General features: G+C 45.1%; 2 protein-coding genes, 1 pseudogene and 2 gene segments (V, D, J or C); all 5 read right to left on the reverse strand.

Moving 5' to 3' along the window:
- Positions 1-41,853: 41,853 nt before the first annotated feature.
- On the reverse strand, positions 41,854-44,123 carry LOC130022819 (immunoglobulin lambda constant 1-like; annotated as a pseudogene).
- Positions 44,124-46,016: 1,893 nt separating this feature from the next.
- On the reverse strand, positions 46,017-113,953 carry LOC130022925 (immunoglobulin lambda-1 light chain-like). Its single transcript, XM_056113621.1, has 4 exons — positions 113,888-113,953; positions 113,383-113,670; positions 51,308-51,349; positions 46,017-46,466 (listed from the first exon to the last, which is right to left on the reverse strand). The coding sequence occupies exons 1-4, from the start codon at positions 113,931-113,933 to the stop codon at positions 46,144-46,146; spliced, it is 699 nt and encodes a 232-aa protein (XP_055969596.1). The 5' UTR covers positions 113,934-113,953; the 3' UTR covers positions 46,017-46,143.
- LOC130022924 (immunoglobulin lambda-1 light chain-like) lies at positions 57,201-86,338 on the reverse strand. The gene is made up of 5 exons (XM_056113620.1): positions 86,293-86,338; positions 81,006-81,309; positions 80,972-80,975; positions 58,727-58,778; positions 57,201-57,662 (listed from the first exon to the last, which is right to left on the reverse strand). The coding sequence occupies exons 1-5, from the start codon at positions 86,336-86,338 to the stop codon at positions 57,340-57,342; spliced, it is 729 nt and encodes a 242-aa protein (XP_055969595.1). The 3' UTR covers positions 57,201-57,339.
- On the reverse strand, positions 63,288-69,329 carry LOC130022927 (immunoglobulin lambda constant 1-like). The segment is given in 2 exon segments: positions 63,288-63,774; positions 69,192-69,329. Coding segments are annotated over 2 exon segments (330 nt in total).
- Positions 113,954-124,577: 10,624 nt separating the features above from the next.
- On the reverse strand, positions 124,578-125,158 carry LOC130022820 (immunoglobulin lambda variable 3-1-like). The segment is given in 2 exon segments: positions 124,578-124,885; positions 125,101-125,158. Coding segments are annotated over 2 exon segments (354 nt in total).
- Between the last annotated feature and the right edge of the window lie 14,330 nt (positions 125,159-139,488).

The raw sequence follows: 139,488 nt of genomic DNA on the forward strand, positions 1-139,488 counted from the left end.
CGATCCCTGACTCATATGACCTCCTGAGTTCACCAGGGATAAACTCTCAGCACAGAGCTGGGAGTAAGCCCTGAGCTCTACTGGGTTTGGTCCCCAAACAAACAAAAATCTCAATCTGTTCTCAAGGGCCAAAGTCTAGATATTCCTATTCCCTACTGAGGGGGTAACCCTGGAGACTCCCCATTCAGGACACATTCCAGACCCTGTTTCTACCAAGCATGTGGGATTTCTGTGTCCACTGTGGATTGCCCAGCTGAGTACCCTTAACCCTGGCAATTTTACCCCAATGTGGAAGCAGTGGGCTGGAGCGATAGCACAGGGGCTGGAGCGATAGCACAGCGGTAGGGCGTTTGCTTTGCATGCGGCCGGCCCGGCTGAACCGGGTTCGATTCCTCCGCCCTTCTCAGAGAGCCTGGCAATCTACTTAGAGTACCTCGCCCGCACGGCAAAGCCTGGCAAGCTACTCTTGACGTATTCAATATGCCATACACAGCAACAACAAGTCTCACGATGGAGACGTTACTGGGACCGCTCCAGCAAATTGATGAACAACAGGAGGACAGTGCTACAGTGCTACAGTAGAACCAGCTCCAGCTCACCCAATTCACCACCAGGGGGCTCTGTCCCCTCACTGGGAAATACACAGGAGGGCTGCCACCCTAGGACTGGGGCAAAGGACTGCCACGGAGAATCTGAGCCTCAGAATCCAGGGTCACACTAGTAAGGGACAGATAGGAATAAGAGTTTACTGGCCACCAGGTGATGCCGTTGAGCTTTACCTGTTTGGGGGGAGACTGGAGAGGACGTGAACTGCTGGGAGCCACAAGCTCTGAGCATCATCTATCAAACAAAGGGCAGAGTGTAGCCAAAGAGCCCGTGGCCTGTTTCAGCTGCTTCTCTGGGGACTGTTGCTCACAGTAAAACTAATCTCAGTTCCCTAAGTCCCTGCAGTTTAGGTGAGGTGTGTGCCCCGGAGACAGCAGGTGTGTACGTGGAGGCAGGGATGCACAGAGGTGTTCTCTGGACCTTAGTTCTGAAGCAGAGCTAAGGTTTCCCAGATGATCATTTTTTTAGGGGTGGGGGAGGACTGGCTGGTAACCTGATTTATTCTCACAGAGAACCTCAACTATGTGGTTGAGTGCCGTGGTAGGGAGCTATGGGTGGAAAGTTAGAAGAAATACTGTATGGTGACATGTTATTTAAGTACATTTGGGCTTGGGGCAAATCATAAATTGCTCATAATGACACTCCCCCCCCCCACACACACACTCACAAGGTCCCACTGGCTCCCTTTCCTGCCCTATCCCCCCATATTCCTTTCCTTGAATCAGACCATACTGGCCTCATTCCGATCCTGCCCTAGTGCTTTTGTTCTTGCTGGTCCTCCTGCTGGCAGCCCTCCTCCCTAAGCACTCTCCTCCTCCCCCTACTTCTCCCACTTCTTCCTTTTAAACATGCCTCTCCTGCCCATCCACCTAAACCAATCACCCTCTCTTCTCTGAGCCTTGCTTTCCTTAAGGAATACATCGCACCATACTTAAGCATGGTGAGTTCTTTGTCCTGACCCAGGTCACCCATAGGAATTATGTTGAAGATGGTCTCTGAGGCCTCTGTCCTGTCCCCAGGCTTCAGAGCACAAGCACCAGCATCGGGAGCTGGTCAGTGACTGTGTGCAGAATGAAGGGTTTGGGTTTCTCCCAGAGGAGAAAAGATGATACCTCAACGATGTTTTTTATTTGGATGTCCTTAATAAAGAGTGGCAATCAGCACTTTTTCATATAATCCCTACATCCTTTGGGGGAAGTGTCTGCTCATCTCCTCTCCCCATTTTTGGATGGGGTCCTTGGAATGTTTCTGCTATGGAGTTTTGTGAGTGCTTTTTTTGTGAGTAGGTGTTAGGTATCATTGCTTTTTCTGATTGTATATTTTCTCCCTTTCATTTGCGTCTTTTTTTTTAATTAGAACTTGAGTTTATTTTGCTGTGAAGAAGCTTTGTAATTTGATGTGGTCCCATTAATTAATTAATTAATTTTCTTTTGGGGTCACACTCGGTGATGCACAAGGGTTACTCCTCGCTCATGTACCCAGGAATTACTCCTGGCGATATTCAGGGGACCATATGGGATGCTGGGAATCGAACCAGGGTTGGCTGCATGCAAGGCAAACGCCGTACCTGCTGCGCTCTCACTCCAGTCCCCCATTAATTTATTTTTGTCTTTTTTGTCTCTGCAGTTGTCTCATAGAAGACACTTCTGCTGCCAATTTCCTGGAAAACTCTGCTGATACTTTCTCCAATGTATTTTATGCATTTTGGTCTAATCTCAAGGTCTTTAATACACTCTGAGTTTACTTTTGTTAATGGTGTAAGACAGTTATAACTTCATTTTTTCACATGTGACTATCCAGTTTTCTCAGAACTATTTGTTGAAGAGATTTTCTTTGCTCTACTTCATATATTTAGCTCCTTTGTTATAGATTAACTGTCCATAGATCAGGACTTTCAGTTCTGTTCTATTGGCCTGTGGATCTATCTTTATTACAGTTAACTGTATTATCATACAGTTTTGACTATTTTAGCTTGATAGTATAGCTCAAAGTTGGGAAATGCAATGACTCCCATCTTTTTTTTTTCCTTTTTAGAATTTAACATTTTGAGAGCTCCAAGTGGCATAATTGGTTAGCATGTGGCACTTATACAGAAGAATTTAATACTTTGGGTAGGAATATCATTTTGACAATGCTAATGCTTTCAATCCATGTGGTGAGAAAATAACCCTCTTCCAATGTTGGGGGAAATGTTGTCTGATTCAACCTCTATATAAAGAAATATGGGGATGTCTCATAAAAAATAAAAGTAGTAGGACCAAAGGCAACACAGCAGGACAATTGACCCACAGAACTGAGTTTGGTGGAGGGTTGAAAAAGAAGGGCCTTGGAGACCTTGGTGGAGGGAGGTTGGGTGTACTGGGGATGAATGTGGTGTTGGGATTATGTACATGTGAAACCATCATCATCTACTGTATCATAGTACCTCAATCATAAATAAATTTTCAAAAAATAAAAAACAGAGGAGGAGACGGTGTGTGGGACTATGGGGCTGAGAGCAGCATGGTAGGGACAAGGAAAATCTGACTAGAAAGTTCTGAGCTAGTTGACCATAGGTTAGCACACTCTGTCTTCGTTAGTATTCTTGGAATTTCATGTTTTCCTATGACGCCCCCTCCTTGATGCCTTATCTTATTTAGCACAGAGGACAACCATCTAAGGACTCTTAGATTTGGACAAGTTTTTAAAATTTTTTTTCTCTTGGATGCCTTCTGTCTACCTTGCTTGGGTGACCGTGTGCCTTGTATGTGAGGGAGGGGTGGCTAAAGGCTTCTCTTTTCCAGCCCCTTCTCAGGAAATGGTTCTTTCAGGCCTCTAGAGTTGGAATGAGCCAGAATCTGAGTTGGAGTTCAAGGTACCACCACTTACCTACTGTGTGACTTCAGCCAGTTGACAGCCACACATCCATTCATTTCCTCCTGGAGTCCTGTGAAAGAAGAAAACAATCATCTCAGAGTTTTGCCTGAATGATTTCTAAGGAACACTCCCAGTTATCAACTGGCATCAGAATATTCTTTTCAAGAATTTACAACTGTGAAAAAATATTTGCAACTGTGACCATGAGAAGGCATAAAGGGCATTGTAGGGACCACCTTTAGCCTGTGCATCTTAAGCTTGTGTATGTGTGTGAGGCTCTGAGTGGGAGAGTTATGTGCACATATGTGAGTGTGTGTTGTGAGTTCATGTGTGTGTATGTGAGGTACAAGGACACTGTGATATGTTGAACAGTAATGTACCCACATCACCCCCTCTGTAGCCATGGAAGACAACCAGAGGAAGGCATTAACTTCCTTTATGAATGGCTCCCACCGGGTACATGGTGACTTCCTGTCTTAGCTCCCATGGCTATTAAGCTATTCCATACTCTCAAGCCAGGTCCTGAAAGGCCCAAGCTCTTTTCCTGAGTGGGACCTGAGCCACTTGGGCTGAGAATGAGCTTGGGAGTCAGACATAGTCCCTTATAAGGACATTTTAATTATCAAAGAGCTGTTTTCTCTCTACATAAGAAAGTTTGACTGATAACAAGTAGGTTTTTGCTGCAGAATTTGGCCATGACCAGTACTGTCGCTTTGACCATCAAACCATCCCCATAATCAACACTCAGTTACTGTCAAGCGGGGCCTCCCAAACTGGTTGTTGGAGAAGGCAATCCTTCTTCATGTGCTACCTTAGCCTCCATGACTTGCATAGATTTCAGTGAATTCTACCTAGCTGTGGTGAGGATTACTCCCTGCTTGTTTCTGCTGAAGAATTAAAAAAAACTCCACAGGACCAATGAGAGAGAGAAAGAGTGAGAGATAGTGAGAGTGAGAGCAAGTGAGCGAGAGAGAGAAGAGCCAGAGAGAGAGAGAGGGAGAGAGAGAGAGAGAGAGAGAGAGAGAGAGAGAGAGAGAGAGAGAGAGAGAAACAGGAGTTTAAGCACTTGCCTTGTGCGCAGGCTACCCAAGTTCAACCCCCTGCACCATGCCACATATGGTCCCATGAACACTGGCAGGAGTGATCCCTAAGAATTGCCATGTGTGACCAAAAAACTTTAAAAAATTTAAAATAAAAAAGGTTTCACAATCTGCATGCATATTGCATACTTAGCTTTGTCTGTAGACAAAGTCACTTTAGAGTAGCTGTCACAATGGTAAGCCTTTCGTGTAGCAAGTTCAATGTCCATCTCACTAATATCTTTGCATCTCCTTACCTATGAGAAAACTTTCCTGAAAAAAAGAGTAATAAGGTTTCTACCAAATTGATTTGACTATCCCTAATGATCATTAGAGCCATCATAATCACTGTAGTCTACAGATCTTCTATCATAGACACATTGCCTTATCCCTTCGCATACCTAGCTCTTCTGTCAGTGGAGTTGTACCTGCTCCCTGCCAGCTCCCAGCCTGACAAAGGGATCTGACAGTGGCATAGTCATGAATATTTGGTGGGTGGGGGAGTTGGTGGAAGGGAAACATGGGGCTGGTAATGTAAACCAGAAATCAGTCAGATTCTGTTCTAAGCACTTGTAATATTCTGTAGGAATCTTCCTAACAACTCTAAAAAAGAGAGACCCTGGTTAAAAAACTTGTTCAAAGTCACATCATTTACGGGTCACAGAATCAGGGTTTGAACTCAGTATAACTTTAGAATTTTTTTTTTCGCTGTTTGGGTCACACCTGGCGATGCACAGCAATTACTCCTGGCTCTGCACTCAGGAGTTACTCCTGGCGGTGCTCAGGGGACCATATGGGATGCTGGAAATCAAACCCGGGTCGGCCGTGTGCAAGGCAAACACCCTACCAGCTATGCTATCTCTCCAGCCCAGAATTTGTGTTTTTACAAGCCAAATATTGATGCTAGAATTAATGCAAAGTTATGACTTTGGAGGAATATGCTTTTTGGCCTAAAAGTTAATAAAATGACAGCATGGTCAACTATGCTCATGTGAGTTTGGGTAGCAGGAGTCTAGCTGTCTCACAATCAAAGCAGAAGACTGATGTTTGCCCCCTGGTACTACTATCAGTCAGCAGCATCTTTCAGTGGTACAGTCCAACTCAGGACTTAACATTTGCAGATTCCTGTGATGATCCTTCCAAGACATAAGAGTTCTGGTAATTCTGAGACTAGAAGAAAAAAAAAATAACAGCATCACATCTCATTGAAAGAATGACTTTCAGAGCTGGAGAGATAGTACAGCAGGTGAGATGCTTACCTTGCACGTGCCAACCCAGGTTTGATGCTGAGCACCTCTTATGGTTCCTTGGACCTACTAGGAATAATCCCTTAGAATAGAGCTGAGAGTAAGGCCTGAGCTCTGGATGTGGTTCAAAAACTTTTCTAAAAAAACCTAACTCCCTGCTTTCTCCTGAAACCTACTTCAAACCCGACAATCACTTGCCATTTTCTGAGGGCCATGTGTCAGGTATTATAATGGGAATAAAGAACAAACAGCAAAATAAAACCCTCAGCTATATTTTAAGGATAAAATTTTTACCCTTAAAATAAATTTGACGGAAGCCTTAAGCATAAGAGAAAGAACACATGGAGGGTGCGGGATCCCGGAGGAAAAGAAAAAAGAAAAAACAGGTTCCAAAAAGAGCCGAGTTCACCCGCAAGTTCCAGATGGAGTAGGCGCCGCATCTCGCCTCCCCCAGATGGAACCCTGGTGACCAGAAGCCTCTACAAACACAGCTCGAGTATGCGGGAACGAGGACTTTTTCTCAAATCTGCCGGACTACACCTCCCAGGTAACCTCTGATTCCGGAAGTCACGCCCACAGCCCGCCCCCCAGCGCCATCTTTGAAGCCTTAAGCATAAGAGAAAGAACACATGGAGGGTGCGGGATCCCGGAGGAAAAGAAAAAAGAAAAAACAGGTTCCAAAAAGAGCCGAGTTCACCCGCAAGTTCCAGATGGAGTAGGCGCCGCATCTCGCCTCCCCCAGATGGAACCCTGGTGACCAGAAGCCTCTACAAACACAGCTCGAGTATGCGGGAACGAGGACTTTTTCTCAAATCTGCCGGACTACACCTCCCAGGTAACCTCTGATTCCGGAAGTCACGCCCACAGCCCGCCCCCCAGCGCCATCTTTGAAGCCTTAAGCATAAGAGAAAGAACACATGGAGGGTGCGGGATCCCGGAGGAAAAGAAAAAAGAAAAAACAGGTTCCAAAAAGAGCCGAGTTCACCCGCAAGTTCCAGATGGAGTAGGCGCCGCATCTCGCCTCCCCCAGATGGAACCCTGGTGACCAGAAGCCTCTACAAACACAGCTCGAGTATGCGGGAACGAGGACTTTTTCTCAAAACCGCGCGGCCGCTTACGCGGCCGCGCGACATCTCTCTATATACAAAGTGATCAATGAGAAGTAAACCACCCAATCTTTCTCCCTGAAAGTCAGAGTTAAGTTTGGAGCACGGCCACAGCCCCAGAAACACAAGGACTTAATGCAGAACCCAGCAGCTTAGAGCAGAAAAGTGAAAGGACTATGCGTTAATCCAGGCCATCAAGTCTGCCGGAGGGGAAAGGGTGTTGCCCCATTCGCCCTCTCTTCTCTGGAAAGAAGGATGGCGGCCGCATGGGAGCCTTGTGGACAACAGGTATGAGCCGGGGGTGTGGGGGCGACTAAAACCTCATGGGAAGGGGGGCGTTCCGGTCCGTCCTTCACGCCCTACCGAGGTCACCAGTTGCCCCCCACGAGCGGCTCTCCAGCACGGCCACAGCCCCAGAAGCACAAGGGCTTAATGCAGAACCCAGCAGCTTGGAGCAGAAAAGTGAAAGGACTATGCGTTAATCCAGGCAATCATTTCTGCCCAGAGGGGAAAGGGTGTTGCTCCCTTCCGCCCTCCTCCCTCTGGAAAGAAAGATGGTGGCCACGTGGGAGCCTTGTGGACAGCAGGTATGAGCCGGGGGTGTGGGGGCGACTAAAACCTCATGGGAAGGGGGGTGTTCCGGTCCGTCCTTCACGCCCTACCGAGGTCACCAGTCACCCCCCACGAGCGGCTCTCCAGCACAGCCACGGCCCCAGAAGCACAAGGACTTAATGCAGAACCCAGCAGCTTGGAGCAGAAAAGTGAACGGACTATGCATTGACCCAGGCCATCAAGTCTGCCGGAGGGGAAAGGGTGTTGCCCCATTCGCCCTCTCCTCTCTGGAAAGAAAGATGGCGGCCACATGGGAGCCTTGTGGACAGCAGGTATGAGCCGGGAGTGTGGGGGCGACTAAAACCTCATGGGAAGGGGGGCGTTCCGGTCCGTCCTTCACGCCCTACCGAGGTCACCAGTTGCCCCCCACGAGCGGCTCTCCAGCACGGCCACAGCCCCAGAAGCACAAGGGCTTAATGCAGAACCCAGCAACTTGGAGCAGAAAAGTGAAAGGACTATGCGTTAATCCAGGCAATCATTTCTGCCCAGAGGGGAAAGGGTGTTGCTCCCTTCCGCCCTCCTCCCTCTGGAAAGAAAGATGGCGGCCACATGGGAGCCTTGTGGACAGCAGGTATGAGCCGGGGGTGTGGGGGCGACTAAAACCTCATGGGAAGGGGGGCGTTCCGGTCCGTCCTTCACGCCCTACTGAGGTTACCAGTTGCCCCCAAAGCGGCTCTCCAGCACAGCCACGGCCCCAGAAGCACAAGGACTTAATGCAGAACCCAGCAGCTTGGAGCAGAAAAGTGAACGGACTATGCATTGATCCAGGCTATCAAGTCTGCCGGAGGGGAAAGGGTGTTGCCCCATTCGCCCTCTCCTCTCTGGAAAGAAAGATGGCGGCCACATGGGAGCCTTGTGGACAGCAGGTATGAGCCGGGGGAGTGGGGGCGACTAAAACCTCATGGGTCGGGGGGCGTTCCGGTCCGTCCTTCACGCCCTACCAAGGTCACAAGTCGCCCCCCACGAGCGGCTCTCCAGCACGGCCATGGCCCCAGAAGCACAAGGACTTAATGCAGAACCCAGCAGCTTGGAGCAGAAAAGTGAACGGACTATGCGTTGATCCAGCCCATCAAGTCTGCCGGAGGGGAAAGGGTGTTGCCCCATTCGCCCTCTCCTCTCTGGAAAGAAAGATGGCAGCCACATGGGAGCCTTGTGGACAGCAGGTATGAGCCGGGAGTGTGGGGGCGACTAAAACCTCATGGGAAGGGGGGCGTTTCGCTCCGCCCTTCACGCCCTACCGAGGCCACCAGTTGCCCCCCACGAGCGGCTCTCCAGCACGGCCACGACTCCAGAACACAGAAACCAATTTCTTAACTATCTGACTTTCAGTAGAAATACTTCCAGGGTCAATAGGTAAAATAGCAGAAATCCAAAACCAACATTTAATTCTTGAACCCAGCTGTAGAAAGCAAATCACTTCACAATGCTTTTTCAGCATGTCTGATTGGGGTGGGGGGGAAACTCTAAATAATAGTGGTGAATCTTTTATTGAAACAATCTAATCAAAGCGGATAGAGTGTTAACTAGAATTCATCTGCCTCACAGGGACGGGGAGGGGTGGAGGGTGGGGTTTTATTGGGGTTCTTCATGGGAAAAAATAAGTATTGGTGAAGGGAAATGTGTTTGATATTTGCATGGCTGAGACATAAACCTGAAAGCTTTGTAACCTTTCCCACAGTGATTCAATAAATAATAAAAAAAAAAAAAAAAAAAAATAAATTTGACTCTGTATGCCATGGTGGCCACTAGTCACATGTGGCTATTTGAGATTAAATATGATTTAAAACTTGTTCTTCAGTCACACTATCTATGTCTCAGGTTTTCAATATCCTACAAAAGCTACCATCTGGGCCAGCACAATTATAGCAAATGTCCACCACTGTGAAATGAAGGTGGATAGCTCTGACTTATAGGGATACAGATATGACAGTGCTATGCATTCGGAAGACATCTGATAACTCATTCTGAGTCATTTTGTGCTCTGTAGGTAGGGCTGTGCATAAGTACTTGTATGCACTGAACATTATGGGCAAAGACAAGCAACAAGCAATGAAAAATTTAGAATATTAGGCAAATATTAAGTGGGAATCTGAACAACAAAGCTGGTCATGTGGGTGAGGAATGTTGATAGTGAGACGGGGGTGGGGTGAGGGATGTGTCTCCAAGGAGATGAGCTGGAGCAAAGATCCTTCAACTCTTTCCACTCAAGACCCCTTTTCAATGGAGAACTTTTTGTACAGTCTCAGGCATGTCAATCAAACATTTTATGATAAATCATAGAGAAGTTTATCTTAAAATAATGTGTTTTTTTTAAAAGATTTTTATGACTTCCACATTCAGTTACATGACTCTATATAGGCTCAGAACCCATGATTTAAAAAGCCATGACCTGAGTCCTGGATAAAGGGAAGGAATGTTCTATGTGGGAAGGACTTGAGAGTGAGGTTGGCGAGTCTGAGGAACATGAAGAAGGTCAGAGTAACTAAGCCCGGTGGAGTGAGGAGGTGGACAGGAATAAGAAATGAGTATTGACCAGAAGAAATCTGTGGTTACTAAGTAAGTTTTATCTCAAACTCCTAGTGAAATACCTCTGAACACTTAAGTACTATATGTATATTTATATTCTCTGTGTCTAACTATCAGTATATTAGCAAAAAATAATTTCTTTCTTTGTGTATTCAAGTAAATACAAACATGCATTCCAAAGTCTATTTTCTCATTCACCCTCATGAATCTTATAAATGAGCCCAAGGGCATGATCAGCTGTGACATCAGCACTTTTCCCGTTAAGTCTGAAAACTGCCTGGAGGAATTATTTAAATTTGGGGAATGGCCCAGATTTAAACAAACATGTACAATAATGATTTTTCCTGCTATTATACCGGTTAGAAAGCAGAGGAAAATCAGGCTAGCTATCAGTAAAGTGAGAACATTATATTTTCAGTGTTCTGCTCACACACAGATGAATATAGACATGTGTCTACTAAGAGAAGGATCTTTCATATGGATAGTCATATATACATAATTACACAGGGAATTGTCTATGTAAAGTTTTATAATATCCTGATTTCTTGTTAAATATATTTTTAAAAATTTGTTTTTAATTTTTGGATCACACCCGGTAATGCTCAGGGGTTACTCCTGGCTTTGCACTCAGGAATTACTCCTGGTGGTGCTCAGGAGACCATATGGGATGCTGGGAATCAAACCCGGATTGGCCAAGGCAAACACCCTACCTGCTGTGCTGTCGCTCCAGTCCCTGTATTCAAATTTTATGTTGAAAGAGACATTTCATATTTTTCTGCAGTGAACTACAGTTAATGAGGCTCACAGTTAAGGAAGTCCCCATATTAGAATAGTATTTCTGAAGGCAAAGAGTTGGGCAATGGAGACTCAATAGGAGCCTCACTAGGTAAAGCAATTCCACTAACTTGAAAAGAGAGAAAGAGGAAGAGTGAGAGAAAAGAGAAAGGGTGAGTGCCAAAGAGCATAAACTAAAATATGTATTGGGGGCAGAGCAATAGTACAGTGAGTAGGGTGAGTGCCTTACACGTGGCTGATCCAGTGCTATACAGTGCTATATATATTGAAATATGAGTCTGTATTAATGTGAAGCTGCTGGGCAGTAGAGTCAGCACACAGGAGCGTTATGAATTGGCGTTATGAATCCCCAGCATCCCATAGGATTCCCTAAGCCTGCCAGGCACACCTGTGAGGAAGATACTCCCTGAATGCAGAACCAGGAGTATCTTCTGAGCATCTGAGCATCACTGGGTGTGGCCCCCAAGCCCAAAATAAAATAAACTAAAATATAGAGTTAGAGTTGAGACAGGACACCCTTACTTCCTTCTTGCTTTTAAGGGTGAGTTCACTTTACATTAAATATGATGTTAGCTGTAGGGTGTCTGTAGATATTTGTTACAATGTTGAGAGAGCCTGGAGTGATAGCACAGGGTAGGGCGTTTGCCTTGCACGCAGCCAGCCCGGCCGAGCCGGGTTCGATTCCTCCGCCCCTCTCGGAGAGCCTGGCAAGCTACCAAGAGTATTCAATACGCCAAACACAGTGACAAGAAGTCTCACAATGGAGACATTACTGGGCCGCTTGAGCAAATCGATGAACAACGGGAGGACAGTGACAGTTGAGAAAGATACCTCTATTACTAGTTTGCTGAGAGATTTTAGATTTGGTCAAGTGCTTTTTAAAAATCAAATGGTATGCTGTGATTTTTTTAAATTAAAGATTACTATTGACCATAGAAATGTCAACCTAGCCTCACATAGATAGAATAAATTCCACTTGCTTGTGGTTTATAATTTTTTAATATATGGCTCGGAAAGCTACCAAGAGTATTGCACCCGCATGGCAAAGCCTGACAAGCTGGCCGTGACATATTCGATATGCCAAAAAACAGTAACAAGTCTCACAATGGAGACGTCACTTGTGCCCGTTAGAGCAAATTGATGAACAATGGAAAGATAGTGCTATACAGTGCTATATGTATTGAAATATGAGTCTGTATTAATGTGAAGCTGCTGGGCAGTAGAGTCAGCACACAGGAGCGTTATGAACTGGTGAGTGTAATCTTATCTAGGGGCTGTGGGGAGAGTGAAGGACTGCACAGAAGGGTGACTATCCAATTTTCCTTCCAGCTTAGCTCCAATCATCTCTGTAGGGCAGGGTCAGGAGGGGTGGACCTGAAAGGAAGAGCAGTCAGGACCCCATCAGATCCATACAAGCAGGAATGAGAAAGGCCCTGCTGAGACATAGGTCTGAGAGACAAAAGGCCTTGTGCTTGGTTCTGAGGCCACTGTCCTGTGCTGGAAACTGATCAGAGGGCATGGGCAGAGTGAATTGTGCTAGATTTGTCTAGAGCAAGAAAAGGTTGAGATTTGGGGTGGGTGTGGGGGGATGGGAAGGGGAATCTGGCATGGCCAGCTGTTTTTCTTTCAGTAAAATGTGTGTACTAGGGGCCAGAGTGATAGTGAAGTGGGTAGGGTGCTTGCCTTGCAGGAGGCCAAACTGATTTTGATCCCCAGCATCCCATATGTTAATTAAGCAGAAAGAAAGAAAGAAAGAGAGAGAGAGAGAGAAAGAAAGAAAGGAAGAGAGAAAGAGAGAAGAGAAAGAGAGAAGAGAAAGAGAAAGGAAGAGTGAAGGAAGGATGGAAGGAAGGAAGGAAGGAAGGAAGGAAGGAAGGAAGGAAGGAAGGAAATTACCACCAGGGGTAATTTCTGAGTTCATAACCAGGAATAAGCCCTGAGTACCACTGGGTGTGGTCCAAAAACAAGCAAACAAAAAATGTGTGCTAGTTGGCTGCAGGTTAACATATGTTGCTTTTGTTTGTTTTCTGTTAACACCGTGTTTCCATAAAGCCCTCCCCTTGGGACCTAGAAGACACACATCACAGGGACTCTCTGGCCTGGTCATTTCTTCTCCCCCAGATGCACAAAGTAAATGTCCACCTTCTGAATGGTGTAGGACACTCCCACTCCTCTACCCCAGCCTCTCTGCAGGTTCGGGTTCTTGCTGGGCCTTGGAGCTGGGCCCTGGAACTAGAATCCAAGTTGGGAGTCAGGGTTCCATCATTTACCTAACTGTGTGACCCTGACAATATTAAATACATACATATCCCCCCAAATTCTCCTCTTTCTAGCCCTCTAATCACCATGAAAGGAGAAAATAATCTTAGATTTTTGTATCAGTTATTTCTAAATCCCGGGATTATTATTGGTATCATGGCTGGAGCGATAGCACAGCGGGTAGGGCGTTCGCCTTACAAGCGGCCAACATGGCCAACCCGAGTTCGATTCCTCTGCCCCTCTCGGAGAGCCCGGCAAGCTACCGAGAGTATTCGATATGCCAGACACAGTAACAACAAAGTCTCCAATGGAGACGTTACTGGGCCCGCTCGAGCAAATCCACGATCAACGGGAGGGCCTGTACCTTTACCTTTACCTTATCATGGCAAACTTTTCAAGAAATTACCATAAAGGCCACTAGAGGACACTGTTTCCACTATTGCACCTTAGTAAGTGAACATAAACTAGTCAAACACAGCTGTGTGATTCATGGGCACACACATGAGTGTTTGTGTGTTATGGACACATAGGTGAGTGTGTAAGTGTGAACTGGTACTGTACAGGGAGGAACACTTGGATGTGTTGCCCGGGAATAATGCAGTCAGGTCACTTATATGCGACCTATGGAGGACGGCCAGCAGAGGGCAGTACCTTCCTGTAAGAATGACACCTCTGCCTTTTATTTTTTTTTATTTTTTATTTTTATAATTTATTTCTTTATTGAATCAGTGTGGGAAAAGTTACAGAGCTTTCGGGTTTAGGTCTCAGTCATGTAAATATCAAACACATTTCCCTTTACCAATACTTATTTTTAACCGCGAACCCCAATAGAACCCCACCTCCCACCCCTCTCAATCCCTGTGAGGCAGATGAGTTCTAGTTAATACTCTATCTACTTTGACTAGATACATTGTTTCGATGGAAGATGCACAATTATTGTTTAGAGTTTACGACCCCCCCCCCCCCCATCAGACATGCTGAAACAGCGTTGTGAAATGATTTGCTTTCTACAACTTAGTTTAAGAATAAAATGATGTCGCGCGGCCGCGGTTTGGATTTCTGCTATTTTACTTATTGACCCTGAAAGAATGTCTATTAAAAGTTAGATAGTTAAGAGATTGGTTTCTGTGCCCTGGAGTCGTGGCCGTGCCGGAGAGCCGCTCGTGGGGGGCAGCTGGCGACCTCGGTCGGGCGTGGAGGACGGCCCAGAACGCCCCCCTTCCCATGAGGTCCCTGCCGCTCCCACCACCCCCGGCTCAAACCTGCTGTCCACAAGGCTCCCGTGTGGCCGCCATCTTTCTTTCCAGAGAACCTCTGCCTTTTAGACTTCCAAGTGCTTATCTGTTCTTTCATTCCAGACACTCCTAAACAGACCCAAACTCTTCTCCTGAGGTGTAGCCCTGAGCCATTTTGACTGAATTACATTCTGATTCTGACTCTGGACATGTTTATGGTGTGTCTGGCAGTGGGTCACTTCACTTCTCAAAGCCAGGGGAATAGGTGGACCAGAGAGGGTGGCCTCTCCTGTTTGGCACAATGCAATTCATGCAATTACCAAATTCAAGACCAATAACCACCGATCTCCATTGCCATTGCCCTCTCAATTAAGACGCACTTACACATGAGGCTCCCGGGGAGTGTGCAGGGATCTCTGCTAAGGAAGAGAGACTCAGAGACTGGGCTCACAGTCTGGAAGTTACATCAGCTTTGCAGACCCAGAGGACTAAGAGGAGTTGCTGGGCCGGTTGGCATCCAATCTGGCTGTATCCTTGCACAGAGAGCATGAGATGCAAAAGCCTGGTGGGAACGCTGGCCTCTCTCGGGCCTTCTCAACAGACCTAGAGGGCAACTTCTCTCAAAATGGCTGATACTGAATGCTGAAAGTAGACTATAGACCAAACATGATTTCCACTCAATGCCTCTTTTGAAAACCACAACACCCAAAAGGAGAGAAAGAGCAAAAGGGAATGCCCTGCCACAGAGGCAGGGTGGGGTGGGGTGGGTGGGATGGGAGGTGGGAGGGATACTGGGATCCGTGGTGGTGGGAAATGGGCACTGGTGGAGAGATGAGCATTTGATCATTGTATAATTGAAATCCAAGCACAAAATTTGTAAGTCTACAACTGTACCTCATGGTGTCTCACTAATAAAAATTTTTTAAAAATGGCTGATGCTGAGCCCTGGGGTTCAAGGTCAAGCAGAGAGGGAACCCTGTGGGGGCCACGAGCATTGATCATCATATTGGGAGTGGCTCTGGGCATGGAGTCTGGTGGCTGTGCTCAGAGCTAGTTCTTTGCCTGCTGTGAGCCCTTTTCTCTTCTGTAAGAAAAATGGGTGAAATACCATAACTGAGGCTCCATTTGACCCTCCTTAGTGCTCCCACCCACTTGTGCTGTTATGTGACCCTGGGGTAGTTATGCTGGACAGCCCTGCTGGACCTGACACCCAGGCCCTAAGACTGAAACTGAGGTGTGTGGGGGGCATCAGATCCAGTTTCAGGAGGTGTTGACACTCCAAATCCCCACGTCTCCTTCCAGTGAGAGCTGCCACACCAGGGAGGCCAGAATGAAGGTCTTTGGCATCAGAAATAGAGGGCTCAGCTATTATCTGGGATATATGGGGTCAAATCTCCCTCCCTGGCTCCTGACTGTGCGGAACACCAACAGGCAACAAGGCTTTTCATTCTCTCCAAAGCCCCACATGACTTTAGGTAAGTGGCCTTATGCTGCTTCCTCTCTTAGCACTCAACATTCCCAACACCTTCCAGAGCAGTGGGAAACTGAGTTAGTCACTCTAGGAAACTTCTTCCACCCAGGAGCTCAGTACTGCCAAGAAAAAAACAGAAGCATCATGGTGGAGGGGTCAGAGCAACAGTATAGCAGGTTGCCTGGCATATGACTGACCTGGGTTTAATCCTCAGCATCCCATATGGTCCCCAAGCCTTCCAGGATTAATTCCTGAGTGCAGAACCAGGAGTAACCCCTAAGCATCACTGGGTGAGGCCCGCACACAAAAAATAAGATAAAGTAAAAATAAATAACAACAAAGTGTCAAGAAGCAGGGTTTCCAACACATCCAGGAGATGCATGTCACTTGCATCTGGTGAACATCAATGTGAACAACAGAGGTGGCAAAGGGAAAATGAGAAACAGAGCTGGTAGATGTAATAGAGAGAGGGGGATGGCTACAAAAGTATCAGAGAGTAGTACACCCATGCTGGTGTGGCTAAAACTGCACAAACATCACACATGGGACCATGAACCCTCACAACTTTGGCAGCTCATCTTGGATGCCAGCAGATACCATTGAACAGAACATCTGTGAATACCCTGTGTCTTGTCCTTTACACAGGCCCATGCTTTCTTCTGATGACCCTCTTCGTGGTTTAAAGCGAAGCATGTTGTAGGCAACCTTCTCAGGAAGTCCCTCTGCATCACCACTCCATCCCTCACAGGCCGGAGAAGACTTTAGATTCTAAGGAAGGGAGAGCAACAGGTCACAGGCTGGGGAAAACCGGCACCTATGGACTCTGCACCCCCACCTGTCTACCCAGACCTCAGTTCCCTGTGAGGTAGGGACAGGGACAGAAAAGGACCTTGGGTCCCTTTCCAGCCCTTCAAATCATTTGTCATGAGGCAGCACTCTTGCCTGCACCAAGGTGATTTTTTAAAAAAAATTAAAATTTATTATTTTCTTTGACATTGACCAATGATGCTCAGGGTTTACTCCTGTCTATACTCAGGAATTACCCCTGGTGGGGCTTGAAGATGATAAGGGATGCTGGGGATCAAACTCAGGTCAGCCATATGCAAGACAAGTGCCCTACCCACTGTTCTGTTATTGCTTATTTTCAAAGAATATTCGGGTATCTTTTCTTAATCACAAAAAATAAGTAAATTCTATTCCTTTTTTTTATTCCCCCCACCAATATTTTCAAAAATCAAAGAACTATGATTTACAAAGTGGCCTATTCCTTTTTTGATAAAACAAAGTCAAGCCATAGGCCCTGGAGAAACCCTCACTCCAGGCTTCAGACAGTGTCGGGGGTCCTGCTCCTATGTGGATCTGCCCAGCAAGGGGCACAGATACGTTCAGGTTATGTGAGTTAGAACACACTGATACCAGAGGAATGGTGTTGAGAGAAAGAAAATACATACTCATCTATAAGAGTCAAAAGGTAGAGTTGTTGTATGAGTCTAATATGTGCATGAAGTTAAAAGACAGAAAAAGCTGGAAAATAGTTGTCTCAAATGCACTCATGACAGAGATAAACTATAATGAAAAGCATAAATGAAAAACCCAGGGTTCCTGAGGACCTAATCCTGTTCTTAGCAGGCAAAATTACTTAATGGGGATGTTCATTAAAGGTTTCATCACTTTAATATGGAAAATCAAACCATCTCATACATTCACAAGTTCATGCCTCCATCACCACTGTTACTCGTTTTTAAGCTTTGCCGATGCATTTTGTTTATTTCGTGGTTGTTACAGTTTATAATTAAGGTAACAATAAAATATTAAGCCATGCCTCTTCTAGGTAAACCATGAAGGGAATAATATTTTTCTCCTGTTTTTCAGTATATTTTGCATTGTTTACAGTCATCCCTAGTTTGAAAACTGAAGACCGAGACTGATACATTCTATTTTAAGAGGAACTCAGAAAACAAACAAGGTGATTCTCCCTCATGCTGACTGGCACCTGTGTTTCACACAGCTTGTCTACATCTTCTGTCTTCCACCTGGGCCTACGAGTGTGAGGGCACCTGCACTTCTCTACCAGAGAGGCCCTGTGACAGGAGAGAAATATCTTTCAGTCTAGACAATAATTTTCCTGAATAATCTGATTCATACCCTTGAGCTGACTTCAAGTTCTGTTCATGTACCACCAACTCATCTCTCTTTAATTTTGTTGTTTCATTTCGTGGATTTGTTAGCACAAGTTCATGAGCTGGCAAACAGCAGGTTCCCTGAAAGAGCGGATTGAATTATTTTTATCACCAGACACTACCTCTTTCCCCCTTGACTTTCTGGTAAAAGCCCTTTACTACCACCTCGAGAGACAAATTTGAAAAGAAAGTATAATACTCCTGCTGTTTGGTTCACACGATGATGCCTGCTCTTTCCATCCCCTCCAACCCTAACATTGTCTGGGGCACTTGGCTCCAAGGTGGTGGGGATTTATCTACAGCTGAGTATTCTGTGGCAGGCTCCCACTTTTGGTCAGTGAGGGTCTTCCACTGGATGGAATCTCTGTGCTTTCCTGTGTCCTGAGTACCACTGACTGCTCCTGGATGTACTCAGTCTCCTAAATGATGTCTTGGATTAGATCATATGAATAAATTTCTATGGGCCATGGCCCCTTTCTACACAAATCTCTCAGTGTACAAATCCTCACAATGCCCATGTATGTGAACGTTTTTCAGGATTTTGTGATACCACTCAGGCATTGTAGAAGACATCTTGGTCTCCAGGGCACTCTGCAGCAGGGATGCAGGATTGGTTCTCTTGTTTTCTGATCCCAGAGGGCAGATCTGAGATCCATCATCACCCCCTAGCCTTCTACTTTTCAGAAGTAACATCCTGAATCCTGGCACAGACATGAAGGTTGGTTGCCACTTCTTAAGCTATAGCGTCCTATCACAGAAGAGGACACAGACAGAATAGTTGTCAGGAGTCCAAGGTCACATATTTGGAAATTAGCTGAGCCAGGATTAGAATCCAGGTCTATCTGAGGGCCAAGCTCAGGAGCTTCCCACAGGTTGTGGGATCTCACAAGCCTGGAATCAGTGCAGACTGTGAGGTCCTTCCACACTTAAGAGCAAACCCTTCGATTCACTACTAAATCTCTGTCTGAGGAGACGTAAACTAAGTAGCTAAAATTTATGGATATGCTGGTCCCCTACACTGAAAACTCTGGAGTGCTCTTGGGAGGGGGCCAGGCCATGTACCATCTTGCTAAAGCCCCAGCAGCCATACCCACACCCCACTGCTACAGCCACGCCAAGGGCTCAACTCCAACTCTTCACAAATATTCTGCACAAAGACACCAAACTGTGAAAAATTTCAGATATCTTGGTGCCCGGGATGAGAACTCTGGGGTCTTCTTGGAGTGAAGGTGGGTAGCCCTTCCCACCCCATGTAGTTCTGGAAGCCTGGAGGTCACTCCCACTTCCCACAGATGCCATGTGAACTCATTGACCCAGACCATAGATCCTGAAGTCTCTGATCTGCGTGGCCAATTTGCAACCATGCAGCACCTCAAAACTCCTTAATACTGAAATTCCAGCAAGGAGCACACCTAATTAGATGGGAAACTAATATCAGAGCCAACTAAACCCAACAAACAAAAACAATAGCATATTTGCAGCTCAACAAGCAACAAACTGCTTAGTAAATTCTTAGACAGGGAATTAACAACCCTGCAATGAGATATAACAATTTTCACATAAAAACTGATTTTTAAAAACTTTTCAATTTTAATATTGGAGCTATGTTATCTATTAATTTAAACTCTAGAATTTTTATCAATAGATGTGGCTTTTGTTTACAGTAAGAATAATTGATTAAAGAAAAAAGAGTGACCCTCCCGTCCCCTGAGATAGTACAGTGAGTAGGGGCAGCTCTTGTCTTGCATGTGGATGATCTGAGTCTGATCCCTGGCACCTTATATATTGCCCTAAGCCTAATGGAGTTATCCCTGAGTGCAGAGGCAATAGCAATCCCTGAACATAGCTGGGTGTGCCCCTCTCCCAAAAAGGAATGAATCCTTCTAGAAGAGCTTTAGAGTCCAGAGTGCTGATCACTGTACTATGGAACCCTCTCTATCAGAGAGGTCCCACCAAGATCCTCTAAGAGTTTCTAAAGTATCTTCATACACATATGTACCTGTGGCCCAAACAAGCAAACAAAGAACAGTTAGGCCATTTCTGTACATAATAGTAAAAATCTTCCTACAATTAAAGCAGATTAACATAGAACAAAAATAGTCCAGCATTATCAAATGTTTTGAAGGCTAACAGTACTATTGAAATCAGACTAGAAGAGAAGAGAGCATTCCCTCCACTACCTTGTGGAGGAAGAATTATGGATATGTCAGAGCACATGCATGTGTGAATTAGGTGTATGTGAGGAAGTCCTAGGTCAACAAAATTCTCCGTCATATAAATAGCTAATTACACTGGCAACTAAGCTGTCTCCCATTTTCTTAACATAAATGTTAGTTGTTAACTCACTTGTACATTGTCAGGAATGTATCAGAGAATATGCATGAATCTTTTCATGAAATGCTAGAAATTGGAAGGCAGTAGATAGGTTTGAAAATTGGTCTTAGGGTTCCTGACCTTTGGGGCTCTACATCAAAGCACAAGAATCTATGAATTGGGTTTACATTTTTTTTTGTTCTTGGAAGAAAGTGAACAGCTTACTTATGAAGTCTGTTCTCACATCACTTGTAGAACACATGTTGGCAAAGACCTTAAATGATGAATTTCCTTAAATAGGCATTTTATGAAAAAAAGAAGCAAAATGACAAATATACAAGTTACTAATACCAATATGAATAGAATTAAGTAAGATTATAAGTAAGATACAATATTACACTAACCATTTCTAACCAATTTCTAGCATTTCATGAAAAGATTCATGCATATTCTCTGATACATTCCTGACAATGTACAAGTGAGTTAACAACTAACATTTATGTTAAGGTTGAGCAGAAAATGGGAGACAGCTTAGTTGCCAGTGTAATTAGCTATTTATATGACGGAGAATTTTGTTGACCTAGGACTTCCTCACATACACCTAATTCACACATGCATGTGCTCTGACATATCCATAATTCTTCCTCCACAAGGTAGTGGAGGGAATGCTCTCTTCTCTTCTAGTCTGATTTCAATAGTACTGTTAGCCTTCAAAACATTTGATAATGCTGGACTATTTTTGTTCTATGTTAATCTGCTTTAATTGTAGGAAGATTTTTACCATTATGTACAGAAATGGCCTAACTGTTCTTTGTTTGCTTGTTTGGGCCACAGGCAGCAGTACTTAGGGCTTACTCCTGGCTCTGCACTCAGGAATCACTCCTGGCAGGGCTCAGGGGGCCATACAGGGTGCTGGGGATTGAACCTGCATGCAAGGCAAATGCCCTATCTGCTGTACACTTGCTCAGCCCCTGGACTAAATGTTTAATTGATAATTGCTCCATTTTCTATTTCTAGCAAATTTTATTTAATTTTTCCTTTTAGTTATTATTAGACATCGTGACTTACAAAGTTGTTCATAATAGAGTTCTTTCATCTGTATAATGTTTCAACATCAGTTGCACTGCCAATGTCCCCCTCCCTCCACCAGTGTTCCCAGGTTTCCTTCACCTCCTGGCATGTCCCCTTGGCAAGCACATAAAAATTTGTAAGTCTACAACTGTACCTCATGGTGTCTCACTAATAAAATTTTTTTAAAAAATTTATTTCATATTACTTGCCCCATCAAAACTTATAGGATTGGCAAGTGTAATTATTAGAAAGAAACCTATAAAAGTACATTTGTGATGGATGATTTTAATGGTTTAATGATTTTAACTAATAAAAATTGTTAATTCCTTAGCAAGCTAGGAGTAAACATACCATTCTTAAACTAGTGGAGGCAACCATATGCACTGCTTCTCAGTGCTAAATTCAATGCAGCATTTGCGAAGTTTGGCCTGTCCTTTGGAGAAGCTCTTTAATGCTTCTTGTAAAACTGGTTTCAAGAGTAGGACTTCCCTAAAATGCTACCTGCCCGTAATATCTGTATCATACCTACAAATCTGAATGATAATCTAGCTGGATAGAGTTTTCTCAGTGAGGGGTTCATTTTGCTGTGTTTTTGTACTGTATACCTCCATACTCTTCTGGCTAGCAGAGTTTCATTTGACAATTTTTAAAAGATTGCTTTTCTCTATTACTCTAAGGATAAAGATCTATATTACTATACCAATTACTCTTTCCATATATATTTCCCCTATTTTACCACTGCCCAAGAAGTACGTAATCCTAAACACTGTATTTTAAATTTAGGGTTAAGTTAATTGAGTTAACTTATTTAAGTTAATTGGAACAATTATGCTTACTTATGTGAAAAAACAGAAAGTTTCTTTTTTTCATGAATACAAAAGAAGTGTGAATAACATTGCAGAAAAATCAGAAAAGTCAAAATATATGAAATGAAAAACCAGTATTATCCATAGTTTCACCCTGATAGACAATACCAGTTACTAGATCTGGACATGGACACAAATATGGACATAGAAATTAACACATGTCACATCACATAGATTGTATCTTGGCTATGACCTCTTGTTATAACATTATGTTCAAGTATTATCAAAGGAAGCTTAAATATCCCACAGGATCTGGTTCTTTTTACCCCTTTGTTTTTTGGGTCACAACTAGCAGTTCTCAGGGCTTACTCCTGGTTCTGCACTCAGGTACCACTGCTGGTGGGGCTCAGGGGACCATAGATTGTTCCAGGGACTGCACCGAGGTCAGCCTCATGCGAGGTAAGCACCTTCCTTGCTCTGCCCCCACAGCTCTTAATCTTAAATCATCTTATTGTGCTATTTTTCAGTTATAAAAATAATCTTTCTTTGAGAAATCAGGAAAACAAGAATAATAAAGATGAAAAGCAAGCAAGCATCCAATCTCCCTCCCAGACAGGATCCCCATGAGTAAGGTGACATAGTTCTTACAGAGCAAACATTCTGCTTTTCATGGTCTTCAATGAGAGCCCTTGTCAACCTGTCTGCGTTTTGCTGTCCTGTATCATGGATATCAACTCATGGCACATTGCCAAGACTGTGGGCATTAGGCCACTGGTTTTCGACAACCTCTCCATGGATTGGACATGCTTATAAGTGTTTAAAAATACTGCTGCGGGGCTGGAGCGATAACACAGAGGGTAGGGCATTTGCCTTGCACGCGGCTGACCCAGATTTGGTTCCCAGAATCCCATATGGTCCCCTGAGCACCACCAGGAGTAATTCCTGAGTGCAGAGCCAGGAGTAAGCCCTGTGCATTGCCAGGTGTGACGCAAAAGGCAAATAAATAAATAAATAAATAAATAAAAATACTGCTGCACTAGATGATGTAAGCATGGCTGTAAGAGAGAGATACACCACAGGACACACTTTGACCTCTCTGTATACTTAGCAAGTGATGAAATGATTCTTGCATCCTTCTCAGCTACATCCCCTGTCAAAGAGTGTGTGTGCCCAGGCTGTGGATACAGGAGATAATTACTTCTGAAATGCTAAACTATGAATTCTTTCAGAATTGAAAGACCCAGAGATGTCAGTGTGTGTGTGTGTGTGTGTGTGTGTGTGTGTGTGTGTGTGTGTGCTCACCAGTTCAACCACTCATCTATTCATTACACTATGGGGGTAAGATCCAGGAATCTCACCCTATTGTATTGACTCATTCTGCTCATTTTGTTCCCTAAAACCTTGATGGAATAACATTATCACTGAGATCCCTTGAAGTCAGACTTCCAGGTGAATATGGAGAGGTAGCCAGGGAGGTAGCAAGTTCATTTAGGCTGGGAGGCAGCACGGGCTGGGGAGGTGGTGAGGGATGGGGGTCTGATCCCCTCCTCCTGTGAGCAACACAAACATCTAACAACACAAACATCCCTTCAAACAACTCTGTCCTAGTTCAGGCCACACCTGGCCCTGTTTGTCACCCAACCCACGCCCTGCTGAGTGCAAACTGGCTTTCACTTCCCCTTATTTCTCCCTTTTTGTCACCCCAAGTTTTGGTTTCAGGTTTAACTTTAGCTTGGGGATTCCCAGGGGTGGCCAGCTGTTGGCAGATTGACCACTCCTTCTCCCTTGGTCTGAAACAGCCCCTCCCCACTCCATCCTGTTCTTGCCGTGGCCTCTGCCTTACAATCTGAAGACCTCTCTGCTCAACTCTTTCATGCTAGAATCCTACAGTTTTCTTTATGAATTTATGAACCTTTATGAATCTTTATGAATTCATGAATCTTTCCTGTAGGTCTCCTTGAACAGACAGGAGGACTGGGGTTCAGAGAGAGGATGTGACTTAGCCAGAACCACCCAGCACCTCAGAGCCTGGACCCAGGCAAGAACAGGTGTGGTGACAGCAATGACTAGACCAGAAACATGTAGGCATCAATTTGTCACCTTTCATTCCCAAACACACTCTGTGGAGAGAGATTAGTTGTATGCTTTGTTTGGATTAGGAAAAAAATTGAGGTAAGAAGAAAGAAAGCACACACCCACGGTCAAGGATGAAAAGGGTGGCACAGGGTGGAGGACCTCAATGTCTGAGCTCCTACTGGGCCTTTTTTGCAGCCAGTTTTCCCTCCCTTCAACTCTCACTGGTCTGAAAATCTGGAGTGCAGAGCCTTAGCATTGATCAATATCTTCTCTTGGGCTTCCTTTTTGCACCTTTGAGTGGTAGAAAGGCCAGTGGAATGCAGGCAGAATGTCAAACCCATGTGAGCAATTCTGGTGCTTGTCAGAAGACAATGATTTGTTCAGGTACATCCTCGTGTGAGAGCCACCAGTACCCTCTCTGTCCCTCCTGGACTCAATTTCTCTGTCTATCAGATTGTTGCCCTCAGGTAGTCATTGGAATACCCAAAAGTTGGTTCTGTCTTTTTCTTTGGGATGTCAATCATTTTGAGCCTCAGTTATCCTCTGTGTAGTGGGACAATATCTTGGTTTTCAGTCTCATAGAATCTATGGGTGTCCTTGCTGGATGACTGATTTCCCTCTGTTTTACAAAGTATAAGTGTATGATGACAATGGGCCTTTCAGTAGTGTCTCAGGAGGTACTGCCAGTTGGAATGAAAAGTCTGGTCAGTTCTGAGACCTGCTGTTCCATCCTCAACTGGGCTGCACAGCTCCAGACAGTGTCTGCTGTTCTTACCATGTCCATCCACACTCTTGACCTACTTTGCCCTTGCATATGTCATCGGACACACCTCTACCTTGGATTTCCTGGACATCTGCAGGCCCTACACTGGGTCTCCTAGACTCCTCTGCATATTCCAGTCATCTAGCAATTACTAGCTGTATCTGATTCTCCTTTATACCCAACCATGTTTCGTGTAATCTTAAGAACTTTCTGGGTTGTGAACAAAATGATTTTTCAGATACCAGGAGAGATTGGAGCCTGGAGATTTCAAAGTGGAAGGGTTAGGGTGCTTCAGTGGGGATCTGTACCTGCCTGATGAGTGGTACTGCAGTTGCCAACTCTGTGTTTCTGTGTGTCTGGGGCCTGCTAGTCTTCCAAATGCCCTTCCTTCTACATCTTTACCCTCATTATAGCTCTTAGAACTGTTTCCAGATTTTCAAAGTTGTTACAATTATCCACGTCTGCTATGCTAGGATCCCCAGTACATGCCACTCCTTGTTTTCTCCATTAATTTTTTTGTAGGGAGAAATTCTTGTCTTTACTGTGAGCTCTGGACAAGGATGAATGTCCCCTGTCCTAGCCATATCCTTGGGACCTGCCCTGGGTTGGGCATATGTATGCTTTTATACAGGAAGTTGTATGAATGAACAGTGGTTGATGATGATCTGATTGACAATGGTAGGATGTGAGTCATAATCCCTCCAGCTCAGGGCTGGGGGCACTAGCCCCTGGCATTCCCACTTAATACTGTACATCTCTTTTTTTATTTTGAGAAATTTATTGAATCACTATGAATTAAAAACTATTCATAATTGAGTTTTAAGTCATATAATGCCCCCAAACCAATCCCTTTACAAGTGTCCATTTCCTTCCACCTATGTCCCAATTTTCCTCCTCAGAGTTCATATTAATAAACTATCTTTCCTTAACTCCTACTGTAGTCTAAATTCAATCATTTCATAACATACATATTCCCAGTTCTCTCTTTTATAGATTATATGAGACTAGGCATTATTTCATTGCAACTAAGCTGTACCATCTTTGCTAAAGCTGAGTTTGTCTCTCTGTTTTCACAGAAAGTGCTCCTTTCTCAAAGTTACAAACTTTCCAGGCCTTTTTAAAGGTACAAATGATACTTCTGGCACTCTTTCAAAGCCAGATTAAAGAAGGAAGCAAATATTTCAATGCTGGTGGATTCAGGTTCTAGAGTTCCACCAATTCATTCCTCTCCATTTAAGAACCTTATTTGAGCATACCAGTACTGAACATCTCTTGTGTTAGGTAATATGGGCTAATGGCCTAGACCATTAGGCCTGGTGCCTGTCCTCCCTGGAACGGGGAATCCTTGGTAGAACTTCCAAGAATGAGCTGTTGAAGACCCACAGGTGGAAAGTACTTGTTATCTTTGGCAGCAAGTTCTGACAACTGTGGATAGGTACTTGGTTCTTCAGCCCCATCACCACTGTCTCAGGATAATTGAGAGGTTAAAAGGTTCTGTGAAACTTTATGATTAGAGAAGGAGTGTGAGAAGAGAATACAGGGAGTTCAACCTAGAAGACATATCAAGCAAGCCTCAGGGTCTTAGGGTATAGAATGGAGTCTGAACACCCATTGGTCAGAGAGCATCAGATCTTACCAAGCTGGTCTTCCTATTGCACTATATCCCTAAGAATCTATATCCAACACCCAGCAAAGGTACAGACTCAGAAGGAATGAGGAACTCAATAATTTAGAACCCCTCTTGCAATAGTGAAGCAAGTATACTCCATGTCTCTCATCTTGGCCTTGGCTAGGTCAATCCTATCTTGCCTAGGAGGTGGGCAGCTTAAAGCCTCACACCTCACACCACAGACCAGCTCCTTTAATAAAGTCTCAGGGATGTTTCATGGAGTTGGAGAATAACTGCAGGATAGATTGGATAGATGGATGGGTGGATGGATGGATAGATGAATAAGTGGATATATAATATATATATATGTATATATATATGACCAATCCAAGATCTCATTCATGGGGAAGACTATGAGATCTCTTAAGAAACAGCTCTGGCTGGATATGGGGCAATCTTAGTGTTAGGAGAAGGGGCCCTTCTCCAGCTGAACTTGTGAAAGTTGGAACTGGATTCTGCCCCCTCCCCCCATCGCTCCCCCTGGGGAAATGGGAGCACCTGCTGTCAGTGCTGTGGCCAGTTGGGGTTTCCCAAGCTATTTTGAGTATCAGGGCCTCTTGGTTTCGCCAGGCCAGCTGCAGTAGGGTGAGGGTTCCAGGAGACCCTGGTGTGCCCAGTCACAGTGAGGGGTGCTGGCATAATGCAAGCTGGGGCAATAATGTCTCAGTTAACCACAGAGACAAGAATACATGCATTTTCCATCTTGACCTTCCCTCCAGGGAGTGAGAGTCTATTATTATCAATTTGATTGCACCAAGAAACTGGAGGCTCATGGCAGCCAATTAGGGAAATGGTTCCAAGTCAAAGTTTCTCCCAGGTCTTGACCTTCTCCAGTTACTAAGATATTAGCCCTCTTGAGGTCCTGGCTCTAGGCCCCTCATCATTCCCCTTTATTTTATCCATAGCATGGGTCTTGTCTCCTACAGAATACTATCTTTATCACTGGAACTTATTCCTGTGTCCAGAAATGTGAGTGTTCTGAGCAGTTCTATGCTTGCATGACTCCCCACCCGCCCCCACTGTGTCCTAATACAAAGTTACTCATATATAACTTTTCTCTGCAGGTGTTCACACAAGGGGTCTCACTTACCTGTACCTTATTCTATGTTGCAACTGAATTGAAGCCCCTGTCTGACCAGGGACATCTGAGAATGGGGTTCTCCTGACTAGTCTGGTGCTCTGCCTTCTCCAGCCTGTGTTCCCTAAAGCTCCCAGAGCCTATCATCCTTTCTTCAACAAGTTTTTCCTAACTGCTCACCTCAGCCTTTCTGCCTTCTTCTGGGAATTAAGCCCAGGCATAACATACTCACGATTCTTTTTTTTCCCTTTTTTTAATTATTATTTTTAATAGTGAAACACCATGAGATACAGTTGTAGACTAACAACTTTTGTGCTTGGGTTTCAGTTATACAATGATTGAGTACCCATCCCTCCCTCCACCAGTGCCCATTCTCCACCTCCAGTGCTCCCTGTATCCCTCCCAACCCCCAATCCCCCCATCCCACCCCACCCCTGTGGCAGGGCATTCCCTTTTGTTTTCTCTCTTCTTTACTCATGACTCTTTGGATCCAACATTTCCATATATCGGTGGGGCACTGGATAGTCAAGGATTGTCGATCCCAGTAAGGACCTTTAAGAGACCCAAGTGGTAGTATTCATCATAGCCTCAGGCACAGAGATGTCAATCCTGACACAAGGATGTGCCTGAGCCAGATGCTGAGGAGCAGGAGGGACCCAGGACAAATAATTAGTGCTGATGTAGCCACAGAAAAAGGAACTGCTACAAAGGAGACCCTGGTGGATTGTCCTGATCATTCCAAGAACGGATATAGGGACATCTGTAAACACAGGCTCTGTAATACTGGCTATAATTTTTTGTTTGTTTATTTATTTATTTTTATCATACTGAGGGTACTCAGAGTTTAGTCCTGGGATTGTTCTCAGAAATTACTCCTGGTGAGCTTGGGGGACCTTATGGGATGCTGAGAATTGAACTTGGGTTGGTTGTAATTAAGGGCAATCACTCTGTCCACTCTCTTATTGCTTTGGTTTCTGACCATAAGTTTTACCCAGCCCATCTGCTGCCTCTTTCCTGGTCTCCCAAAGATATTCTCCCCGATTCCTGCCCAGTTTTCTGGTTACAAGAACTACCAGAAGACCTGTTCAGAACATGCCATACTTCAAGGGTGGAAAATGGTGTCAATGTCACATGTGGACCTAAGCTTTTGTTCTGAACTGGTGAAAGTTAAAACATCTAGGAGCTCCAAATAGTCCAACCCAGACCTGGATCCTAATAGTGATTAGCTAGTGGGGCTGTTTTGGTGGCTACTACTCTATCTTGGCACCTCTGTCTAGATTTGACCCACAGAACACTCAGTGGGCTACATATTAGGGTTCACAGTTAGCCACAGGGCCCATGGGAAAGAGCTTCTTTCTCTCCTTCCACTCCTCACTACATTGCAGTTGACTAGTGTGAAGTGGAAGAAGAGAGGTAGTAGCCCCAAGAGGAGAGTTTACTGCTTCCTTCTCCATTGACCTCAGCCAAGTAAGGAAGAGCCTGAGAGAGTCAGTACTGATGTGTATGGATGCTTTGATCCGATCAGCTCCATGTGACAATCTTTAGACAGCAACTGATATCAGATCTCACTTGATAAACACAGCATGGGAATTTTTTCCTACCACCCCATTTCAGCCACGAGTGAATAATTGCTCTTTTCATGAAAAGGGAAATCAGTCTTAATCACTGCCCAGTTTCTTTTACACAATTCCAGGAGGAGATGAATAGTCTAGTAAAACAGGTTTAGAGATTATAAAGAAGAAAAGGGGTCAAAAAGGATGAATGTGCTGTGATCCCATGTGAGCAGCTGGGTTTTCAGGAAAACTGATCCTAAGAGTACTGCTTATCTTTCATGGGACCAACCTGGGTTTGATCCCCAGTACCACATATGGTTCCTCCAAGTCCTACCAGAAGTAAGTTCTGGGCATCTCTGGGCTTGGTCCCCAAACAAACAAAGAGTACCTATGTTTCTCTCCCCCAGCCCCTCCCTTGAAATTCTTCAAGATAACCATAGGAGAGTGCAGGGTCCCCCAGATCATTCCCAAGGGAGTGAGTCCCACAAAGGTGTCCTGCATGAGATGTCTCTTGAGGACTTTTCATAGCAGTGTGTTTGAGGGAAGATCTGTGTTCTGTGGATAGTGGTTTGGGGTGCCTGTTCCTGTGTGGGCAGCTGGGACCACCGATTCACCTCTCATTGCCCCTCCCAGTCACCCTGCGTCCCCCCGTCCCCCTCCCAGCCATGTCCTATTCAGGAACCACAGGGAAGAAGTTGGCACACAGCTTATCACTAATGGGCAGAGAGACAGAACATGACCAGGATGCCTGAGACTCTCAGAGATTGATGTCTTGGAAAAGGGATGAAGAATACATGGCATTGCATTATGTGGTATTACTAACCCAACGGATATTAGAGGGGGATAGTTTTATGCTTTGCTGACACCTCCAGACATGATATTTTCAAAATGAATGGAAAGGCATTTGTTGTCTCATGATAGGAAGGTCTGATCTGTTTCCTGGTGAGTCTATGAATGTGAGAAAAAGACTGTCAGAGACTCCTACCCACTGTGAATGTGTTTGGGCTCCATGAAAACTGTGGGGAAGGGGGAGCACTGCCCGGTCCAGGCATGGCTGGGTAACATTAACTGGGTGCCTCACAGAGGGGCAGGCAGAGGGGGAGTCACTCAGTTTGCTCATAGGTGTATCAGTTCTCCTCTGGGGCCTCCCTTACCCTCACTCCCAGGGCCCTGAGCACTTCCTCCCCACCCCCAGGACCTTTAGCAACTATTTCCTTGGTCTTCCCCTCCCCCACATCTTTTAACAGTCTCTTCCTCTCCTGCAGGGCCCAGAACTGCTGCCTTTCTCTGCCCTTCCCCCAGGGCCTTCAACAGTTTGATCCCCTCCCCCAGTACCCTTCTGCCCTCCGCTGACAGAGTCTATTCTGGGCTCTTAGTTTGACTTTGCAGGAAGTCACAGAACCCCGCCCCCACCCAGATCAAGCCTTTCAGTCCTCTTGGGCCTACAGCAAGAAAGAGTTTCTGCCTCAGAAGGGAACACCAAGTAAAGGGTATTTGGAGGACTAGCTCAGGTTGGGAGATGCCGCAGAATGTAGACTATAGATCGAACACAATGGCCACTCAATGCCTCTAGTGCATACTACAACACCCAAAGGAAAGAGACAACAGAAGCGGATGCCCTGCCACAGGGGTGGGGTGGGGTAGTGGGGGATGGAGGTGGTGGTGGGAAGGATATTGGGGTCATTGGGTGTGGTGAATGGGCACTGGTAGAGGGATGGGTACTTAATCACTGTATGACTGAAATGCAAGAACAAAAGTTTGTAAGTCTGTAACTGTTGGGAAGAGCAACTGTAACCCACAATGATTCACTAATAAAAAGCTAAAAATCAATCAATCAACCAATCAGTCAATAAAAAGAAAGAATTTCTGTAGGGACTAATTTGCCAAGTCAGGGTGGGGTCAAGCTCAGGCCCTATGCCCCCTGCTTTCTAAGGGGATGTATAAGCTTTGATTCTTCACCACATTGTGAACTTGACCTGCACATTCTGCCTTGACTGATCACTGGTCACCTCATCCTTAGGTCATTAGGGATATTCTTTCCTTCAGTGACTTGGAATCACAGAAGGTAATGCATGCCAGACACCAGTGATAAAGGTAGGTGAGATAAAAACTGCAGCTGAGGTGGGGATTATTCCACATGGAGATAACCCATACTGGGCAAAGCAGGAACAGTTTATATTAGACAGTGTTGGGGGCAGTACTACACTAGACAGAGTTGGGAATTCCCACAGTGAGCGGAGCTGGGAACAATATTATGGTGGATAGAGCAGGACTAGTCCACAATGGACAGAGCTTGGGACTGCCTCAAACTAGACAGAAATAAGGACACTCCCACAGGGTACAGAGCATGGAATAGTCCCATAATTAAACAACATCCATCCAATAGTCCCTGCCTGGCATCTCCTGATCCTCTGAAGGGCTGGGGAAGGGTATGCTTTCCTGTCTTCAGGACACTTGCTATTCCATAGTGATTCAGACTAGTGAGCACTGTTGGGAAGAGCAAGACACCTGCCACATGGAGAGAGATCAGCAGTACAGGACTGTCAGTCTGAAGACAAGGCTAGAAGACTGGGCAGGCAAAAAAAAGAGCAAATCCCTTTGAGATCCAGGAAATGTATGACTTCTTATGAACAAGGAAGAATGCTCAGGCATAACCTCTCCCTAACCCCAGGGACAAGGCCAGAACCAAGGGGCAGGAGAAGAGACAGGATAGAAAAGAGGACTTGGGACAAGGGCCTTGGAGGACTGAGGAGTTTCACGATAGAAAGAATGGTGCGTGGTGCACAAATCCACTCAGAGGAAGCAGCGGGAAGAGAACAAGGGAACCACTGAGTCAGGCCACTTGAAGATCTCTGCTGCTTTGAAGTGCAGGAATGAGATGGAGTGACATGGACCCACCTGGACTGAAGCAGGAAAATTGGGTCGTGAAATTCCTGGACTCCCAGGAAAAGTGCTGTGGAGGACAGGAGAGAAATAGACACAATCAGATTGAAGGTTGCATCCACCAAATGTCCCTGGGTGACAGGAATGGGTTGACTCAGATGTCCCTTGCTCCAGTCTCAGGGCACAGCATAGATGAGCCTCCTAGTCTGCTATGCAGTGACTGGTGGTGCCTGGTAATTAAAGGAGATCAGAGATAAAAGGCCCTGCCAAGTCCAAGATTTGGAAGGTTTTCCCACCAAATTTGCTGCAGTTTACAACAGCCAAGAAAATTAATATAATAGTCAAGGGAGAGACTTACCCATGACATTTGGTGTGACCCCCCACCCCATGCCCACTTCCAAGAGTGAAAAGTGCCCGATTCATTGCTACTTTCCCCCACCTCCAATTTTGAGGAAAGCTCCTCAAAGACTGCATGGGAGTGTCCTCTCACCATACCTCTCTTTATCAGAGAATGGCTGGTCCCTGAAGCCTGGGAGCCTCACTGTGTGACAGAGAAAGTTTCTATATGGGGGCTGACTTTCCTACTAATGTACATGCTGGAACAAAGATGGTTCCCAATAGAACTCTCCTTAAAAAGATGTTAGGGAATGTTTTATGCTACATATCATTCCTTTTTGACAGAACTGGAGAAAGAAGGGGTGTGGTAGAAATAGGATAAATGGGGGAGTTGATCAGGGATTCTGGGACAGTCAAAGGGGCTTTAAACAGGCTTAGTGGTGGCCTTGGGCATGAGGTGGTATGTGTCTATACCAAAGACCAAACCTAGATCCTGTGACAGGACGCTAGGTGGACCAAATTTGGGGAAATTAGGGAACCATTTCTATCCAATGCAGGAGCACCTTCACCACCTTGTAATTGGCACCACATTCCTGAAGCTGGTAGGCAGTCACTTTACTGTATGTGTGTATGTGGTGTGTGTGTGTGTGTGTGTGTGTGTGTGCATGAAAAAGAGAGAGAGTGACGTGGGAAGGGGAGCGGTACCGGCTGGTCCTTCACGCCCTACTGAGGTCACAAGTTGGCCCCCACAAGTGGCTCTCTGGCACGGCCATGGCTCCAGAGGTAAAAGGACTTAATCCAGAGCCTGGCAGCTTGCGGCAGAAAAATGAATGAACCATGCGTTAAACCACGGTGCCATGCCTCCCTGGGAGGGAAAGGCTGTTGCTCCCTTCTGCCTTTCCCCCCCATCCCCAGCAGCAAGGTGACTGCAGAGCTTATAAGAAAGCCAGGTATGAGCCGGCGTTGACAGGGCAACTGTAGTCTCATGGGAAGGGGGGCAGTACCGGCTCGTCCTTCGTGCCCTACCAAGGTCACGAGTTGTCCCCCACGAGTGGCTCTCTGGCACAGCCATAACACCAGACGCATAGAAACCACCTTGTAATTATCTGGCTCTTTGCGGAAATCCAAAATTGCGAGGCTGCTATTGTGTCCATGAGAGATTATATGATTCTCATAACCAGCTATAGAAAACGAAGTATTTCACAATGCCTTTTCAGCAATTCTGATTGTTGGGGGGTAAATTCTAAACAATAATGGTGCATCTTTTGTTGAAAAAATGAATGTAATCAATGTAGAGAATAGATAAGTGGAAATCATCTACCTCACAGGCATTGGGAGGGATGGGAGGGGGGTATATTGGGGTTCTTGGTGGTGAAAAATGAGTACTGGTCAAGGGAGAATTGTTTGATCATTGTGTGACCGAGACTTAAACCTGAAAGCTTAGTAACTTTTTCCACAATGATTCAATAAATAAATATAAGAAGAAAAATAATAGATTATGAATTTCAATAAATTATGAAAAAAAAGTAAGATGGAGTTCATGCCCAATTTAATCAGCTAATCAGTGGGTGAATAAATAGCAGAACTCCTACATAAAAAAAAAAGAAAAAAAAAGAAAAAGAGAGAGAGTGAGAACACAATGTTAAGGACTCAAGTAAAACTTGGGTTTTTGTTTGTTTGTTTGGGGGCCATATTCAGCAGTTCTTGGAGTTACTTCTGGCTCTGCACTCAGAAATGACTCCTGGGGACCATATGGGATGCTAAGGATTGAAGCAGGGTTGACTACATGCAAGACAAATGCCCCACCTGCTGTACTATGGCTTGGATACCAAGTAAAATGTCTTTTCATTTGAGCACAAGCTGTCTTGCTTCAGTGTTGAGCACCAGTCTCTTGTAGTCAAGACTTTGTTTACCAGTGGAGTCAGAAAATGGCCAGAGGGCTCATTTTCCTTCCTCAGTTTGCTTGTTGGGGAGCTTAGAACTTAGTCTGGAAAGAATCAGAAACTCTTGGAAGCCATTTTGTGAAATATTTTGCTGGATACTTTTTTTTTTTTATGTAGGAGTACTGCTGAATCTTACGAAAATAATGTTTATGAGAAACAGCCTTGTTCCTGACACCCCATTCGCTCTCAATGGAACGACCATCTCCGAATGCAACAGCTATGTGTACCTAGGTAGAGAGGTCAACATGACAAATGACCTGGCACCCGAGCTGCGCAGGAGGAAGACAGCGGCTTGGAACGCCTTCAAGAACGTCGAAGAAATAGCTAAGAGGACGAAGAACCTCGGCTCCGGGCACATCTCTTTGATTCCACTGTTCTTCCTGCATTAACATATGCCTCAGAGACCTGGGCCCTACGCAAACAAGATGAGAACGCTATTCAGGTCTCCCAAAGAAGAATAGAAAGAGCTATGCTTGGAATATCACGTTTCACTCAAATGAGAGAAAGAATCCGGAGTTCTGACATCCGTCGACGATCAAGAATCAGGGACGCTGTCTCATTTGCCAAGTTGTCGAAAATCAGATGGGCTGGTCACGTAATGAGATTTAAAGACGACCGCTGGACTAGAGCTGTTACCGACTGGAATCCACGGGATGTCAAAAGACCGCGTGGCCGCCCACCTTCCAGATGGTCAGACTTCTTCGTCAAGATCATGAACGATCGGTTTGAGGCCCTTCATGTTCTCGGAGCTAACAGATGCCATTGGGCTACACTAGCACGCGACAGGGACAAATGGAGACGTTCCTGGCGCCCGCTCGAGCAAATCGATGACTAACGGGAAGTTAAGTGATTAAGTGATAAGGAGTACTGCTATTTATTCAGCCATACTGATTAGCTGATTGAATTGTGCATGAACTCCACCTTACTTTTTAAAAAAAATTTTTATAATTTTATTTATTGAATAACTGTGAGAGCGGTTACAAAGCTTTCGGGTCTAAGTCTCGGTCATACAATGAAACACCAATACCTTCACCAGTGTCCATTCTCCACCCCCAACAACTCCAGTATACCCCCATTCCACACCCTCCCCCTACCTGTGGGGCAGATGATTTCCACATTACTCTCTCTCTCTCTCTCTCTACTTTGATCACATTCAATATTTTGACACCAGACCCATCATTATTATTTGAGATTTTATCCCAACACTCAGATCTGCTGAAAAGGCAACAGTGGACCATTTGTTTTCTATTGCTGGACATGAATAACATATGATGTCGTGTGGCTGCAATAGTGGCCGTGCAATTTTGAAATTCCAAAATTTTAACACTTAAATCTGGAGGGATTTCTGCCAAAACCTGCTGGGTTCTGAGATTTGCTCCTGAGTCTCTGGAATCATGGCCGTTAAGCAGCTGGATCAGGAGCCAGACAGGCTGTTCGTGGGTGATGACTTGGGGTCTCATTTGGGTGGGGAGGACAGGACCAGCTCCACCCTCATCCTGTGAAGCCCTGCGTGTCTCGTCACGGTGGGCCCAAACCTGACTGTCCAGTGGCCTCTGGAGGATGATGGCTACAGGGCCACCAGGGGGAACAGGCCAAGGCACGAAACCTATTCCCACCTGGGTTGGCCCAGCACCGGTAACCTACTGCAGGGACCGGACGCATTTCTGCCAAAAGCCCCTGGGTTTCGAGATTTGTTTCTGAGTTTCTGGGATCATGGCCATTAAGCAGTTCAATTAGGAACCAGAGAGGCCATGCCTCCAATTACATAGCTGAGCAGGAGGTGGTTTGTGGGTGTGTTTTCCACATACCTAACTTTTGGCCGTTTAGTAAACTTTGCCCCAAGTTTTTGGGGTCTGGCTAAAGGCACAGCAGCAATTTTGGGGTATCTGGAAGTCTGAAGGCGCCATTAGGCTGCTGATGCACTCGCCTCACAGGTACAGATTGACCTGCTGGTGGCATAATACCCCCTTTGCTGGATACTTTTCCCCTAGTTTTCTTACATTTCCCAATATGCTCACAGGAGAGGAAATGAAGTGGACCCAGATGACAGAGCCTATATCTTTGATACTCCTGGAGAATCTGGGCCCCTGCGGGCAGTGATAGGGAGGTGGTGAAGGTCTGAAGGAGTTACTCCAAGATTTAGGGTTGAGGGCCTGTAGCAGGCTGCTTTAAGTCAAGAACATTGGTTCCAGAGTGAGGAAAGGATCGGGTTTGGGAGGTAACAGGACAGAGTCAGGGAAAGGGACTCCACTGTACATCACTCATCACTCACCTTGGCCAGCTTGTAGCAAGGATGTGACAGGAAGGAAGTGACTCTGTGCTAAGGGAGGAGTGAGTGGAAGGAGAGAACAGATCTGAAGAATGGATGCTCTAGTCTACTTTTTGGGGGAGGCCTGGAGCAACGCTGTGGGGTTACTTTACCCCTGGATGTCATAGGTTTTCCTTACCCATCATAGAATGCTGCAGAAATGAAAAATAATTAGGAGTGTAGAGAAAGTAGGTGCAGAAAGTAGGGCACTTCCCTTGTATGTGGCTGCGGTGGCTGCAATCCTGGTTTGAAACCCTGACACCACATTTGGTCTACTGAGCACTGCCAGCGGTTATTCCTGCACATAGTACCAGGAAAGGCCCTCAGCAAAATCCAAAAATAAAAAAAATATGATATCACCACTCACAAATAAATGACCTCAAAGGCGAGAGACAAAGAAAGAGAGAGACAGAGACAGAAACAGAGAAGAGACAGAGAGAACAAGAGATTAAGACATTCAGTGCTGGTTCTACATATCTGCATACGGGTACCTCCTTGAGCACCACCAGGCATGGTCCCAGAGCACTGAGTCAGATGTGCCCCTGATATTGACAGGTCTCCCAAATAAAAATCAGTTAAAAAGATTAAAGATCTGGAAACCCATGAGTAGAATCATAGATATAAGATAAATTAGGCGGGAAAACGAGTGAGCCCATCTAGGACAATTGTTAGAATCTCCTTGTCCAACAGAAATTCTTGGACACCTCTGTGTCTTCAATGTCTTTCCAGATTAACATGTCCTCATTACTCACCATCCCATTCTTCATTTCCTCTGATATTGGGTGCCAACTGGCCTTGGTGAATCTGTTTGTCCTGGGCATCTTTGTTCTTATTCAAGGACTCCACCCATTTCTTGTTTCAGGCTCTCCTCAATTATGTGTAAGTTTCTTGCCAATAGTCATGGAATATGAGATTCCAGGATTCCAGAGACGAGAGAGCACAGGCATTATCCTGGTGCCCACGGGGAACTCAGGTTAGTGGATTCTTGTATAGGAGGACATGGACCACAAAGAGAAAAAGTATACAAAAGATGACAGAATCAGGATTTTCTGCTGCCCTGTACACTCTTCTGGAATTTTCTATGGGAAATTTTAGAGGAAATCTCCTAGGGAAAAATTAAAGACACCTATTTCCAGAGGGAAAATGAGAGAGAGAGAGAGAGAGAGAGAGAGAGAGAGAGAGAGAGAGAGAGAGAGAGAGAGAAGGAGGGAGGGAGGGAGGGAGGGAGGGAGGGAGGGAGGGAGCGAGCATGCTCTGGGTCACTCTGCGGAGCTTAGAAAGAGGTGCCTGGAATTGTCCCATTCAGTCACCACCAGATACCTGAAAAAGCTACAAGGCAGGAAATGTACAAACAAGCAATGAAGGTCAGAGATTTCCAGAGATTCAGATCCAACCCGGTAAGAAAGGAAGAAAAATAGAACCAAGTTTAGTGCTAGACCCCAAATAAGAGGGAAAGGGGAAAGACTCACCTAGGATCGTTAGTTCCATCTCTCAGTAGAAAACACGAAACAGTGATATACTCTCTAACACTAACCTTCCTGTAATCTGCACCCTACCCTTCTATAAAGTGCATAAGACCACCTGTGTCTTCATGGGAGCCCAAAGTCCAGCTTCCTCTCATGGGGGCTGGTCTGACAGATGGAACAGTTAGAGGAGAGGTCCCCTCCCCACCAGCCACTTCCCTTATAGGTTCATATTCCTTCCATCCCCACTTGTTGGGGGCAAAGGGAATGTCTGATGTTGCGCACCATATCCCAGCAACTCAGAACCTGGTTGTAGCTGTATTCCTGTCTAAGTCTGTTTTAGGAAAGTGATATAGAAGAAGAGAAAATTTCTGCTTACTGCGTGGAGATGATACGGTCTCTGCAGAGTTGAGGCCCCTGGAAAGACTCAGGCCACCACAGCCCTGAAGACACATTGAACTTTGCAATGGTTGTGAAAACTCTCTCACATATTTGAGTCTCTGTGTGAATGTATTAGATCCAACTCCTGCATAAGCTCCTAGACAACATCCTTGGTTCTCAGACCTCATTCCATTTCCTAAACTGTGCTTCTGGCCATAGACAGGTCCATGGCACACTTATAGAATCTGTATCTTAAAATTGAACTAAGGCCCATGGCCCACCCCTGGACATTTGAACACTTGCTTTTGGGTGGTGTAATCGGCCATCAAAGAGGTCAGAGAGCAAAGGTGATTCCTGATTCCAGGGTCATGTACATAGCAGGGAACCATTATATACATGGGGAAGGAGAACTTAGCCAGGGCCTCTCTTCATTTGAGAGTGATGAGGGGAAAGGAATGCAGGACTGAAGGCATTTCAGTAAGTATGACAGGGAAGGCCTGGGGATGGGGGAAAGAGCACAGTCTCCATGGGAAGCAGAAGAAGCATTCTTACCATGTTCAGTAAGAAAAGGAAGAAAATGACTCTATGCTAAGGGAGGAGTTAGTGGAAGGAGAGGACAGATCTGAAGAATGGATGCTTTCTCACCTTTCTAGGTGAGAAAGTGAGTCAAAGAAGCCAGAATTTTGTTGAAAATTCCATCTGATAAATACAGAAACCCTTGAGATAAACAGTGCTTCAAAATGTAGTAACAGAATATTTTTTTCACAATAAGGGAGCTCACCAATCATCCTGGAGGACCAGGGACCACTTAGACAATGATGAGGATAATGAGAAGTAGATATGGCTGAAAGAAGTAGGATGAAAAGAGGGTAGGAAGGTGGATCATAACCTCTGCAGCAAAGTCCCAAATTGTTAATTCTAGAAGTTCTATTGGTGACAAAGGGGAAACACGGTACAGATAAATGAAGAGCATACATTCTAGCTTTGCTTTCCAGTGTGCAAAAGAAATTCTGAATACCTATGAGAATAAATAAATAAACAGGGGGAGAGTGTTGAACAAAAAAGAGCAGAAACTTTGATTTATGATTGTGAACAAAGATATTTTATTGAAAACTATTTTAGAGGAAAGGGTTGGGAATGACTGAGGTGGGAAAGAAGACCCCCTTTTGGAGTCTCCTGCTTCAGGTACATATGAGTGGTGTCACGCTGAGTCCTAAGAACACCTTAACTTTGCATTTTGGACAATCAACTACCTCTGGATAGTAGGAATCTCATGCCTGTGGTGTTATCTGTGACAGATAAGTCACAAGTAGATCAGAGAACAGAGCTGTTCTGTTGCCCAGGGTCCTGGTGTGGCCAATGTGGGAGAATTCCCCCAGGGGGAATCTAGAGGGCAGGGATGCAGGTGCATGGATTCAGGTGCCTGATCTGACAGTGAGAGGAGGGATCAGGCAGAAGCAGAGGGCACAATAGGAAAGAAGAAACCCTTAAGCAAGGCTTAAGTTTTGGGAATGGAGTTGGAATCTCTTCCATCAAGGGGCCCAGCTGTGATAGCAATATAGGTATAGTGGTCCATGGTTATGATATCTTCAGGGAAATATGGCAAGTCTTCTGAAGCATGGCATTGTAGCACTGTAGCACTGTCTGCCCGTTGTTCATTGATTTGCTTGAGTGGGCACAAGTAATGTCTCCATTGTGAGACTTGTTACTGTTTTTGGCACATCAAATATGCCACGGGAAGCTTGCCAGGCTCTGACGTGCAGGTGGGATACTATTGGTAGGTTTCTGGGCTCTATGAGAGGGACAGAGGAATTGCACCCGGGTCAGCAACATGCAAGACAAATGCCCTACCCGCTGTGCTATCGTTCCAGCCCATTTTGAAGCATATGAAGTCATATATAAAATGTCCTTGTCCATGTTAAAACACTGACAAGGCCTACAAGAACTTAATATCATGGATCCCAATAATTCCCAAACTTGTTGACTGTCCTGAACAAATTAAGGACTCCTGAAACACTCTCTAAAACACCAAAATTCCTGTTACTAGGCCTGGGAACTTGAGGTGAGACTGAGAAGTAAGAAAGGCTGGGTTTATGTTTTCATATGTTTGGTCATGCTTAAGTTCAAGGTAACCTCATAGGGGGTTGGGATCTCAAAAATGAGTATGTTGAATTCTGAAGTTGGTTCTGGGTGGAATTTTGAGGGAACCGGTGATATAACCTGAAGAAGAAGGTATGAAAGACTTAATTGAGAGTGTTATTGAACAGAACTTGGACAACCAGTGATTGATCCAATGAGAGAGGGTCAAATAAAATTCTAACATCGATCTAGAATGTTTCCAGGTTTCCAGGTTTCCAGAGGAAACCATTCTTTCCCGGATTTCACTAGCTCCTGGCTCACTGTGGTTCCTCCTGACTTCTACTTCCAATTTGCTATCCAAATTGATGGCTGGTACATTCAGGCCAGGTCTATTGCCAGTTGTCTCCTAACACTTCTAATCCTTTCCTTTATCCTTCCAGCTACTTGCAGTCATGGAATTACCTATACCAGGGCTTCTGTGAGGCTAGGGTAGTCGAGTAACAAAGCCTACAATGACTGGAGCCATAAGGTAAGATAGGTGATATGAAATTGTCCCCTTTGAGATTTATCCAAAACAGCATTTCCCCAAGTCTCAGTCTAAGATGGGAGGGAGCTTAAAATTCTGGGTGTCACCATTATTTGACTGACCCCTCTTTCTCAACAAATAACCTTAATGTATAGAAAGCCCAATTACTGGATCCAAAATCTAATTCAAAATTAATCTTGCTCTAGGCCAATCAACTCTTTGTTCTAGGGGCTCTGACTCTTATTCTCTGATTTACTCATAGACCAGAATTCCACCCTACCCCATGTCACTCACACTTGCCATGGAGAGAGGATACTACCCCAGGTGCCTGCTCTTGTCTGATAATTTCCTCCTCTTGGTACTTGACACAATGGCATGGAGTTTTCGCCATTGTGGTCAGAAGATAATATAAATGATCTGAATTTTAATTGTATCAGTCCCTAATTATTCAGCCTAGGAACAAAACAGACAAGAATCCATAACATATGATAAATGATTATATTTTTATTGAGGGAAAATAAGTACATGAACGAGGGAGTTCAGACTTTTAGCAGACTCAGGGAACACAAGCGATCTGGGGAAAGAGTGTGGGAGTTGAGGTGAAGATGATGCACTTGGTGGCACCTAAAGGCCCTAAGAACACTCTGAATGGGCCACTGTCTGCTCCACAGTGGTGCCGTCATGCGTGACCACGTAGCTGATCGCACGGTAAGATTGCCACTTGTTGGGCGTCAAGCTCAGGTAGCTGCTGGCTACATACTTGTTGTTGCTCTGTTTGGAAGGCTTGGTGGTCTCCACGCCCTCCTTGATGGGGTTGCCATCTCCCTTCCAGGTCACCGTCACAGAACGGGGGTAGAAATCGTTCATCAGACACACCAGTGTGGCCTTTTTGGCTTCAGTGAGCTCCTCCGAGGAGGGTGGGAAGAGAGTGACTGAGGGTCCAGACGTGGGCTGACCTGTCAAGAGGAAAAGGGTGGGTGAAGGTAAAACATGGGTTTGGTGGTTGAGAGTCCATAGAGGGAGCTCCTGGCCTCAGTCATGGGCGAACAGCTGCCTAGATCCAGATACTGGGTGGTGCTTGACCCCTGAGGACAGGCAGTGATGACTGGGATTGCTCTCCTCTGTTGAGACTCTCAGTGCCCTAATCTGGCAGTTTTGTCCTCTATTTGACCTGTTCACATTAGGCTCACTTGACTCTTCACCCTCTATGCCCTGATCCAGATCCTGTCAGCTGATCTGGTCCAGCTGGCATCAGTCTTGAGGGCTCATCTTCCCTCAGCACATCTGACTATCTGAGATGTTCCCTGAAATGCCCTCTTCTCATTCTCTCCCCTCAAGTCATCTTCAGGTGTGCAGCTTTCACCCTATATTTTCATGACAGACAGAGCTTCTTGCCCACACTCCTCTGATACCTTTCTGCAGCTTCTGACTCACCCCAGCAGTGAACAAAGAGGAAAAGGCACATCACCATGGATAATTGTCAAGGGAATCTGCAGTTCCTCTTTATGGTGAGAATGCTTATACCTGAGCTCTCAGAAATCTTTCTGAGAGCTCTTGCTTCCCCATGGAGTTATTCAGGGGAATGTCTCTCTGTTAAGGGGAACTGGAGGAGTGATGGAATCTGACTGTCCCCTGTCCCTAGGAGTCGAATGCGCACATCTTACAGGTATCTTTCCTCCCATGGTGATACAGTGGGGTTCCTGGGGTTCTGATGTATTCCCTTTCTCCTAGAGTTTCCTAGAGATGCCTCTCCATTCCCATGAGACAGGGAGAGCTTTCCTTTCTCATGGGAAGCCTTTCCTCCATACCGTGCCCTGTTTTCTCCTTCCTCAATTCCCCAGATCCAGGACTCACTTCAGAGTTCCCCTCTGGCCTCTCAGAACTCATAAGAGACATAACACGAGAGGCTGAGCCTTTCCATACTACATCCCCATCCCATGGTCCAACTGCCCTCCTAAAAGCCCCCAGACCCAGGAGTCCAAAGAAGAACGTTTTCGGAACAGAGATTTGCACGACAGCGTGAAAAAACAAGAGTGGGAAAATATCACTAATCCTTTTATAAGTGAGGGCGGAAGGGTGGGGGACTACACGGGACTCTACAGAAGGGCTGAAAGGGAAGATACAATAGATAAAGGTTGTAACCCCAGGCAGATCCCGGAAGGGCTGTAATGACAGAAAAACAAACACAAATTTCAGTGTGATGCCAAAGGAGAGGAAAGACATGGACTCAGTTGGGTCCCGGAGCCAAACACTTAACACAGTGATACATTCTTAAACACAAACTCTCTTTTCACTCAGCACCTCCCCTACCCCGTGACACCCCTCCCTGCCCCACCTGCAGCTGCATGGGAGCCCTAAGTCCAGCTTCTACTCTTAGGGGCTAGTCTGGCTGATGGGAGGTTTAGAGAAGTACCCACCTCCCCAGCTGAAATTTCATCTTTTGTATGGTAAGGCTCATGCCACCCAGTGATGGCAGGCAAGGATGTCTTACATCATATCATGTTCAGGTAATGTCTTTCCTGGAAGCAGCTGGACCCTGGTTCACCTTGTCTTGGGAATGTGATATGGAAAGGAGAAGTTCTGTTCACTGCACACACATGACAGAGCCTGTGCCCTCTGCAGAGTTGAGATCCTTGTGTAGGTTCACCATGCTAGGCCAATTCTTGTGAAAATGTCATGATGGCCATGGTTGCAGCAGATGATGGGCTTTTGTTAGTGTGCATGTGCGTTCCTATGGATGAGAATGAAAGAAGTGGTATGGGTGACGGTACCTATTAGCAAAAATTCATGTCGTTGTTTGAACACTGCAGTCATGGAATTACCTATACCATTCAAACTTCCAGATTCTTATGGAAGACAGACCTTGGAGGCCACTTCCGTGCACAGCTATATCCTTGGCACATTTCTAGAAATTCATTCTTGACGTTGCCTTTTGGGCAATCAAATTGGGTACTAGGAATCTCAAGCCTGTGTTGTTATCTGTAACATATAAGTCAGAAATGGATCAGAGAACAGAGTTGTTCTGTTGCCCAGGGTCCTGATATGGCCAATGTGGGAGAATTCTCCCAGGGGGGAATCTGAAGGGCAAGGATGCATGTGCATGGATTCAGGTGCCTGGTGTGACTCTGAAAGGGTCAGGTAGAGGCAGAGAGCACAAGAAAGAAGACCCTTAAGCAAGGCTTAAGTTTTGAGAATGGAGTTGGAGTATGTTCCATCAAGGGGCCCAGCTGTGACAGCAATATAGGTTTAGTGGCCCATAGTTATGACATCTTCAGGGAAGTATGGAAAAGCTTCTGAAGCATACAAGGTCATATATCAAATGTCCTTGTGCAGGTTAAGACACTGCCAAGGCCTACAGAACAAGTTAATGCCACAAATCCCAATATTCCTAAACATGTTGACTCTCCTGAACCAATTAAGGACTCCTGCAAGACTCTTTAAGCACCAAGATTCCTGTTACTAGTCCTGGGAACTTGAGGTGAGACTGAGAAGTAAGAAAGGCTGGGTTTCTGTTTTCATGTGTCTGGTCATGGTTAAGTTCAAGGTAACCTAATAGGGGGTTGGGATCTCAAAAGTGAGAATGTTGAATTTTGGAGTCAGTTCTGGGCAGAATTGTGAGGGAACCGGTGATATAACCAGAATAAGATGGTATGAAAGACTTAGTTTAGAGTGTTATTGAACAGAGCTTGGAAACTAGTAATTGTACCACGGAGCACTGTCCTCCCATTGTTCATTGATTTGTTCGAGTGGGCAACAGTATTGTCTCCATTGTGAGATATGTTGTTACTGTTTTTGGCATATCCAATACACCACAGGGAGCTTGCCACGCTCTGCTGTGCTGCCCAGATATTCTTGGTAGCTTGCCAGGCTCTCTGAGAGGGAGAGAAGTAATGAATATGGGTGGGCCATGTGCAAGGCAAATGCCCTACCACTGTACTATTGCTCCAGCCATATACCAGGACGGAGAGTCAAAAGTCTAAGATTGATCTAGATCATTCAAACCAGGATTCTAGAGAATGGTTTCTGGATCACTGGCTCACTGTGGCCCCTCTCCAGTTGTACTTTTAAACTGGTGTCCAACTTGATGGCTGGAACATTCAGACTAGGTCTATACTAGTGGTATCCTGACACTTCTTACCCTTTCCTTTACTTTTCCAGCTAGTTGCACTCATGAAATTACCTATACCAGATTTCTGGGAAGCTAGGGTAGTCCATTGACAAGGCCTAAAATGACTGGAGCTGTAAGGGAACACAGATGATGTGAAACAGTCCCCTTTGAGACTTATTCCAACCAGCCTTTCCCCAAGTCTCAGTCTAAGATGGGAGGGAGCTTAGAGTTCTGGATGTCAACACTATTTGACTGACCCCACTATGGGATGGATAATTGAGACCCTCAATAGGGGAGGGGATCTTAAAGCCGCTTTCTCAACAATTGACCTTAATGTATAGAAAGCCCAATTACTGGATCCAAAATATTGTCCAAACCTAATGTTGCTCTAGGCCACCTACCCTTTCTTCTAGGGTCCTGACTCTTTTTCTCTGATTTACTCATAAACCCAAACCCCCACCCTGCCCAATGTCACTCAAATTTGCCATGGAGAGAGGATTGTACCCCAGGTCCCTGCTCTGCCTGATAATTTCCTCCTCTTGGTACTTGAACCAGTGGCATGTAGTACTCATTGTTGTGGTTGGAGGATAATATAAGTAATCTGAATTTTAATTTTATGGGTTCCTAATGATTCAACCTATGAACAAAAACAAAGAATTCACATCATATGATAAATGATTATATTTTTATTGAGGGATAGTAGTTACATGAAAGAGGGAGTTGAGACTTACAGCAGACTCAGGGAACACTTGGGATGTGGGGAAAGTGTTTGGGAGTTGAGGTGAGGATGATGCACTTGGTGGCACCTAACGACCCTAAGAACACTCTGAAGGGGCCACTGTCTTCTCCACGGTGCTGACTTCGTGAGTGACCAGGCAGCTGATCGCACGGTAAGATTGCCACTTGTCGGGCGTCAAGCTCAGGTAGCTGCTGGCCGCATACTTGTTGTTGCTCTGTTTGGAAGGCTTGGTGGTTTCCACGCCCTGGTCGATGGTGGTGCCATCTCCCTTCCAAGTCACCGTCACATGACCGGGGTAGAAGTCATTCATCAGACACACCAGTGTGGCCTTTTTGGCTTCAGTGAGCTCCTCCGAGGAGGGTGGGAAGAGAGTGACTGAGGGTCCAGACTTGGGCTGACCTGCAAAGTCGGGTGTGAGACAAAAGATGAGAGGTTCAGAGTCCACTGAGCCCAAGATACTCGTGTTTGTGTTTGCGCTATCCACACCAAGGAGTCAGACCTGACCAAAGAGCTATGAGGAGACTCTGAGTCTAAGGATACTTAGAAGGGTGATGGCCAGGTGTTCTGCAAACAGCTCTCAACTTTCTTGGGAAACTCTCCTCCTCACCAGCTCCCATTGTCTTTCCTGAAACTCTTGTGGGCCCTGTTTCCTGCATAACTGGCTGAAGATCACTCACTTGCCTGTGCTTCTCAGGGGTGAGATTTCTGTCCTCAGAATGAATGAATTGGGGCTGGAGTGATAGTACAACGGGTTGTGCTTTTGCCTTGCATGCGACCTAACCCAGATTTGATTCCCACCATCCCATATGGTACGGAGTACAGCCAGGAGCAATTCCTGAGTGCATGAACCAGGAGTTACCCCATTCATTGCTGATTGTGACCAAGAAGCAAAAACAAAACAACAACAAAAAAAGAATAAATTGAATTGAGTACCTCACCAGCCTTCTTGTCTTTGGGTATAGTCTACTTGGCGTCCCTTCTGCAAAGTATCACTAGAGATTTTGTGCTATGGTATCTGCCATTCTATGTGCAAGGAACCCTACAGTGTGTCATTTCATGGACCTCCACCAGCTTTCTGACTTTCAGCACCGACCCTTCTCTCTTCCTTCTGTCCTGCAGGGTTTCCTGTCTTCTCGATAACCTCACGGCTCTCCTGATTTTTCCACGAATCAGGGGAGTGCATCCACCCTTGAATTCCCCAAGATCTATAACCTACATCTCATAAGCCTGGGCAACTTCCTTGTGCCTCTAACCCATGTCACCATTCTTTGTTCTGAATATTCTGTGCCCCAAAAAAACCTCCCTTTGGTCACAATCTTAATATTCTTTGTCCTCTATTCTCCCAAGACAATTTAGGCAATTCTCCTTATTTCCAGAGAGGTCAAGTTTTCCACTACAAGCACAGATAGGAGAAAACAGCAGAAAATGTTGGAATCAAGCCTGACATTGGGGCATCTTCTTGATGTCTATTCCTCTGTCTATTCCTCTCCCTCCAAAGAAGGACAGGTGGTGGCGAGAGACAAGCAGCACAGTCTGAGCAGGACAGGGAAGGGATCAGAGCCTGAGATTCTGTTTGCAACATTGAGCACATTGAGAGAGGCACACAAAAGGATGGGGAAAGGAAATAAAACAGAAAATATAGCAAAACCCTTGAGAAGATCAGGGAATTGGGGAAGCAGATGTCACTCACCAAGGACAGTCAGCTTGGTTCCTCCGCCGAACACCCAACACAGTGACAAAGTCTCATACAAAAACCCTTCCCTGGGATGACCTGCCCCACTCTATATTATAAACACCCCCCTGCAGCTGTGTGGAGGAAGTTAGGCAGCAGTGGGACCACACACCCTCCAGCCTCCCTTCCTAGCACATGTAGGACTAGTGTCTGCAGCTAGAGTGCCTGCCTGAAGCTCTATCTCCCAAGGCACCTTAAAGAGGCTTACGTTTCTCTTGCTAGTACATTTCCCTCCTACAGTTGTCCTTGACAAAATAAACTTAATACAGTGTATTTTTGTCACTGCATGGTGAATGTCCAAATAAGGGGCACAGTGTCACTCTAGGGAGATAAAACTAGATCTTTTCTAGAAGCCAGCGGTTAGTGGATGTCCTCTATTCCATCCCACACCCCCATAGTTTCTCAGGGAGAGGTGAATTTTACTAAAGGCCAGTGGTCCTTGAAATCTTCCCACTAAACACAACATTGAAAAATAACGTGGCTGGGGGCTGGAGCAGATAGGCGTTTGCCTTGCACGCGGCTGGCCCGAGTTTGATTCCCAGCATCCCATATGGTCCCATGAGCACTGCCAGGGGTAATTCCTGAGAGCAGAAGCAGCAGTAACCACTGTGCTTTTGGCCCCGTGTGACCTCCCAAAAGCAAGAAAATTAAAATAAAGGAGCTGTACCTTCCTTTGGAAAATTCTGAATTACAGCATTCCTGGTTAGTGGGGCATGATTTCACTTCTCACTCTCCAGGTTACCCTGAGGACCATCTAATCTCTGACTGCAGATGGTCAAGTGTATGATTGTTGTTGTGCCTTGTTGATAGGTCAGACCACAGCAGCCCCTGACAAGGGACATTAATCACATATTCCATGAAAAGAGCTCATTGTGCCAATTCCAGAGTGGGGAAGAAGATACACAAATAATGGAGAACTGTTTGACTCGAGGAAAACAGGAGCCTAAGGTTGCCAGGGTGATATTAGGTCAACCAGGAACTACCCAAAGAAGTTCTCTGAGGAATAACACATCCATCATTTTCCACCACATTGCCATCATCCCTTGGAGGGTAACCACAGTAGATATTGAAAACTAATAGATTCACACTCTACTGTTGGCATGTTATGAAAAATTAAGTGTTGATTGACTTCAGGTTCAATATCCTTCAAGTGAGGCCTCAACTACCTACCAGGTCATGTTGAAATCAGCTTCCTGCTAGGTCACTGTGAAGTTGATTCTGACTACATCCGTAACAACATATACTCAGCTTTCATCTACCTCAGTTTCACCCCACGTTTTCAGTGGTAATGATAGGAACCTTAGTGTCTCAAAGAGTGTCCCTGTGTCCCTGAGTTGTTCGTAAGAGTCAAAGATACTTGGAAATTGACAACATGTTTTATAATAGATTGAATCTCCTCCACTGGACTTGTCTGTGTTTTACTATCCAAGTTATATTGTGAAAATTTGTGAACTGTCCTATTTAATGATATATGGGACACAATTCATTTCTCCTTGACTCCTTGAGTTTCCTATCTCTCTCATTTCCCATCTCCTTTCCAAGAAGGTCTAATCCAGTTGTCTGACCTTCAGGAAACATTCTGATTCTGGTTCATAGTTGCCAATGACAAACAGGATTTATCTGGTGTCTAAAAGATTGAATTAATTGGATGACGTAGATAGGACCTCCGTTCGGAACTCTCTTCAAACCTTTAGCAAAGCCCAACGACACTGCTGTATATAAGGATACACATAGATGTCACATAATAAATGATTAGCTCTTTATTGAGAAGCAAAAGTTACAGGGAGAGGAACTCACATGGTCTGAGCTGACCTAGGGAAGGTATATCAGGGTTTCAGGTAGAAATATGGGAAATAGGGTTTGTGGGTGAGGAAGGCCCTTGAGTGGATTTTCTCAAAGGCCTAAGAACACTCTGAAGGGCTCACTGACTTCACCACAGTGTTGACTTCATGCTTGACCTCACAGGTGTACGCATTGTGAGATTTCCAGTTGTCGGGCGTCAAGCTCAGGTAGCTGCTGGCCACATACTTGTTGTTACTCTGTTTTGTTGGCTTGGTGGTCTCTATGCCCTTTTCGATGGGTTTGCCATCTTCCTTCCAGGTTACCGTCACAACACCCGGGTAGAAGTCGCTCATCAAACATACCAGTGTGGCCTTTTTGGCCTCAGCAATCTCCTCAGAGGAGGGCGGGAAGAGAGTGACTGAGGGTCCAACCTTGGGCTGATCTGCAGTGGTAGGTAGGAGGAAGTAAGGTCAGAGATGGGTTATCTATCATGAGAACTCCTGTGCTCGGTGGTGGTCATGGGTATAGGCTTCTGAAGATTGATCAGGACCATTTCACTAGCAGGGTCCAAGCCAGGGAGTGTGTGTTGGGATGTTCCTCAAAAGAAATCTTCCAATCTTCCCTGGATACCCGAGTCTAAGTTCTTGTCAACACTTTTTTGTGGCAACCTCTTGACCTCTTTTTATGCCCCATGAACCTCCTGTGCCTGCTTCCTCTGACTGACAGATTTACTGTCACCAGAGGGAATCAAATGGGCTTTCCACTTATAAAATCAATGTTTCTTACTTATGGGTATTTTCCCATATCTTTGAACTTTGGCTCTTTTTTTAAAAATCAAAGCAAAACAAACAAATAACAACAAAATAAACCCAAAGAACTAAATCTGCTAACTTTCCATGCGATAAGACTTTGACCTATTATAGAGCCTATCTGCCTCTCCTCGGATCTTTTTATTCTAAAATTTATTTTGGCACCTCCAACCAAATAAGTCACATCAATACAGCTTTCTTGCCATGGATTCTGCTGTCTTTGTTATAAGCACATGTTCATGGGCAAGTGAATATGTGTCCTGAAGATACTCAGGAACTTACCTTATCCTCACACTAAGGATCTTTCTCCCAGCTTTTTGGCATCTACACTATTCTTCCACCCTATTCTGTCCTGATATCCTCAGGTGACCCTTGATTGTAGCCTAACTCAGGACTCTGCACAGCAGCCCTCCACATAACTGGGGAATCCTTTATCTCCTACAATGTTACTATTCCCTGGTGCCTAGTCTCAAAGGCCTATAGTCAGTGTTTCCCAAGCATCATCTTTTTATATTCTAGATCCCTCTGAGATATCCTCAGGGTCATTCTCTCATTTGTCCTACTTCCCTCTTCCCTTTGAGTCAGGAGCCCCTAAATGCTGCTCAGGGATAAAGCAGATTCATTAGGACCCAAATAGGGGAAACTAAAACAAAGCAATTCTAAGGTGCCCCTAGATCCTGGAAAAAAGGTGTTTCTCTATAAAACATCAGCTCCAACATCTGCCTCTGACCTCAGAGGTAAAGGAATAAAGATTATCCACTGAAGTAAGGGTGAGAGATAGGCAGGTGAACACTCCCCTGCAAGTCCCCCAAGTCTGGGGATTGGGATTCACAAAAGGCTTTGAGAAGACACAAAAAGAATTGGAAGCAGTGGAAAATCACACAAACATCAGAGAGAGTAGGGGAGGAGAGACTTACCTAGGACAGTCAGCTTGGTTCCAGCGCCGAACACGATACACACTGACACAGGCTGTAGCAAAAACCTCTTTGTGGGATGCCCTGCCCCACCCACTAGAGCTCAACCACAATCCAGCTGTGATGGAAGAAATCAGGCCACAGGTTGATGTCTGCTCAGACGGGGACCACTTTTCTCCTACTCCCCAACAGATAACATGACAGAGGGCCCCAAGTTCCAGCAACAGGATTCTTGAAAGCAATTCTCCCAGAGGAAGTTAGTATATGATTGGTTATTCCTATATTGTCTCCTTGGAACTAGAGGAGCTGGAGGAACTAGAGGAACTAGAGGAAATTTTTGTCACTGTCAGTGGAGTTAAAGAGAAATGGATAGGACATCTCATCTATTGATGTTCAATCAGCCTAATTCCTTTGTGAAACCATGAACTGAGAAGGGAAGCTCTCTTATCTCTGCTACTTTCCAGGAAATGGCAGTTTGGTCTGTGTTCAGGAACCTCTAGAACCTTTTTTTTTACCACTAGAACCTTGATATTCCCACAACCATCACCTAGAGTGACTCAGATTTTTCTTCCTATGGATATACTGTACTGTTGGGTATGAGTCTGTAAGGTGCCATATGAAATATTAGGTCTTTTCTAGGGTTATCTTAAAAGAACTTTGCCACCCACAAAATCTGGTCTCCTTTTGGGGAGGGTCAGGTGTATAATTATTATTTTGTCTCGTTCAAAAGGAAGCCATGAACTGCATTCTGACTATGATCTTAAATTTAACTTCTTAAGAAAGAGAACCCAGGTCAGTGACCAATTCCAGTGTGGGGCAAGGACATCACAGGTGAATGAGAACATGTTGTCAACCAGAAAGAAAGAATCCTAGAGATACATGGGGTCATATTAGGGCATCTAGGAGCCACCATAGGAAGCTCCCAATTGAAACCAGAATGCCACCATCCCTAGAGGATAATCACAGAATATAGAAGCAGGCTGAAGTATTCACATCCCAAAGTCAGCATGCTATGAAACATCAACTGTTCAGATGAGGAGATGGTTGAAACCAACTTATCATTCTAGGCATGTTAAACAAAGGAGAGACTATATTCCTTATTTATTTATTTTTTTACTAGATATGAGACAAATTGCCAGATGGTTGAAGAGTAAGGACACCTGCCCTCCTTTCCAGAAATATTGCAACCTTCTCCAGAAAGATAAGACAGAACTGAAATACCAGACTCTTTCATTTCTTCCATCTCTGCAGGCACATCTGCTTGCTACATTTTCCAGGTTCACATCCATACCCTCTGCCCATAACTCTGCTCACTGCTGTTTGTACCCTGAATTGCATACTGTGTATTCATCACACATCATGCACTTATACCAACTACAGTGAACAACAGACGCTGGGGTCACTCTGATTACTGCCAATAACATGCTACTTATAACTGATTTCCAGCTCCAGTCAGCTATCACACACAACATTCCTCTCAAAAAGTAGTAGCAGTGGTAAGAAACCATAGAGTCTTAACACTTAAGCATACGAGATGTAGGGTCAAGGTTGCATGGAAAATAGCCCTATAATCCACCCAAGGCTTCAAAAATCACAAACCAGAAACAGAAAAGAGTCACTGGAGGAAGACCTGTAGGAAAGGAAAAGAACAACAATCAGCCTAATCCCTCAGAGAAATCTCAGAGGGATGAGATTCACTATCAGGATACAACAGACACAATGGGGAAGCTACGTAGAAGTCTGCCAAGTTCAATGAGGGAAGATAATAACATCGAGGGTGTTACCAGTATCAACCAGCTCTATAACCTCTCAGATAAATTAAGAATTCAGTGATGGTATCTATACACAATGAAATATTACTTGTCTGTAAAAAAGAAAGATGAAGTTATGCAATTTGTCACTACATGGATGGAACTGAAGGGTATCATTCTGAGCAAAGTCAGCCAGAAGGAGTTGGACAGGTACAGAATGAGCTCTCTTGTACTTGGGATATAAAGACACATGATAAAGGAATAACTGTCAAAAGCAGCAGAACCTGAGAACTAAGATGGGGAAAGAGAAAAAGAGACCGGGATGGGCAGGGGATGACTCAGTGGCAGAAGTGGTTTCAGGGAAAGGAAAACCCTAAGGAAATGCTGGAAGGAAGCAGACACTAGTGGTGGGTGTGGGGTTGGAATGTTATGTTTATGAATCCCTGTCATCAACAGTATTGTAAATCATGGTGACTACAATTTAAAAAAATGTTATCTCATGGTGACTCAATAAAAAAGAATAAAATAATTCAAAAAATTGTGGGGTCATACCCAGCTCAGGGGTTAGTCCTGGCTCCGCACTCAGGAATTACTTCTGAAGGTGCTCAGGACACCATATGGGATGCTGGGGATTGAATCTAGTTGGCCATGTGCAAGGCAAATGTCCTACCTGCTGTACTATTGCACAAGCCCCTAAAATAAATTTTTTAAAAAAAAAGGAAATCAATAAAAAATTAACACTTACAAACTGAACAAAATTAATTAATTAAAATTTTCTAACTCAAAGTGTACATTATAGGCATTAAAAAAGAAAGAGGAGGTCAGAGATATTTGAAAAAAAAAAGAGGGGCCAGGAAATAGTAGCAGATAAAGTGCTTGCCTTGCACATGGTCTACTACAGTTCAATCCCCAGCAGACCGTATTAACCCCCTAGTCCAACCAGCATTCTTGAATGCAGAGCTAGGAGTAATTCCTGAGCACCACAAGGGGTTACAAAAAAAAAAGAATTGAATATTGTAAGGGAGCAACTAGTGGTCAGAGAAGAATTGGAGATTAATAGACCTGAGCTTGGGGGGTAAGGGGTGGAGACTATAGGACATTAGTGGAGGGAAGTGGGTACTTTGTTGGTGGGTATGGTGTTGGGAAGATATGTGCATAAAAGTATCACTAGCAGTGTTAGAAATAACAGTATCTCAATTAAAAAATGGAGGAAAGTAGCTAAAACATTCCTATGATGCATCCTTCCCACTTAATGGAAGAAGTTATTAAACATCAAAGTAGTCAATGCCACTCGAAGATTGTCAATGCCACATGAGTCCCTGATAAAAAGTACACAAGCACCATGGAAGTCAGTTTTGCCAAAGTCCAACATGCAGCTTCACTGAACATGCCATAACCATGAAGCAGGAATATGAGACCAGAGAAGCACCCACATACAGCCTGGGAGGCTGTGCCTGACTGAGAAACAGTCCTGGGACCAGCAACTTCACCCCTGTAGCTGCTTCCAATTAAGGCAGAGCTAGAGCTATTTGGGAGTTATTTATGGACACAAAGTTTTAGCAAAACATCTATCACACAATTCCAAACCATAACCAATATCATTATAATGGAAAACCACATAATAACAATAACATCAAGTAGAGACTCCGGTAAGCACAACAGTTATGAGGCATTTGATTAAATTGTATTCTTGATATTTATGAACTATTTAAAATTTCTGTGTAGATCTGATAATGATAATGGTTGTTTTTAGAGCATATCTTTCATTGAAAGTGAAATATTTGGACATAAAAATATGAAATCCTGGATTTGCATCATAAGAACATTGCACAAAGGAGGAATTTTTCTGTGGTGGATGTGTAAGCATCATCACTGAATTGATTATTTGGAACTTGTTATAAACAGGTTTAATAGACTTTTTCAACCTATGAAAGCATAGGGATTTTTTATTCCTCCGTTTCATTTTTCTTTGTTAAAATATTAGAAGAAAATCTTTGGAGACAACTTTGGTACTAGTAGATTTTTAAGTTTAATTATTAGGAGCGATAGCACAGTGGGTAGGGTGTTTGCCTTGCCGTAGCTAACATGGCTGACCCGCGTTCGATTCCTCTGCCCCTCTCGGAGAGCCTGGGAAGCTACTGAGAGTATCTCGCCGCATGGCAAAGCCTGGTAAACTACCCGTGATGTATTCAATATGCCAAACACAATAACAGGTCTCACAATGTTACTGGGCCCGCTCAAGCAAAATCAATGAACAATGGGAGGACAGTGACAGTAACAGTGACAGTTCAGATCACATATTTACAATAATGCCAACATGTACGGTTTTGATGTACAGTTACCTAACTCACCACCACCAAGGTGCCCAAGATCCTCCACCAGTGTCCCAAAATATACCTTATCATCGCCTCCCACTCACTTGCTATTCTTAAGTTCTGTTTCCTAAGTATTCCAGGATCAAGAGTCTTTTATTGTTTGATACTTTATATCCCATTGTTTGATTTCTTTATATACCACATATGAATGAGATGTCATACTCTGCTTTATAACCATCAGGGAAATTGAGATCAGAAGCCCCTGTGTGCTGTTTGCTCATTTTCACTTCAACACTAAGATCTATTAATGGGGCCAAACAGATGATTTGAAACACTACTACCCCTAACCCCTTTACATATTATGATTTGGTTGTAATATGTTGCTTTTGCCTGAGAATTCCCTTTTTATTTAATTTTAAGTCCCTGAACTGTTTTGGTTGTCTGATAGCTCTGGTGAAATGCGATTCGAGACTCCCTGTCCTAAGGGCTAATCCCAGGGTCTTAAGGACACAGAGTCTCCTGGGCCTGTATCTCTGTAGACTGGCAATTCCTGCTGTCAGAAACCTGGTAGTGAAGTTAGATTATGTAGTCCTGTAGAACCTGAATTTGCCATAGCCCTCAGACAGGTCACATTCACTTTGTCTTCAGCTAGGCTACTCCCTTCCAACTCTTCTTCATCACTTAATCACTTAACTTCCCGTTAGTCGTCGATTTGCTCGAGCGGGCGCCAGTAACGTCTCCATTTGTCCCTGTCACGTGCTAGTGTAGCCCAATGGCATCTCTTCGCTCCGGGAACATGGAGGGCCTCAAACCGATTGTTCATGATCTTGACAAAGAAGTCTGACCATCTGGTAGGTGGGCGGCCACGCGGTCTCTTGATATCCCGTGGAATCCAATCAGTAACAGCTCTAGTCCAACGGTCGTCTTTAAATCTCATTACGTGACCAGCCTGGCAAGCTATCCGCTGTGTATTCGATATGCCAAAACCAGTAACTACAACTGGTCTCATTCACCTTCCAACTCTAATCCTGAATTTCTACTGACTAGCCTTCCCTAAGATATGACTGGATGTCCATTCTCTGCCCAGTTTAATGCCCTCTCCCATGAATGCATTTTTCTCAGCTCACCCCTTATTCATGCTGACATCAGCTCAGTACATTAGACACTCTGACTTCTGTCAACACTGAGGGTCCTGGTAGGTCACCTTGAATTTGAGCCCGTCTGTCAGAACATAAGCTCAGGCTTCTTATGCCTCAGATTCATCACAAGTTCTCAGTCTTAGTAGTAGGAATATTGATGCCTTTAAAAGTATTCCAGAGTCCCCTGAGTTTTTTTTATGATTGTCAACAAATTTGGGTAATTATTAGGCTGTATGACATTGGATTCTTCTGTAGAATTTGGTGTTTTTTATGGTAACATGCACTACTAGTGTTTGAAAATTTTCTTTATGTTTGGCAGTCTTCAAACCTTTCCACACCTCCCTATTGATATCATGACCACATTCCCCTAACACATTGCTGTCCCCGCTGGGTTCTTTAGTAGAACTCCAGCTCCACTCCTTAATCCTGGGCCACCTTTTGAGATTTTCTTCCCTCATGTTGCTCTAGATGTTCTTCTCATTTTTCCCTGATTCTCTCTTAAAATTCTCATTCTCTTGTCCCTTCCCAGGAAGACAGGATTGCTGCACACATTTTCTGGCTGTGTAGCACATAACATGAGTTTCCATTAGGGTGGTTGGTGAATAAGGAAAAAAGAATCTCAACTGTAGCTGTCTGGTCCCTAATTACTGATGTTTTAACTCAGAGATACACCAAACTCATAATATACAACTGATGATAAATGATTAAGTCTTTTATTTGGGAGCAGTAATTACATAGAAGGGTATATGGGTAGGGGATTCAGGGATCCAGGTGAGATCTGTGAAAGGGTATCTGGGTGAGGAAGGTGACTTTGGTGGCATCTAAGGGCCCTAAGAACACTCTGAAGGGGCCACTGTCTTCTCCACGGTGCTGACTTCGTGAGTGACCAGGCAGCTGATCGCACGGTAAGATTGCCACTTGTCGGGCGTCAAGCTCAGGTAGCTGCTGGCCGCATACTTGTTGTTGCTCTGTTTGGAAGGCTTGGTGGTCTCCACGCCCTGGTCGATGGTGGTGCCATCTCCCTTCCAAGTCACCGTCACATGACCGGGGTAGAAGTCATTCATCAGACACACCAGTGTGGCCTTTTTGGCTTCAGTGAGCTCCTCCGAGGAGGGTGGGAAGAGAGTGACTGAGGGTCCAGACTTGGGCTGACCTGCAAAGTCGGGTGTGGGTCAAAAGATGAGAGGTTCAGAGTCCACTGAGCCCAAGACACCCATGTTTTTGTGTGGGATATCCACACCGAGGAATCGGTGCTGATCAAGAAGCTATGAGGAGACTGAGTCTGAGGATACTTAAAAGGGAGATGGGTCAGGTGTTCTTCAAATGGCTCTCACCTTTCCTGGGAAACTCTCCTCCTGACAAGCTCCCATTGTCTTTCCTGAAACACTTGTGGGCCCTGTTTCCTGCACAACTGACTTAAGACTGCTCACTTGCCTGTGCCTCTCAGGGGTGAGAGTTCTGCCCTCAGAATGAATGATTTGAGTACCTCACCAGCCTTCTTGTCTTTGGGTATATCCCTCTATAGTCAACTTGGAGTCCCTTCTGTAAAGTATCAGTAGTGATTTTATTCCATGGCATCTGTCTTTCTATGTAGAAGGGACCTCACAGTGTGTCATTTCATGGTCTTCTGCCTGTTTCTTGTTTTTCACACAGACCCTTCTTCCTTTCTTCTGTCCTGCAGGGTTTCCTGGCTGCCTGGGTATCTAAAGGCTCTCCTGACAGCTCCTGAGTCAGGAGAATCCATTCACCCTTGAATTTCCCCAAATCTCTAATCTGGATCTGATAAGCCGGTGCAACTTCCTTGTTCCTTTGACTCTGAGTGTTCTATGCCTCTGGGTGGTCATACCCTTAATATATTTTGTTCCCTATTCCCTAGGAGACAATTCTCATAGACAATTCCCCTGCTCAGAGAGATTAAGTTTTCCACTACAATCTCAGAAAGGAGAAAATTGCCGAAAATGTAGGAATCAAGCATGACACTAAGGCATTTCCTTGGGTCACCCTGTCTATTACTCTCCCTCCAAAGAAGGACAGGTGGTGGTGAGAGACAAGCAGCACAGTCTGAGCAGGACAGGGAAGAGAGCAGAGCCCGAGATCCTGTTCGCAACATTGAGCACATTGAGAGAGACACACAAAAGGATGGGGAAAAGCAATAAAACAGAAAAAATTGCACAAACCTTGAGAAGATCAGGGAATTGAGGGGCAGATGACACTTACCAAGGACAGTCAGCTTGGTTCCTCCGCCGAACACCCAACACAGTGACAAAGTCTTATACAAAAACCCTTTTCTGGGTTTAGGGGAGATGACCTGCCCCACTAATATTATAAACACCCCCCTGCAGCTGTGGTGGAGGAAGTTAGGCAACAAGCTGGTGCCTATCAGCAGTGGGGCCACACACCCTTCAGCCTCCACATCTACACATTCAGCTAGTGTCCCTTCTGGCCTGCAGCTCTATCCCCAAGACACCAAGCACCTTATGGAAGTTCGTGGGTCTCTCATTGTGGATTTCTCTTCTACTTTTATCCCTGACAAAATAAACTTAATGGAGTGTATTTTTGTCACTACATCGTGAATGTCCAAATTAGGGGCACAGTGTCACTCTAGGGTGATAAAACTAGATCTTTTCTAGAAACCAGAGGTTAGTGGATGTCTTCTTTTCATCCCACACCCCCATGATTTCTCAAGGAGAGGTGAATTTTACTAAAGGCCAGTATTCTTTGCAATCTTCCCACCAAACAAAACAGATGGAAAGAGAACACCGCTGGGAAAATCTTCTTTGGGAAAATTTTGGATTACAGCAGTCTTGGGAAGTACAGCATGATTTCACTTCTGAAAGCAAATGCCAGTCATGCCCACCAGGTTGACCTGATGAGCCTCTGGTCTCTAGCTGAAGATGGTCACATGTATGTTTGTTGTGCATTTTTCAAAATTGGACCATAGCACCCACTTGATCATGGACATAAATCACACCTCCCAGTAAAGAGCCCATTGTGCCAATTTCAGAGTGGGCAAGATGATGTACATATAATGAATAATTCTTTGATTTCTAGAAAATTGGAGCTCTACAAGTTGCTAGGATGATGTCAAGGCACTCAGGAACCATCTGAAGAAATTCCCAGTAGAAAAACACATCCATCATTTTCAGCCACATTGCCATCATCTCTTGGAAGGTAGCCGTAGTAGATTTTACATGCTAATATATTCACACTCCACAATCAGCATGCTACGCAACATTAACTGTTCATTATGACCAGATGACTGGAACCTGATCATTATTCTTTGCAATGGTGAGTAAAGGAAAAGTCTGAATTTCCTGTTGCTTACCATGTATGAGAGACATTGCAGTGTAAATAAAGAGTAAGGAATGCCTTCACAGACTCATTGCAGCACTTCCCAGGGAATAAGGTAGAGCAAAATTATTTCCATAACACATTCCTTTACAGCAAAAAAAGACTTATTGAACATCAAAGCAGCCAGTTCCACTGAAAGACTGTCAACTCTACTTGGGTCATTTACAAAATGCAGTCAACCTCCCTGCAAGCCAGCTTTGTCAAGTTCAACCTGTAGGCCATTGACCACTGAGGCCATAATCATGAAGCAGAAATATGAAACAAGAGAAACACTTACATACAACCTGGGAGACTGCATCCTGTCTGAAGAATAGCCAGCCCTTGGCCAAGCAACCCTACTCCTGTAGCTGCTTCTAAGTAAGGAGGAGCTAGAGCTATTTGGGAGACACTTATAGACAATAAGCCTTAGTGATGCACTTATGATCACAATTACAAACCATAATCAATCTTTGTATAATTAAAATGGAAAACACAAAATAATAATAACACCAACTATAATAATCCATTAAATGTGCATATGACAATGCTAAAGCATTTGATGAAAGCTATCTTTTATATTTATCAATTATTGATAATTTCTCTGTAGGTTTGATAACATTACATTAGTTATTTTATTTTGTTTTGGGGCCACATCCATTGGTACTCAGGTATTTGCTCTCAGGATGGCTCTCAGGATAGCTAGGGTTGGAGGACCCAAAGGGGAGCTGGAGATCAAATCTGAGTCATTAGCATGCAGTGAAGGTGCCCTGTACCCTGTACTATTTCTCCAATCCCTAGAGATACACTTTAGAAATATTGGGTGATAAATGATTAGGTGGTCTTTATTGAAAAGTAGAAACAGAGAGGTGTAAGACCCACAAATTCTGAGCTGACTGAGTAAGCTGGTATCAAGGATCCAGAAGAGTTCCTGGGTAAGAAAGGAGCTCTTGGGTGGGTCACCTAAGAATTTAATAACATTCTGCAGGGGCCACTATTTCTGAGTATTGCCTTCATGCATGACCTGGCAGCTTAAATAGTTGTGAGAATTCTACTTGCTGGATGTCCTGCCAAGAAAGTGCTGGCTCATCCTTTTGTTCTGTTTTGAGGCCTGGTGATTCTCCCTACCCTGGGTTATAAGGCTGCTCTCCAGTTCTCTGTCAATGATCAGGCACACTAGTAGTGCCTGTTGGTGCTAAGCTCCTCTGTGGACAGAGGGTTCAGATTTGGACTGAGCAGCAGTGTGGAATTGGGGAAATAGAGCAGAAGTTCAAAATCCAAGTGGAAGACCCAGGCATCAGAGCATGTGGTGGATATGCAGGTTTATGTCCAGGTCAGGACCAGGGACCACAGACCAATGTGAGTCTGAGGGTTCCCTACCAGAGGAATGGCTCAGCGTGTTCCTCAAACAACTGTCTTCTGCCCAGGGAAATTCCTCCTGAATACCTACCATCACCTGTCCTCATACCCTCATGTGTTATGGTCTCCCACACAACTGTTTGACATGAACCTTATCCTGCCTCATCCTGACATTTAAGGCAAGTTTCTGTTTAATGGATGATGTGAGCTGTCTGTCCTCTTGTTGATTCTGCTGGAAGGCAGTTTCTTATCTCAACATTCTGTGTTAGGGTTCTCATCAGGTTCATTGCAATAAGGTGTCTCTTTTACCCAATGCTGTCTCTTCTGGAGCTTCTGGATGAGTAAAGAGCTTACATGACTGTATTGTTCGTAACTGTCTTTGAATAACTCTTCTATTATCTACTCTGGCTTATTGGCCATATGACTATTATTTGTGTTGTGCTATCTGTATTTCTTTATGGAAAGAACCCAGGCGTAGTACAATTATGAAACATCCCGTAATTCCAGGATCCTGTATCTGGTGCCTTAACTTCCAGCACTTTCTGTTTGTCCTGTCCTACTCTTCAGAAGATCCTTGCTTAATCTAGAAGGCTCTGTATGTCTTTTCTATGAGGCCAGGGTAGTCCATTCACTCATGCATGTTTTGGGTACATTAGCATCAATAATGAATTGATTATTTGGGGGGGGGCTTTCTTTCTTTTTTTTAAATTAAATCACCGTGAGATACAATTACAAAGCTTTCATGTTTGAGTTTAAGTCATAAAATGATCAAACACCCATCCCTCCACCAGTGCACATTTTCCACCACCAATGTACCAGTATCCCCCCATCCCACACCTCCCTCTGTCTCTATGGCAGACAATTTCTCCCATGGGGCTGGAGCGATAGCACAGCGGGTAGGGCGTTCGCCTTACATGCGGCCAACATGGCCGACCCGAGTTCGATTCCTCCGTCCCTCTCGGAGAGCCCGGCAAGCTACCGAGAGTATTCGATATGCCAGACACAGTAACAACAAAGTCTCCAATGGAGATGTTACTGGGCCCGCTCGAGCAATTCCTATTATTACTTAGTAGATCTGGGGAAAGGCATGTATTACTGATAATCTGCAAGACGGACAGGTAGCTGGACTGGTATTTCCAACAATGCCTGGTCTCAGGAATTTGGGAGTGAGTATATATCTGACAGCAGGCTGTAAGCCTATGAGGTGAAGAGCCACAGTGAGTGAAAGAGTAGGCTAGAGCAGAGTGGGATCATGGAGTCTCCGTAGAAGCCTGAACTTTCCATAACCTTCAGTCCACTCTCAATTTGTTTTCAGCTAGGCTAAACTTTCCTCAATCTAGTCTTTGATTCCCATTGACAAGTCTTGCCCGAGACATCACTGGATGCTCATGTGCTGCTCAGCTCAGTACCCTCTACCAAAAAATAGTTCTCCGAGGTCACCCCTCAGACAGACTGACATCAGCTCCATACATAAACCAACCATAATTTAACTGTTTCCTTCACTTGACTTCAGGTGTCTGCATACTTTGTGATTGAGACAACAGCTTCCTGCTAGGTCACTGTGAAGTTGATTCTGACTACATCCGTGACAACATATACTCAGCTTTCATCTACCTCAGTTTCACCCCACATTCTCAGTGGTAGAGGTAGGAACCCCAGTGTCTCAGAGAGTTCCCCAGTGTCCCTGAATTGTTTGTGAGAGTCAAAGATACTTGGAAATTGACAACATGTTTTATAATAGATTGAATCTCCCCCACTGGACTTGTCTGTGTTTTACTATCCAAAGTATATTGTGAAAATTTGTGAACTGTCCTATTTAATGATATCTTGGGACCCAATTCATTTCTCCCTGACTCCCTGAGTTTCTTCTCTCTCTCGTTTCCCATCTCCCTTCCAAGAAGGTCTAATCCAGTTGTTTGACCTTCAGGAAAAATTCTGAGTCTGGTTCATAGTTGCCAATGACAAACAGGATTTATCTGGTGTCTAAAAGATTGAATTAATTGGATGATGGGATAGGACCTCAGTTCAGAACTCTCTTCGACCCTTTAGCAAAGCCCAATGACACTGCTGTTTATAAGAATACACATAGATGTCACATAATAAATGATTAGCTCTTTATTGAGAAGCAATAGTTACAGGGAGAGGAACTCACATGGTCTGTGCTGACCTGGGGAAGGTATATCAGGGTTTCAGGTAGAAATATGGGAAATAGGGTGTGTGGGTGAGGAAGGTCCTTGAGTGGGTTTTCTCAAAGACCTAAGAACACTCTGAAGGGCTCACTGACTTCACCACAGTGTTGACTTCGTGCTCGACCTCGCAGGTGTACGCGTTGTGAGATTTCCAGTTGTCGGGCGTCAAGCTCAGGTAGCTGCTGGCCACATACTTGTTGTTACTCTGTTTTGTTGGCTTGGTGGTCTCCACGCCCTCCTTGATGGGTTTGCCATCTTCTTTCCAGGTTACCGTCACAACACCCGGGTAGAAGTCGCTCATCAAACATACCAGTGTGGCCTTTTTGGCCTCAGCGATCTCCTCAGAGGAGGGTGGGAAGAGAGTGACTGAGGGTCCAACCTTGGGCTGATCTGCAGTGGTAGGGAGGACGGAAGGTCAGAGATGGGTTATCTATCATGGGAACTCCTGAGCTCGGTGGTCCAAGGCAGGGAGCATGTGTTGGGATGTTCCTCAAAAGAAATCTTCCAATCTTCCCAGGAACCCTGAGTCTGAGTTCTTGCCAACACTTTTTGTGGCAACCTCTTGACTTCTTTTAATGCCCCATCAACCTCCTGTCCCTGCCTCCTCTGACTGCCAGATTTACTGTCCCCAGAGGAAACTATGTGGGCTTTATACTAGTAAAATCAAAGTTTCTTACTGTCAGATCTTCTCCAGGAACCTGTGGACTGGACTGTGGCTCTATTATTATTATTGTTATTTAAAACTAAATCTGTATTGTAAAATATCAATAGCAATTCCAAGTCATTTTTCCCAGGTGAGCTGATTAAACTACCCCCACCAGCTGCCTCAGGCTTCACCGTGTTTAGCCAGAGTCAAATGCTCTCTCTTCTTGCTTCTGGAGTTGAATTCGGGTTCTGATCCTAACCTTCTAAGTCCTTAGTCCCACCTTCAGGCCTCAAGTTATTTTACTATTTTGAACCCCAAAATCTCTCCTCTGTTCACTGGGGTCCTCTACCCAGGCTTCCAACAAAATGACGACAGTGTCCAGAAAAGGCAATAGCCCACAGTTTCTTCCTACTCTGGGTCTTTTGATATTTTACCTCCTAAGTCTCATCTTTCTTCACAGGGCTTGGTCCTTCCAGCTAATACCCTGTAAACTTCCTCCCAATCCTCTATACCCCCTGTACTTAGGGTTCTGGCTGCAGAATCCTTTGTTTGGACTGTGTTCTTGGGGCTGTACCCATTGAAAAGAGGTATGGTTATTTTTATTGTGCAGCTATTCTGTTTCTCTGAGTCCCCAGTTACTCTCCTTTTTGTCAGCTCCTGATTCTAAAATGCCTTTCTAGGGAAATGGAGACTAAGTCTTGGACCCATGAGACATCAGGTCTCTAGGTATGTTGAGACTACAGGGACAGATAAGACTCTCCCCAGTTTCCATTCTTTTCTGACCACTGTCCCGGGAGCACCTGGCTCTGGTCACCTTGTCAAGTCTTATCCTTGATCCCTGTCATTCCTCATAGTCCTGTAGAGGCCAGAAGAATTCAGACTAGATAAAGAGGGAGCTTTCTCTAATCCCTCCACAGGACACAGTCCAGCTGCCTCTGTTCTCAGAGGCTTGGACTACAGACCTCCTGTGTGGCCCTTGCTCCTTAGATGGGCACAGACCCCAGGGGTTGGAGAATATCTGTAAGACTTAAATCCTGAAAGAACCAGCCTCTTTCCTCACTCAGGTTCTAGAAATGGAAGGTCCCCCATTTTCTGATCAAACTGTTAGCTCCAAGACCTGACCTAATCACACTACCAGACAGCTACTCCTGCCAATGGGGTGACTACTGAGAAACAAAACTACCTTTTCTAGACCCCACTGAAAAAGTTAAGGGCGAGTCCTTAAGACTGAGATGGGGGTTTGTAAAGGGAAATCAACCCCTCCAGCGAGAAAAGTGACTTTTCTGAAATAGCAGAAGAATAAAACAGTTAGAGAATGGTAGTAAGATGCACTTACCTAGGACGGTGAGCTTGGTCCCGGCGCCGAAGATATAACACAGTGACTGAAGCTCAGACTAAAACCTACTAGGCCAGCACCTGGCATCTCTCTCCCCTGGGAGCTAAGCCTGAGTGGGAGTCTGCTATGTATGACCAGCTCAATAAGCAACAGAAGGCGGAGCTCTGTCTGAGTTGCCAATTCCCCTGAAGTCAGAGCGCATCAGGGTGGGCCCAAGGCCCAGACACAGCCCCCATCCAAGCCAGGTTTGACACATGTCTCTGGAATCACCCTGAGGACACCTCCCACCTCTCCCAAAGCTCTTCCAGTCACCAGTCACTCCTCAGTGGTAATGGTAGGTGCCTAGTGTCATAACATCTCAGGTCTCATTTTAGGGACTTGGAGTGTTTCTTACCAACAATTTCCCTAGGCTCAGAAAATTACTCTCCAAGCCAGAAGCCTGGTGTCATCCCAGAATGACTTTATTTATTACACTCTATGCCTTAGACAAACATTCTATAACATAAACACACACATATACCATTCAAATACTTAGAAAAAGTAAAAACAATACTAAAATCACATGCGAAGAGTTTATGACAAGAAATTCTCAGGTTTTTCAAAATCTAACGTTATCCCTAAAATAAAGCTGGAAAATAATTCATTGCATTCAAGCCATATTTTATTTTTCACTTCAGCACTAGACCTTTGACCGAAGATTATATTTAAGATGTGCATTTAAGATCTGTGATATAGGAGCCCTAGAGCTAGTGCCAGAGGGCAGAGCATTTGTTTTGCCCAACCTGGGTTCAATCCCCAGCATTACATATGATGCCCCAAGCCCTTCCAGGAGTGATCCTTGAGCACAGATAGAGGAGTAATCCCTGAGAACCACTGGATATGGCACAAAAAATAAAACAAACAAACAAAAAGGACTTGTGAACAAAATTTAACATAAGAATAATATAAATTCAATATTTGTTTCTGATTAAGACACAAAATATTCAACATTTCAGCAGGTTAATTATATAAGGCAATTTTATCAACTCCAAAAAGACATTCTCCTGAAACTTAGAGCAACCTCCACATTTAAAAGTAGAAGTTCAAGTTGCCCATTTCAGCCCATTACTCAACAAAAAGTTTCTATAGATTTACAAGAAAATACAAGAAAATACAACCAAGTAAATGGGGAAAATGTGCAAAATTATGACTGATAAGTTGACAGAAAAGTCTGTTAAATTTTCATTAAATTTCAATTGGAAATTAAGTTTTGCCAACAATCAAATAAATAATGACAAATATGTTTTTACTTTGGCTCATCAGATAAATGTTGAGAAAATCATTATCAATGATACTACATTATTGGCAAGAAGGGTGAGGAAAGGGTACCGTCATTATTGTAGGGAATGTGAGTTGGAACAGCCTTTGGGAAGGACAACTGAGCTCTCTCTATAGGTATCTCAAAAGCTTATTTTCTGTAAGTCAGGAATTTCACCATCCAGCATCAATGTATGGAGATGTAGAAATGCACTTTATAGAAACACACAACACATGAATTCCCATTACCAAATCATTGTTAAATTATATTTTTAAACAGAAACAACCTTAATATTCATTAATAGGGGAATGGTCAACTTCCTTCTGTCTCATCCAAACATGGAAACCTTATAAAACCCTTATGAGATTATGAAGATTTGCCTTGTATAAGGCCCAACTGGGTTCAATCCCAGATAATACCTAGGGTTTCCTGGGCCCTATGAGGAGTGATCCCTGAGCACAGAGCCAGGAGGAAGCTCTGAGCACAGCTGCGTGTGACCCCAAAACTTACACACACCAAAGAGGTAAAATATATCTTCTTAAGTACGTAATTTTCACAACTACATAAAATCACAAAGCATACATTTTGACAGGTGAAATCCCACAAGCCAGAAATATACCATTGAGATTTTTCTGCATTTTCTGACAGACTTTTGAAAATGCACATACACTGTAAAGAATGTTTTAGGTATGTAATTTTGAAGATCTGTGTATAATTCCTTCTGATAGATGTAACACACTGTACTTAGTTACACCCTTCTGCAGAAGGTGGTTTTTAAGGTTTTTCCCCCTCACCATTAATAATATTGATTTAATTATTGTGGTTTGTGAAACTTTAATAACATCTTTGATATTTTTTCCCGAGGATGGGATCCGAGAAGTTGAATGTGCTTTCTTATATAAATGACTTTATATTGCTGAAATGGTCATACATCTCTATAGACAGTCCATAGAAGTGACAACCCCCTGGTTACCACTCTGGCACCATCACTTTAAATTTATTTGCCCATTTCATGGAAGATTTTACCTCCTGGTTCCAGTACTTCATCCTTCCTCCCCACCCACAAGGCACAAAGTAGACTACCATCAGTTTTCCATTTGAAGTCAGTGGTACAAGTCAGACTTTAAAAGTCCCCTGCTTAAATCCCTTGAAATCTCCTTGGGGTCTCCAGGGTAAAAGATGGGCACACAAGAGGCCCTTGTCCCCGGCTAAATGAGCTCAGCAGTACCTGCACCCCACTGTCCTCTCAGCACACGCTGCTCCTTTACTCAGAATGCTCCCCTGACAATTTTGTCTTCTTCCATCTGTATGGCTGGGGCATCCAGTATTTCCTCACCCCTCATTACTTCTAAAATGGCCCTGGGTCTGCCCTTGTGACTTCCATTGCATTCACCCTCCCTGTATCCCCAGGCCTGGTTTTATAAACATTTGGGAACTGGTTCAGGAATCGAGGCCTTTGGCGGAGACCAGGTGAACCCTTCTTTCCCTTTCTAGATGCCTAGCACACACCCTTCTCTTGGACCATTTTTGTTAAGTCACAGAACACATTGATAGTGTTCTGTCCCAGGACTTTCTACAACACTGGGACTGTGCAACATGCCTGGGGCAGGTCCCCTCACATCTCTGAGCCTCTTACCCCTGTTGGTAAAGTGGGATGACAGTCAGACCTGCCTTATGGGGCCACAGGAAAGAGGGGTCTGTCGTTACAATAAATAATACTTGTTTAATAATAATAGTAATAATAATAATAATCTCCTTCAGTGGTAGGGCGTTTGCCTTGCACGCAGTCAACATGGCCGAGTCGAGTTCGATTTCTTCGCCCCTCTTGGAGAGCCCGGCAAGCTACCAAGAGTATCTCGCCCACCCGCACGGCAGAGCCTGGCAAGCTACCCGTGACGTATTCGATATGCCAAACACAGTAACAACAAGTCTCACAATGGAGACGTTACTGGGTCCGCTTGAGCAAATTGATGAACAACGGGAGGATTCTTCCTTTCTAGTTTCAGTCCTACCTGGAGGTCCAGGGTGAGGTCATACGGTAAAATATTGCCAAATTTAAGGGGTGCCAAGATAAATCATCAAGGTAAATTATATCTTTCTTTTTGTTTGTTTTGTTTTGTTTTGGGGAAGACACACCTATTGACACTCAGGGGTTATTCCTGGCTCTCCAGTTAGGAATTACTCCTGGAAGTGCTCTAGGGACCACATGGGATGCCAGGGACTGAACCCAGGTCACCCACGTACAAGGCAAATCACTCTACTGTTCTGTCACAATCACAATTGCTGTACAATCATTCTGGCCCTATGTCTTAGGACAACCTTAAAAAAATCAAAAGCTGTAAGTGCAAGTAAACCCATGATAAACAGAATGTCACAATTTAAAGAAAGCCCAAGTGCCTCTTCTCGGGCTCAACCTACTTTCCCCCCACTCCAAGCAGCCCATCGCTGCCACTCTCAAAGGTGGCCCCTCCTGGCGCCTGCCTCAGAGAACCCCACATTCTCCCCACAGGATTCGCAGGACTCCTTACCTGTCATGAAGGCTTCTTAGGCTGAGCAAGCTGCTTCAGTCGGGCCTCTGCTGCTCCAAACTCAGTTCCAAAGTCTGGCTGTGAGGAACATGTCAGGCCATAGGCACCCAGGGCCAGGCCCAGCAGCCTCCAATCAGCGCTACCTGGGGCCAGGGCTCTACCTTCACAGCCAACGATGACTCGTACTAAGCTTCTTCTAGACTCAGGGTCAAAGGGACATCCTGGGCTCTCGGCTGGAGAGGCTGCATTGCTGTCCTTTGCCCTGCCCACCGGCAGCAGTGTCCTGCATGGTCTTCTCCTCTGACTCCAGTGCCAGAACCTGATCCTCTCTGGGGCACCTAATTATAACTCCAGGGGATCTCTCTGAATGTCATCTGCCAGTTTCCCTGGTGTGGTCAAGATCTGGGGCTCAACCACCTCTGGGGGGGTGGGGGTGGGGCGGGGGAAGCAGCTGGCGTAGCTCCACCCCTGCAACCCTGGGAGGGGTGGGTTCAATCTGTCGTTAAACTGTGGGTTTGGCCCCAGCCTTTGAAGCGTCTCTCTTCCACCTGAGGGTACTGGGAGGATAGTTCAGTGACCAGTGGATCAGGAGACCTGAGACCTGAGGTTCTAGGGCTGGGGCTTCTCTTCTGACGTTCCAAACGGGCTGTTCTCCTACACAGCTCTGCTTCAGCCAGTGAAATGTCCTTCCTCCACTTGGTGGGTCAACATGCCACCTCCACACTCAGCTTCTCAAGCAAGCAAGGGCTTTGCAGGGAATGTGTCTATTGCGCCCGCTCAAGGAGTGACTTCAAACTTGTGAATATGGAGACTATCCAGACTGACTCTGGGCTTCAGTTCCTTGATCTGGAAAGTGAGAGTTCCTGTCCCAGGGAGGTCCTGAGGATGAACCAAGATGAGTAAGTCCATGAAGGTTATGAACCTTCTCCCCTTCCTGTGGGCTGCACATGTTTGGTATGTCCTGGAGTGAAGATTTGTTCTACAGGTAAGAAAACTGAGGCCTGGAGATGAATGCAGGGTTCAAGATCGTTTTGGGAGTGTGGGTGACCTAGAATCTAGGGAGCGAGTGAGCTTGTCCCCTGCCCATCAGAGAGCTGTGCAAGAAAGCTATGGTTTCGGTGCAGCTGGGTATGAGTGCAGGGGAGTGGACTGCAAAGTTGTTTTGTCTTGGAATCTGTTTCAAAGCTCTGGAACATAATACATAAAGCAATGTTGAGAGCGAGATTGTTTATCTAGGACAGATAACATTTTATAGCTGAGACTTTCTCCCATTTTGAAGATAAGGCAATGGACATTCAAGTAGCTGCCCCATTTTTTTGTTGATGTTTTTGTTCTTTTTTTTCCCTTCTTTTAAAAATTGAATTACCATGAGATACCCTGTTACAAAGTTGTTCATGATTGAGTTTCATCATACAATGCTCCCACACCCATTTCTTCACCATGAATATTTCCCATCACCAATGTCCCAGTTTTCCTCCTACCAAACCCTTACCCCCACACAACCCAGCCTGCACTTTTCTTCTCTCTCTCTCTCTCTCTCTCTCTCTCTCTCTCTCTCTCTCTCTCTCTCTCCCCTCTCTCTCTCTCTCTTTCTCTCTCTCTCTCTCTTCTCTCTCACCCCTGCTTTTGGGCATTATGGTTTGGTTTGCAATAGGGTGCTGAAAGGTTATCATGCATATCCCTTTACTTACTTTCATTATTTAGTTATTGTCCTGAGTGATCGTTTCTAACTATCACTGTCATAGTGGTCCCTTCTTTATCCTAACTGCCCTCTTCCCTGTCCCCACTTTTGGCAAGCTTCCAACCACGATACACCCTTTTCCTGAGGCAACACAGCCTCTGCTCAGGGCTTGCTTTGTCAAGGACTGAACCTCTCACTGCTCCATGCCGAGTGCTCAAAGTAGCAGGTCACAAATTCCTGCTTGTCACACTGAGTGCCTTCCCTCTTTCTTTTTCTTTGTGGCCTTTCCTGCTATGAGAATTTTAATGAATCTGCTCAGGTCTGGGGCCGGAGTGAAAGTACAGCAGGGAGGGCATTTGGCTGACTTGAATTCAATCCCCAGCATCCCATATGGTCCCCCAAGCACCGCCAGGAGTAATTTCTGAGTGCAGAGCCAGGAGTAATCCTGAGCATCGCCAGGTGTGACCCAACAAGGAAAAATAAAATAAAACAAAATAAAAATAAAATAAAATAAAAAGAATTTTCACATTTAAAAATATATCTGGTCAGGTCTATATTTGCGGCCCTTTAGGGCACCTAGTTTTCTGTTTCAGCAACTCTAAAGGAAATTCCCAAGGCCAACTTTTCCAGAAGAGCCCCTCTTAGCATCATTATTCTATGTTCTGCATCAGGAACTTCATAAGTTTCCTGTTACATGTGGTATAAACTAGTGAAAATCCAACTATGTTTATTGGAGGTGACAACAGACAAACACCTGGGACTGCATCTCTTGAGGTAGCTAATTTATTGTTGAGAGGTGATGGTGTCTATACTCTCACCTTCTGCAGCCTCTGGACCTAAGGCACTGATTGTCCTGCTTTAGAGCATCTATTCAAGGATAACTGTGTAATAACTGACCTTGGAAGGTAAAGACAGAACAGAAATGATTATTAGATAGTATAAAAGGTTTGGCGTGCCCAAATTTGTGCATGCAGCTGCTACCTTTGTTACATTGACTGAGGCAGTGGTGGTGGGGGTGGAGGTGGGGGGAGGGGAAATCCTAGTTCCCTTATCCTGTCTGTATTAGTCTTCCGACTTTATTTGGACTGCCCCTCACTTTTTCAGGAAACAAAAAAAATTCAGCAAGCCCCCCTTTGCCCTCCAAAATCTATATTCTTTTATTTTCCATTTGTTTTTTTGAGCTACATGCAGCTGCTCTCAGAGGTCATTCCTGTCTGTGTTCAGGGGATTGATTGTATGGAGTTCTGGGAATTTAACCCAGGTAGGCTGCATACAAGGCAAGTGTCTTACCAGTTGTGCTATCTCTCTGGCCTCTACATTCTTTAAGTGAATACAAAATACCACCAGTTGCATGAGAAGCTGCTGCCCACTCCCATCATTCTAGTGCTTCACTGGGGAGGGGGTATGTATCAGCCACCTCAGAAAACACTATGCTAGTTAACGATGACAGTGAGGAGGAGGAAAGAATGAAGAGGTTGATGATGATTTGAACAAAGCCATCAGCAGCTTTCGAAGAACTCCTGCCTAGATTTTCCCCCTCTATAAGCATTGCTTGGGCAACTCTGAGGTCCAGAGCCAGGGCTAAGGTCTGTGTCTGTGTTTGGGCTACTCAGCACACACACAGAGACACACACAGAGACACACAAACACACACAGACACACACATCCCTGGCCTTGGAAATGGGCAAAATACTAAACTGTAATGGGGGCACCCTAACAGACATCATGCAGAATATGGGAAAAACCACGGAAAATTCTAGATTCAGTTCACCACTTGGCCCACTCTTGCCTCTCTGGCCTGGGTTCCTTGAAACTTGAGAACTGAGGAAAGTTTGCCTGACAGGGTACACCTGAAACTACTCTCTCCTGAGCACCCCTGTGCAGATGTGACACTTAGCCACTGCCTGAGGCTGTGGTTGCCCTGGGACAGCCCCAGGTCTTGGGGAGAACAAGGGACTGTCCCTAATGGCAGCATCCACAGCTGCTGCTCCACCACCCCTGCACCTGCCACAAACACTGGACAGCCACTGCGGTAGGCCACATCCTCTTGTGGTGGCTGTGGTCTGCGGTAGCTGTGGTCGGAAATCTGAGTCTTGTGGGACCTTGGGGATCCTTACAGGCTCACTGGGCTTCCCCAGAGAGTACAGCTGCGCCTAGATCTGCCGAAGCCTCCGTACACTCCAGGTCAGATTCCAGGTACGCCAAGGGCCTGATATAGACTGTCCAGAGGAGTCTGGTATGGGCTTTCCTTTCAGTGAACACCCTGTTCAGGGCGCCTGACACCTTGGTGTCTCACCTTAGTCTTTCATGAGAAGAGTCTGAGTCCTTAACTAATCACTTCTGCCCTGCTACTTGTCAGGGCAGAAGTTGGGCTCCTGAGTGCCCCTAGGTGGGATCCCCAGGAACCTTTCTGATCCTGGCTTGGAAATTGTTGGATTATAGTTCCAAATATTTTAGGCTTGACATTGGTTTGCCATTTCTCCTCCTTTCTACTACAACAAAGAGCTTAGATTTACTGTGTAACACCCGTCACAATGCTCCCAAAGCATGCCCATTTCCTCAGTATTCATCTTGAACATCTCCTTTGTTCTGCTTCCCCTATCTATTAATCACTCATTTCCCCTAAGCAGTGACTTGTAAAGTGACTTGTAAATCCAAATTCCTCAAAAATCTGATTTTGTATTTGTAAGTGAAATATTGCTTTTGTCCTTCGCTTATGTTCTTTACATAGTTTACTTCAGACCAATGCCCTTTTAGTATAGACACAGGAAGACAGCTTTTGCAACTTGGCAGTTAATTGGCTCCGAATAATATTCACTCTTGGGCATCTGCTTCCTTGATTTAAACCTCAGTTGCCCTTAGTTCCTAGCACCTCAAAAGCAGGGTCCTGAGGAGGGACTGGATGTACCCAGGGCAAGCTGTGAGCTACCCTGGCATCAAAATGGGTCAGACCAATGACTAAAATTAAGAAGTAGAATGTTTAAATGGTTGTTGGACTAAGAGAAGGAGAAACACACCCCTAACCCGTATTTGGTCCTTGAATGGATCTCCTGGCTGCAGGAGACCTTTAGAAGAGCTTCCCCAGAAGGAAGGGCCTTTACATATGTTGATTATGCTGCCTCATCTGTGTGTAATTGCTACCCCCAACCCTTGGAGAGAAGGAATAACAGGACTGAGGGAGAGGACTGATGAGAAGGATATAGGCAGTGACATTAGGAGGAGGCAGAGGAGGAATAAACGCCAATTGATCACCAACCAGTCTGGCTCCTATTTTAGCCTTCTTTCATCCATCACTGTTGGCCATTGGGGTGGGAAAACAGCCTAACCACTGAATGCATGTGGAGAGAGAGCGCACACCCCCTTTTTCTTTTGTGATTAGCCAGAAGTAAACCTTCATCCTCAGCTCTGCTCCAGAATATGGGAAGAGAATGTTTCTCCTTCTGTTGCTGTCACACAGACTTGTTATCCTGTCAGGAATCTTCTAGATTTTTCTACTGATGAGAACAACTGGGGCAAGGAGAAAGTTTCTTCCCTAGGAAACAGAAACTTAGTGTAAAGATTATGTTCTAGACTCACCTGCCAGAGCCTTTGGAGCAGCAGCCGTTTGAAACATAAAGAAGGGCTAATCTGGAACTAAATTTAGTGAGGTTCAGTGCTTTAAACTCAATTCTCACCCAGCTGCCAGAGGTGTATACTGAAGTGGAGAATCCAGTAGGAGGTAACAGAAATCAGCAACAAAGGGAGGCAAAGAGAAAGGGCACCTTTCAGAATGGGAGGGGCAGAGAAGAGTGGGGGTGGGGCGGGCTGCCCAGGAGGATCGCAAGACCAGGGCTCCCGGTCTGCCTCATCCCAGGCAACCACTCATCCGACCCCAGGAAGAGGATAATTTTGATGTTGTTGTTATTGTTATTATTACGAGAGCACTTGGGTCTCAGCCAGCAGTGCTCAGGTTTTACTCCTGGCTCTGTGCTCCTGGCAGTGTTCAGGGGACTGTATATGGGGCCGAGGATCAAACCAGGGTTAGCCATATCAAGGTAAGTACCTAAGCCCCTGTACCATCTTTCTCATCTTTGATATTTTCTCTGTGATGGAACATTTAACATTGAGTTGGGTTTCAAACAATATTGCATTTGATGCTATCTTATAGTTGTAGGAGTGGCCAAGGGTTATTTGGTTCCAGGGGTCAAGACCAGGGCCTTTTACATGTCAGGCAATACTCTACCACATCCCTGGTACCAGTATTACTTATTTTGACCTCTGAATTTAGAAAAAGTCCCTTAAACTTTGTGTGGAAGGGGACTGTCTTACTGGACTCACACTAGTCCTATGTCTGGACCTCCTGAAAACCAGTTATATCCAGCACCTTAAACTGCTCTCCACAGGATCTCCATGGGAGGGGATGTGAAGTGGGGCTGGAGTGGAGATGGCCAGCACCCAACAGATCCTGTCTCACCTGCTCAAGTGGGTTTTCATTGGCAAGACAGTCTCCTGTTTACTGGTCCTTAAGGCACTGAGAAAGGTCCACACTTAACATGAGGAGAACCTGAGAAACAGGTGGTGACTTTGTATGCAGGATTGAACCTGTTTGGTCAGGGTCCTTAGCAAGCATCCAGTCTTTATTACATTTGAATAAGTTGTAATATTAGCCATCCTGAATGCCAATCAAAACAAGGGTGATTTATATTTGATTCTAATTTAATTCTTCATAAGACTCCAACACCTAACTCTTACAGGTCATAAAGCATTTAATCTGTTGCTTGCAAAATAAATTCAAACAACCTAGTGGCTTACCTTGTTTTTTAAAAAGTTAATATGAAATAAGTAAATATGCAGCTGTATATATCACTTTGATGTTGGTGGACCCCACGGGTGACTTAGGTGAAGCAGGGAGGAGAAAGACGGTCACTTTCTCCCCATCTGCCTCTGCCACCCGGTACCCAGGGTTACTGGGTTCTTGTCTTGCCTAGCAGAAAGAAATTTCAGGAGTAGACAAGCAGTGAAATTATACAGTTTTTATTTGGAGGTTTTGAAGGGAAGGAGGGAGAGAAAGTGAGAGAGAGTAGAGAGTAACCTACTCAAATGGGAGCCCGCACATCCCAGCATTGTTAGGGCGCAGGTCGTGATCTCCCTTTAACGACAAAGAGACTCCAGAGACTGCAAACAGCAAGCAAGGTTTATTGTAAGACTGGCTAGCCAGGGTCAAGCCGCCTACACAGACAGGCAGGTCAGTTAGGTGAGGCAAGACCCCGAACCTCTTCAAAGGGGATCTTATACAGGCCTTCACTGGCCGTTACAGCAAAGCCCGCGCATTTCATAGCCAATAGATTTGTAACAACATATGCTTTCCTAACCAATCCAATTAAGGGTACATCACTTCTTAGCCTATAGTTTAAAGATCAGCATTTTGCGTCGGTGCTTAGGAACTGACAGGTTTTTAAGGCAGTCCTGGGTCTTGCAACATGGGTCTTATGAGAGACATCCGGTTATCTGGTCTGACCCCCACCCTTCAGTACCTGTATCTGAATTCCTTGCTCAGGGGTAGAAAAACCAGTTATTTTGCAGTGCAGGCTCCTATAAAGCGGATCTGAAAAAGCTTATCTAGACCTGTTCCTTGAAAAACAAGTTATTTTGCAATGCAGGTTCCTATTAAGCTAAGCTAAATTAATTCTGGTGGTAGTCCATTTTGGGCCTGTTCCTTACAGCATTAGACATGAAAACACGAAAGTACACATCTCAAGAGGGGAGATGTGGGCGACCCATGTGCTCAGGCAGCATATGCGTGCGCTTCCTTTGTTTAAGGTGGCCTTTATAGGGTTTCTTCAACCTGCCCCCATGTGGGGCTTCTACCTAGGTAAAAGTCTGTTGCTAGGGAGGTTACCAAGGGGGTTGATAGTGGTGATGGTCTTCTTTGAAATTCCTTTCCTGACTTTTGTTTCTGCAGGAGTTTCTGTTGGAGGGGGTTGGTCAGGTGTCAAAGGAACAGCTTTGCAGTTTCTTTGAATCTCTCTCTGGTCCTTAATTGGTCTCTTTTTCTTCTTTTGTCATCCCTGTAGACAGTCAGCCTCTGCAGGGTCTGTCACAGACTGGTGGACTGTTGCTAGTTAGTTCTCCATGAGGTCAGGCTATTGCTTCCCAGGAGATTTACTGCCATTGCCTTGGGAAGGGGTCTACCCTATCTGCCTACCTACATCAACTTGATGTTGACCTCACCAGAAACGCCCCTTAACTGTCAGTGATTTTTTTTAACCATTAGCCTATTACTAGTCAGACAGTTTTTGACTGAAGTTAGAAACCATGTGTGAATAGGAATATTGGCTTTGCTAGCTGGATTACACAAAAAGACTTTTCCTGAGATTGAACTATTCATATTGTCAATTTCAAGTGTTGGAGGAAAAACATGTGAAACACACCATAATATGAAAGTTGTTTGTTCATTTTGTTTAGGGGCCACTGGAAATGCACAGGGATCACTCGTGGCAATGCTCAGGGGACCACGTAGTCTCAGGGATGGAACAGGAATAGCATATGCAAAGCAAGAGCCTAAACCCCTGTAATATCCCTCTAGTCTCTAAGCAGTTTTACTCAAGAGCCTCTACTCAAGAGACTGAAAAAAAATCACAGATAAAGAAGGCAGATGTCAAATGGCTGAATGACTTGGAATGATATTGTCTTGCAGGAGGTCTGCTAGAAATAGTGTCTGGGGTTCATCTTTATGAAAGGGTGGGTAAAAAGCTGGATGGAGAGAGAGGAATCAGAAGCAGAAAGGGCTCATCCTTATTGATCCATTGGGCCTTTATTGCTCAGATTGTTCTTTTGAAATTTTCCACATAGGACAATAGGCCAAGACTTCCAACTGTTGTGGGGGGATGAGGGGGTAGAGAAGAGGGCTCTGGTAATGTATGTTGGGAAAAAGTGTCTGAAATCTAAACCAGTCCCAAATCAATGAAGACTTTTAACACAAAGGACCCATCTCAGGAACCCAGAAAGCCATTAAGACGCAGAATTCCCAGCATCTGAAGATAATGCAAAGGATCCCAGAGAAAAGAGGTAGCTGGACCCCAGAGGAGAGGCTCCACCTTTGGTATAAAGGTCAGGAGAAGAATATCAGAAGACCACCAACTGCTCCCAGCTCTCCCCCTTGGTAACCACCCTAGCAACAGACTGAGGGGGCGGGGCTGCAGTTTGGGAAAACTATATAAATGAGCTTGACAGAGGGAGACGCACACACTTGCTGCCCTCTTCTTCCTTCTTAATAAGAGGTGAACTTCATACTTTGGCCCATTTCCCTGTACTGGGGAAGGAATCCCTATATTTGTGCTTGGGATGTGTATTGATGCTCACAAATCTGGAGAAGCCTGTGGTCTCTCTTGAGCATGAATTATTGTCCTCTCTCCTTCCCTCCCTTTTTAACCCCATAAGCTTGTTTTACTTCACTATTCATTACCTTCTAAAATTCTTTTCTGTGAGGCAAAGGCAATGTACCCCCAAACCCGGAGTCAGATTAGGACTGATTTCCTTTCCCGCAAAGAGCAATTTCTGGCTCCAGAATGAGTCCACAGTCCCCCAAGAAATCGGGTGTCAGGGATCATCTACCAGGATGGCCAGAACAAGTGAACTCCAGGTGCAGTTTGACAGGTGTCTTGTGAAGCTGGTGGGCCATGAGTGTCCATGTGATGCATGGGCTCATCACAGACTTTCCTGAGTCCTGATTTCCCCAGGTTTCCCCTGTAATGAGGTAAGTAGAGAGGCGAGAGACAGATTTCCTTCTAGGAGACTGATGCCTCTCTCTCCACCTCACGGAAGCCATCTAGGGAACCTACTTACTCTTCCACTCTTCCACTGGTGGGGGTTGAGTCTACCACTGTCAACAGAATCTTTGCAGGGATCTGGCTTATGAGGCCAGCTGTGTGGGGCAGAAGCATGGCACAGGCCAAATGTATTGATGAATGGGGAACAGCTGCCCACCAGCTCTCTCTCTAACAGATAGGGTAGTTGGCCCTTCTTTCCAGAAGGGTCTGGCAGGGTGTCAGACTGCTGCTTACACAAATTACCTCTGAGTCAGAAGATTCCCAGTTTTTTTTTGCAACTAACAAAATTAAAAAGATATGAATTAGAACCATTGTAAGAGTCCATTAAAATTCACTTTGATAATTGACAGGTAATAGTTTTTGCATAGTAATTAGGAATGAGTTTAGATTGGTGAGTGACATTGTACTACAAAATTCATGTTTATGAGACCAAAGAATGTCTCCCTGAGGCTCATAAAAGAGTGAAAATCAGAACAAAACTGAAGAGAATCCTGTTGCATTCTAGAAGAAAATAACATTGATGATGGCCAAGCCGGGTTCGATTCCTCCGCCCCTCTCGGAGAGCCTGGCAAGCTACTGAGAGTATCTTGTTCTGCACGGCAAAGCCTAGCAAGCTACCCATGACGTATTCAATATGCCAAACACAGTAACAACAAGTCTCAAAAAATGGAGAAATTACTGGGCCCGCTCAAGCAAATCAATGAACAACAGGAGGACAGTGACAGTGACAGTGATGGACTTATGAACCAATATTCATGATTGTCTATGAAAATTTTAATACATTTTTATGTTGCTTTGATCCAGTTTTGCCTCTACTACTAATAATGATAGTCAATATGGAAGAGAATAACTTAACACTTGAGTTATTAAGTTTTATTAAAAGAAAATAAAACATCTTTATAATTTTGTTTTGTTTTGGGACCATAGCCACTGGTGCTCAGAAACTATTTCTGCCTCTCTGTCAGGAATAATGCTTGGAGGAGCTCAGGGGACCCGATGTGGTGCTGGGCATCCAAACCTGAGTTAGCAGGGTTCAAGTCAAGAAACTTAACCCCTGTATTACCTCTCTGGTCCCTAAAACTATTTTTACCTTTAAATTAATATTTTTGGACAGATGTATGGCAGAAAAATTAATGGGAGACAAAGAATGAGAGATTTTCAGTATAAAAATGTGTGAGTAGGGGACACATTGTATAGCAGTTAGCATGCTTGCCTTGCATATGGCCAACCCAGGATTGTTCCCTGGCATCCCATATGGTGCCCTGAGCATTGCCAGGAGTAACTGCTGAGCACAGAGCCAGGAGTAGGCACTGAATATTGCTGGTGTGGTCCCCAAAACAAAAAATAAAGAAAAATGTACGAGAAGATCAAACACAGTACATTGTTCTGATATGGGAAAAAGATTTCCCCCTTTTTGTCCTTCAAATAGAAGAGGGACCAAAAGGCAAGGGGAGGAAGAGGAGGTAAAATGATCAGGAAGAATCTTCAAGAATGGGATCAAGTCATGGTGACATTTGTTTCCATCAATATGCATAAGAAATTTTACATGGAAGTTTTACAACTCCTGAAAAAAATTCTCAGCAACATACAAAAATCCAGGTATCATAAATCTCAGTCCTAATAAGTGAGCGGGTGATGGTATCCCTTGCTTCTCCTTCCAAGGAGTTCTCCTCTAACATGCCAAGACCTGCAGTCTCATTGAAGGACAAGACTAAATTGATAAGAAGGCCACCAGGAGTCAGGGGCCACTCAGAGTCAGAGATTGTCCTTCTGGTGTCTGAAGTCCCCTCAGATACCTGGGATGAGGAAGTGAAGACACTACATCGGAAGGGGCTGCAGTTTCGCCACACACAGCTGGAAGGACTCCGGACCAGCAGGTGTGGACAAAAGTTGAAGAACTCAAAACATCGAATTGAAGGACTCAGGATATTGAGGGTTTAAAAAGGTTTTTTTCTGTTTGCTTAGTTTTTGGGCCCCGCTTGACTATGCTCAGGACTTAACTCCTATTCTACACTCAGGGATCACTCCTGGCAGGGCTCAGGGGACCATATGGGAAGATGGGGATCAAACTAGGCCTGCTGCATGCAAGGCAAGGGCCTTACCCACTGAATTATTGTTCTAGTCCTTGAGGGTTTTGTGTTTCTGAAGGATAAATGAAGATCCAGGAGCATAGAGTACTAGATCTTGATGGAGATTAGGATCAGATCAGGGCGGTGGGGTTGCCTGATCCCCAGGCCTCAGCTACTGAGCACAGTGAGGGTGAGCACCAGGCCAAATCAAGAGATTCTTACCCCACTTCCCCAGAGTCTGTGCCACTGTGCTCACTGCCAGCTGCCCTCAATGCTACCAGCTGCTGCACAGTAATAGTTGGCCTCATCCTCAGCCTGGACTCCTGTGATGGTCAGGGTGGCCAGGCTGCCAGAGTTGGAGCCAGAGAAGCGCTCAGGGATCCCTGAGGGCCGCTTGTTATCCCTGTAGATGACCAGCACTGGGGCCTTGCCTGGCTTCTGCTGGTACCAGGAAACACTTTTGCCTCCAATGTTGTCTCCCGCACAGGTCATCTTGGCCTCCCCTCCTGGGTTCACAGATAATGAGGACGGCTGATTCACCTCATAGGAGGATACAGAACCTAAAAGAGAGAAGGAAAGGTCAGGTAAGGAGGAAAGTCAGTTCTACCGAGACCCCCATCTTCATAACCTGCAGTAATTCTCTGGGATCCCCACCCTCCTCAGCCCCACCCTCTATCAGGGTGACGGACATTCTACACCAATGCCCTGCTGAGCTCAGATTCAAGATGACACCGAGCACTGGTCCTGGAGCTGCTGTGAGCCTGGACAGCTCACCTGTGCAGTGAGCCAGGAGGCCCAGGAGGAGCGGGGTCCAGACCATGGTGAGGGGCTCTGTTCCTGGCACCTGAGGCTGAACTCCACCAGGTCCCCTCTTATCCCCTCAGGGAGAGAGCTGCTGGCTATGCAAATCAGCCAGGCTCAGGACTGTTGCTTGGGGTCTGTGGCTGCAGAGAAGGACCCAGACCCAAGGGACACCACTATTTGCTGCTTAGAGGCATCTCCCTGACAATTTTTGTTTCTCTGTAGGTTATGGGAATTTTTTCTACTTAGATGGTGGTTTAGGGCATTGACACATTATATTTTCAGAATAAATAATTTGATATATCACTGTCCTCCCGTTGTTCATCGATTTGCTTGAGCGGACCCAGTAACGTCTTCATCTTGAGACTTGTTACTATCGAATACGTCACGGGTAGCTTGCCAGGCTCTGCCGTGCGGGCAAGATACTCTCAGTAGCTTGCCAGGCTCTCCGAGAGGGGCGGAGGAATCGAACTCGGGCCGGCCATGTTGGCTGCGTGCAAAGCAAATGCCCTACACGATATGGTATGAAATATTGGCTTAAATTACAAGGATTTCTCATTAAAATACTTTTTGTAGTTGCTTTCCTTCAGTTTTGGAGACCTTCATAAAATAATAAAAGTCACCTTTATTACTTGATTCAAGTAAAGGATAGAGGATCCTTCTTGTGACCAGATACCAAAGGAGATAAAAATGTTCAACAGAATAGATAGCAAATATTTACTAGACCAAAAATATTTCATATCCTGTGGCCTGCGAGATAATATAGCAGGGAGGGTGCTTCCCTGTGCCTGACCTGCCCTGGTTTGACCCTTGTCACCACATATTGTCCCCAGACCCCAACAGGAGCAATCCAAGAGTGCAAAGTCAGAATTCTTGAGTATAGCTAGGTATGGTGCGTGTATACACACACACACACACACACACACACACACACACACACACACACACACACACAGATTTCAGGTCCTAGGTGCCTTCCTTGAAAGATTCCCAGCACCATTTGTTCCTGGACCGAGCATCACTGAGGACAGCCCTAAATTCCCCACAGCATCCTCCTAGTGGCTGACTAATCTCTGACACCAATGGTTTCATCAGCATCACAGTTCCCCCCAGGGCTCCTTCAAATGCATCAGTTTTCACAGCTCCCAATGAGCCCCACCCCCGTTACCCCGCAGGCCCTGTCACTTGCCATACAACAAAGTTCAGATTCTAAAGGAGTCAGTCAAAACGTTGTGGACGGTGACCCCAATGATCAGATTTGAGTTGCGGGGGAACTTAAAGAGTCTATATATTTTTTTTCAGAAAAATTGGCATTTTCTTTAAAGAGGAATAAAGGAAAGAAAGAAATAAAGAAAGAGAGAGAAAGAAAGAGAAGGGGGCTGGAGCAATAGCACAGTGGGTAGGGGGTTTGCCTTGCACTCGGCCAACCTGGGTTCGATTCCCAGCATCCCATATGGTCCCCTGAGCACTGCCAGGGGTAATTCCTGAGTGCAGAGCCAGGAAGCCAGGAGTAACCCCTGTGCATTGCCAGGTGTGACCTAAAAAGAAAAAAAAAAAAAAGAAAGAAGAAACAAAATGCAGAGAAAGAGATAAAATATGCTCATCAGTGTCGGTTGATAGGAAAATAAATATCTTTTCTTTAAGTCTGAGGTTGGTTACTAAACACCAGCTCCCTGGACATTCCCAATCTACTGGAATTAGACCCCCTGTGGCCTGACCCTCCATTGGAACCCACGATTCTCTGCTTCCCCCTGGTGGTCATTTAGTGCAGTGCAGTGGAAGGGGCTGGGAAGTTCTAGCAGGAAGTCAGGGCAGATTGAGATCACAGGGCTCAGGGATTGAGTCACTATTTACTGGGTGCAATCAGGGAGGAGGAGGACTGAGCATTTTCTCTTTGGATCCGGGTGCTCATAGGCTCAGTTCTCAGGGAAGCTGAAAATATAAATTAGGACACTTGAATTGAATTGGCTGATTGATGAGATGACTCACTGCTCAGACCCTAGAATTAAGATTATTTCTATCGTGGTCAGGCCATTGAATTTAGACAATTAACACATTTGAAACTGGAACTAATTTTCATAAACGTGATAGGCAGGAAGGTATTCTCACATAATAGATGAACAATAGTACAAATGCAACGGTAGCAAGCTAAAGATGAAACAAATTCCTTTATAAAATGCAGTGAGATACATAGTTACAAAGCCATTTATGGTTCAGTCATACAATGTTCCAACACCCATCCTTTTCCCAGAGCACATTTCTCATCATCAATGTCCCCAGTTTCCCTCCTGAACACCTCCTCCACCTTGCCTCCAGAGCCTGCTCTATGGCAGACACATTTCCTCTTTGTCTCTGATTTTTCTTTTAGGCACTGTGGTTTGCAATACTGTTGTTAGGATCCGCAATTCCTATGAGGAGTTCAAAGATTTTATTAAAGAAGTGTGTGTGTGTGTGTGTGTGTGTGTGTGTGTGTGTGTGTGTGTATGAGAGAGAGAGAGAATTGTTACAGTCTAACCAGCCAGGGCTGCACCCCATAGAGAAATAGTGGGCTACAACCCCCTGAATGGTTTAAGTACCCTAAAACCACATTGTTCTTTCTCCCTAACTGACCTGTAAATTGATTTCTTTAGTGCCTCCTGTGGGTGCCCCTTTGTTCTGTTTCTTCCATGCCTGGCTGACCACTGGATTCCTTCTTTTTAGGGATTGGCTGACATTATCTGCAAGCATTGTGAATTTTGTTTGTTCTGTCCCCTTTCCTGTGATGTGGTCTTGGGTTCATGCTCAGTTCAGCTGTCAGTAACATAATCATACAGAGTAGCTAAACGGCTACTAACAACTAAAATGTTTGCACTTTGGTTTTACACTGTTACTGAAAGGGTTTCATGCATATCACTTTATCTCCTTTCAGCACTCAGGTTTTGTTCAGAGTGATCATTTCCAACTATAGTTATCAAAGTGGTCCCTTCTCTCTCCTAACTTTCCTCCATTTTTTTGGCCTGTTTTCTCCCCTGAGTCATTCCTCCTGGCCCGTGTTTCTGTGTCTTTGGGCATGCCACAGAGTGTTGTTGTTTTTTGTTTTTATATCCCCAAATCAGTGTGATCATTGTATGTTTGTCCCTTTCCCATTGACTCATTATCTCAGCATGATTCTATCCATGTCTATCCATGTAGAAGCAAATTTCATAACTTCATTCTTCCTAACAGCCATGTAGTATTCCATTGTGTAGATGCACCACAGTCTTTTTTAAATTATTATTTAGTTTTTTTAAATTTTAATGAATCACTGTAAGATACAGTTACAAACTTACAAGCTTTCGTGATTACATTTCAATCAAATAATGTTCGAGTACCCATCCCTCCACCCGTGCACATCTCCACCACCAATGTTCCCAGTATCCCTCCCACCACCACCCCCCTTCAACCTCCACCCCCTGCTGATATGCAGAAACATTCTCTCTTACTCTGTCTCTCCTTTTGGGTGTTAATATGATGGTTTCTTTTAAAGTTTTTTTTATTCTTTATTTTTTTATAAAGTTGTTCACAATAATTGATTACATTCAATATTCTCACACCATTACATATTTCCACTACAGTATTTCAAATTATTGCACCCCAATCCCAAAAGCAGAGCATAATAATTTCCTTTGTATTGCCTATATGAAAAATCCTCTGAAGATGATCCAAAATTGACCTTTGAGGAAAGTGTGTGAAGATTGTTTTATCACCCTGGGGTCATTAAGCCATTCTAGAGAGTATGAGATGTGCAGAATTTCTAAGATTTTTAATAGAGTGATACAGCAAGAGTTACATTTATAACTGAATGGTGATATGGTGATATTGGAGTCCAGTGGCATCTCTGGAGTGTGTTGCTCTCTTTCTCTTCAGAGGTTTATTTGTGAGGCTCTGGATTACGGCCATTAATGAGATTAAGTGGAGACAGAGGCAGTTTGTGGGTGTGACTGTCAGCTATAGATTCTGGAGTTTTTTGGTAGCAGGAGCTTCTTTGGGAGTGGTGGGTGGGACTCACCAGCCCCAGTACGGATTGCCTTGAGTGAGACAGCCTGGCACAGTGACCAGTGGCATTTGTGCTTTACAGTCATTTCTTTATGCACTTGTCTGATCTTGGGCACGGGATTATTTCCAGATTCTGGCTATTCCGGATAGTGCTGGAGTACAGATTGCTTTTCTGAACTCACCTCTCATGCCTCAGCTACCTTTGCTGTTAAGTGTGAGAATGAGAATGCTTGTTGAGCTTACGTGCAATGGTGTTTACTGAAAATTATTGCAGGTGCCTTGGGTGGATTGGGGAGGAAGGGAGTAGCCTGTAGAAAAAAGTTTTTCTGACCCTCTGTTAGATACTCCACAGCCATCCCAGGAAAAACCTAGATGGTCAGAACCCATAAAAGCTTTTCCTAGCATCTATATGCCATGGATGCTCATGCCCCACTGGCCCTACTCTACGATCATCAAGCTATGCTTGAAGTCACTCATTCTGCACAGCATGGAAGTTGGTCCCCACAATCAGAAAGCAAGAGAGAAGGAGAGGTCAGGAAAGGAGGAATCTCAGTCTGATAGATCCCAATCTTCATAACCTGTAGTAACTCTGTGGAACTCTACCCCCCGCCCCCACCCTCCATCAGGGAGATGGGAATCCTACCCCAGTGCCCGGCAGAGCTCAGTGCTGGGACCAGGATGGCCCCAGAGCACTGGGCGTGGGGCTGTTTTCAGCCTGGACACATCACCTGTACAGTGAGCCAGGAGGCCCAGGAGGAGTGGGGTCCAGGCCATGGTGAGGGTCTGGGATTCTAGTACCTGAGGCTGAACTCCACCTGGTCCCCTCTTATCCCCTCAGGGAGAGAGCTGCTGGCTATGCAAATAAACCAGGCTCAGTGCTGCTGCTTGGGGTCTGTGCCAACTTCTGCTGGTACCAATGAATAGCGTTTCTCATCTCTGGGTTGTCTCAGGAGCAGTTGATGTGAAAAATGACTGGGTAAGCTTAAAGAAGGCCAAAGAGCCTTGAGAGATAGGAGAGGAGACAGGGTTGAACAAGAAGGGCCAGGCCCAAGGAAGTCCCTCAATGAGTCTGTGTCAGTGTGGAGCTCAGGGTTTGGGGTGGGCCCGTTGAGCCGATCCTTTGAGGTGGCACCTGTGCAGAGAGCAAGGTAAGGGACCAGGGGAAGGGGCCGGGCCATGATGGATCCTTTTCAGAGCGCTGCTTGTGCTCACTGCACTCTTGAGATCTACAGCATCTTCTTCTATCTTCTCTGGACCTGTGGGATAAAGATGGTTTGCTCTTCATGGAAATTTATTGCTCCTCTGGTTAGAAGAATATCTTAGCACACCCAGAAGGCAGAGTAGGTGCCTTAAGGGAGAAAGGATTGCAATCACCAAAACTGAGCTGCTTCTCACTCAGAATAACAACCTTCTCATTGATGTGTGTGTGATCATAATCAGCTTCCAGGGCTTTCCCCCTTCATGCTAGCCTGTGCTCCGTCCAGGAAGTCCTCACCTGTGCAGTGTACCAGGTGTTTGGTGAGGCAGCTCACTGGAGTCTGTGAAACACAGACACATGAGGTACAGGAAAGGCGGCTATGAAACCAATCACCCTTCTTTGAAACTTCATTTCTGACTACCCAGAGGCTTTTTGAATCAGATCAGAGATGCCTTGAAAGGGAGATTAAAGAGAAATGGTCAAGGCATCCCTGAACATGCCTGAGAGGCAGGATCCAGCATTTCTGATCACACAAGTATGAGGCCCTTGTTTTTCACAGGTAAGTCATGAACTGTGCCCCGGCTTCTATCAGTGTCCCAGGTGATCCTGACCTCCAGAGTGAGGCCTCTGCAACCTCGGGAAATACAGTGGACCCAACCTTGGATACTTGTTGCCCCCAGAGTCTCTCCCTTTGAGTTTCCCTCTGGGAAACACCTGGTTCTGTCCTCTAAATTCCAGAATGCGAGTTAGCTTCCCGACTCTGGAAGAGTTCAGATGAGGAATTTCTCACCTGCAGGTAACTCCTAACCTAAAGAGGGTTCATAGTAAAGGCCTCACTCTTTCAAGCAGTGTCAGCTTCTCCCCCCTGACCCACCCAGATTTGTTTAGAAAAGTCCCATGTGGCATAAAGGGAGGAGGAGACAGATGTATTTCTGAAAATTATGTTCCAGCACTAACAGGCCCCTCTGTGTCAGAGTTTTGTGTGGAGAGTGAAAAGAGCCGTGTTCTCTTAAAGTGTTGAGATTCTTGGAAATCCACAATGACTTAGAAGAGTATAGAATTTCTTTGTATCTGGAAACCAAGACCAAAGCTTCCTTTACCCCAGTAATGGCAGCTGGAACCCATGATGTTTGCCACCGAAGCTCAGTGTGCACTTGGATCATTGTCAGTATCTCTGTTCCTTTGGTGAATTCATTCAGACACCTCAGAGTGTAGAGTAGGAGATTTCTTCACTCCCTCGTTTTCTCTGGTTATAGTAGGGGCTGGATAGTTTTGTGGGTAGTGTGCCTGCCATACATGTGGCCAATCCAGGCTTGATCCATAGCATCCCATATAGTCTCCTGAGCATTTCCAGGAGATATTCCTGAGCACAGAACCAGGAATAGTCAGTGAGTATTGCTGGGTGTCATCCAAAAACAAAACAAAAAAACAAAAAAAGAAAAATGTATGAGAAGATCAAATACAGTGAATTGGTCTGGTGTGGGTAAAAGAATTTCCCCATTTGGTCCTTCAAAAAGAAGAGGGACCAAAATGCGGCACAGGGGTTTGGGTTGGGGGTGGGAAGGGTAAATGATTAGGAAGAATCATTCAAGAGGGAGTATCAAGTCTTGGTGAGATTTGTTCCCAATCAATATACATAAGAGAGTGACATGGAAGTTTTACAAAGTTCTCATAATTCTCAACAACATACAAAAATTCAGGTGTCATAAATCTCCATTCTAATACATGAGTGGGTGATGGTATCCCATGTTTCTCCTTCCAAGGAGTTCCTCTCTAATGCTGAAAGACCTGCAGTCTCATCAAAGGACAAGAGGAAAGGGATAACAAAGGCTAGCATGAGTCAGGGGCCACTCAGAGTCAGAGATTGTCCTTCTGGAAATCACCCAACCCCATCAAAAAATGGGGTGAGGAAATGAACAGAAACTTTCGCAAAGAAGAAATTCGAATGGCAAAAAGGCACATGAGAAAATGCTCTACATCACTAATCATCAGAGAGATGCAGATCAAAACCACAATGAGATATCATTTCACACCACAGAGACTGGCCCACATCCACAAGAACAAAAGCAACCGGTGCTGGCGCGGATGTGGCGAGAAAGGGACCCTCCTTCACTGCTGGTGGGAATGCCGGCTGGTCCAACCCTTTTGGAAAACAGTATGGACGACTCTCAAAAAATTAGAATTTGATCTGCCATTTGACCCAGCTACAGCACTCCTGGGAATATATCCCAGAGAGGCAAAAAGGTATAGTCGAAGTGACATCTGCAATTGTTTGTTCATTGCAGCACTCTTTACAATAGCCAAAATCTGGAAAAAACCTGAGTGCCCAAGAACAGATGGCTGGTTAAAGAAACTTTGGTACATTTACACAATGGAGTACTATGTAGCTGTTAGAAAAGATGAAGTTATGAAATTTACATACAAGTGGTACTACATGGAAAGTATCATGTTAAGCGAAATGAGTCAGAAAGAGCGGGATAGACACAGAAAGATTGCATTCATCTGGGGAACATAAAGCAACAAAAAGGGAGAGTGACACACAGGAATGGCTGAGATTAGTACCAGGAATTTTGCTCCATGAATGGAAGGCCAGCCACAGACTCTAGGTGAAAAGGAAGCTCAGATAGAGAAGAGAGTACCAAATGAAGGGTGTTGTGAGGGCCCTCCCAGGGTGGGAGAAGCATGCTGAAGGTAGTCGATAGACCAAACATGATTGCCACTCAAAGCCTCTCTTGCAAAACACAGTACCCAAAAGAAGAGAGAGAGAACAGGGGGGAATACCCTGCCACAGAGGCAGGATGGGACGGGGGGGGGGGGGATGAGGGTGGGGGGGATGCTGGGACCCATGGGGATGGATGACGGGCACTGGTGGAGGGATGGGGATTTGATCATTGTATAACTGAAACCCAAGCACAAAATTTGTAAGCCTATAACTGTATCTCATGGTTTTTCACTAATAAAAAAATAAAAAATAAAAAATAAAAACAGAAAAAAAAAAAAAGATTGTCCTTCTGGTGTCTGAACTCACCTCAGACAACAGGGATGAGGAAGTAAGACACTACATCTGCAAGGGCTGCAGCTGCCCCACACGCAGCTGGAGGGACCCTGGACCAGCAGGTGTTGACCAAAGTTGAAGAACTCAAAATATTGATTTGAAGAATTCAAAACATCGAGGGTTGAAAAAGTAATTTATTTTTTTATCTCTTGGGCCACACTTGATTATGCTTAGGACTTACAGCTATTGTACACTCAGGGATCACTCATGGCGGGGCTCAGGGGACGATATGGGAATCAGGGGATCAAACTAGGCCTGCTTCATGGAAGGCCAGGGCCTTGCCCACTGAATTATTGCTTTAGTTCTCAAGGGTTTTGTGTTTCTGAAGGCTAAATGAAGATTGAGTAGCAAAGAGAATCAGTTTTTGATCGAGATAAGGATCAGAGCAGGGCGGTGGGCTTGCCTGACCCCCATGCCTCAGCAACTGATCACAGTGAGGGTGAGCACCAGGCCAGTTCAGGAGGTTCTTACCCCACTTCCCCAGTGTCTGTGCCACTGTGGACACTGCTAGCTGCCCTCCATGCTACCAGCTGCTGCACAGTAATAGTTGGCCTCATCCTCAGCTTGGACTCCGGTGATGGTCAGGGTGGCCAGGTTGCCAGAGTTGGAGCCAGAGAAGCGGTCAGGGATCCCTGAGGGCCGGTTGCTTTCATACATTACGAACACAGGGGCCTGGCCTGACTTCTGCTGGTACCAGGAAACATATTTGCTTCCAATTTTGTCTTCCGCACAGGTCATCTTGGCCTCCCCTCTCAGGCTCACAGATAACGAGGGCGGCTGATTCACCTCATAGGAAGATACAGAAACTGTAAGAGAGAAGGAGAAGTAAGGTAAGGAGAAATCCCAGTCTGCCAGATCTTAATCTTCATAACCTGTAGTAATTCTGTGGGACCTCACCCCCAACCCCCACCATCCATCAGGGTGTGGGCATCCTACCCCAGTGCCCTGCTGAGCTCAGACTCAGGGCCAAGATGGCTCCAGAGCACTGGGCCTGGGGCTGCTGTGAGCCTGGACAGTTCACCTGTGCAGTAAGCCAGGAGGCCCAGGAGGAGCGGGGTCCAGGCCATGGTGAGGGGATGGGATCCTGGCACCTGAGGCAGATCTCCTCCTGGTCCCCTCTTATCCCCTCAGGGAGAGAGCTGCTGGCTATGCAAATCAGCCAGGCTCAGGTTTACTGTTCAGGGTTTGTGGCTGGTGAAAAGGGTCCAAAACAAGGAACACAGGAAGGTGTGGGCTGGCCATTCAGTCCCTACCTAATGCTTAGTGGTGTCCCCCTGACAATTTTTGTTTCTCTGTAGGTTATGGGAATTTTGTCTACTTAACAGGTGGTTTAGGGCATCAACACAGTATGTTTTCAGAATTAGTAATTTGATATATGGTATGAAATATTGACTTAGATGACAAGGATTTCTCATTAATAGATTTTTTTATAGTTGTTTTCTTCGGTTTTGGGGACATTTATACAATAATAAAAATCACCTGTATTACTTGGTTCAAGTGAAGGATAGAGAATTCTTCTTGTTGTCAGATACAAAAGGACATTAAAATGTTAAACAGACTGTACAGGAAATATTTTCTGGACAAAAAATATTTCAGATCCTGTGGCTGAAGAGATAATACAGCGGGGAGGGTAATTCCCTGTGCAGGGCCTGCACAGGTTTCATCCCTGTCATCACATTTTGTTCCCAGACCCAATCAGGAACAATCCAAGAATGCAAAGTCAGAATTTCTGAGTATGGCTGGGTGGCATTTCTCTTTCTCTCCTTTCAGCACTTAGTTTTTCTTCAGAGTGATCATTTCCAACTACCATTGTTAAAGGGTTCCCTTCTCCGTCCAAACTTTTTTCCCCTCTCTTTTTGTGGCATGCTTTTTTCCTTGAGCCATTTTTGGTGGCTCTTGTTTCGATGTCTTTGGGTATTATTCACACACTGTGTTATTGTTTTTAGCTTTTTATATCCCAAAGGAGTGCCATCGTTGTATGTTTATCTGTTCCCATCTGTTCCCACCCACACCCACACCCACACCCACACACACACACACACACACACACACACACACTTCATATCCTAGGTGCCTTGCTTGAAAACAATTCTGCTTAGATTCCCAGCACTGTGTGTTCCTGGACCAAGCATCAGTGAGGAGAGCCCTGGATTCCCCACAGCACCCTCCTAGTGGCTGACTAATCTCTGACACCATGTAGTTTGATCAGCATCACAGTTCCCCCAGGGCTTCCTTAGAATGAATCACAGTATCCCCAGTTCCCACGACCCTCCCCCCCCATTTACACCACAGGCCCTGCCACTTGCCACACAACAATCCAAGAATGCAAAGTCAGAATTTCTGAGTATGGCTGGGTGTGGCTGAGTATGGCTCGGCTCATCAAAACTGAAGAAAATACACTATAAAAAAAATCTATTAATGAGAACTCCTTGTCATTTAAGTTCAGATTCAAAAGAAGTCAATCAAAGAAAGAAAGGACGAAGGAAGGAGGAAGGAAGGAAGGAAGGAAGGTAGGAAGGAAGGAAGAAAGGAAGGAAGAGAGGAAGAAAGAAAAACAAAGAAAGAGAAAAATATGCTCATCTGTGTCAGGTGATAGGAAAATAAATACTTTTCCTTAGGTCGGAGGTTGGTTACTAAACACCAGTTCCCTGAACATCCCTGAATCTACTGAGTTGGACCCCTTGTCACCCTGACCCACCCCAGCTCCATTGGACCCCATGATTATCTGCTGCCCCCTGGTGGTCATTCTGTGTAGTGAGCAGGGCTGGGAAGTCCTAAGAGGAAGTCAGGGCCTATTCAGACCACAGGGCTCAGAGGCTGAGTCACTATTTCCTTGGGAGCAAGCAGGGAGGAGGAGGAGTGAGCATTTTCTCTGTGTATCCTGGGATTCATAGGCTCAGTACTCAGGAAAATTGAAAATATGAATAAGGACACTTGAATTGAATTGGCAGGTTGATGAGACAATCCAGTGCCTAGGCCCCAGAATTAGGATTATTTCAATCATAGATAGGCCATTGGGCTACACTAGCACGCGACTAGGATGAATGGAGACGTTATTGGTGCCCGCTCGAGCAAATCGATGAGTAATGGGATGTCAAGTGAGCAAGTGATCAAGATAGGCCATTGAATTTGGACAGTTTTCACTTTTGGAACTGAAGCTTTCAAATTTTCATATAGTGATGGCATGAAGGTATTCTCACATAATAAACAATCATTCAAATGCAGCTATAACACTGCTGAGGATGAAACAAATTTCTTTATAAAATGCAGTGAGATAAATAGTTACAAAGCCATTCGTGATTGTGTTTCAGCCATACAATTTTCCTACACCCATCCTTTCATCAGCACATTTCTACCACCCACGTCCCCAGTTTCCTTCCTGCACTACTCCTCCACCTTACCTCCAAAGCTGCTCTATGCCAGACACATTCTTTCTGACTGTCTGTCTCTCACATTGTTTTAGGCTTGTTGGTTTGCAATGCTCTTACTGAAAAGGTATGGTGCATTTCTCTTTCTCTCCTTTCAGCACTTAGTTTTTGTTCAGAGTGATCATTTCCAACTACCATTGTTAAAGGGTTCCCTTCTCTGTCCTAACTTTACTCCCCTTCCTTTTTGTGGCATGCTTTTTTCCTTGAGCCATTTCTGCTGGCTCTTGTTTCTATGTCTTTGGGTACTATTCACACACTGTGTTATTGTTTATGGCTTTTTATATCCCAAATGAGTGCCATCATTGTATGTTTATCTGTTCCCATTGACGCATTAACTCAGCATGATACTCTCCATGTCCATCCATGTCTCAGAAAATTTTATGACTATATTTTTCCTAACAACCATGTAGTGTTCCATTATGTAGATGTACCATAGTTTCAAATTTTTTTACTTTAAAAATTTTATTTTATTTTTATGAAATTGTTCACAATAGTTGATTAAATTCCATTTTCCAACACCAATCCACCACCATAACACCTTCCAATCACCATATTTCAAATTATACCATCCCAATGCTCAAAGCAGAACATAATAATTTCCTTTGTACTGCCTATAATGAATTATCCGCTAAAGATGATCCAGAAAAGTTTTTCTAGAGGAAAGTGTGTGAGGATTGTTTTATTACCCTGGAACCAGTAAGACCTTTTACAGTGTATGAAATGTGCAGAACTTCTAATGCTTTTTTTAATAGGGTAATTCAGCAATAATTCAATTTTTAAGTGGATGGTAATTTTGGGGTCTGCGGTGTGTTGCTCTCTTCCTCTTCTGAGGTTTATTTGTGAGTATCTGGATCATGGCTGTTAATGAGATTAAATGGAACCAGAGGCAGTTTGTGGGCATGACTGCCAGCTAACGGAACTCAGGGAGGTGGGGGTAGGTCACCCGACTGTAGGTGGGAATGGAGATTTCAGTCACAAGTCTGTATACCTTGGGTTTTCAGCAGAATTCCTCATGGATGAGGCTCGTATAGCCCGTGGAGATGGGCCTTGAGCATAGTGGTGATCGATTTCTGGAGGTTTTTGGTGGATGGGTGGTAGAACTGACTAGCTCTGCTCGATCCCCCTGGATGAGATAGCCTAGCATGGGGGCCGGTGTATCTCTGCTGTACAATAGTTTCTTTCTTTCTTTTTTTTTTTTTTTTGCTTTTTGTATCACACCTGGCAATGCACAGGGGTTACTCCTGGCTCTGCACTCAGGAGTTACTCCTGGCAGTGCTCAGGGGACCATATGGGATGCTGGGAATCGAACCCGTGACGGCCACGTGCAAGGCAAACGCCCTACCCGCTGTGCTATCTCTCCAGCTCCTGTACAATAGTTTCTTTATCCACTTTTCTGATTTTGGGCCAGGGTTATTTCTAGATTCTCTCTAACTGAATGGTACTGGAGTGCAGATTGGTTTCTTCACTCATCTCTCATGCCTCAGCTTCCCCCTCTGTAAAGTGTGAAAATGAGAATGCTGTTGAGCTTTCCTGCAGTGGTTGAAGTATTTACTGAATATTATTGCAGGTGCCTTGGGTGGAGTGGGGAGCAAGAGTGTTTCTGCCCCTCTGCTTGACCCTCCTTGGTCACACCAGGAAATTCTTAAATGGGTGAGGACAGGTAAAGGCTTCTCCTAGCAACTATGTGGCATGGATGCTTACATCCCAGGGGCACTACTATGTGACCATCAAGCTATGCCTGAAGCCCACTCAATCTGCACAGTAAGGGAACTGGTCCCCATCACCTAATGCTCAGGGAGCAGTAGCGTCAACCTGGAATGAGGAACTAATCTTTGCAGGAAAGGAAAAGTCTGAGTCTTAGCACAGTGCTCCAGGAGCTTCCTCTTTTCTCAAAGAAAAAAATTTCAGGAGCAGGTGAAAGAGTGAAGCAAAATAGCTTTACTTAATGGTATTTACTTAGAGTGGCCTAATAGGTAGTACAGACACTAAGTTGTTTGCCTTGCCTGCAACTGACCTGAATTTTATCCCTGACACCATTTATGGTCCTCTGGGACCTGCCAGGAGTAATTTCTGCGTACATAGACATGAGCAAGTTCTGAACCCACTAAGTGTGGCTCCCAAACAACACAAATGCCCACACACACAGACACACACACACACAGACACACACTGGCACACACACAAATGAGTAGGGAAAAGAGATTAAAAACAAGGAAGAATGGAAGAATATGGGGTTCTTCAAAGGAAGGAGAGGCTCTCAAGGAAAAGAATACAATCTACGTTGTGTGCAGTGACTCCAGAACAGGGAGTCCTGTGTTCTGAATCCTCCAGGAAGCATGGCTTGGTGCCTCTTCAAGCTGCTCAGCTTGGAGCTCTCTCTGCAGGAAGGAGTTATTGGCAAGGTTTATCAAGGTAAAGGATTTTGAGCTCTGGTGACTTTTTTTCTTTGAGGGTCTCTCAGGTTCTTTTGTCTTATTAAAATATCCTCTGAGGTTGTTCAGACCTCATATTTGGGCTGATATGTTGAGCTCTAGTTATTTAACCCATTCCTTGCTTTGCATTTGCCTCTTCTCTATAGTCTTTTCCTTGCCCCAGGCCCCTGGGTGGGGGAGGGGTCCAAAGTACATCTAGTATGGCACTCAAATAGAAATCTGCTGAAAAAAACTTGAAATGTTCATACGCCCGAGTTTATCTTTTAGCATACTAGACACGCATTTGCCTCTAGTAATCCTGACGTCTGTTCCTCTTTGCCCAACACCCCCTTCCAAGTGAACACCATGAGAACTTCATCCTACAATCCCAAATTCACTCTTCATGATGCATGTAGAGACCCTGTTTCAAGACTTGGGATGGGGAGTCAGGAGACCTCAGATCCCTCTGTGTCAGATCTGTTTTCTGCTCTGATGAAAACTCATGGGGCTGGAGGGGAGTATGATTCAGGTGGGACAGGGATTTGTGTGTCACTTTCCATGTCACAGTGGGCTGGGCCGCTTGACTATTCCACCCATGACAGTGATAGCCTGGTGCTCAACCAGTGTGCCTCTGATTGTCATGGTGGCCAATTGGAGCCAGAAAAGCAGTCAGGGATCCTGGAGGGCTGGTAGTTATCACCAGAGATGACCAGCACAGGGACCTGGCCAAACCCCTGCTGGTACCAGTTAATAGCGTATCTCATCTCCGGGTTGTGTCAGGAGCAGGTGATCTTGACTGTCTGTACCAGGTCCACTGATGTGAAAAAAGACTAAGTCAGCTTAAATGAGGCCACAGCACCTTGAGAGAAAGGAGAGGAGACAGGGTTGAACAGTAAGGCCCTGGGCCCTAGAAGTCCCACAATGAAATGAGTCTGTGTCAGTGTGGAGCTCAGGGTTTTGGGAGGTCAGTGGGGTTGAGCCTCTGAGGCAGCACCTGTGCAGAGAGCAAGGGGAGGGAGCAGAGGAAGGGGCTGAGCCATGATGGATCCTCTCCAGAGCCCTGCTTGAGCCCACTGCAATGTTGGGATCTACAGCACCTTCTTCTATCCTTTCTGGCCCTGTGGGAATAATATGGTTTGCTTTCATACAAATTTACTGCTCCTCTGGGTAGAGAAGAGTCTTAGCTCGCCAGGAGGTAGAGCTGGTGGCTTAAGGGAGAACGGATTGCCCATCACATTAACTGCTTCTTCGGAGCTGCTTCTCACTCAGAATATAAACCTTTTCTTGGAGGTCTGTGATCATAATAAGCTTCCACGTCTTTCCCCCTTCATGCTGGCCTGTGTTCTGTCCAGGGAGTCCTCACCTCTGCAGTGTACCAGGTGTTTGGTGAAGAGGCAGTCTGTGAAATACAGACACAGGAGGTACAGAAAATGAGGCCATCAAAACAATCATCCTCATCCTCTGTCACTTTCTTTCTAGCTATCCAGAGACTTTTTGAATCAGATCACAGTTGGCCTGAAAGAGGGAAGAAGAGGTAAAAGAGCAGTGGTCAAGGCATCCCTGAACATCCCAAGACACAGAAATCAGAGTTTCTGATCTCACACTGTGAGGTCCTTGTCTTTCCTAGGTAAGTCATGCACTGTGCCCGGCGTCTATCAGTGTCCCAGCTGAGCCTGACACTCAGAGTGAGACTCTGCAGCCTCAGGACAATGGACCAAACCTTGGATACCTGTTGCCCCCAGGGTCTGTCCCTCTGATTCCCCTCTGGGAAACACCAGTTTCTGCCCTCTAAATGCCAGGATGCAAGTCAGTTGCCCGCTCTGGAAAAGTTCAGATGAGGAATTTCTCACCTGCAGGTAATTTCAAACCTCTAGAGGGTTCACACTAGGGCTTCACTCTTTCAGAGGTGTCAGCTATTCCCCCCTGATCCACCCTGATCTATTTAGAATGTCACATATGGCATGAAGGGAGGAGGGGACAGGTGTATTTCTGAGAATTACATTCAAGCACTAAAATACCCTTTGGTGTGAGAGTTTGGTGAGGAGAGTGAAAAGAGTCATGTTCTTTTACAGTGTTGAGATTCATAGAAATCTGTGATGACTTAGAAGAATTTAGACTTTCTTTGTATCTGGAAACCAAGACTAAACCTCCTTTTACCCCATAAGGGCAGCTGGGACCCATGATGTTTTGCTGCCAAAGCTCAGTGTGCATTTGGATCATTGTCAGTGTCTCCGCTCCTTTGATGAATTCGTTCAGACATCTCAGAGTGTGGGGTAGGAGATTTCTTCACAGCTTAATCGTCTTTGGTTATAGTTGGCTTTGTTTTATATATATTTTTTTAATTTGGGGGCCACACCTTGCAATTCCTGGTTCTGTACTCAGGAATTACTCTTTTTGGTCTTCGGGGACCATCTGTGAAGCCTGGATATGAATCCAGGTTGTCTGCTGCAAGGCAAAAACCTGTGAGCTGATCTGAGGAACTGTGGATTCTCCTCTGAATCACAGGATCTTTCCTCTACTTTCGCGTCATTTGGTTGTAAACAGGTCTCATAAGATCCAAAACAACCCACAATCCTTTGTCCCATTGGCTCTGTCTCACAGGCTCTGTGACCTTCTTTGAGCTGAAGGAGTCACCTCCAGTGTTGGTAGGTACAAGGGTAGAACCAGGAGCATCAGCAATGAATATAAGATGGATGCGACCCATACTGCGTCCTGATGCAGAGCTGGTGGCTAGATCTGTGAGACAGGAAGGTTGGGGCTTCATCTCTCCCTCAGCTGTGTGGGGCTCTTTTGAAACATGGCATGGTCAAAGCAGTCACAGGCTACTTGTCAGAACACAGCAGTGTCCCAGGGCACTGAGACTGCGTGCAATCACAGACCTCATTTTCTGTTGTCTTGAAATGTCACCAACAGCCCACATATTCCCTGAGTCTCCTTTGAAAATTGCTGCTAATTTTGGCTAACAGTTCATTCTGAGGAATTGTTTATAGCTTTGTTGTTTTTCTGTTCCAACATAGAAAAATAGACAAACTCCACTTCCTCTTGGTATGAAATCACCTTGGTCCTTGCCCAATCAGCATTTGTCCAGTCAAGGAGCAGTGTGTCACTCCTACTAGCATCCGGAACCCCAGGCGCTCGTGACTGAAATTAACATGTGCTGTGTCTGATTCATTCTGATGGGCTGTGTCTGCCTGATGTTGGCCTCCGGAGACTTCACTGTCATCCTCAGCATCTCTGCTGCTTCATCACAGGAGCCGGCGACCATCTCCAGGAGTGCAATGTATTGGGACCTGAGTCAGGACACACTGACTCCTGATCCTCTTCTGAGGACAAATATGGTGGGTGGCTACAGAGTCAAGGCACCGGGTGCTGGAGGGAAGGGATCCAGTTCTTTGGGTTTCTCAGCGTTGCCTTTTCCCTGACACTTGTGCTGAGTGGGCTTGGAGCTGCTCATAGTGGATCCTCAGAGGAGCAGCAGCGCATATGCCCCAGGAGCTGACAGACTTGACAATTCTGGGTCTCTCCCTGTTGGAATTCTTTTGAATGCACCCCTAACGCATCTGGACTGGATGACCCAGTGAGATGAATAATTTGTTGTGGACTAAGAATACCATAGGCACCCGGTCTCGCTGCTGGCACCAGTCTGTCAGCAGAGGACCGGAAACCACCTAGAGATGGATATTATTGGATTGTCTTTTGGTGGCTTGTAATCATAAGGGAATATCTCACCATATGAGCCATTGACCAAGACGAATCAACCTGATATTTTCTCAACTATTTTTTTATTACGTAGATTGAGAGCCTTTCTTCTTTGAGAATTGCTAGCTTTCTCACATCCTGTATCTGCTATATTGATATGTAACACATAGAAACTTTGATTCCCTTCTCCTCCATTCCTCCTCACTGCAATACCACATACCATACGTATTGTATTCCTTATAAAAGCATTGTTGCATCTGAATAAAGTCTCCAATTGACCATTAGTCATTGGTCCATGTTGTTATTTTCCAGATAACAATTCAAGTCTGATTATGTCAATAATCAGCTTGGAACAAGAACAGGGACACTTATCTTCATGCCCTGGTTCAGCCAGACAGTGGACACCGCATGGTCCTGCTGAAGCTGCAATTGTATCAGTGTTTACCCACGGACCCATGTGCTTGTTGACTGCAGAGTTCTCATTTGGGTATTCTCACTTACCCTGGCTAATCCCCAAGGCATTCTGGGTCCACCTAGTTCTAAGTGATCTGCATCCTGCTCTCATATACAGAGGTTTATAGTGTTGTGGAGGCACATAGAAAACTATATAGGGCATTTTCCCCAGAAGTCATAGGCATGGTGTGTGGAGGCCAGGGAAGAGTCCCAGAGGATGTCTAGGCTGAAACAGATGGTTCTGGCCTTTTCTGGTTCTCAGTCAGCTATGGTTAGTCTGGACCTCCTGCTTTATCACATATGTCATGCCCTTCCTCTCTTTCCTTGACTTCCCTTCTCTTTCTCCTCTTTCCCTCCCTTTCATCCATATTCCCTGATGTCCTTTTCCCCTCTCTCCCCTCTACTCTCCACCTCTTTCAGTCTCTTCCCTACTCCATCCTGCCCTTCCTTCTCTTCCCTGTACTCAAGAGACTGACAAAATCACAAATAATTTAACCTCTTTTCCAACTTTTAGCATGTATCATCTTATACAGGGTACAGAAGTAGCTGATTTAATTAGTACACTCTTGTCTGTCTTCTTGGTACCTATAACAGTGCAGTCTCTGCCCCCGCGCCTGGGTGTTCCTTCCCGGAGTCCCTTGGAGGGGAGTGGGTCGAGCTTTCCTCCCCGCCCCGACCAGGGCTCCGGCAGCCGAAGACCTCCAGGACCAGCCACCACCATGCTGAGACCACTCTCCGCACACATGAAGGTACTGGCAGAGGGACAAAGCCACGCGGGTTCCGGGGCCGAGACCTCCAAGCCTACTCGAATTGGAGTCGAGCATCTTCCACCCAGATCCTCCAAATTCCAGTAGGCGGGGGTCACACCCACCACCTGGCCCCCTGGCGCCATGTAATCCCATCAGCGGCCAAGACTCAGAGACTATAAAATCTAGATCCCGGAACCGCGCGGCCGCGAATGACATCTTATCAGAACTTTTTTTATGACATCTTATTGTCTCATTACTACTTTGGACAAACTTGCAGGCTATCGAATGTAGCCTGCCCACAGGGCAGAGTCTGGCAAACTCCCCGTGGCGTACCAAATATGCCAGATACCAGTAACAATGATGGGTCTCATTCTCCTAAATAGCCTTGAATATAATCTCAGGGCTAGGATGAAAGAGACGTTACTGGGGCCTGCTCGAGGCAATCGACGAATAACAGGATGATGAAATGAAAAATGAAATGAAATGTCTGTCTTCTTGGTACCTATCCCAGGAACTAAGAAAGCAGATGGCAAATGGCCAAATGACTTGGAAAGAAGTTATCCTGCAGGAGGTCCACTATGGATAGCAGCTAGGGCCCACCTTTATGAAAGAGTGCCTAAAAAGCTGGATGGAGTGAGAAGAATTAGAAGCAGAAAGGACTCATCTCCATTGATCCATTGGGCATTTACTGCTCAGATTGTTCTTTTGAAATTTTCCACAAGACTTCCATCTGTTGTATGTGGGGAAAAAAAGGGGGTACTCTAATGCTTGTTGGGGGAAAGTGTCTAAAATCTAAAACAGTCCCAAAGCAAAGAATAGCTTTAACACAAAGGACCCATCTCAGGAACCCACAAGGCCATCAAGATACAGAATTCCCAGCATCTGAAGATAATTCAACGGATCCCAGAGAACAGAGGTAGTTGAACCCTAGAGGACAGGCTCCATCTCTGGTACAAAGATCAGGTGAAAAACATCAGAAGAAGACTACCAACTGCTCCCAGCTCTCCCCCTTGGCAACCACCCTAGCAACAGACTGGGGCTGGGAAAACTATATAATCAACCTTTGCAGAGGGAGACACACACTTGCTGCCCTCATCTCCCTTCTTAATAAGAAGTGCACTTCATACTTTGACTTACTTTTCTGTTTTGGGGAAATGATCCCTATATTTGTGCTTGGGATGTGTACCGACGCTCGCCAATCGGAGAAGCCTGTGATCTCTCCTGAGCATGAATTGTTGTCTTCCTGTCTCCTTCCCTCCCTTTATTAACCCCATAAACTTGTTTTACTTCACATTTATCACCTCCTAATATTCAATTCTGCGAGGGAAAAGCAATTGGCCCCCAAACCTTGGTTAGATTATGACTGATTTTCTTTCCTGCAAAGAGCAATTTCTGGGTCCAGACTGAGTTCACAGTTTCCCAAGAAATCAGATGGCAGGGATCATCTGTCAGGATGGTCAGAACAAGTGGACTCCAGGTGCAGCTTGACAGGTGACTTGTGAGGCTGGTGGGCCACCATGAGTGTCCATGTCATGCATGGGCTCATCACAGACTTTCATGACCTGAATTCCCCAGGTTTCCCAGGTGATGGAGGTGAGTAGAGAAGGAAGTAGCAGATTTTCTTCTAGAGGCTACCGCCTCTCTCCCCACCTCACGTAAGCCACCTAGATAACCTACTTACTCTTCCACTCTCCTACTGGTGGGGGTTGAGTCTACCACTGTCAACAAAATCTTTGTAGGTATCTGGCTTAGGAAGCCAGATGTCAGGCAGAAGGATGGCACAGGTCAAATATATTGATGAGTGGGGTAGTGTTAGATAACATTAGGTTGTCTTTGCTACTCCTGCAGGGAGCTTAAAGCTCATTGAGATACTTCCACAACAGTGCCCCTGAGGCACACCCAGTTGTGTTAAGCACTAATCATCCTATATTGCTTTTCTCTTTATGTCATTTGCATGGTTTATTTAGCAATGTCCTTTTTGTATAGACACAGGAAGACAATTGATTCTACGCTTTGCAACATGGGGGTTAATTGAGTCTAAAATAATAATATTTATTTCTGGGCATCCATATTTACTTGATTTAAGCATCACTTGCCCTTAGTTCCTAGCACTCCAAGAGCAGTTCTAACTACGGAACTGGATGGACCCAGGGTAAGCTGCGAGCTAGCCTGTCATTGAAAGGGCCAGGCCAAGCGCCATAATACTTAACTGTAAGTTAAGAGCACAGTCATGGACAAACTGTAATGACCCAAAAAGAAGTAACTGAATGAGGACCCTACTGGGGTTAGGATAGACTAACCTGTCCTGAGGACTGTGGTCTGGAATATATGGCGAGATGTCCCCAGGAAGAGTAAACCTTTAAGCATAATATATCTCTTCCTGTGTTCATACAAAATGACATTGTTAGAAATATTATGAGAAGTAAATTTGCCATGATTTTTTAAAATGGATTACTAGCTGAGGAAAAGAGAAAGCATACATCCTGAATGATATCCCACACTTGAGTGGATCGCCTAGTAACCTGGAGTGCCAAATCCTCAGATGAGATTTTGTCTTTGAGTTAATCTCTTAAAGGAGAGGTTTTACCTCGTTTATTGTTATGATAACGTTCGACCCCACCTTTGTGTATCCTCACCCTTCATGATTTCTATATAACTATGCTGTAAGGGGTAAGAGGAGACTAGAAAGTCAAGACCAGATGTTGGGGACTAGAGAGTTGAGGACCAGACACTGGGGACTAGATGTTGAAGACTAGAAAGTGGATGATGAGTTGCTGAAGACAAGGAGTAGAATTAGAACTTTGGGAATTTAGGACTTAGGAACTACAAGGAAACTAGGATGATGGAACTATGAAGACTGAAACTGTGACCAAAACTTTGACTACGACTGCACCATGAAGGGAGAGATCGGACTATGTGGGAGAGGGAAGAGAGAGAATTAAACTGTCTATCGACCAGCTTGGGGCCTGGTTCTTGTTTATCTGTTCTCCTGTTCCTGCATTCACTGTTGCCTGTTGTCCGGTATGGGGAAATGGTTCTTAGCCACCGAATGATCTCATCCCTGTTCAGACACAGTGCTTTTTTTTTTCTCCTGGGAACTCACAGGGTAGGGCTGTCTGGCAGTGCTCTATCTCCAGCATATAGGGCAGTTGGCCCTTCTTCCCAGAAGGGTCTGGTAGAGTGTCCGACTGCCGCTTACACAAATTCTCTGCAAGTCAGAAGATTCCCAATTCTTTTTGCAGCTAACAAAATTTAAAAGACATGAAATTAGAACTACTGTAAGAGTCCATTAAAATTCACTTTGATCATTGACAGGTAATGGTTTTTGCATAATAATTAGGAAGGAGTTGATTGGTGAGTGACATTGTATTATAAAATTCATGTTCATGAAACCAAAGAACCAAGACCCCGAGATTCATAAAAGAGTGACAATCGGAAGTTAACTGAAGGAAGAATCTTTTTGCATTCTAGAAGAAAAAAACATTGATGATGGATATATGAGTGATTTCTGAGTGCAGAGCCAGGAATAACCCCTGAGCATTTCTGGGTGTGACCCAAAAAGAAAAAAAAACATTTTTTTGTTTTGTTTTGTTTTGTTTTGTTTTGGTCCATAGCCACTGGTGCTCAGGCTCTGTGTCTGATGTAATGCTTGGAGGAGTTCAGGGGACCTGATGTAGTGCTGGGTATCTGAATCTGAATTAGCAGTTTGAAAGTCAAGAACTTTAACCCCTGTATTACCTCCCCGGTCCCAGAAACTATTTTTTTCTTTAAATTCATATTTTTTGACAGATGTATGGCAGAAAAACTAATGGGAGACAAGCAATGAGTGCGTTTCAGTATAAAAATGTATGAGTAGGGGCTTGAAAGTACAGTGGGTAGTGTGCTTACCTTGCATGTGGCCAACTGAGGTTTGCTATCTGGCATCCCATATGATTCTTAGCATTTCCAGGAGTTTAATTCCTGAGCACAGAGCCAAGAATAGCCTTGGCTACTTGTTGGGTGTGGTACCCAAACAAAAAATTAAAGAAAAATGTATAAGAAGATCAAATATAGCAAATTGGTTTCATATGGGAAAAAGATTTTCCCCGTTTTTGTCCTTCAAAAACAAAAGGGACCAAAAGGTGACGGGGTTAGTGGGTGGGGAGGCTAAATGATTAGGAAGAATCATTCAAGAGTGGGTATCAAATCATGGTGACATTCATTTCAAATCAATACACATAAGAGAGTGACATGGAAATTTTATAAACTTCCGATAAAAATTCTCAGCAACATACAAAAATTCAGGTGTCATAAATCCCAGTTCTAATAAGTGAACGGGTGTTGGTATCCTGTGCTTCTCCTTCCAAGGAGTTCTCCTCTAACGCTGAAAGACCTGCCGTCTCATCAAAGGACAAGAGGAAAGGGATAACAAGTGTCCTCCATGAGTCAGGGGCCACTCAGAGTCAGAGGCTGTCCTTCTGGTGTCTGAATTCTCCTCAAACAACTCTGGGATGAGGAAGTGAAGAAACTACATCGGAAGGGGCTGCAGCTGCCCCACACACAGCTGGAGGGACACCAGACCAGCAGGTGTTGACAAAAGTTGAAGAACTCAAAACCCCAAATAGAACAATTCAAAACATTGAGAATTAAAAAGTGTGTTGTTTTTGTTGATGTTTATTTTTATTTTATTGTTTTCTTAGATTTTGGGCCCCACTTGACTATGCTCAGGACTTACTTCTATTCTATACTCAGGGATCATTCATGATAGGCTCAGGGAACCATAGGGAAGCAGGGATACAACTAGGCCTGCTGCATGCAAGGCAAGGGCCACACTCACTGAATTACTGCTCTAGTCCTTGAGGTTTTTGTGTTTTTGAAGGATAAATGAAGATCCAGGTGCCTAGAGAATCAGCTCTTGTTTCGAGATCAGGATAAGAACAGAGCGGTGGGGTTGAATGACTCAGGCCTCAGCTACTGAGCACATTGAGGGTGAGCACCAGGCCAGAACAGGAGGTTCTTACCCCACTTCCCCAGAGTCTGTGCCACTGTGGTCACTGCCAGGTGCTCCCACTGCCATCAGCTACTGCACAGTAATAGTCAGCCTCATCCTCAGCCTGGACTCCTGTGATGGTCAGGGTGGCCAGGTTGCCAGACTTGGAGCCAGAGAAGCAGTCAGGGATCCCTGAGGGCAGGTTGTAATCACTGTAAATGACCAGCCCAGAGCCTGGCCTGGCTTCTGCTGGTACCAGTAAACACTTTTGCTTCCAATAATTTTACTCGTACAGGTCATCTTGGCCTCCCCTCCCAGGCTCACAGAAAATGAGTCTGGCTGATTCAGTTCATAGGAAGATACAGAACCTGCAAGAGAGAAGGAGAGGTCAGGTAGGGTGAAAGCCGAAACCCCCATCTTCATAACCTATAGTTATTCTGTGAGGCCCCAGCCCTGTACACTCCATCAGGTGATGGGCATCGTATACCAGTGTCCTGCTGATCTCAGACTAGACAAAGATGCCCCAGAACACCATGCCTGGGGCTGCTGTGAGCCTGGACACATCACCTGTGCAGTGAGCCAGGAGGCCCTGGAGGAGCGGGGTCCAGGCCATGGTGAGGGGCTGTGCTCCTGGCACCTGAGGCTGAACTCCTCCTGGTCCCCTCTTATCTTCTCAGGGAGAGAGCTGCTGACTATGCAAATCAGTAAGGCTCAGGGCTACTCCTTGGCATGTGTGTGTCTGCAGAAAAGTGCCCAGACCCAAAGGACACATGAAGGAGGAGGGCGGGCCATGCAGTCCCTACCTGCTGCTTAGTGGCATCTCCCTGACAATTTTTGTTACTCTGTAGGTTATGGGAATTTTGTCTACTTAGGAGGTGGTTTAGTCGTCCTTCCCAACGGTGCTGCATTGGACGAGTAAAGAGAGGCTGCCAAAATCTCAGGGCTAGGACAAAAGGAGACCTTACAGGTGCCTGTTCAGACAAATTGATGAATAATGAGATGATAGTGATGATAGTGACAGTGATAGTGATAGTGATAGGAGGTGGTTTAGGGCATTGACACATTGTGTTTTCAGAATAAATAATTTGATATATTGCATAAAATATTGGCTTAAATTACAAGAATTTCTCATTAAAATATTTTTTATAGTTGGTTTCCTTCACTTTTTGAGATATTAATACAATAATAAAAGTAACCTTTATTCCTTGATTCAAGTAAAGGATAGAGGATCCTTCTTGTTACCAGATACCAAAGGACATTAAAATGTTAAACTGACTAGATAGTAAATATTCCCTGGAAAAAAGTATTTCAGACTCTGTGGCCAGAGAGATAATACAGCGGGGAGGGTGATTCCCTATGCAGGACCTGCACAGGTATCATCCCTGTCACCACATATTGTCCAAGAGTGTAAAGTCAGAATTCCGAGCATGACCAGGGGTGGTGGGTGCACTCACACACACACACACAACACAAACACACACAGACACACACACACAGGTTTCATATCCTAGGTGTCTTGCTTGAAAATAATTCTGCTTAGATTCCCAGCACTATGTATTCCTGGACCGAGCATCACTGAGGAGAGCCCTGGATTCCCCACAGTACCCTCCTAGTGGCTGACTAATCTCTGACACCAATGATTTCATCAGCATCACAGTTCCTTAGGGCCTCCTTAGTATGCATCACAGTTTCCATAGTTCCCTACGACCCTCCCTTGCTACCCCCATTTACATTGCAGGCCCTTTCACTTGCGACACAACAAACTTCAGATTCAAAAGGAGTCATCAAAGAAAAGAAGAAAGAAAGAAGAAAGAAAGAAAGAAAGAAAGACAAAGAGAAAAAATATGCTCATCACTGTCAGGTGATAGTAAAATAAGTACCTTATTCTTTCTTTTTTTTTAGAAAACCCATTTTTTTAATTTTATTTTATTTTTAAATAATTTATTTATTTATTGAATCACTGTGGGAAAAGTTACAAAGCTTTCAGGTTTAGGTCTCAGTCATGCAAATATCAAACACATTTCCCTTTACCAATACCTATTTTTTACCATGAAGAACCCCAATAAAACCCCACCCTCCACCCCTCCCAATGCCTGTGAGGCAGATGAATTCTAGTTAACATTCTATCTGCTTTGATTAGATTCATTGTTTCAATAAAAGATGCACCACTATTATTTAGAGTTTACTCCCCCTCAAATCAGTCATGCTGAAAAAGCATTGTGAAATGATTTGCTTTCTACAGCTGGGTTCAAGGATTAAATGTTGGTTTTAGATTTCTACTATTTTACTTATTAACCCTGGAAGCATTTCTACTGAAAGTCAGATAATTAAGAGATTGGTTTCTGTGCTCTGGAGTCGTGGCTGTGCCGGAGAGCCCCTTGTGGGGGGCAACTGGCGACCTCGGTAGGGCGTGAAGGATGGACCGGAACGCCCCCCTTCCCATGAGGTTTTAGTGACCCCCACACCCCCGGCTCATACCTGCTGTCCAAAGGCTCCCATGCGGCTGCCATCTTTCCTTCCAGAGGGGGGAGGGTTGAAGGGAGCAACACCCTTTCTCCTCCAGGCAGACATGATGGCCTGGATTAACACATAGTCTGTTTACTTTTCTGCTCCAAGCTGCTGGGTTCTGCATTAAGTCCTTGTGCTTCTGGGGCCAGGGCCGTGCTGGAGAGCCGTTCATGGCGGGCAACTGGTGATCTCAGTAGGGCGTGAAGGACGGACTGGAACGCCCCCCTTCCCATGAGGTTTCAGTCGCTCCCACACCCCCGGCTTATACCTGCTGCCCACAAGGCTCCCATGCGGCCGCCATCTTTCTTTCCCGAGAGGAGATGGTGAATGGGGCAACACCCTTTCCCCTCCGGGCAGACATGATGGCCTGGATTAATGCATAGTCTGTTCACTTTTCTGCTCCAAGCTGCTGGGTTCTGCATTAAGTCCTTGTGCTTCTGGGGCCTTGGCCGTTCTTGGAGAGTTGCTCGTGGGGGGCAACTGGTGACCTCGGTAGGGCGTGAAGGACAAGCCGGGAACGCCCCCCTTCCCATGAGGTTTTAGTCGCCTCCACACCCCCAGCTCATACCTGCTGTCCACAAGGCTCCCATGCGGCCGCCATCTTTCCTTCCAGAGAGGAGAGGGCGAATGGGGCAACACCCTTTCCCCTCCGGGCAGACATGATGGCCTGGATTAACGCATAGTCCGTTCACTTTTCTGCTCCAAGCTTAACTCTGATTTTCAGGGAGAAACATTGGGTGGTTTACTTCCCATTGATCACTTTGTATATATGGAGATGTCGCGCGGCTGCTTACGCGGTCGCGCGGTTTGGAGGAAAAGTCCTACTTCCCGCATACTCGAGCTATGCTTATAGAGGCTTCTGGTCACCGGGGTTCCATCTGGGGGAGGCGGGATGCGGCACCGACCCCATCTGGGACTTCCCGGTGATCTTGGCTCTTTTTGGAACCTGGTGTCATTCTCCTGGAGCTGTGGAGCCAGCCCTCCACGTGGCCCTTCTTCTCTGCGGCTGTGTGCTGTCAGTAACTTTTTCTTAGGTATGATGTTGGTAACTAAACACCAGCTCCCTGGACATCACTACTGAGTTACACCCCCCTGTTGTCCTGACACACCCCAGCTGCATTGGACCCCATGATTCTCTGCTGCCCCCTCGTGGTCATTCTGTGAAGTGGGAGGGACTGGGAAGTCCTTCCAGAAAGTCAGGGGAGATTCAGATCACAGGGCAAGGGACTGAGTCACTCTCTACTGGGAGCACCCAGGAAGGAGGAGAGACCATTTTTCTCTATGGATCCTGGGTTTCATAGGCTCAGTTTACAGGGAAATTGAAAGTATGAATAAGGACACTTACTGAATTGAATTGGGCTGGAGCGATAGCACAGCAGTAGGGTGTTTGCCTTGTGCACAGCCAGCCCTGCAGAGCCGGATTTGATTTCTCCGCCCCTCTCGGAGAGCCCGGTGAACTACTGAGAGTATCTCGCCTGCACCGCAAAGCCTGGCCGCTACCAGTGAGGTATTCGATATGGCAAACACAGTAACAACAAGTCTCAAAATGGAGACGTTATTGGGCCCGCTCGAGCAAATTGATGAACAATGGGAGGACAGTGACAGTGACAGATAGAATTGAATTGAATTGAATTGAATTAAAGTGAATTGATGAGACGACCGACTGCTCAGGCACCAGAATTAGGGTTATGTCTATCATGGACTGGCCACTGAGTTTGGACAGTTTTCACATTTGTTACTGAAGCTTACTAATTTTGATGTACGTGAGAGTCATGAAGTAATGTTCACGTAATAGATGAACAATCATTCAAATGCAGCTGTAGTACTACTGAGGATGAAACAAATTTATAAAATAAATATAAAATATAGTGAGATATGTAGTTACAAAATCACTCATGATTGAGTTTCAGTCGTACAATGTTCCAACACCCATCCTTTCATCAGTGCATGTTTCCACCACCAATGTCCCCAGTTTCCCTCCTGCACGCCTTCTCCACCTTTCCTCCAAAGCTGTTTTATACCAGACACTTTTTCTCTGTTTGTCTGTCTGTCTGCTGTCTCATTTTTTTTAGACACTGTGGTTTGCAATACTCTTAGTGAAAAGGTATTGTGCATTTCTCTTGCTCTCCTTTCAGCACTCAGTTTTGGTTCAGAGTGATCATTTCCAACTATCATTGTCAAAGTGGTCCCTTCTCTGTTCAGCTTCACTCCTGTCCCTTTTAGTGGCACGCTTTATTCCATGAGCCATTTCTCCTGGCTCTTATTCTATGTCTTTGGGTATTATTCACACATTATATTATTGTTTTTGACTTTTTACATCCCCAAGCTAGTGCCATTGTTGTATGTTTGTCTGTGTTCCCATGTCTGATTGAGTCAGCATGATACTCTCCAGGTCTATCCATGTCTCAGAAAATTTTATGACTTTGTTTTGCTAACAGCCATATAGTTTTCCATTATGTAGCTGCATCATAGTTTCTTTCTATTTTTTTACTTTAAAATTTTTATTTTATTTTTATGATGTTGTTCACAATAATTGATTACATTCAAATTTCCACCACCAATCCCACCTACAGTACACCTTCCCACCATAATATTTCAACTTATTTTACCCAGATCACAAAAGCAGAACATAATAATTTCCTTTGTGTTGCCTATTATGAATAATCCTTGTAGGATAACATTGGTTTGTCCTTTCGTTCTTGCCAAAGGGAGCTTAGGTTTATCGGGTTGGATCCATCACAGTGCTCCCAACTCACTCCCATTCCTCTGCGCTTATCTGTAACTTCTCTGTGCTCTCTTCGCCAACAGGTCTGTCACATTTTCCCCTAATCGGACTCTGTTAACTTGTAAGGTCAGATTCTTCTAGGACACTTGACTTGTATTCATGTATTGCGTTTCTCCTCTCCTTACGTCTTTGTAAACAATGTCCTTTTTGTATAGACACAGGAAGACAGTTAATATTATGGTTTTGTAACTTCGGAGTTAATTGACTCCATATAATATTCAGTCCCGGGCATCTGCTTTCTTGACTTAGGCCTCAGTTGCCATTAGTTCCTAGCATCTCAAAAGCAGGGTCCTGACGAGGGACTGGATTGACCCAGGACAAGCTGTTAGCTACCCTGGCACTGAAATGGGCAAGACCAAAATGCCACAATACTCAAATATAAGTTAAGAGCATGGTCATGGACAAATGCTGTCATGATCCAAAACGTAACGATGAGATTAGGACCCTGTTAGGGTTAGGAAAGACTAATCTGGCCTGAGCAATATAGTCTGAGATCTATAGCGTGATGACCCGAGGAGAGCAATCCTATAAGCTCAATGTATTTATTACAGTGTCCACACAAAATGATTAATATTATGAACGTTTATATGTTTGTTGGACTAAGGAGAGGAGAAACACACTCACGAGATTCTGCTCTGGGTGGATTGTCCTGTTGAATGAGAAACTACTAGAAACAGCTTCCCTGAGGGAAGCACGTTACCCCTATTGATTGTGACCACACCCCTGTATAAGCCCCAATACCTCATGTCTTGGGATTTAACTGAACTGTAAGAGTGGGCTGGGGGAGCCAGAAGGAGATTGAAGTGGGATCAAGAAGGAGAATGAAGTAGAATGGAGAATGAGGCAGAGGCAGAGGGAGAATCAGAGGAGAATGGAGATGAGCTTGGAATAAACTGCAATTGAGACCAACCAGCCTATGTCCTGCTCTGTAATTTTTCTGGGCCGACCTGCTCAGATACATTGGGGAGGTGAACATGTCTGCAGTGGAGCCTGTTCCACGGGTGCTATCACCAGACGTAGATTGGATGGGCCCAGATCATGCTCCTCAGGAGCAGAGCCCAAATAATATCACGACTTGCCAAGAAAATATGGTGTCCTTGAGAGACTGTTAGTTTCCGTTCTAGTGTGAACTCCTGTTACTGTTCACAGTAATGTGCCTCAGTATCCCAAGGGCACTGAGGGGCACTTTCAGTTTCTGTGCAATATTCCAAAGAAATGAGTGCATGAATGATGGAATCTCCATGCTTTAAAAATGCTTCAAGTGGGCACTTAATACAGTAAAGTGCTTTCTGTTACGTGAGAAATTTTACGAAGTTCAGGGGTTAAAGAGGTAGTAAATCGGGTAGGTACCCAGCCAATCTGGGATTGATCCCCAGCACTCCATACGTTCCCCAAGTCCCAATAGGAGTGATTCCTGAATACAGAGCCAGGAGTATTCCGTGACCACTGCTGGCTCTGTGTTGCCTCTCTCCCAATCCATCAAGTCCAAACCTGTTTGATTTACTTTAGACAACCAAATTCATTATGCGAGGAAGGGGGAGCAGCTGGTAGGCAGCAAGCTCTCCCATAATGCGAAGAATAATGTTTTTGGACATTGAGAGAGGGTTAGCAGATGGAATAAACATGGCTGAACCCTTGGCAGAGCAACAAGCATACTAGATCAGCAGACTGCATTCATCAAACCTGCACATCACTGCTAATGATGGTAGGGTAGAAAATGATGACATCTTTTCATTGAGTCTGAATATAGACTTGTGCTGATCATGTCCACCCCATCTCATGTGGATTTTGCATTTGAAGAGTCAGGAGATCACTGTTTCTGCTGCTCCCTAGTGGTTGCTAAAAACAAGAATATATTTTCATGCTCAATCTTGACCTGTCAAATGATGAACAAAACAAAAGCTTTTTGTCTTGTGGGTTTATGGAAACTAACTTTCCACTGAAAGGGATTCTCTGCTATTTGTTGAGGAGCACACTCAGTGGTGTTCAGAGGTGACTTCTGGCTCTGTTCTCCAGGGTATATATCTGGTTCCCTTGACTTTTTGTTTCCCTCTGAGGCCACACTTGGGAGTGCTCAGAGCTTAATTGTAGCTCTGCACTCAAGGATCACTCCTAGTTGGGCTGATATCTTCTTACTGTATTCTCTCTCCACCCAGCCAAAAGGTGTTAAGACAGGTAAAAAAGCTGCTCTTAGCACTGATGTGGCATGGACACTCACATCCCAAAGGCCCTACTATGTGACTGTGCCCTACTAGGTTAAAACACCAATCCCAGCAGCAATGTGACTCCCTCCATGTTAGTCCGCCAATAGTGCCTTCTTGTACAGTAGTACACAGTTGTAATAAATCTACCCTGTTTTCTACCGAAATTCATTCCTGGTGGCTCCTGTGTGGAGTGTGACTGCAGGGCTGGAAGGAGAGGGGACCCTTGAATCTCCCATTTAGGTTCAGGATTACATGAGCTCATTCCTGGGTTTACCCGGTTCCTGGCCTGAGGTGACTGTGACACAGATGGGCAGAGGTTTGTGTCTCACTTCCCCATCTGTCTGTGTTACTGTGAGCACCACTGTCCCACAAATGACAGTAATAGTCGGCCTCATCCTCAGTGCGCACACCGCTAATGGTCAGCGTGGCCGTGTTCCCAGAGTTGGAGCCAGAGAAGCGGTCAGGGATCCCTGAGGGTCGTTTGTTGTTATCATACATGACCTGCACAGGGGCTTGGCCTGGCTTCTGCTGGTACCAGTGAACATATTTGCTTCCAATGTTGTTTCCCCTACAGGTCATCTTGGCCTCCCCTCCCGGGTTCACAGAAAATGAAGGCGGCTGATTCAGCTCATAGGAAGACACAGAACCTGCAAGAGAGAAGGAGAGGTCAGGTAAGGAGGAAGCTCAGTTCTGCCGAGATCCCCATGTTCATAACCTGAAGTAATACTGTGGGACCCCACCTCCCACACTCCCACCGTCTATCAGGGTGATAGGCACTTTACACCAGTGCCCTGCTTAGCTCAGTCAAGGACAAGGATGACACGAAGCATGGCCCTGGGGCTGCTGTAAGCCTGGACACGTCACCTGTGCAGTGAGCCAGGAGGCCCAGGAGGAGCGGGGTCCAGGCCATGGTGAGGGGCTGGGATCCTGGCACCTGAGGCTGAACTTCTCCTGGTCCCTTCTTATCCCCTCAGGGAGAGAGCTGCTGGCTATGCAAATCAGCCAGGCTCAGAGCTGCTGCTTGGGGTCTGTGACTGCTGAAAAGGGCCCAAACCCAAGGGACACAGGGAGGGCGGAGCTGGTTTTTTAGTGCCCACCTGCTGCTTAGTGGCATCTCCCTGACAATTTTTGTTTCTCAGTGGCTTATGGGAATTTTGTGTAGTTAGGTGGTGTCTAGGGCATTAACACAATAAGTTTTCAGAATAAATAAATTGATATATGGTATGAAATATTGGCGTAAATTACAAGGATTTTATTAAAAAGATTTTTAGTGTTGGTTTCCTTCAGATTTGGAAAAATTTATAAAATAATAAAAATTACCTTTATTACTTGATTTAAATAAATAAATGATAGTGGATCTTTCTTGTTACCAGATTCCAATGGAGATGAAAATGTTTAACAGACTAAATAGCAAATATTTTCTGGACAGGGCTGGAGCAATAGCACAGCGGGTAGGGCTTTTGTCTTACATGCAGCCAACATGGCCAACCCGAGTTTGATTCCTCCGCCCCTCTCAGAGAGCCTGGCAAGCTACCGAGAGTATTTCGCCTGCACGGCAGAGCCTGGCAAGCTACGCGTGACATACTGATATGTCAAACACAGTAACAATAACTCTCACGAAGGAGACCTTACTGGGCCTCCACAAGGAAATCGATGAAGAATGGGAGGACCGTGACCGTGACCATTTTCTGGACAAAAAATATTTCAGATACTGTTGCTGGAGAGATAATATAGCAGGGAAGGTACTTCCATGTGCACAGAAAGCCCAGGTTTGATCCCTGTCACCAAATACTGTCCCCAGACTCCATCAGGAACAATGCAAGAATGAAAAGTCAGAACTCTTGAGTATAGACAGGTATGGCATGTGCACTAATACACACACACACACACACACACACACACACAGACACACACACATACACACACTTATATCCTAGATGCCCTGTTTGAAAACAATTCTGCTTAGATTCCCAGCACAATGTATTCCTGCACTGAGCATCACTGAGGACAGCTCTGGATTCCCCACAGAACCCTTCTAGTGTTTCATCAGCCTCACAGTTCCTCAGGGCCTCTTTAGAATGCATCACAGTTCCCCAGTTCCCCATGTACCGCATCCCCCTTACCTTGCAGGCCCTGACATTTGCCACACAACAACAAAGTTCAGATTCTAAAGGAGTCAGACTAAACTTTATGGACAGTGACCCCAGTGATCAGAATTTATTTGTGGGGATGTCTTAAGAGTCTATATCATTTTTTCAGAGAAATTGGCGATTTCTGTAAGTGGAAGAAAAGAAAAAAGAAAGAAAGAACTAAATAAAGAATAAAAGAAAGAAAGAGAAATAAATAAAGAAAAAAGAAAGAGAAGAAAGAAAGAAAGAAAGAAAGAAGGGTTGAGTGATAGTTTAGCGGGTAGGGTATTTGCCTTGCACTTGGCTGACCCAGATTCGATTCTCAGCATCTCATATGGTCCCCTGAGCACCGCCAGGAGTAATTCCTGACTGTAAAGACAGGAGTAACCTCTGAGCATCGTCTGGTGGGACCCAAAAAGCAAAAAAAAGGGAATGAAAGAAAATGAAAAATATGCTCATCAGTGTCAGGCGCTAGAAAAATAAATACCTTTTTCTTAGGTATGAGGCTTGTTACTAAACACCAACTCCCTGGACATTCCCAATCTACTGAGTTAGACCCTCTGTTGCTCTGACCCACCCCAGCTCCATTGGACCTCATGATTCTCTGCTGTCCCCTGGTGGTCATTCTGTGCAGTCCTGGTCATTCTGAGCAGGGCTGGGAAGTCCTAAGAGGAACCCAGGGCCAATTCAGATCAAAGGGCTCAGGGGCTGTGATCTTCTGGGAGCATCTACTATATCTATCTATCTATCTAGCTAGCTATATACCTATCTATCTAGCTATATACCTATCTATCATAGATAGCATATGCTATCTACTGGGAGCATCCAGGGAGGAAGAAAGAGTGAGCATTTTGTCTGTCGATCCTGAGATTCATAGCTCAGTTTGTAGGGAAACTGAAAATATGAATAAGGACATTTGAATTAACTTAGCAGATCAGTGGACGACTCACTGCTCAGGCACCAGAATTAGAATTACTTCTAACATGGCCAGGCCATTGAATTTGGACAATTATCACATTTGAAACTGAAGAATTCTAATGTTCATAAACATGATAGGCATGAAGGTATTTCCACATAATTAATGAACATATTGCGGAAACTTGGGAAGATGCCGTTGTTGACAACATTGATGAGGAATATGATAGACTGGTTCAGCACCTCCATGATTGTTCGAGGAACGCCAAGAGAGAGATAGCCACAAAAAAACGCCTGTCTTCGAAAACTCTTGAGCTTATTCACCAACGTGGTTTGGTGCATGCCTCAGGCAACCGCAAGTGAACATCCGAGCTCGCAAAGCAGTGTAGAGATGCGATAAAGGAAGACCTCAAAGAGAGAAGAGCAGAAGTGCTGGTAGATGCGGCAGAAACCGGGAAAAGTATTCGTAACACCTGCCTGTCTGTCCTTTGCTAACTTAAAACCAAGATGACTGCCCTCTGATGTCCTGATGGATCTATCACATCTTCCAGAAGGGCAATGGAGAAGATTATCCATGACTTCTACTCATATCTTTTTGATAGTCATGTCCACCTGCCCACATACCAAATTCCACAGGATGGAAATGTCATTCCCAATGTTCTCCCTTTTGAAATCCGACACGCCATTTCGTCAGTTAAGAAACGAACAACTCCATGATTTGAAGGCCAGCCACACGTGCTAGGTGAAAGGGAAGCTCAGATAGAGAAGAGAGCACCAAATAAAGGGTGCTGCGAGGACCCTCCCAGGGTGGGAGAAGCATGCTAAAAGTAGTCTATAGACAAAACATGATTGCCACTCAATGCCTGTCTTGCGAAACAAGTACCCAAAAGAAGAGAGCAAAACACAGTACCCAAAAAAAAGAGAGAGAGAACAAAGGGGAATGCCCTGCCACAGAGGCAGGGTGGGAAGGGGGGCATGGGGGGTGAGATGGATGCTGGGACCCGTGGTGGTGGAGGATGGGCACTGGTGGAGGGATGGGTACTTGATCACTTTATAACTGAAACCTAAGCACAAAAATTTATAAGTCTATAACTGTACCTCATGGTGTTTCACTAATAAAAAAAAAAGGAAAAGAAATGAACATCACCCGGCCCAGACAATGTCAGACCTGAACACCTGAAGAAACTGCCGTCAGTATTCATTAATACGTTGGCTCGGCTCTTCACATGCTACCTGTCTGAATGTCTGAATGCAAGGTTCCATTCCAATGGAAAACCAGCAGGACTGTACTACTGTACGAGAAGGGAGACATCTACGACATTGGCAACTATCGCCCAATCTGCCTATTGTCTGTCATCCACAAGCTGTTCACTTGAGTCATCCTGAAAAGGATTGGCAGAACACTAGATGAAGGACAACCATGCGAGCAAGCCGGGTTCCACAAAGGATTCAACACCATTGGCCATATCCACATGATAACCAAGCTCATTAAGGTTTCCTGGGAGTTCAAGATGCCACTCTGTCTAATGTTCATTGATTTAAAGAAGGCCTTTGATTCTGTTGAGACGGAAGCGGTCATTGAAGCCCTAGTCAATCAGGGCATTCAAACTCAATACATCAGCATCCTGCGTGAGCTGTATTACGGATTCACTACCAGGATCTCACCATTCTACAAAGAAGTAATCATTGATGTCAAGAGAGGGGTTTGGCAGAGTGATACCATTTCTCCAAAACGCTTCAGTTCCACCCTTGAGAACATCATGTGACGACTGGAATGGGAAGGAATGGGAGTGAAGATAGGTAGTCAGCAACTACACCACCTCTGCTTTGCTGATGACATTGTTCTAATAACACCAAACATTAGCCAAGCGGCACAAATGCTGGCCGACTTCGACCGTGAGTGTGGAAAGATCGTACTACAGTTGAATCTTAGGAACACAACGTTTATGAAAAACAGCCTTGTTTCTGACGCTCCATTCACTCTCAACGGAAAAATTGTCTCCGAATGCAACAGTTATGTGTACTAAAGTCAAGAAATCAACATGATGAATGATTTGGCACCTGAGTTGCGCATGAGGAAGAGAGCGGCTTGGAACGTCTTCAAACGCGTCCAAGAAATAGCTAAGAGGACAAAGAGCCTCTGGCTCCTGGCACATCTCTTCGATTCCACTGTTCTTCCTGCATTAACATATGCCTCAGAGACTTGGGCCCTATGCAAACAGGATGAGAACGCTATTTGGGTCTCCCAAAGAGGACTTGAAAGAGCTATGCTTGAAGTATCACGTTTCACTCAAATGAGAGAAAGAATCCGGAGTTCCGACCTCCCATTGATGATCAAGAATCAGGGATGCTGTCTCATTTGCCAAGGTGTCAAAGATCAGATGGGTTGGACACGTAATGAGATTTAGAGAGGACCGCTGGACTAGAGTCATTACCGACTGGATTCCAAGGAACGTCAAAAGACCATGTGGCTGCCGACCTACCAGGTGGTCAGACTTCTTTATCCAGATTGTGAACGATCGGTTTGAGGCTCTTCATGTTCCTAGAACGAACAGACCTCATTGAGCTACACTAGCACGCGACAGGAACAAATGGAGACGTTACTGGCGCCCGCTTGAGCAAATAGACTATAACGGGAAGTGAAGTGATCAAGTGACCCATTCCTGCATCCGTGCACGTCTTCACCACCAATGTTCCCAGTACCTCTCCCGCCACCACCCACCTTCAACCCCCAACCCCTGCCAATGTGCAGATACATTGACTCTTACTCTATCTCTCCTTTTGGTTGTTAATACGGTGGTTTCTTTTTTTTTTTATGTACGATGGTTTCCTTTAAAGTTTTTTTATTCTTTAGTTTTTTTATAAAGTTGTTCACAATAACTGATTACATTCAATATTCTCACACCATCATACATTTCCACTACAATATTTCAAATTATTCCACCCCAAACCCCAAAGCAAAGCATAATAATTTCCTTTGAATTGCCTATATGAAAAATCCTCTGAAGATGATCCAAAATTGTCCTTCAAGGAAAGTGTGTGAAGATTGTTTTATCACCCTGGAGTCATTAAGCCATTCTAGAGAGTATGAGATGTGCAGAATTTCTAAGATTTTTAATAGAGTGATACAGCAAGAGTTACATTTATAACTGAATGGTGATATTGGAGTCCAGTGGCATCTCTGGAGTGTGTTGCTCTCTTTCTCTTCAGAGGTTTATTTGTGAGGCTCTGGATTACGGCCATTAATGAGATTAAGTGGAGACAGAGGCAGTTTGTGGGTGTGACAGTCAGCTATAGATTCTGGAGTTTTTTGGTAGCAGGAGCTTCTTTGGGAGTGGTGGGTGGGACTCACCAGCCCCAGTACGGATTGCCTTGAGTGAGACAGCCTGGCACAGTGACCAGTGGCATTTGTGCTTTACAGTCATTTCTTTATGCACTTGTCTGATCTTGGGCACGGGATTATTTCCAGATTCTGGCTATTCCGGATCGTGCTGGCGTACAGATTGCTTTTCTGAACTCACCTCTCATGCCTCAGCTACCTTTGCTGTTAAGTGTGAGAATGAGAATGCTTGTTGAGCTTACGTGCAATGGTGTTTACTGAAAATTATTGCAGGTGCCTTGGGTGGATTGGGAAGGAAGGGAGTAGCCTGGAGAAAAAAGTTTTTCTGGCCCTCTGTTAGACACTCTGCAGCCATCCCAGGAAAAACGTAGAAGATCAGAACCCACAAAAGCATCCTGGCATCTATATGCCATGGATGCTCATGCCCCACTGGCCCTACTCTATGATCATCAAGCTATGCTTGAAATCATTCATTCTGCACAGCATGGAAATTGTTCCTCACAATCAGAAGGCAAGAGAGAAAGAGAGGTCAGGAAAGGAGGAATCTCAGTCTGATAGATCCCAATCTTCATAACCTGTAGTAACTCTGTGGAACTCTACCCCCCGCCCCCACCCTCCATCAGGGAGATGGGAATCCTACCCCAGTGCCTGGCAGAGCTCAGTGCTGGGACCAGGATGGGCCCAGAGCACTGGGCCTGGGGCTGTTTTCAGCCTGGACACATCACCTGTACAGTGAGCCATGAGGCCCAGGAGGAGTGGGGTCCAGGCCATGGTGAGGGGCTGGGGTTCTGGCACCTGAGGCTGAACTCCACCTGGTCCCCTCTTATCCCCTTAGGGAGAGAGCTGCTGGCTATAAAAATCAGCCCGGCTCAGGGCTGCTGCTTGGGGTCTGTGGCTGCAGAAAAGGGCCCATACCCAAGGGACACAGGAAGGGGGAGAGCTGGCCCTGCAGTCCCTACCTGCTGCTTAGTGGCATCTCCCTGACAATTTTTGTTTCTCTATAGCTTATGGGAATTTTGCACTGACACATTGTGTTTTTAGAATAAGTAATTTTATATATGGGATGAAATATTGGCTTAAATTACAAGATTTTTCATTGAAATATTCTTTATAGTTGGTTTCCTTCATCTTGGGGACATCCATACAATAAAAATCACGTTTATTACTTGATTCAAGTAAAGGATAGAGGATCCTTCATGTTACTAGATACCAAAAGACATTAAGATGTAAACAGACTAAATCTCAAATATTCTCTGGACCAAAAATATTTCAGATTCTGTGGCTGGAGAGATAACACATAGTGGGACGAGTGATTCCCTGTGCCTGACCTGCCCAGGTTTGACCCCTGTCACTACATACTGTGCCCAGACCCTATCAGGAACAATCCAAGAGTGTGAAGTCAGAATCCCTGAGTATGGTCAGGTGTGGCGCACGCAGTCCAGTCTCTCTCTCTCTCTCTCTCTCTTCCCCCCCCCCCACACACAGATCGGAGGTAAAAGAGATTAAAAACAAGGAAGAATATGGGCTTCTCCAGAGAAGACAAACCCCTAAGGAAAAGGATGTACTCTAAGTCGGATTCAGTGACTCTGGAATGGTGTGTCCTGAATCCTCCAGGAAGCAGAGTTTGAGCCTTTCCAAGCTGCGCAGCTTGGAGTTCTTTCTGAAGAAAGGAGTTACTGTCAAGGTTTGTGAAGGGAAGGGATTTTGAGCACTGGTGACGTTTTTCATTGAGAGTTTCTCAGGTCCTTTCTTTTGTTAAATTACCTTCTGAGGTTGTTCCGTCCTGAGATTTGGGCTGACTATTGAGCTCGATTCACTTAATCATTTCCTTGCCTTGCATTTGTCTCTTCTCTGTAGTCTTTTCCCTGCCCTATAACCCTCGGAGGCTCCTAACTGCTTCTAGTATAGCACTCAAATAAGTACTTGCTGTAAACAACCTTGAAATTCCAATATGCCTCAGTTTATCTTTTAACACACTGGACACGCATTTCCCTCTAATAATCCTGAAGTCTGGTCATGTTTGCCTAACACCCCCTTCCAAGTGACATCGTGACAGCTTCATCCTACAATCCCACATTCACCCTTCGTGATCCTGGATAGAGCCTGTTCCATGATCGGTGTGGCGAGTCAGGGGACCTGAAATCTCTCTGTGTCAGATCTATTTGCTGCTCTGACAGCAAGCTCATGGGGTTGGAGGAGAGCATGATTTTTTTGGACAGGGATTTGTGTGTCACTTCCCTTCTGCCCATGTCGCTGTGGGCTTTGGCACTCGAGTATTCCACCCAATACAGTGAGAGTCAGCTTCTTGCTAAGCCAGGACGGTTCCTTGGTCAGGGTGGCCATATTCCTCAGTTGGAGTCAGAGAAGCAGTTAGGGATCCTGGAGGGCTGGTTGTTATCACCAGAGATGACCAGCACAGAGATGCGGCCAACTTCTGCTGGTACCAATGAATAGCATTTCTCATCTCCGGGTTGTCCGAGGAGCAGGTGAGCTTGACTGTCAGTACCAGGTCCGCTGATGTGGAAAATGACTGGGTCAGCTTAAAGGAGGCCAAAGAGCCTTGAGAGATAGGACAGGATACAGGGTTGAACAAGAAGGGCCAGAACTCAGGAGGTCCCAAAAAGAGTCTGTGTCAGTGTGGAGCTCAGGGTTTGGGCAGGCCTGTTGGGCCGATCCTTTGAGGTGGCACCTGTGCAGACAGCAAGGAGAGAGACCAGGGGAAGGGGCCGGGCCATGATGGATCCTTTTTAGAGCGCTGCTTGTGCTCATTGCACTCTTGTGATCTATATCATCTTCTTCTATCTTCTCTGGACCTGTGGGATAAAGATGGTTTGCTCTCATGGAAATTTATTGCTCCTCTGGTTAGAAGAAGATCTTAGCACACCCAGAAGGCAGAGTAGGTGCCTTAAGGGAGAATGGATTGCAATCACCAAAACTGAGCTGCTTCTCACTCAGAAAATCAACCTTCTCATTGATGTGTGTGATCATAATCAGCTTCCAGGGCTTTCCCCCTTCATGCTAGCCTGTGTTCCGTCCAGGGAGTCCTCACCTGTGATGTGTACCAGGTGTTTGGTGAGGCAGCTCACTGGAGTCTGTGAAACACAGACACAAGATGTACAAGAAAGGCGCTATGAAACCAGTCACCCTTCTCCTTTGAAACTTCCTTTCTGACTACCCAGAAGCTTTTTGAATCAGATTAGAGATGACCTGAAAGAGAGATTAAAGAGAAGTGGTTAAGGCATCTCTGAACATGCCTGAGAGGCAGGATCCAGTATTTCTGATCACACAAGTGTTAGGCCCTTGTCTTTCACAGGTAAGTCACAAACTGTGGCCCTGCTTCTATCAGTGTCCCAAGTGAGCCTGACCTTCAGAGTAAGGCCTCTGCTACCTTAGGAAGTACAGTGGACCAAACCTTGGATACTTGCTGCCCCTAGAGTCTCTCCCTCTGCGTTTCTCTCTAGGAAACACCTGGTTCTGTCCTCCAAATTCCAGAATTCAAGTTAGCTTCCCACCACTGGAAGAGTTCAAATGAGGAATTTCTCACCTGCAGGTAATTCCAAACTTCAAGAGGGTTCAGAGTAAAGGCTTCACTCTTTCAGGTGGTGTCAGCTTTTCCCCCTGATCCACCCAGATTTGTTTAAAAAAGTCCCAACTGGCATAAAGGGAGGAGGAGACAGATGTATTTCTGAGAATTATGTTCCAGCACTAACAGGCCCTTCTGTGTCAGAGTTTTGTGTGGAGAGTGAGAAGAGCCGTGTTCTCTTACAGTGTTGAGATTCATGGAAATCCATGATGACTTAGAAGAGTATAGAATTTCTTTGTATCTGGAAACCAAGACTAAAGCTTCCTTTACCCCAGTAATGGCAGCTGGAACCCATGATGTTTGCCACCGAAGCTCAGTGTGCACTTGGATCATTGTCAGTATCTCTGTTCCTTTGGTGAATTCATTCAGACACCTCAGAGTGTAGAGTAGGAGATTTCTTCACTCCCTCGTTTTCTCTGGTTATAGTAGGGGCTGGATAGTTTTGTGGGTAGTGTGCCTGCCATACATGTGGCCAATCCAGGCTTGATCCATAGCATCCCATATAGTCTCCTGAGCATTTCCAGGAGATATTCCTGAGCACAGAACCAGGAATAGTCAGTGAGTATTGCTGGGTGTCATCCAAAAACAAAACAAAAAAACAAAAAAAGAAAAATGTATGAGAAGATCAAATACAGTGAATTGGTCTGGTGTGGGTAAAAGAATTTCCCCATTTGGTCCTTCAAAAAGAAGAGGGACCAAAATGCGGCACAGGGGTTTGGGTTGGGGGTGGGAAGGGTAAATGATTAGGAAGAATCATTCAAGAGGGAGTATCAAGTCTTGGTGAGATTTGTTCCCAATCAATATACATAAGAGAGTGACATGGAAGTTTTACAAAGTTCTCATAATTCTCAACAACATACAAAAATTCAGGTGTCATAAATCTCCATTCTAATACATGAGTGGGTGATGGTATCCCATGTTTCTCCTTCCAAGGAGTTCCTCTCTAATGCTGAAAGACCTGCAGTCTCATCAAAGGACAAGAGGAAAGGGATAACAAAGGCTAGCATGAGTCAGGGGCCACTCAGAGTCAGAGATTGTCCTTCTGGTGTCTGAACTCACCTCAGACACCAGGGATGAGGAAGTGAAGACACTACATCTGCAAGGGCTGCAGCTGCCCCACACGCAGCTGGAGGGACCCTGGACCAGCAGGTGTTGACCAAAGTTGAAGAACTCAAAATATTGATTTGAGGAATTCAAAACATGGAGGATTGAAAAAGTAATTTCCTTTTTATCTCTTGGGCCACACTTGATTATGCTTAGGACTTACAGCTATTCTACACTCAGGGATCACTCATGGCGGGGCTCAGGGGACGATATGGGAATCAGGGGATCAAACTAGGCTTGCTTCATGGAAGGCCAGGGCCTTACCCACTGAATTATTGCTTTAGTCCTGGAGGGTTTTGTGTTTCTGAAGGCTAAATGAAGATCCAGGAGCATAGAGAACCAGCTCTTGATCGAGATAAGGATCAGAGCAGGATGGTGGGGTTGCCTGACTCCCATACCTCAGCTACTGATCACAGTGAGGGTGAGCACCAGGCCAGATCAGGAGGTTCTTACCCCACTTCCCCAGAGTCTGTGCCACTGTGCTCACTGCCAGCTGCCCTCAATGGTACCAGCTGCTGCACAGTAATAGTCGGCCTCATCCTCAGCTTGGACTCCAGTGATGGTCAGGGTGGCCAGGTTGCCAGAGTTGGAGCCAGAGAAGCGCTCAGGGATCCCTGAGGGCCGGTTGTTATCCCTGTAGATGACCAGCACAGGCGCCTTGTCTGGCTTCTGCTGGTACCATGTAACATATTTGTTTCCAATTTTGTCTCCCGCACAGGTCATCTTGGCCTCCCCTCTCAGGCTCACAGATAATGAGGGCGGCTGATTCACCTCATAGGAAGATACAGAAACTGTAAGAGAGAAGGAGAAATAAGGTAAGGAGAAATCCCAGTCTGCCAGATCTTAATCTTCATAACCTGTAGTAATTCTGTGGGACCTCACCCCCAACCCCCACCATCCATCAGGCTGTGGGCATCCTACCCCAGTGCCCTGCTGAGCTCAGACTCAGGGCCAAGATGGCTCCAGAGCACTGGGCCTGGGGCTGCTGTGAGCCTGGACAGCTCACCTGTGCAGTGAGCCAGGAGGCCCAGGAGGAGCGGGGTCCAGGCCATGGTGAGGGGATGGGATCCTGGCACCTGAGGCAGATCTCCTCCTGGTCCCCTCTTATCCCCTCAGGGAGAGAGCTGCTGGCTATGCAAATCAGCCAGGCTCAGGTTTACTGTTCAGGGTTTGTGACTGGTGAAAAGGGCCCAAGACAAGGAACACAGGAAGGTGTGGGCTGGCCATTCAGTCCTTACCTAATGCTTAGTGGTGTCCCCCTGACAATTTTTGTTTCTCTGTAGGTTCTGGGAATTTTGTCTACTTAATAGGTGGTTTAGGGCATCAACACAATATGTTTTCAGAATTAGTAATTTAATATGAGGTATGAAATATTGACTTAAATGACAAGGATTTCTCATTAATAGATTTTTTTATAGTTGGTTTTCTTCGGTTTTGGGGACATTTATACAATAATAAAAATCACCTGTATTACTTGGTTCAAGTGAAGGATAGAGGATTCTTCTTGTTGTCAGATACAAAAGGACATTAAAATGTTAAACAGACTGGACAGCAAATATTCTCTGGACCAAAAATATTTGAGATTCTGTGGCCGAAGAGATAATACAGCGGGGAGGGTGATTCCCTGTGCAGGGCCTGCACAGGTTTCATCCCTGTCATCACATTTTGTTCCCAGACCCAGTCAGGAACAATCCAAGAATGCAAAGTCAGAATTTCTGAGTATGGTTGGGTGTGGCGCGCGCGCGCACACGCACACACACACACACACACACACACACACACACACACACACTTCATATCCTAGGTGCCTTGCTTGAAAACAATTCTGCTTAGATTCCCAGCACTGTGTGTTCCTGGACCAAGCATCAGTGAGGAGAGCCCTGGATTCCCCACAGCACCCTCCTAGTGGCTGACTAATCTCTGACACCATGTAGTTTGATCAGCATCACAGTTCCCCCAGGGCCTCCTTAGAATAAATCACAGTATCCCCAGTTCCCACGACCCTCCACTTACACCACAGGCCCTGCCACTTGCCACACAACAATCCAAGAATGCAAAGTCAGAATTTCTGAGTATGGCTGGGTGTGGCTGAGTATGGTTCGGCTCATCAAAACTGAAGAAAACCCACTATAAAAAAAATCTATTAATGAGAAATCCTTGTCATTTAAGTTCAGATTCAAAAGAAGTCAATCAAAGAAAGAAAGGAAGGAAGGAAGGAAGGAAGGAAAGAAGGAAGGAAGGAAGGGAGAGGAAGAAAGAAAGAAAAACAAAGAAAGAAAAATATGCTCATCTGTGTCAGGTGATAGGAAAATAAATACTTTTCCTTAGGTCGGAGGTTGGTTACTAAACACCAGTTCCCTGAACATCCCTGAATCTACTGAGTTAGACCCCTTGTCACCCTGACCCACCCCAGCTACATTGGAACCCATGATTATCTGCTGCCCCCTGGTGGTCATTCTGTGTAGTGAGCAGGGCTGGGAAGTCCTAGGAGGAAGTCAGGACTGATTCAGATCACAGGGCTCAGAGGCTGAGTCACTATTTCCTTGGGAGCAAGCAGGGAGGAGGAGGAGTGAGCGTTTTCTCTGTGGATCCTGGCATTCATAGGCTCAGTATTCAGGAAAATTGAAAATATGAATAAGGACACTTGAATTGAATTGGCAGGTTGATGAGACAATCCAGTGCCCAGGCCCCAGAATTAGGATTATTTCAATCATAGATAGGCCATTGGGCTACACTAGCACGCGACTAGGATGAATGGAGACGTTATTGGTGCCCGCTCGAGCAAATCGATGAGTAATGGGATGTCAAGTGAGCAAGTGATCAAGATAGGCCATTGAATTTGGACAGTTTTCACTTTTGGAACTGAAGCTTTCAAATTTTCATATAGTGATGGCATGAAGGTATTCTCACATAATAAACAATCATTCAAATGCAGCTATAACACTGCTGAGGATGAAACAAATTTCTTTATAAAATGCAGTGAGATAAATAGTTACAAAGCCATTCGTGATTGTGTTTCAGCCATACAATTTTCCGACACCCATCCTTTCATCAGCACATTTCTACCACCCACGTCCCCAGTTTCCTTCCTGCACTACTCCTCCACCTTACCTCCAAAGCTGCTCTATGCCAGACACATTCTTTCTGACTGTCTGTCTCTCACATTGTTTTAGGCTTGTTGGTTTGCAATGCTCTTACTGAAAAGGTATGGTGCATTTCTCTTTCTCTCCTTTCAGCACTTAGTTTTTGTTCAGAGTGATCATTTCCAACTACCATTGTTAAAGGGTTCCCTTCTCTGTCCTAACTTTACTCCCCTCCCTTTTTGTGGCATGCTTTTTTCCTTGAGCCATTTCTGCTGGCTCTTGTTTCTATGTCTTTGGGTACTATTCACACACTGTGTTATTGTTTATGGCTTTTTATATCCCAAATGAGTGCCATCATTGTATGTTTATCTGTTCCCATTGACGCATTAACTCAGCATGATACTCTCCATGTCCATCCATGTCTCAGAAAATTTTATGACTATATTTTTCCTAACAACCATGTAGTGTTCCATTATGTAGATGTACCATAGTTTCAAATTTTTTTTACTTTTAAAGTTTTATTTTATTTTTATGAAATTGTTCACAATAGTTGATTAAATTCCATTTTCCAATACCAATCCACCACCATAATACCTTCCAATCACCATATTTCAAATTATACCATCCCGATGCTCAAAGCAAAATATACTACTTTCCTTTGTACTGCCTATAATGAATAATCTGCTACCGATGATCCAGAAAAGTTTTTCTAGAGGAAAGTGTGTGAAGATTGTTTTATTACCCTGGAGCCAGTAAGGCTTTGTACAGAGTATGAAATGTGCAGAACTTCTAATACTTTTAATAGAGTAATTCAGCAAGAATTCAATTTTTAAGTGGATGGTAATTTTGGGGTCCAGAGGCATCTCCGCAGTGTGTTGCTCTCTTTCCCTTCTGAGGTTTATTTTTGAGTATCTGGATCATGGTCGTTAATGAGATTAAATGGAACCAGAGGCAGTTTGTGGGCATGACTGTCAGCTACCGGAACTCAGGGAGGTGGAGGTAGATCACCCAACAACATTTGGGAATGGAGATTTCAGTCACAAGTCCGTATACCTTGGGTTTTCAGCAGAATTCCTCATGGATGAGGCTCGTGTAGCCTGTGGAGATGGGCCTTGACCATAGTGGTGATTGATTTCTGGAGGTTTTTGCTACAGTGGCTTTTTTGGGGGTGAGTGGTAGAACTGACTAGCTCTGCTCGATCCCCCTGGATGAGATAGCCTAGCATGGGGGCCAGTGGCATCTCTGCTGTACAATAGTTTCTTTATCAACTTTTCTGATTTTGGGCAAGGGTTATTTCTAGATTCTCTCTAACTGAATGGTGCTGGAGTGTAGATTGGTTTCTTCACTCATCTCTCATGCCTCAGCTTCCCCCTCTGTAAAGTGTGAAAATGAGAATGCTGTTGAGCTTTCCTGCAGTGGTTGAAGTATTTACTGAATATTATTGCAGGTGCCTTGGGTGGAGTGGGGAGCAAGAGTGTTTCTGCCCCTCTGCTTGACCCTCCTTGGTCACACCAGGAAATTCTTAAATGGGTGAGGACAGGTAAAGGCTTCTCCTAGCAACTATGTGGCATGGATGCTTACATCCCAGGGGCACTACTATGTGACCATCAAGCTATGCCTGAAGCCCACTCAATCTGCACAGTAAGGGAACTGGTCCCCATCACCTAATGCTCAGGGAGCAGTAGCGTCAACCTGGAATGAGGAACTAATCTTTGCAGGAAAGGAAAAGTCTGAGTCTTAGCACAGTGCTCCAGGAGCTTCCTCTTTTCTCAAAGAAAAAAATTTCAGGAGCAGGTGAAAGAGTGAAGCAAAATAGCTTTACTTAATGGTATTTACTTAGAGTGGCCTAATAGGTAGTACAGACACTAAGTTGTTTGCCTTGCCTGCAACTGACCTGAATTTTATCCCTGACACCATTTATGGTCCTCTGGGACCTGCCAGGAGTAATTTCTGCGTACATAGACATGAGCAAGTTCTGAACCCACTAAGTGTGGCTCCCAAACAACACAAATGCCCACACACACAGACACACACACACACAGACACACACTGGCACACACACAAATGAGTAGGGAAAAGAGATTAAAAACAAGGAAGAATGGAAGAATATGGGGTTCTTCAAAGGAAGGAGAGGCTCTCAAGGAAAAGAATACAATCTACGTTGTGTGCAGTGACTCCAGAACAGGGAGTCCTGTGTTCTGAATCCTCCAGGAAGCATGGCTTGGTGCCTCTTCAAACTGCTCAGCTTGGAGCTCTCTCTGCAGGAAGGAGTTATTGGCAAGGTTTATCAAGGTAAAGGATTTTGAGCTCTGGTGACTTTTTTTCTTTGAGGGTCTCTCAGGTTCTTTTGTCTTATTAAAATATCTTCTGAGGTTGTTCAGACCTCATATTTGGGCTGATATGTTGAGCTCTAGTTATTTAACCCATTCCTTGCCTTGCATTTGCCTCTTCTCTATAGTCTTTTCCTTGCCCCAGGCCCCTGGGGGGCGGGGGGTACTAACTGCATCTAGTATGGCACTCAAATAGAAATCTGCTGAAAACAACCTTGAAATGTTCATACGCCTGAGTTTATCTTTTAGCACACTAGACACGCATTTCCCTCTAGTAATCCTGACGACTGTTCCTCGTTACCCAACACCCCCTTTCAATTGAACGGCATGAACAGCACCTTCTATCCTTCCTGGCACTGTGGGATAAATATGACAGCTTCATCCTACAATCCCAAATACAACCTTCATGATGCATGTAGAGAGCCTGTTTCAAGACTTGGGATGCGAAGTCAGGGGACCTCAGATCTCTCTGTATCAGATCTGTTTGCTGCTCTGATGAAAACTCATGGGACTGGAGGGGAATATGATTCAGGTGGGACAGGGATTTGTGTGTCACTTTCCATGTCACAGAGGGCTGGGTCGCTTGACTATTCCACCCATAACAGTGGTAGCATGGTGCTCAACCAGGGTGCCTCTGCTTGTCAGGTTGCCATATGGAGCCAGAAAAGCAGTCAGGGATCCTGGAGGGCTGGTAGTTATCACCAGAGATGACCAGCACAGGGACCTGGCCAAACTCCTGCTGGTACCAGTTAATAGCGTATCTCATCTCCGGGTTGTGTCAAGAGCAGGTGATCTTGACTGTCTGTACCAGGTCCACTGATGTGAAAAAAGACTAAGTCAGCTTAAATGAGGCCACAGCACCTTGAGAGAAAGGAGAGGAGACAGGGTTGCACAGGAAGGCCCTGGTCCCTAGAAGTCCCACAATGAAATGAGTCTGTGTCAGTGTGGAGCTCAGGATTTTGGGAGGTCAGTGGGGCTGAGCCTCTGAGGAAGCACCTGTGCAGAGAGCAAGGGGGGGAGCAGAGGAAGGGGCTGAGCCATGATGGATCCTCTCCAGAGCGCTGCTTGAGCCCACTGCAATGTCGGGATCTACAGCACCTTCTTCTATCCTCTCTGTCTCTGTGGGATAAATATGGTTTGCTTTCATACAAATTTACTGCTCCTCTGCGTAGAGAAGATTCTTAGCTCGCCAGGAGGTAGAGCTGGTGGCTTAAGGGAGAACGGATTGCCAATCACATTAACTGCTTCTTCTGAGCTGCTTGTCACTCAGAATATCAACCTTTTCTTGGAGGTCTGTGATCATAATCAGCTTCCATGGCTTTCCCCCGTCATGCTGGCCTGTGTTCTGTTCAGGGATTCTTCACCTCTGCAGTGTACCAGGTGTTTGGTGAAGATGCAGTCTTTGAAATACAGACACAAGAGGTACAGAAAATGAGGCCATTAATACAGTCATTCTCATACTCTGTCACTTTCTTTCTAGCTATCCAAAGACTTTTTAAATCAGATCATAGTTGGCCTGAAAGAGGGAAGAATAGGTAAAAGAGCAGTGGTCAAGGCATCCCTGAACATGCCCAAGACACAGAAATCAGAGTTTCTGATCTCACACTGTGAGGTCCTTGTCTTTCCTAGGTAAGTCATGCACTGTGCCCGGCGTCTATCAGTGTCCCAGCTGAGCCTGACACTCAGAGTGAGACTCTGCAGCCTCAGGACAATGGACCAAACCTTGGATACCTGTTGCCCCCAGGGTCTGTCCCTCTGATTCCCCTCTGGGAAACACCAGTTTCTGCCCTCTAAATACCAGGATGCAAGTCGGCTGCCCCCTCTGGAAAAGTTCAGATGAGGAATTTCTCACCTGCAGGTAATTCCAAACCTCCAGAGGGTTCCCACTAGGGCTTCACTCTTTCAGAGGTGTCAGCTATTCCCCCCTGATCCACCCTGATCTATTTAGAATGTCACATATGGCATGAAGGGAGGAGGGGACAGGTGTATTTCTGAGAATTACATTCAAGCACTAAAATACCCTTTGGTGTGAGAGTTTGGTGAGGAGAGTGAAAAGAGTCATGTTCTTTTACAGTGTTGAGATTCATAGAAATCTGTGATGACTTAGAAGAATTTAGACTTTCTTTGTATCTGGAAACCAAGACTAAACCTCCTTTTACCCCATAAGGGCAGCTGGGACCCATGATGTTTTGCTGCCAAAGCTCATTGTGCATTTGAATCATTGTCAGTGTCTCTGCTCCTTTGTTGAATTCATTCAGACATCTCAGAGTGTGGGGTAGGAGATTTCTTCACAGCTTAATCGTCTTTGGTTATAGTTGGGTTTGTTTTATTTTTTTTAATTTGGGGGGCCACACCTTGCAATTCCTGGTTCTGTACTCAGGAATTACTCTTTTTGGTCTTTGGGGACCATTTGTGAAGCCTGGATATGAATTCAGGTTGTCTGCTGCAAGGCAAAAACTTGTGAGCTGATCTGAGGAACTGTGGATTTTCCTCTGAATCACAGGGTCTTTCCCCTAGTTTCGTGTCATTTCGTTGTTAACAGATCTCATAAGATCCAAAACAACCCACAATCCTTTGTCCCATTGGCTCTGTCTCACTGGCTCTGTGACCTCCTTTGAGCTGAAGGAGTCACCTCCAGTGTTGGTAGCTACAAGGGTAGAACCAGGAGCATCAGCAATGAATATAAGATGGGCGCGACCCATACTGCGTCCTGATGCACAGCTGGTGGCTAGATCTGTGAGCCAGCAAGGTTGGGGCTTCATATCTCCCTCAGCTGTGTGGGGCTCTTTTGAAACATGGCATGGTCAAAGCAGTCACAGGCTACTTGTCACAACACAGCAGTGTCCCAGGGCACTGAGACTGCGTGCAATCACAGACCTCATTGTCTGTTGTCTTGCAATGTCACCAACAGCCCACATATTCCCTGAGTCTCCTTTGAAAATTGCTGCTAATTTTGGCTAACAGTTCATTCTGAGGAATTGTTTATAGTTTTTGTAGTTTTTCTGTTCCAACATAGAAAAATAGACAAACTCCACTTCCTCTTGGTATGAAATCACCTTGGTCCTTGCCCAATCAGCATTTGTCCAGTCAAGGAGCAGTGTTTCACTCCTAGTAGCATCCGGAACCCCAGGCGCCCAATTGACTGAAATTAACATGTGCTGTGTCTGATTCATTCTGATGGGCTGTGTCTGCCTGATGTTGGCCTCCAGAGACTTCACTGTCATCCTCAGCATCTCTGCTGCTTCATCACAGGAGACGGCGACCATCTCCAGGAGTACAATGTATTGGGACCTGAGTCAGGACACACTGACTCCTGATCCTCTTCTGAGGACAAATATGGTGGGTGGCTACAGAGCCAAGGCACCTGGTGCTAGAGGGAAAGGATCCAGTTCTTTGGGTTTCTCAGCGTTGCCTTTTCCCTGACACTTGTGCTGAGTGGGCTTGGAGCCGCTCATAGTGGATCCTCAGAGGAGCAGCAGTGCATATGCCCCAGGAGCTGACAGACTTGACAATCCTGGGTCTCTCCCTGTTGGAATTCTTTTGAATGCACCCCTAGCCCATCTGGACTGGATGATCCAGTGAGAAGAATAATTTGTTGTGGGCTAAGAATACCATAGGCACCCGGTCTCGATGCTGGCACCAGTCTGTCAGCAGAGGACTGGAAACCACCTAGAGATGGATATTATTGGATTGTCTTCTGGTGTCTTGTAATCATAAGGGAATATCTCACCATATGAGCCATTGACCAACAAGAATCAACCTGATATTTTCTCAACTATTTTTTTTATGTAGATTGAGAGCCTTTGTTCTTTGAGAATTGCTAGCTTTCTCACATACTGTATCTGCTATATTGATCTGGAACACATAGAAACTTTGATTCCCTTCTCCTCCATTCCTCCTCACTGCATTACCATGTACCATACGTATTGTATTCCTTATAAAAGCATTGTTGTATCTGAATAAAGTCTCCAATTGACCGTTAGTCATTAGTCCATGTTGTTATTTTCCAGATAACAATTCAAGTCTGATTATGTCAATAATCAGCTTGGAACAAGAACAGGGACACTTATCTTCATGCCGTGGATCAGCCAGACAGTGGACACTGCATGGTCCTGCTGAAGCTGCAATTATATCAGTGTTCACCCACGGACCCATGTGCTTGCTGACTGCAGAGTTCTCATTTGGGTATTCTCACTTACCCTGGCTAATCCCCCAAGGCCCTCTGGGTCCACCTGGTTCTATGTGCTCTGCATCCTGCTTTCATATACAGAGGTTTATAGTGTTGTGGAGGCACATAGAAAACTATAGAGGGCATTTTCCCCAGAAGTCATAGGCATGGTGTGTGGAGGCCAGGGAAGAGTCCCAGAGGATGTCTAGGCTGAAACAGATGGTTCTGGCCTTTTCTGGTTCTCAGTCAGCTATGGTTAGTCTGGACCTCCTGCTTTATCACATATGTCATGCCCTTCCTCTCTCCTTGACTTCCCTTCTCTTTCTCCTATTTCCCTCCCTTTCATCCATATTACCTGATGTCCTTTTCCCCTCTCTCCCCTCTACTCTCCACCTCTTTCAGTCTCTCCCCTACTCCATCCTGCCCTTCCCTTCTCTTCCCTGTACTCAAGAGACTGACAAAATCACAAATAATTTAACCTCTTTTCCAAATTTTAGCATGTATCATCTTATACAGGGTACAGAAGTAGCTGATTTAATTAGTACACTCTTGTCTGTCTTCTTGGTACCTATCTCAGGAACCAAGGAAGCAGATGGCAAATGGCCAAATGACTTGGAAAGAAGTTATCCTGCAGGAGGTCCACTATGGATAGTGGCTAGGGCCCAGCTTTATGAAAGAGTGCGTAAAAAGCTGGATGGAGTGAGAAGAATCAGAAGCAGAAAGGACTCATCTTCATTGATCCATTGGGCGTTTACTGCTTAGATTGTTCTTTTGAAATTTTCCACATAGGACAATAGACAAAGACTTCCATCTGTTGTATGTGGGGAAGAAAAGGGGGTACTGGTAATGCTTGTTGGGGGAAAGTGTCTAAAATCTAAAACAGTCCCAAAGCAAAGAATAGCTTTAACACAAAGGACCCATCTCAGGAACCCACAAAGCCATCAAGATACAGAATTCCCAGCATCTGAAGATAATTCAACGGATCCCAGAGAATATAGGTAGTTGAACCCTAGAGGAGAGGCTCCATCTCTGGTACAAAGATCAGGAGAAGAACATCAGAAGAAGACCACCAACTGCTCCCAGCTCTCCCCCTTGGCAACCACCCTAGCAACAGACTGGGGCTGGGAAAACTATATAATCAAACTTTGCAGAGGGAGACACACACTTGCTGCCCTCATCTCCCTTCTTAATAAGAAGTGCACTTCATACTTTTGCTTATTTTCCTGTTTTGGGGAAATGATCCCTATATTTGTGCTTGGGATGTGTACCGATGCTTGCCAATCTGGAGAAGCCTGTGATCTCTCCTGAGCATGATTTGTTGCCTTCCTGTCTCCTTCCCTCCTTTTATTAACCCCATAAACTTGTTTTACTTCACATTTATCACCCCTAATATTCAATTCTGCGAGGGAAAAGTGATTGGCCCCCAAACCTTGGTTAGATTATGACTGATTTTCTTTCCTATAAAGAGCAATTTCTGGGTCCAGACTGAGTTCAGTTTCCCAAGAAGTCAGATGGCAGGGATCATCTATCAGGATGGTCAGAACAAGTGGACTCCAGGTGCAGCTTGACAGGTGACTTGTGAGGCTGGTGGTCCATGAGTGTCCATGTCATGCATGGGCTCATCACAGACTTTCATGACCTGAATTCCCCAGGTTTCCCAGGTGATGGAGGTGAGTAGAGAAGGAAGTAGCAGATTTTCTTCTAGAGGCTACTGCCTCTCACCCCACCTCACGTAAGCCACCTAGATAACCTACTTACTCTTCTACTCTCCTACTGGTGAGGGTTGAGTCTACCACTGTCAACAAAATCTTTGCAGGTATTTGGCTTAGGAAGCCAGATGTCTGGGCAGAAGCATGGCACAGGTCAAATATATTGATGAGTGGGGTAGTGTTAGATAACATTAGGTTGTCTTTGCTACTCCCGCAGGGAGCTTAAAGCTCATTGAGATACTTCCACAACAGTGCCCCTGAGGCACACCCAGTTGTGTTAAGCACTAATAATCCTATATTGCTTTTCTCTTTATGTCATTTGCATGGTTTATTTAGCAATGTCCTTTTTTATAGACACAGGAAGACAATTGATTCTACGCTTTGCAACATGGGGGTTAATTGAGTCTAAAATAATAATATTTATTTCTGGGCATCCATATTTACTTGATTTAAGCATCACTTGCCCTTAGTTCCTAGCACTCCAAGAGCAGTTCTAACTACGGAACTGGATGGACCCAGGGTAAGCTGCGAGCTAGCCTGTCATTGAAAGGGCCAGGCCAAGCGCCATAATACTTAACTGTAATTTAAGAGCACGGTCATGGACAAACTCTGTCATGAACCAAAAAGCAGTAATTGAATAAGGACCATACTGGGGTTAGGAAAGACTAACCTGTCCTGAGGACTGTGGTCTGGAATATATGGCGAGATGTCCCCAGGAAGAGTAAACCTTTAAGCATAATATATCTCTTCCTGTGTTCATACAAAATGACATTGTTAGAAATATTATGAGAAGTAAATTTGCCATGATTTTTTAAAATGGATTTCTAGCTGAGGAAAAGATAAAGCATAAACCCTGAATGATATACCACATTTGAGTGGATCGCCTAGTAATCTGGAGTGCCAAATCCTCAGATGAGATTTTGTCTTTGAGTTAATCTCTTAAAGGAGTGGCTTTATTTCTGTTTGTTGTTATGATAATGTTCAACCCCACCTTTGTGTATCCTCACCCTTCATGATTTCTATATAACTATGCTGTAAGGGGTAAGAGGAGACTAGAAAGTCAAGGCTAGATGTTGGGGACTAGAAAGTTGAGGACCAGACATTGGGGACTAGATGTTGAAGACTAGAAAGTCGATGATGAGATGCTGAAGACAAGGAGTAGAATTAGGACATTGGGACTTTAGGACTTAGGAACTACAAGGAAACTAGGATGATGGTACTATGAAGACTGAAACTATGACCAAAACTATAACTACGACTGCACCGTGAAGGGAGAGATCAGACTATGTGGGAGAGGGAAGAGAGAGAAATAAACTGTCTATCGACCAGCTTGGGGCCTGGTTCTTGTTTCTCTGTTCTCCTGTTCCTTCATTCACTGTTGCCTGTTGTCCGGTATGGGGAAATGGTTCTTAGCCACCGAATGCTTTCATCCCTGTTCAGACACAGTGCTTTTTTTTTTTTTCTCCTGGGAACTCACAAGGTAGGGCTGTCTGGCAGCGCTCTATCTCCAGCATATAGGGCACCTTCTTCCCAGAAGGGTCTGGTAGAGTGTCAGACTGCCGCTTACAGAAATACTCTGCAAGTCAGAAGATTTCCAATTCTTTTTGCAGCTAACAAAATTTAAAGGACATGAAATTAGAACTACTGTAAGATTCCATTAAAATTCACTTTGATCATTGACAGCTAATGGTTTTTGCATAATAATTTGGAAGGAATTGAGATTGGTGAGTGACATTGTATTATAAAATTCATGTTCATGAAACCAAAGACCAAGACCCCGAGATTCATAAAAGAGTGACAATCGGAAGTTAACTGAAGGATGAATCTTGTTGCATTCTAGAAGAAAAAAACATTGAATCCTCTCTGGAAAGAAAGATGGCGGCCACACGGGAGCCTTGTGGACAGCAGGTCTGAGCCGGGGGTGGGGGCGGCAGGGACCTCATGGGATGGGGGGCGTTCTGGGCCGTCCTTCACGCCCGACTGAGGTCACCAGCTGCCCCCCACGAGCGGCTCTCCGGCACGGCCACGGCCCCGGAAGCACAAGGACTTAGCACCGAAAGCCACCCGCTTGGAGCAGAAAAGCAAATGGACTATGTGTTAAACCGCTCCAGCATGCCTGCCCGGAGGGGAAAGGGTGTTGCCCCATTCGCCCAATCGTCTCTGGAAAGAAAGATGGCGGCCGCACGGAGCCTTGTCGACAGCAAGTTTGAGTCGGGGGTGGGGGCGGCAGGGACCTCATGGGAAGGGGGGCGTTCTGGACCGTCCTTCACGCCCGACCGAGGTCACCAGCTGCCCCCCACGAGCGGCTCTCTGGCACGGCCACGACTCCAGAGCACAAAAACCAATCTCTTAACTATCTAACTTTTAATAGAAATACTTCCAGGGTTAATAAGTAAAATAGCAGAAATCCAAAACGGCGTGGCTACGACATCATTTTATTCTTAAACCCAGCTGTAGAAAGCAAATCATTTCACAAGCTGTTTCAGCATGTCTGATTGGGAGGGGGGGGAGGTCGTAAACTCTAAACAATAATGGTGCATCTTCTATCGAAACAATGTATCTAGTCAAAGTAGATAGAGTATTAACTAGAACTCACCTGCCTCACAGGAATTGGGACGGGTGGGAGGTGGGGTTCTATTGGGGTTCGTGGTTAAAAATAAGTATTGGTAAAGGGAAATGTGTTTGATATTTACATGATTGAGACCTAAACCTGAAAGCTCTGTAACTTTTCCCACAGTGATTCAATTAAGAAATAAAGTATAAAAAAATCATTGATGGTGGATATATGAGTGATTTCTGAGTGCAGAGCCAGGAATAACCCCTGAGCATTGCTGGGTGTGACCCAAAAGGGAAAAAAAAACATTTTTTTGTTTTGTTTTGTTTTGTTTTGGGACCATAGCCACTGGTGCTCAGGCTCTGTGTCTGAAGTAATGCTTGGAGGAGTTCAGGGGACCTGATGTGGTGCTGGGTGTCTGAACCTGAATTAGCAGTTTGAAAGTCAAGAACCTTAACCCCTGTATTACCTCCCCGGTCCCTAAAACTATTTTTTCCTTTAAATTCATATTTTTTTGGACAGATGTATGACAGAAAAGCTAATGGGAGACGAACAATGAGTGCGTTTCAGTATAAAAATGTATGAGTAGGGGCTTGATAGTACAGTGGGTAGTGTGCTTGCTTGCATGTGGCCAACCGAGGTTTGATATCTGGCATCCCATATGATTCTTAGCATTGCCAGGAGTAATTCCTGAGTACAGAGCCAAGAGTAGCCTCTGAGTATCGGTGGGTGTGGTCCCCAAAACAAAAAATTAAAGAAAAATGTATAAGAAGATCAAATACAGCAAATTGGTTTCATATGGGAAAAAGATTTTCCCCCTTTGTGTCCTTCAAAAACAAAAGGGACCAAAAAGTGGCGGGGGGTTGGTGGGTGGGGAGGATAAATGATTAGGAAGAATCATTCAAGAGTGGCTATCAAATCATGGTGACATTCATTTAAATCAATACACATAAGAGAGTGACATGGAAATTTTATAAACCTCTGATAAAAATTCTCAGCAACATACAAAAATTCAGGTGTCATAAATCCCAGTTCTAATAAGTGAACAGGTGTTGGTATCCTGTGCTTCTTCTTCCAAGGAGTTCTCCTCTAATGCTGAAAGACCTGCAGTCTCATCAAAGGACAAGAGGAAAGGGTTAACAAGTGTCCTCCATGAGTCAGGGGCCACTCAGAGTCAGAGGCTGTCCTTCTGGTGTCTGAATTCTCCTCAAACAACTCTGGGATGAGGAAGTTGAGAAACTACATCGGAAGGGGCTGCAGCTGCCCCACACACAGCTGTGGGGACTCCGGACCAGCAGGTGTTGACAAAAGTTGAAGAACTCAAAACCTCAAATAGAACAATTCAAAACATCGAGAATTTAAAAATTTGTTGTTGTTTTTGTTGACGATTATTTTTATTTTATTGTTTTTTTAGATTTTGGGCCCCACTTGACTATGCTCAGGACTTACTTCTATTCTACACTCAGGGATCATTCATGATAGGCTCAGGGAACCATAGGGAAGCAGGGATCCAACTGGGCCTGCTGCATGCAAGGCAAGGGCACACTCAT

Source organism: Sorex fumeus, unplaced genomic scaffold, assembly GCF_029834395.1.
Source record: "Sorex fumeus unplaced genomic scaffold, SorFum_2.1 ptg000021l, whole genome shotgun sequence".
In the NCBI taxonomy this organism is placed as follows: domain Eukaryota; kingdom Metazoa; phylum Chordata; class Mammalia; order Eulipotyphla; family Soricidae; genus Sorex; species Sorex fumeus.

Excerpts from the sequence above, each read along its gene's own strand:
- LOC130022924 (XM_056113620.1), bottom strand. The coding sequence starts at position 86,338 with ATGGCCTGGACCCCACTCCTCCTGGGCCTCCTGGCTCACTGTACAG. Across the intron at positions 81,310-86,292 it reads CCTCCTGGCTCACTGTACAG|GTTCTGTATCCTCCTATGAG; the intron begins GTGATGTGTCCA and ends TCTCTCTTTTAG. Across the intron at positions 57,663-58,726 it reads AACCAAGCTGACTGTCCTTG|GTCAGCCCAAGTCTGGACCC; the intron begins GTAAGTGTCATC and ends CCGACTTTGCAG.
- LOC130022925 (XM_056113621.1), bottom strand. The coding sequence starts at position 113,933 with ATGGCCTGGACCCCGCTCCTCCTGGGCCTCCTGGCTCACTGCACAG. Across the intron at positions 113,671-113,887 it reads CCTCCTGGCTCACTGCACAG|GTTCTGTGTCTTCCTATGAG; the intron begins GTGACGTGTCCA and ends TCTCTCTTGCAG. Across the intron at positions 46,467-51,307 it reads AACCAAGCTGACTGTCCTAG|GTCAGCCCAAGTCTGGACCC; the intron begins GTAAGTCTCTCC and ends CCGACTTTGCAG.